At 34.6% G+C, this 121896-nt stretch overlaps 6 protein-coding genes and 1 long non-coding RNA gene across 13 annotated transcripts in view; 3 read left to right on the top strand and 4 right to left on the bottom strand.

The window, feature by feature from the left end:
* The window catches only part of LOC148596473 (alpha-mannosidase 2x-like), a 37557-nt gene extending 31340 nt beyond the window's left edge, over positions 1-6217 (top strand). Inside the window, exons 21-22 of the mRNA XM_088562913.1 lie at positions 1306-1617; positions 4680-6217. Of these exons, the coding sequence (XP_088419039.1) occupies positions 1306-1617; positions 4680-4832 (465 nt within the window). The 3' untranslated portion in view covers positions 4833-6217. The remainder of the gene's footprint in view (positions 1-1305; positions 1618-4679) is intronic.
* Positions 6218-13109: 6892 nt separating this feature from the next.
* LOC148596474 (uncharacterized) lies at positions 13110-29046 on the bottom strand. Its single transcript, XM_088563426.1, has 3 exons — positions 28982-29046; positions 26012-26089; positions 13110-23997 (listed from the first exon to the last, which is right to left on the bottom strand). The coding sequence occupies exons 1-3, from the start codon at positions 29019-29021 to the stop codon at positions 20774-20776; spliced, it is 3342 nt and encodes a 1113-aa protein (XP_088419552.1). The 5' UTR covers positions 29022-29046; the 3' UTR covers positions 13110-20773.
* An 8829-nt stretch (positions 29047-37875) lies between these two features.
* On the bottom strand, positions 37876-48606 carry LOC148596475 (uncharacterized). Its single transcript, XM_088563423.1, has 6 exons — positions 48489-48606; positions 45609-45803; positions 42203-42335; positions 40862-41110; positions 40313-40405; positions 37876-39699 (listed from the first exon to the last, which is right to left on the bottom strand). The coding sequence occupies exons 1-6, from the start codon at positions 48490-48492 to the stop codon at positions 39621-39623; spliced, it is 753 nt and encodes a 250-aa protein (XP_088419549.1). The 5' UTR covers positions 48493-48606; the 3' UTR covers positions 37876-39620.
* A 5024-nt stretch (positions 48607-53630) lies between these two features.
* On the bottom strand, positions 53631-85281 carry LOC148596476 (uncharacterized). Of its 6 annotated transcripts, none has more exons than XM_088563137.1 (3): positions 85168-85281; positions 62600-62969; positions 53631-59701 (listed from the first exon to the last, which is right to left on the bottom strand). In XM_088563137.1, exons 2-3 carry the CDS (start codon positions 62951-62953, stop codon positions 58973-58975), a joined length of 1083 nt encoding a protein of 360 aa, XP_088419263.1. In that variant the 5' UTR covers positions 62954-62969; positions 85168-85281; the 3' UTR covers positions 53631-58972. The 6 variants fall into 6 exon arrangements, with proteins under 6 accessions (XP_088419263.1, XP_088419260.1, XP_088419265.1 ...); XM_088563134.1 differs by lacking the exon at positions 85168-85281 and adding an exon at positions 84049-84167; XM_088563139.1 differs by lacking the exon at positions 85168-85281 and adding an exon at positions 81709-81878.
* Positions 85282-89879: 4598 nt separating this feature from the next.
* On the bottom strand, positions 89880-95037 carry LOC148596477 (uncharacterized). The gene is made up of 2 exons (XR_015919117.1): positions 94841-95037; positions 89880-93082 (listed from the first exon to the last, which is right to left on the bottom strand). It is a non-coding gene; the product is annotated as an uncharacterized LOC148596477 (long non-coding RNA).
* Positions 95038-95999: 962 nt separating this feature from the next.
* LOC148596478 (uncharacterized) lies at positions 96000-106246 on the top strand. Of its 2 annotated transcripts, none has more exons than XM_088563421.1 (2): positions 96000-96204; positions 99632-106246. In XM_088563421.1, the coding sequence occupies exon 2, from the start codon at positions 99660-99662 to the stop codon at positions 102081-102083; it is 2424 nt and encodes an 807-aa protein (XP_088419547.1). In that variant the 5' UTR covers positions 96000-96204; positions 99632-99659; the 3' UTR covers positions 102084-106246. The 2 variants fall into 2 exon arrangements, with proteins under 2 accessions (XP_088419547.1, XP_088419548.1); XM_088563422.1 differs by having other exon boundaries at positions 96000-96114.
* Positions 106247-109677: 3431 nt separating this feature from the next.
* Positions 109678-116138, top strand: LOC148596479 (transmembrane protease serine 3-like). The gene is made up of 7 exons (XM_088563778.1): positions 109678-109836; positions 110968-111150; positions 111635-111714; positions 112200-112288; positions 113336-113598; positions 113981-114120; positions 115942-116138. Exons 1-7 carry the CDS (start codon positions 109779-109781, stop codon positions 116104-116106), a joined length of 978 nt encoding a protein of 325 aa, XP_088419904.1. The 5' UTR covers positions 109678-109778; the 3' UTR covers positions 116107-116138.
* Positions 116139-121896: the final 5758 nt, after the last annotated feature.

The raw sequence follows: 121896 nt of genomic DNA on the forward strand, positions 1-121896 counted from the left end.
ACAAAAAAATTGGGGTTGTATAATAGTATCATGCTTTTACCTACATCGTTGGCGGTATTGTTGTCTGGCATCCTTAGTCAATTGGTTTCCAGACAACTTAAGTAGAAATGTATGGATCGTTTTATTATACAACAAGGTGCCATACCACAAAAGGAAGGCTTGGATTGATTTTTTGGGTTGTCACATGACCTGTTCAAGAAAGATTAGATGAGGGAGGGAGGTGCACCACTGTCAACACAAATTTTAATTGTACATTGGTGTATTGATATTTTGAGTGGAGTCCCAGTGTCTCCACTCTCGACAGTGTAGTCACCATTTAAAAAATTATCTGTAATTGACTTCTCCTGTCTTTATACCCAAGTTTTATTAAATGGTTCTAGCAGTTTCATAACATTACTCAGTTATGTCAGTTATGGACAGAAAAAATATAGAAAAGTAGCAAAATGGAGTAATTTTGTCTTAGTTTTTACTTTGGTGGAGTCACAGTGAAGGACATGAGTGACTCCAATGTGAAGAGTGGAGAAATTCAAATTTTGGTTGATGGTTTGTACTCAGATTACAACTTACTTAGTCACCAACACGCACTGCTTTGTTGTATATTGCTGATGTGTCAAGCAGCAGATTTCCTATAGTACATACTATGTGTATGTGTTACAGTCTTTATAAACATCAAACAGGAGGTGATTCATGCATGTCAAAAAACCACTGAATTCAGTTTTATTACTTATTCAGAATCAGATACAGACTACATTACCAGTCTTGGTTTTTCATTTAGGTGTTCTGATTTTTAGATAAAATTCATATAGATTGCACATGAAATTAGCACTTTGGTCGATTTTAGTGGGAGATAAATGTATGATTTTCTCAAAAGTATAAATCTGAATATGGAAAGGACAGCTGTTACGTAAAAATATTACATATGTAGATTGAAAAATGAATGTTAAGAGGGTTTTTCTTCACCATAAATCACTTTAATATGGACAGTGTCTGAATTTTACATGGACTGGTACTAAAAAGTTCGGACAATCATGTCGTAACTGCATATGTCATTTCTGTGAAACGGAATTACCAATTAAACAATATCGAGCCATTCAGGTTTCTACATATATAGGATGTTGCTGACGCTCTTTCCCTAGTTGTAGGTACTGGTGCATCTACATATATAGATGTTGCTGACCCTCTTTCCTTAGTTGTAAGTACCAGTACATCTACATATATAGGATGTTGCTGACCCTTTCTTTGTCGTAGTTACCGGTATATCTACATATTTTTTGCTTGCAAGTTCATGTTTTGCTTATTTTGTAGCCAAAGAATAAAATAACAGGATTCCCATCCCTGCAGGGAGACGTCACATCTCTACAGCTCATCCATCCAATATTTGTCATTCCAAAAAATAGTGAATCTGGTAAAATTGACCTTTCACCCTCATATCAACCAATGGTATCATCATTGCCTTGTGAGATTCACCTTTTGAACTTGAGGTCATTACAGTTCAGTGATTATGACAGTGCCAATGGATTTACTCCACGAAAGGAAGTTGCAATGCTTTTACATCATCTTGGTTTGGATTGTGGCTTTCCCAACCGAGGACTGTCATGTTCAAGCAATAATGGAAAGGTAATTTTTTTATACCAGAGCGGTACCAGTTCAATTCAAATTTCAGTAATATTGTACAGGGAAGGCTTTTTTCTGCTTTTTAATGGATTTCTGCTGTTTAAAATCTGGATTTTACCATTACCATTTTTTTTTTACAGTATACTTACTTATGATTTGTCAATTTCCACTTTGTTTGTTGACCTCATAAAATCATCCCTGATTATACCAAAGCAGTACCAGTTCATTTCAAATTGCAGTAATTTTTTTTTTAGCTCACCTCGCCAAAGGCCACGTGAGCTATTGCCATCACTTGGTGTCCGTCGTCGTCATCAACAATTTTTCAAAACTCTTCTCCTCTGAAACTACTTGACCAATTTGAACCAAACTTGGTATGAATGTTCCTTGGGGTATCCTGCATAGAACTTAGGTGGGGATTTTTGATCCATCAAAAAACATGTTTGCTGTTACTAAAAATAGAATGTAGGGGTCAGATAGTAGTTTTTCGCATATATCTCCAAAAGCGTTACGTTTAGCCAAATTCTAATGGGTTCAGCATGATGAGATCTACCTGTGGTCATGTTTTCATTTTAATCTATTAAGCCATGTTGGAGTTCTTGCCCTTTTTCAATGTTTTTTGCCATTTTTTATGTTATTTCTTTCAAAACTCTTCTCCTCTGACACCACATGACCTATTGGAACCAAACGTACTTTGAGTGCTCCTTAGGGTATTGTGCATAGAACTGATGTGGGGATTTTTGATCCGTCAAAAAACATGGCCTCTGTTACCAAAAATAGAATGTAGGGGTCAGATAGTAGTTTTTCGCATATATCTCCAAAGGCGTTACGTTTAGCCAAATTCTAATGGGTTCAGCATGATGAGATCTACCTGCAGTCAAGTTTTCATTGTAATCTATGAATCCATGTTGGAGTTATTGCCCTTTTTAAATGTTTTTTGCCATTTTTAATGTTATTTCTTTCAAAACTCTCAGACAGTAGTTGTTCGCATATATATCCCAAACCATTAGGTTTAGCCAAATTCTGACATGGGAATAAAAGTGTTCAGCATGATTAGATCTATCTGTGGTCAAATTTTCATTTTCGATATGTTAAGCCATGTCAGAGTTGTTGCCTTTTTTCGACGTTTTTATGCTATTTTGAATGTTATTTCTTTCAAAAATCTTCTCCTCTGACACCACCTGACCAATTGGAACCAAACTTAGTATGAATGTTCCTTGGGGTATTCTGCATAGAACTTATGTGGGGATTTTTGATCCGTCGAAAAACATGGCCCCGTTACTAAAAATAGAATATAGGGGTCAGACAGTAGTTTTTGCATATACAAATGTATCTCCAAACCATTAGGTTTAGCGGAATTTTGACGGGGTAAAAGTGTTCAGCATGATGAGATCTATCTGTGGATAAAATTTTGTGAAAATATGTTGACCCATTTTGGAGTTATTTCTTTTTTTGGATGTTTTTGCTGTTTTTGATATTATTACTTTAAAAAATCTGCTCCTCAGAAACTATTCTGCAAAATTCATTGAAAGTTGGGATTTTTGTTTTATAGGGTATCCTTAACAAAATGACTGATATTTTATCGCTGAAAAAAACATGGCTGCCATTTCTAAAAATAGAACAATAGGGTCAGACAGCAGATTTTTGCATACATCTCCAAATCTGTTAGGTTTAGCCAATAGCTTTCAATTGCTGAAATGATCCTTATCATAAGGCTTACAAATGTGTCCAAAGAATCAAATTGAGTCAAAATTGTCTAACAACTCCTTGTTTGAGTTATTGCTCTTAAAAGGCAAAAATTTAACTAGGTGAGCGATTCAGACTCCTGGAAGCCTCTTGATATTACAAAATTATGACAATTTGAATTGAACTGGTACCATATTTAATCAAAAATATAGCTAAAGTAAGCCATTGAGTAATGAAATTAGAATAAACTCTCTGCTGGACATAACTCTAACAAATCATTGGAACGTTTGTATTCAGCATTTTACACCAATCTTATTTAAGCATCAAAGTAACTTGGATTGATTTCATTCTGATTCAAAGGAAAGCATGATAGACTTTGGTGAAATGAATATGATACAAACATATCACTGATTTCAAGAGTTGTGTCCCTTACCCTAGGTCTACCTCCTTAAACATGTGTTAAGGATATGTTTGCTGCTCCATTTTAAAATAAAAAGAATTTCAAAGGGTTGAAAAATCTTTTATGATCTTTCATGCTAGAACAATATGAATAGAAATAAATGATCGATTAGTGCACCTGTTTTTGAGATATAGGCATATAGGAGTCTCGCTCCTAAAAGTGTGACATGCAGACAGACAGACAAGGAGGACATAAAAAAAGTGGGGGAAGACATAGTTAGAAAATAAGGATGTGCAATGCAGTTGCCCTTTAACCTTTCAAATGTTTTCACAATACCTTGAGAAATATAAATGGATCTTTTTGAAATAGTGCCACAAGGTGAGAAGTACCACAAAAGAAGTGCTGGGAGTATCTATATAAGGAATAAATTCTTGATGCCTGGAATATATGGAAACTTATTTAAAAAATGTATTTCTTTGAAATTTTACCACAAAGTGCCATTACCCCCACCCACAGGAAGGGAGGTATTCTTATTAGTATTAAGGGATTAGGGGTCAAAAAGAGGTCACTTTTATTCTGTTCTAATCCTCTGTAATATATATAATTACACTCAATTTTATCCATACTTGCCCAAACTGTTCAGGGTATGGTCTCTGCAGTCCTATCCAGCTGCATCCTGTGAAGCACTTTATTTTTTCTGCCTCAACTCATGGAGGAAAATAGAAAAGGTGTCTATGGATTGTCCATCACACATTGTGGACACAACTCCTTAGAAACAGTTCAACAGATTTTGTTCAAATTTGGTAGGATGGTTATTCAGCTTATGTAGTTGATCATATTTGTGTCACCATTTTGATTTGTCAGATTTTGTAGGAGTTATGAAACTTTTGGACTTAAACATTGTTTGCAGCAGTGGAGCTATAGGGGTAGTAATCTAGTTGGATTTCCTTTTGCCTCTTAATTTTTTTGTTTTTATTTCCAGGTGTCTTTCAAAGGTTTATTCAAAGATTTGACATTAACAAATACTAAGGAGACTTCACTGTCACTCATGTATGACATCAGAGATATTGGCCAATCAGAAACACTGTCTCTTAATCCCATGGAGATCTACACTTACAGAACAGAGCTACACTGATTGGTCAGATTCCTTTTTACTGCTTCATTCCAATTATACTGGCAAACAAGTTCATATTTATGTGGGTTTTCTATGATAGTACTTTTTTGTAAACTTTTTTACATATTTTATGCAGCTTCTTGAGTAATGAACATATACTATCTAAGCAAAATAATACCTGAGTTCCAGGACAAAACTTTAATATTATTAAATATACCTTTTTTTCAAATCGAAAAAGATGTATTTAAGTACTTCTCTGTCTAAGAATCAGGCAAAATGTGTATAAGGCGTAGCACATGAGGAAAAAATGCAGAGATTTTATAGCATTATCCAGGTATTTACACCTCATAATAACCTCCAGAAATAAACACCAAAGTGTGTATAAATTTTTAAGGTATCGAAATCAAATATCGTTGAAATGCACTATGGAAAAATGTTGGAAACAATTTATTTTAATTTACAGTCTATACCACAGAAGCTTCAGAATGCCTGATTCTTACACAGAATGATACTTTGAAAAATCAACCTATTTTTGTCTTGACATGTTTTTTTTTTCTATGCTATATCTTTACTTCTTTTTTCTATCAATTTCAACTTTTAATTGGCTTTGTTAATAGACAATAACATTGAATTGACATAAAATTGATATTCAGATGACAGTTGTAATCATGGGAAATATAAGGCTATACTATTTTAAAGTATTTTCTTTGGTTTGAGCTAAATACCTGTATCAAATTTTTTGTCATGTCAGTGCACAGTGACTACTATTCAGTCAATGACCGTATATCACTTGTAAATATACAGTCAATGCATTTTGACTGCTCAAATATAAATATTGCTGTATTAAATCATGACTTTAAGGCACTGACAATTTTTGTAGTGAAGGGGTCCTGGGATTATTTTGAAAAAAAATAATATCATTAAAAATAAGAGAAAAAATCTTTTTTTACTCTGTCATGGGAAAGGAAAAAAAATTATGATTCAATATTTCCCCCATTGAAGTCATCACTACAAACGTTTTATGGCCGCCATCATGAACTTGTGGATTGTTACATGGTTACAATGTATCCATCTGTGCCATGAAAACTGATTTTTTTTAACGTGTCATAGTTTTCCTTTCCTCTTTCGTCTACCCCGGACTTGACTTTTTATGAGCAACTCGGCGGGTGTTTCTAGAAAAGTAGAGGAGGCTTACCCTACAGGTGCAGCTGGTCCAGTGCCACTGAAAAAAAATTACTATTTTTGTACTTTTATTGTACTTTATTTTTGTGTGAAAAAAAATTTCTAACTCAACATAGAATTCCAGGGTCCCCTGTGTGTACCTGTTGCTATTTTTAAATTCACATAGAAATTTTAAATCAGTATTATTTTCATGTTGAAAATCTTTCGTTCCAAAAAAGAGAAAATGAAACTGTCATGGAAATTTCTTGGTTTAATTCGTTTAGATTTATATGGAAAGTTAAGTCACTTGTACAACTTGGGTTTCATTTGTTGAATTGACGAGAAGAAGAGATTATTTCAACTTTTGTTTGTTAAAATTTTGTCTTTTACATTAACTTGAATCTTACTGTGCTGAAATTGGTGGCAATAAATGTGTTTATTTGTGACAGGAATGATTTTCTTATGTATATATTTGAAAGTACAAGTCTATGTGAGAATCAGGCAAAGTATGAAAAACCCATGGATCTAATAATATACTTGTACTCAAGGAAGACTTTTTGATTTTCAATTACCACTATTTGATCTCTGCAGTACTGGAAATGTTTGTAAATTTATATTATAATAATTAAAATTGAGATTTTTGGCAAAATTATCTACCCCAGAAATGTTAATTTGCAGGACATTTCAGTAGAATCACTGTTATTACTCATTTGACCAATATCATATGGAAAAATCTTGTCTATATTTCTTGATTATGATGGTACACTGCCAAATTTGTTGGTTATTTAATACCATGTTTCACCCTATGCCTGACTCTTACAAAGACTGATATAAGCTTTACTGCTTATCAAATTTTGGTACTGTTGAATCATTAATTTCTGTTGGGTAATTTGTTTTTTTGTTTTTTTGTTTTTGTTTTTTTTTTTTGTTTGATAAGAAACTGTTTCCATCATGTTCATGACGATAAATAGTTCAACGAAATTTCTATATATTCTGGCTTCTTCATTATTCTTTGTATAATCATCTCTGATGTGAGGATGGGAAAATATTGATTGAAATACTGTGAAGTCAAAAATTTATGTTTTTTATTGATGATGTTACAGAAAATGCAATCCCTTTCTCCTGAATGATATTTTAATCCTCCTAACCCAGCACTTAGCCAGTCAAGAGAATTCATAAAAGTGCCTAAAACGGATCATCCATACAACTAGTGGTACTTTGAAATGGATTAGTACCAATTTTATTGTAAGGCAATATAATTTTTTCCATAGAAAGCAATGAATGATCAGTGTGATATAAATTTCCATATTGCACTAGTGTAAATAATATTACATTGCACGCCTAATACTTGGGAATATTATCCCTTGTAGAAATTATATTGCAATTGTAAACTCGTGCAATATAAAATTCTACTCAGGATCATATTCCTTCATGCAATAATCCTTTTATTGTATGGCAATATAATTTAATCTGATATAAAATGAACATTTGTCAAGGATAACATCACAAATTTTAACTATATTTACACTAGTGCAGTATGGAAATTTATTGCATGTTGATGTTGCACTGCTTTCTATGGGAAAAATTATATTGCTATAGAATCATTAGTTTTTGAAAAGGTAGTTTTTTACCCAAAATGACAGGTATAGATTAAAGTGCCAACTTAAGTAAGAGGGGATGCATTTCATGATCAACCAAATATAGGAAAGAGTGTATGCATGACTAAATGACTAAATGATGTTGTATTGTAAAGTGCAAATCCATTTTTTTTTTTTTGGAAAATTCTGTGATATGCTTGTATATAGAGGTAGCATTATTTATTGGTGCAAGGTTCTTATATTTTGATGTTTTTCAAATGTAAATGATCGAGTTATTTCCCCTTGTAATGTTGGTGAATTAACTCCCTTTATGATTATTGAGAGTTATTTCTCCTTTGTATTTTAAGAGTTTTTTAATTTATTATGTTGTAACTGTAACTTTTTGACCTTGACTGTTATATGTATATTTAAAAAAGGGATATAGATTGTATTGTGAAAAGCAAATCCAATTTTTTTGTAAAATTCAGTTTCAAATGGATTATAACATTTCTACACACAAGATAGTTAAAATCTAGTACCCCATTCACAGAGTAAAAGTCACAACTATTTCATATGATTTTCCTACACAAATTTCAACAATTAGTTGGTTTTTTTTGGGTTTTTTTTGAAGAAATAAGATGGAATGATTGATGGGGAACAGATTTTAAGCCACATTTTGTCATTAACAAAATTAACAACAAATTTTCACATTTTCAGATTTTGTATGTCCAGTACTTTATCACAAAACTTCCGGAACATATTTATATGCATTCTTATGATGTCAACTGTACAATATAATATATCAAGGATTGACAAATTAGCAAGGTCATGACCTTAGATTTGACCATGAAATAAATCTTGTGCAGGAGAAAACAATATTGAATTGAGTACTATGCAGTTTAAAATTTAAAAGTGTCATACCTTGAAATTTGTGGGTATCAATTTTATTGGTTAGGGGAAAAAAGCACAAGTTTGTGGATTCTTGAATTCGTGGCTTTGATGATCCTGACATACAATTAAAAATAAATTTTCCTTTTTGTTTAGAATCAAATTTCATGGTTTACCTTACCTACCAAATCAACATGAATTGGTACTAAACAAACAATAGAATGTTCACAGTATCTGATTTTTAAGGGTCATGTTGACCTATTTATGTAAGTTTTGTGGGTTATTTTCATATTTGATGGAAAATTTGACACATGCCCTGCTTAAAAATGACTCCTAATTTATTCTATTTTTCTTGGCAATGTTTGAATGTTTTCTTCAAGTTGAGTGTTTCTTCGCTATGGTGTTGTAGCATCTTGTTGTATTTTTTTTTTTATGCAGATGTACTTCGTTATTCTAATTATATGCATTTATTTTGTATTTTTGCAACTGATGTGAAAATGTACATTTAAGGAGACATTGTTAAAGTTTGACACCAGGTGTCACTCTTGTCTTGAATCATATCATATTTTTTCTGTGTTACCAATAAAACTGTAATAATGTTATGTACTGTGAAAGTACTATTGTTCGTGGGAGACCAATTTTCATCATTTTTCTGGGTAGGCCAAACCACGAAATTTGGTTCCCAGTGAGAACAATACTTCCATTGATGTGTATACTAAACACCTTAAAACAATAAAGAATTTACAAACATATGTTTCTTCCCTAATCCACAAAAATTGGTATCCATGAATTAAAGTACTTTCATCGTAAATACTTTTAAACCTGTCTAAATTTAACCCCTTGTTCATCTTAGACAGGTATTAGTTTACACAGGTTAAAACAGACATTAAAGTAATCCCCTTTTATAGAACCCAATATATTGTGAGTTAATCAAGTTTACATCAGAGTTTTCAGTCATAAACAAATATAACATAGTATCATTGCTCAAAAACAGATTGCTGTCCGTCTGTCTGTCAGTCATACTTTTGTATGTGACACTCAGAAACTACTGGTCAAAATTTCATGAAGCTTTGTAGGTAATTAGGACACAATATGTAGTTGTGAATATTACCAGGAATTTATAATTAACTGAATATTGTGGGAGATATACCCCTTTGAACTTTGGAAGAGGAAGGCATATGTTTTTTGAAGGTAATAACAAACTTTTGATTAATTTCTGGACTCGCCCCTATTGTAAACCAGTTGCATGTTTTATTAAGGGTTCAGTTTAGACAGGTTTCATTAAATATGTATGATAATCTTTAACCAGGTGGTTTTTATTATATCTAACTGCTAATTTTAAAAGTTTTTTTAATGATGTATTCTTGAAGCATGAAAATTGTACTTGTGCAATCTAAATTAGACCTATCAATTGTTCCATTCAGTCACTGCATGTAGGATCTAACCAAACTCCAATCTACTTTCTGTTCAGACGACCTTCCTGATCAGTCAATCAGAATTCATTGGTCATGAATTTTACAGGACTATTCAAATGGAAAAAATCTAATGATTCTGAAGAGGTCATCTGAACAGAAAGTAGAATAGATTGTTGTTAGATTTTAATTAGATTAGAAGTTTGTAATTCATGAATCATGAAGTTTTTGTCAATTTTATTGTGGATATTATTGATTGAATTCATTATCATTATACCCCCCACTTGAAAAGTTAGGGGAGGTATAGAGTTATAAGGGTATCACAGAGGGGCTCTTCTCTTATCCATTATTCCTCCTACATATAAACTGAAGTGAATTTAATAAAACTTTCACTGAATCCTTATTACATATTCCCATTGTCCACATCTTAATTCAGATTTTGATTCAAATTAATTTTGAGGTCTAAAGGTGCATGTTTTTGAAAGGGGAAAAGAGGGGAGGTATCAATGAAATGCTTTGCTCACTTGTTTTTATAATTTTACCTATGTAATAATAAAGGGTCTCAGATAACAGAGACAAGAATTCTTGAAGATTTAATTAACGCCCAGAATAATTTCTGCACATTTTTTTAAATCGTTGCTCTTTGTGTCACTTGTGATCACATTTTGGTTGTTCATTCTGCCCAATCAATCATCCTAGATAATTCATATAATTCATTGTTGGTATAATACCACTATTAAGGGGAACCAGTCCCCTGCACATACCAGATTAGTCCGTAAAAAAACAAAGTAGTTCTGAGGATGCATTGTATATTTTTTGTGATTTAGCCAGCATATGCCACTGGGTAAGCATCATGTCAGGTACACACTGAATACAACAGTTTTGAACTCTGATGTAGAGAATAATTTGTCAGAGTCTAGATCTTAAGCCCATTGATTTGTCAAATTTCCAAAAGAAAGTAGTATTTTTAGTAGCTGTCTACTTTCACTTCACCATTCTTTCTTAGAAGCCAATTGCTGCAAATTTTATGAGAGAGTCTTTAAAGGGTCCCCTCTATGATAAAACTTGTTAAAGTTCGTTTTAACAAACTTTAAAAAATGATTGGGACCTTGAAAATTGCTTAATTCAACATATAAAGTAATGGGACTTTTAATAGTGGTTTTACACCTGTAGCTTTGTTATGATAAAATAATAGTTATCTCCCTTTTTGCACTGTTATAAGTAGTACTAAAAATTTGAATATTTATCCTCTGACAGTAACAATCAAAATGCATGAAGATGGAGTTATTGTAACATTTTTGCCCATGTATTTTTGTAGACATATCATGTCTGTCAGTCTGTTTGTTGGTCCTACAATAACTGGGGTCATTATTAAAGTTCGTATTGGGATTAATTTTTAATTTGGTTTCAAGAAAGTTTTTGGGGTTTTTTTTCACTTTTTCTATCTTTTCCCCAGAGTTGTTAGACATGAAAATGCCTTGGCATTTGCTATTACAGACATGGGTCAAAATATGTTGAAGAATGTGCAATAAAAATTCATTTTCATGTACGAAGAAAATTGTGTTTGTTTTCCTTTAGACCCCCCTTTTTTCCCTTTTTGTTATTGGAAGAATGAGCCAGCGATGGCCTATAGAAACCCTATTACAAATTTTGGAAATTTCTGGTTCCCATGTATTAATTCATCCATTGACACAAAAACTTGTAGTTAAGGAGGTAGACCTAGGGTGAGGGACATAACTCATGAAATTAGTGATATGTTTGTATCACATTCAATTTCACTAAATTCTTTCAAGCTTTTATTTGAAACGGAATGAAATTAGTCCAAGTTACTTTGATGCTTACGTGAGATTGATGTAAAGTAATGAATACGAAAGTTCCAATAATTTGTAAGAGTTGTGTCTCTTACCCTAGGTCTACCTTCTTAAGGCCATTTCAAGTTAATTTTCATGAAACCAATGAGGGAGTTTTATGTTTTTTTTATTGGCCTAAGATTTGAGGTACTAGTTAGCCTTTTCGTATATTTGTGACATGTTTGTTATTATATGAGTATGTTTTCTAATAAATAATTTGATTTGTAACAAGCTTTCTGATTGGTTGACTCCATGCTTACCTTTAACCAAAGCCCAGGGCTAGTAAAAATTGATTCAGGCTAGTGAAATGATGTGTACTTTACTTATTTAGGGCTAGTTGAGTCCTATACAGTCCTCTATTATTTGTGCTCGTTATTGAGAATTTTGAAGAAAGGAATTGCCGATTCTCATAAAGCTAACCATGTTATTTTATTTTTTTTTTTGCCATAAAGAAATAACTTATTTGATAATGTAAAGTATTGTTTCTATCTGTGTAACCACAGCAGGTCTATTAGCCACTTCACTCCATTAGTTAGTATCTACTTCAAACCTGATTTTCTAGCGCTTTAAATTAAAGCAAAATTCCACTTTTTTCAAATCCAGATTTTACTGTTATGATTCTTTTTTTATTGTATATTTACTTCCGATTTTGCCAATTTCCGCATTGTTGATTGACCTCATAAAATCAGGTCTACTACTTTGTGTAATCTGTAATTCAAAAAGTATTGAACCAATTTAATTCAAACTTTGCAATGCTAAATTATGCATATGAAAAATGTGCACTTAGTCTTATAGAGAAATTAAAAAAAAAAAATTCCTACATTCCCAAGTTTGTTGAACTTTAATAATTTCCACTCTATAATGTTGACAGTACTTTTTTTGTGTGATTAAAAATAGCAGTCTTTGTAAGAATCATGCAAGTTCTGAAAAAGGTGGTGCACCCCAAAAAAAAGGCTACACATTTTATTTTTTTATTATCAAGTTGCTTTATAGATCGATATGATGAAATTTAAATTATTCATTCCAATATGTCTGTTCTTAGGAGATATTCCACACTGAAAATCCAACATTTTCTTTTGAATTTTTTGAGTACATTTTATCTCCCAATAACAAGGGTAACATGAAAAACCACATGCTAATTTCTTTTACTATAACATTTAAACAAAATGTCAAAAATAAAAATGTGTACCCGGTAGTCTTTCTAACCATGAATCACATTTTGCATGATTCTTAGCTGGAGCACTGCTCCAGTACTATGGGGAAATTCACAATCTGTAAAAATCTCTAGAAACTATGAAGAAATCTATAAAAGTAAACACCTCTTGTTAGAGATAGAAATGTGTAACAGCCAGCCAGACAGACCTCCTGATTTTAAGCTGGGGGCATTATAAACACAACACAAACACAAAATCAACCAACAAACAACATTTTAATGGTCAGCACCTCTGCTGTAAATTTTTGCTGATATATGATGAGCTCAAACACTGGTCAGAGAGTAGATCTCGCAGTTTCCAAGACAGAAGCAATTCTCGCCAATTTGTTCACTAAAATTGTATTCCTCAATGAAAATCATTGTAAGATTGCTCATTTTGGAGAGTAAATTATTGCTATTTTGTATAAAATCCCTTTGATCTTGTTAAATGATAATTTTCAATCTCATACCAGTCGCTTGAGAATAAAAATTATCATATAGCTGCACAACTTATGTGACTCCGCTGAAAAATAATCCCAAAAGGAAACTTTGCTGTGCTTATAAAACTTACTAATTTCTTTTAGAAAAACTGAAAATAAAACTAATTCCTTACACTTCAGCAAAACAGAGATAAACAGATTATTTTAATATTTTTTCAACTCGTGGAAGTTTCTTATGCTCATCTCGTGTCAAGGTAAAGCCGCTAATCGAGATCAGCACAAGAAACTCCCGTGTTGAGAAGTATTAAATAATCTAATAATATCAGCAATCTGTTAAGACCTTTTTTCATAAATTTTGAACATGAAATTGTTTCACAGGAGAGGATGAAAAATCTGTTGGCGAGAACTACTCCTTGACCAATATAATTTTAACACATCTGTTAATACAGTCAAACCTTTCTTTGCAAACATCTGTATTCAGCCATAACATGTCTTAATAGACAATGATTTAAATATCCATGTATCCTGTATAAAATTAACTTGTTAATAAAGACCACCTGTGTTAGGTGACCTTGGAAGGTCACTTAAGACAGATTTTACTGTCCTATATATATATATATATATATATATATATATATATACTTGAATTGAAATAAAATTGAAGTAGTCAGATGAGGATAGGCTTAATCTCAAATTTTATGTACTTTAACCAAAAATTTATCATTTTAAACATGAATGATGAAATTTCAACAACAAAAAAATAATCTACTTTTAGAGTAATTAATAATATATTTCTCATCCCAGGAAGATAAATTAAAGAAGTTGATATATTCACTGCCAAATACTAATTATGCAGTAGTCTTTGCAAATGGTCAAACTGATGATTAAATGGTTGGGTTGATGAGTAAATGCTAAAACTGATGATTAAATGGTTGGTTTGATGACTAAATGGTCAAACTGAACAAGTATTAATTGAAATGGTAAAAAAAATCAACATCACAAAGAAAAATTGATGGTACTGATCATGGATGGCGGCATTTCTGTTTTTCACACAATCTGTCTAGTGAACATATTTGCACAGATAAATTTTCACCATTTCAATGATTAATTATCATTTTTATCATTTTATCAATTTTACTACATTTTTTTTTAAGATGTAATATTTCGCATACTCATGGTCCAATGCAAAAAAAAAAAAAAACAATGAAAATTGATACATTTATAGCACCGGTATCTTTACACAGTAATTTGATAATTTATACCATTAGAATCAAGGAATAAAGACATAACTTTGGTAAAATAAGTTGCAGTTTAATTGAATTCCACTGCAAATAATTACAAGAGCAGGTAACTCTGTCAAAAACCTTTTTTTCTAACTTTCAAAGCGTATTCAGTGATGCAATGGTTATTTTTAGTTATTTTAAATAGTAAAGACTTGCATTGTAAGATTTGGTGGGCTTTTGACATGCATGTTTATGATTTTTCACATTTTGCCTGATTCTTACTCAGTTTTACTGAAGTCATTAAAAAAGTGTACCTATCTCAGATAGTCATTTTGAAGTAAAAAAAAATATGATACATGTACATGTATATAACAAAGAAATGGAATGTAATTCAGGCAAGAAAAAAATAATTCAAGAAGGAAGTGATTTCACAAATAAATTGTTTAAACCTGTCAAAAAGCCTAAAAACTCATCCTGGACAGAAATCTGCATAAACATATAATTAAGCATTCTTGAACTTTTGAAGATAAGAGATGGAATTTCGATGGATCTACACTCAATGATAGCTTCCAATTATAAAATTTCATCAAGGATTTTTACTTAGTAGTTTAAAAAATGGCAAAAATCTTATCGGACAAAAAAGAACAATTTGTGCTTATCAAATCCTTGAGAAATCCTCCCCAAGACAAATTCCACTGTGTAAAAAATAAGTCACACACCAAACAACACAACAGAACCCCTTCCCAAATAACAAGCATGGTATTTACATTCACACTCTTTCATAAAAATCTTTCATTGCAGTTCAGTGAGACCTGTCTCAACCAAAGCTTGTCAGACTTAAGTATCATTCTTTATAAAAATCAGACAGGAAGTGATTCATGCATGTCAAGAAAACCAACCAAATTCACTTTTACTTCTTGTTCAGAAACAGCTACTGAACACATACCGGTAATCAGTCTTAGATTTCATTTGGTTTTTGTGCTTTTGAGATAAATATTATGCAGATTGTATATGAAATTGACACATTGCAAGAGTTACCGTACCTGTTTTGGTTTGATTTGGTTGTTTTTAGCTGGAGGTAAAAATGTGGTTTTCTCAAAAGTACAGATCTAAATACAGGAACGACTGTTGTCAAATAAATACATCGCATATGAAGACCGAAAAAAGCATTGTTTGTTCCGTGGTTTTTTTTATATGAATCACCTGTACCATAGGCAGTGTCCAAAATTTATACGGACTGGTACTTCAAAATTGTTTCCAATTTAGACAGATGTTCGGTTTATCAAAGTTTAAACTGATGAAAGATGAATTTAAAAAGTGTCTAAATGTATTTGAACTTCAGTCTATACTGGACATAAGGGGTTTGGTTTTGACAGGTTTCACAGTACTTGGGGTCCAAAGGGGGTATCATTATACAATTTTTTTATTTTAAGGAAGAAGACCTTGAGTATGGGAGATAACTCTTGAAATCAGTGACATGTTTGTACCATATTCAATTGCACCACAGCATATCAAGCTTTCATATGAAACAGAATGAAATCAGTCCAAGTTACTTTGATGCTTACATGAGATTAATGTAAAATGCTGAATACAAACGTTCCAATGATTTATAAGAGTTGTGTCCCTTACCGTAGAGTCTACCTACTCAATACAATGTACTTAATAATGATTGAAAATGTTACTTGCACGTCAAACAAATTTTTAAAGTTCGAAAAGGGTACTTCGGAAACAAAACTGGTTCATTTAAAACAGGTTTCATTATACAAACATTAAAAAAAGAATACATACATACATGTACATAAATGATGGTTGAAAAGTTGCTTGCATGTTAAACACCTGCATAGAATTCAAGATGTATTTTTTTAAACATTGAGCAAAATTCATGGATGGAACATATACATAATTAAATACAATAAAAAATACACATATGATCAAATGGCAATGATTTATACAAACTTAAAGCTAAAAAATGCTTCAACGAAAATAATTGAGATCACCTTGGACTTAGTTTTTGGAGACAGAAAAATATGAATGAAAGATTTGCATGACTATGCCTGTTAAGAAGGCAGACCTAGGGTAAGGGACATAACTCTTGATATCAGTGATATGTTTGTATCATATTCAATTTCACCTAAGTCTATCATGCTTTCATTTGAAACAGAATGAAATCAATCCAAGTTACTTTGATGCTTGCATGAGACTGATGTAAAATGCTGAATACAAACATTCCAATGATCTGTAAGAACTGTATCCCCTACCCTAGGTCTACCTCCTTAAATGAAATAGAGAAAATGAAAACTGATTAACATGTACAACATTTGCATATGAGAATCAATTTATGAAGAAGTTTAACACATGAGAATCATATGGAAAGCATCATACATGTATGATCATCATATGAATTAAGTATAAATGTTTGTAAGAATCTCAGACAAAATGGGAAAAATCATAAAAACATGCACGTCAAAACTCCACCAATCTGACAATGTAATATCACTCAAGGATACTTCCTTTTTTTTTTGAAAAGACAATTATTTGACCTCTACATCATTGGATTTGCCAGAAATTTTTTCAATAGAGTCTAAGAAAAATTGAGGTTTTTGACAGTTATCTGCCCTTGAAATGTTCATTTTCAGTGCATTTCAATAAAATTGTAACTCAATGTTCCAGCATGATATGAAAAATCTTATCTGTTTTCCTTGATTCTAGTGGTACAAATAGTCAAAATACTTTATCATAATGGTGGGTTTTTCATACCATGTTTCACCTACTGCCTGACTCTTACAGGGACTGACACATACATGTAAGTGTCATGATCAACATGTTCAGTTTAATCATGATTATCACATTATCAAATGAAAATCATGTTTTCATTTATGTTAATCATATGATAGCAATCCAATATAACATTTAACTACAAGAATCAAATTAAAACCCTATGAATATCATACTTTAATCAAAATATGATTATAATATGACTATCCTATGAATCAATAAAAATATACATGTATGATTATCATATGAATAAAAAAACATGCATGATAATCATACATACCACTTTTGACAGAACATATTTAAATGCATCTACTGAACACATCCATGTATAAATCTGTTGAATCTTGTTCTAAAATAATGCTGCCTTTCACAAAAATAATTCAGACCCCAGTGCCACAAAACTTGAAAAATAACTCAAGTCTGAGAAAATTCTTACCATCAACTTCAAAGATTTTGATTTGGAATTACCATGCAAGTTAAGAATATTCTCAGACTTATGTATTTTCTTTTAAACTTTTATGACGTGGGGCCAGAACAATAAAAGGTATCTCATGAAGAATTGTATTATTCTAATGCAGGCCCGTCAAAACACAAACGCATACATGTGATTTGGCAAACAATTGAGAGATCAATTTTGACTACATGTACATGAATATAACTACATCAAAAACAGAATATAAAACGAAGCACAAACATATCAAGTAATGGTCACCTGAAGAATCATTGACGTAAAAAAAAAAATAAAACAAAAAACTAACCATCTGCTCCTATGTTTACCCTTCACAACTAACCACCTGCTCCTATGTTTACCCTTCACAAATACATTGTTTCTTAAATTAAGGGCAATGTTAATTCGTATATGTCCAGTGGCAGATCCAGGGGGAGGGTGCAGGGGGTTGGCACCCCCCTTTTATTGGAAAATTTGTAATTTCCATGTACGAAATTGGCAAAAAATAGCAAATAATGTCCAGCAACCCTTTTTTCCAAAGAACCCTGGCTGGCCCCTGGATCTGCCCCTGATGTCTTGAGCTAACAAATAACTATTCATAAAATGTTTGTATTAACTAAAGGACAGCTGTATGTATCTTTCATTTCAAGATCACTTTCAAATTTTTCAAATCAGCTTTTTGAACTTTTATCTACAGTACAGAGACATGCTATGTTTAAACAGTGACATAGTGGTGTACCACTCTCAGAGTGGCAGTAAATGTCTTTTTAGTCTTTGAAGATATGTTTTATATTTTTTTTCTGAATTTAATGTGGTAGAGCTTACTGCTCACAATACAAAAGAAAAAATCTCAAATTGAGAACCACTCTAAAAGTGGTACATCACTGTCAGTGTTCAGTCATAGTACACCACTATGTCAGTGTTCAGTCATGGTACATCACTGTCGGTGTTCAGTAATGGTACACCACTGTCAATGTTCAGTCATGGTACACCACTATGTCAATGTTCAGTCATGGTATACCACTATGTCAGTGTTGTCATGGTACACCACTGTCAGTGTTCAGTCATGGTACACCACTATGTAGGTGTTCAGTCATGGTACATCACTGTCGGTGTTCAGTAATCGTACACCACTGTCAATGTTCAGTCATGGTATACCACTATGTCAGTGTTGTCATGGTACACCACTGTTGATGTTCAGTCATGGTACACCACTACGTCTGTGTTCAGTCATGGGATGTGTCTGTACTGTATGATAAAAGGGGGACATGATAACAGCTCGCACAGTTTTAATAAGTATTGAGTTCATAGACCCATATACACTGTACAATCTCCCATAATTTACACAACTGGAATTCAATTCTACATACATGTATACTTGAGCAAATATCTGAACACATTGTGGATTTAAAGACATTTGTATATATGGCACAATTTTATGGCATTAACATTTTTATCTATTACCACTAGACAGAGTCCAAAATAATGATGCAGGACTTCAGCAGTTTTGAAGTAGAATATATTGATATAATCTACATTGTAAATGTAGGACATTTTTTAAATGCTGCAAAGCCCAGGTAAATTTGTACTGAAAGTGGTACCAGTTCATTTCAGTTGGTCATAAAATAAGAACAGACAACAGGTAAAATTCAGAAATAGTCCATTCATTTCTAACAACAAGCCTGCTGTTTACTGACATGATTTTACAGCAGTCTAAAGTGGTGCAAAATCAAAGTAAAACAAATGGTAAAAAATGAAATGTAATAGTAGATAATGATAAAGAATCTTCAGTAGGTCACATATGGAGCCTTAAATGTAATCCAAGAAATAGTTTAAATACATGTATAACAGATTTGTTGGAACTGAAGACATTTACTAAGGTAAAGGACATAACTCTTGAAATCAGTGATGTTTGTATCATATTCAATTTCACCAAATCCTATCAAGCTTTCATTTGAAACAGAATGGAATCAATCCAAGTTACTTTGATGCTTATATGAGATGGATGTAAAATGCTGAATACAAACGTTCCAATGATTTGTAATAGTTGTCTCCCTTCCCTTAGGTCTAACACCTTAAATGCACCTAAATTGACTAGAAGTTCATTATTGTTCTAAAACCAGTTAAGGGTAATGAAATAAAAATTCTAGACAATAATTTTTTTGCACAAAGTAATTTTGAGATTATGAGATTATTATTAAGGATGTTTGCTGCTTTTGTTAGTTTTTCAGAGTCTGCTAATTTTTTTTCCATTTCAATGCATAAATATTTTTTCCAGTGACCCCCACTTTTCTATTCATAATTTCATTAAACACATTAAAATGCTATTTGGGAAGTTTTTATGAAATCCTCGTTATTTTTTCAGTGTTTTTTTATAGATAAAACCTACTAAGACATAAACTACATGAATGAAAAATCAAGAGAAATCCCTTTCCTGCTAAAATTTCAAATGGTTATATCACATAAAACGAACATAATTTTTTGTTTCTACTTATATTGTACTAGCATTTAAGATCTTATAAGAAATCATTGTTACTTCTACAAACATGATTTTACGAGGTCTACAAACAAGGCAGAAATTGGCAAAATCGAACTAAATATACAGTAAAAAAAAAGAATTGTAAAGGTAAAATCCATATTTGATATGGTGGAATTCCTCTAAAAAGTGGAAAAATCATGTCGGTTCTAAGCAAAGCAGCAAACATCCTTAAAAGCTATGGTTACGCAGCTATCTTGCATTTCTGGTACATTTTAAACAACAGTAAAACAAAAAAATAAATACAATATTTACACATACATAACATGATAAATTGGCAAAAATCACCAAAAAAATTAATTGAACACAGCATAATATAAAAAAAAACATCAGAAACTCACAATAAGTACAAGTTTCAATGTAACATTTAAAATCCAACTAATGATCAGACAATTTTATGGAATGTTCATCATATGCTGCCATTTCAAATTATAAATATTACAAACTATTGCCTACTGCTTCATGGATCATTCTTTGGGGGACCTTGAAACTTCTGCCTTGGAATTGAGAGATCATTCGGAACTCCTCTTTGGTTATTAGCTTGTAGACTTTTCATCTGTTCGGATACATTAAGATTCTGCATCATCGCTCCTTGGGCTGCCATAACATTGGCCGCCAATGCCATCTGCATTTGCTGTAGTTGAAGAAAATACATTTGCTGTGCCTCAGGTGGTATCATTTGAGGATAAACAGGCTTTTCTACACTTGGCTCTTCAGTTACATGTACTTCTATTTCCTCAGTTGATTTCTTTTTTAGACGGGGAGCGTACCGTCTTCTTTTCTTAAGCGGCATTACTATTTCAGGTTTTGGTGAGTCATTCGGACAATTATCTCGTAATATTTGTTGTTCTTTTAAAATGCTGTCAGCTGAAACCACTCTTGGAGAAACTACTGGAGGATTAAGATTCTCCAGGTTCTCTGTTGCAGAATTACTACGAGATCGAAAGTCTTCTTCACTAAGTGCCTCACCAGACTGACTGATTGGTGAAAAGCGACCAATATCTTGATTAACACTGACCTGTTCTTTCAAGCAAGTTAAATTGTTTTTTTTAATTGCTAAGTCTTCGGGTATATTATATTGAGCAATCCTCGGTAAGTTTAGCATTTCCAAACATTGCTCATTGTATGGTATACTAGAATGTGGACTGCTAACAAAACGTTGTTCAGAAAATGCTGAATCAACAGATATTCCTGTTTTGTCTGACGCATTGTCAAAGTTATCATCTGAATCACATACATCTTTCTTTATCTCACAGTCTTTGAATGACAATTCATCATTATATCTATGTTGTCGATACAAATTTTCCATTTCTTTAAGAGATCCATTGATGAATTCAGTAACTGACGTCCCCGTGGCAACAAGCTTTGCCTCTTTCTGAGTATTTTCATCATTATTGTCAACAGCAGCAGTTTTCTCTGAATCTTTCAAAGTAGAAATTTTTGGTTTCATCGAAGTTTTATCAAAATCTGTATCATTTTGATAATTGTTCCCTTTTAAACTTTCAGGCTTTTCAATTTCTTTCTTGTACTTCAAGTTTTCCACAAGAGTTCTCTCCCTTTCACCATTTCCAACTAAGCTAGCAATATCAGTTGACATTGAACTTTGAGTATTATCATGACTTGCTGCATCCTTAAGCTTTTGTTCCTTCTCAAGATCATTATCTGATGAAGGGTCACTATCATCATTTTGTCTCTGTTTTTCAAAAACATTTAGGTCTTCAGCTGACAAAGAATTATCAGTTTTGTTGTCGCTTTCTTTCAACTTTTCAAGTATCGGAGCGAGTGATTCGTGAATCATGGCTTCAGTGACGCCTGGTTGTTCTGTGTGCTGTCGAATATGTTTATACAAGTGACTTGTCTGTGCAAACTCCTTCTTGCAAATTTTACATACATAAGGCTTATTAGAATTGTGCATTCTAGAATGAATCGTTAAATGATGACGGTGGATAAATGATTTTTCACAAACTTCACATTTGAAAGGTCTAAGACCACTATGCATTTTCTTATGTTGACGTAACACACACGCCTTACTGAATGACTTGCCACAGACATCGCAGGTATGTAGCTCTTCGGCACTGTGGGTGCTAACATGTTTCTGTAATTCTGAATTATCACTGAAGGTGGCACTGCACACCCCACATTTGTATGTTCTTTCACCAGTGTGAGAACCCATGTGCATTTCGAGATAAAACACTTCATTGAAAGTCCGTCCACACAAGTGGCACTTATAATTTTTTCCATTGTGTACACGCAAGTGACGACGCAAATTATTATACTGACTAAACTCACGATCGCACTGTTCACATTTATATGGCATACTTCCTGTGTGAGTATTTCTCATATGTCGCTGGAGTTCATAGCTATCAGAAAACTCCATGTTACATATTCCACAAGCACACACTTTAGATTCATGAGTTTTCATGTGATTGTGGAAATTCCCAACTTGTGAAAATTGTCGATTGCAAGACTTGCATTGATAGATTTCAAGAACCTCTTTTGGTTTTTTATCGCCTTTCTTGGAAGATGACCTTGATTTATTATTTCCAGAATTTCTCCTTACAGGAGCCCCTTTGCTGGGTGGTAAGTTCAAATTAGGCCTGTATGGCAGACTCGTCACTACATTACTTGGGAATGTATCACCTTGTAATGGAAATCGCCCATCCTGAGTATTGGTAGGATTTGCTTGTGGCATGAAAGAGTTTGGGGGATACATCATTGGCATAAAGGGAGAGAATCCAAATGGCATTGGAAAATTTCCAATCATTCCCATGTTTGGTAATGGGGGAATCATACTAAGTAATGACTGGTGTTCTATACCAGGAATTTTATTGTCTAATTGGGGGTTATAATATGGAGGATAACTCCCCCTATCAACAGTTTCTTCCAGTTTTTCATGACTAGTGGGTCCTAATGGTGACCTTGACCTGTAGTCAACCTGATGATTTTCATTGGACGGAATATTATGATAATATCCTCTGTTCGGCAACTGAGCATTGGTTGGACGGATTTCATGTTGTAGAAGACGACTGTGCTGAGTATTATGGGAAAAATGCTCAGAGTTGGCCACTATCTCATTATTGTGACGAAAATTTTCTGAAAAACTTCTTAGAGGAGGGTTGTCATGTGACTTCTGTTTATCAGCCTCATTTTGGTGTCCATTTTCTTGAGTAACCTCACTCTGAGTGTCAATCACAAGTTTGTCACTCTCATCATTATCAGAGTCTGTTTCTTCATCTACATGAGTAGATGAAATTTCTGTGCTTGAAGTTGAAATTTCTGGGAGAGAGGATGAAACTTCTGTAGGCTTTGGTTCAAGATTCGTACTACCAAAGACAGTTGAGGAGACAAGATTCTCACGATTCTTCACAGTGGACAAATCAAGCGCACCTGATTCTAAACTACCTACTTTCTGACCCTTGTCCAGCTGCTGATTGCCTAAGCTTGTTTTTATCTCAGGGTTGACTATATTGTATTGTATACGAGTCTGAGAACTTTCAAAATTGTTTTTCTCCTGTGACATATAAAATGCAGAGGTCTTTGACTTTGTAGAACTAACATCAGGACTTTTTTGTTTCAATTCGTCACCATGGTTACTGAGAATGGACGAGTGTTTATACACATTATGGCACTGCAGGTGATACAAAGAGGGAAAACTGCCAGGACAGAAATTACATCTGTAGGAAGCTGAAAATAGAACAACACAAAATGATTGATTGATTGATTAAGGTTTATATAGTACACCAAATGAGTATAGATTCTCAAACTCCCATTTTGGTGTCACTTTTCAGAGGGACTCCAGGAAATTCAAAAAATGCCATAAAAATCCTGGAGTGATCTTGGCGTACTTCCTCCAAAAGGCAATAAAATACTCCCAGCTAGGACTTTTTTATTGCCCTGAATATCCTTTGAAGTTACCACCTACATCCTGTCATACCTGTCAGGTGAACTTGATCACAATACACATGGTAATAAAATACTTGGAGTGACTCCGAAATACTCCCAAAAAGACAATAAACTACTCACAGATGGGAGAAATCACTTGGAGGATTTTAGGAGTGGACTCCCTCTCTGGGAGTAATGTATGTCCTATGACAGATATTTCATGCATTTCAGGACAAGAACAATTTACCAATCAAACAGATCCTGCTTTAAACTAGTCCAACACACTTTTTATTGTGCAAGATCACAGCAGCAATAGGCTGAAGGTACATTTTTTGGTATGCAGACACATTACTGTAAACATATTAATTTTTGCGGTTGCTGATTTTCATGGATTCTGTCAAGTGAACATATTCACGGGTATCAATTTTTGCGCTTTCAAAAAATGATAGCATTCTATAGTTTTAAAAATGTTTACAGTTCCATTTTTCATGCTTTTCTGTCCACCACGAAAAAAGCAAAAATTAGAACACCGTGAAAATTGATACTTTAACAGTATTCTGTCTCCGACCTACAAGTTACCACTCTAGCCCATGAAGAAGGTAAGGGACATAACTCTTACAAATCACTGAAAAGTTTGTGTTAAGTATTTAACATCAATGTCAAGTAAGCATCAAGGTAACTTGGATTGACTTCATTCTGTATCAAATGAATGCTTGACAGGCTTTGGGGAAATTGTATACATTTTTGTACATGATACAAACATAACCTCAAGAGTTATGTCCCTTACCTTAAGTCTACCTCCTTAAATACCATCTGCAGTGACTACCAATTTTAATGTCTTTGGTTGGGAAACAAACCCAAAACCTCCCGTACTTAAGGCGAACATGCTACCATGTAACAACACAAAACTTGAAATTTCTTACATGAGATAAAACATTGCTATCCATACATGGTTTTTCACTGGACTCATATGAATATCTGAATCAGATCAAAAGAAATTGGTGACGAGAGTTGAAGTTCGTGTAAAATTTTCAAGCATGTCAAATACAGGGATGATTTTATGAGGTCAAAAAACAAAGCAGAAATTGGCAAAATTGGAAGTAAATACATTTGTATACAGTAAAACTCATTCCTGCAAATGTGAAAGGTTTAAAAGTCCACAATATAGGGCATCTAAGTCTCGTCATGTCACTCTGTGGTTTCATGAGAACAGGTCGTCTACCATTCAAATGCATAAAAAATCATCATTAATATAGCATTGAGTTCAGGATTAAAAGCAAAACATCTTTTCTTTTCATATAAAAATACCAATAAAAATGACAGGTATTTTATGATAAAATAGAAGATTTTGCAGTGAAATGTAACTTTTCTAGATCCCGGATGTAAACAATAAAATGCAGAGTGGTCTTGGAATTTCAATACATTCTACAAAGGAAATTACCGAAGGAAAATGAAGCTAGAACTCAGTGATTTTGATCCTTGTTTTAAAAGAAGCCCAACTACTTTTTGGGGGGAAATTTTTGTCGTATTTTAAATGCATTGGGAAAATATTTTACAGGGAACAGAAGCCCGTCAAATGCCTATTTATAACTCTGAATCGATACCGAACTGACAAATATGTACTCCAAACATTCATTAGGTTACAACTTGCCAAAAAAAACATTCCCCAGAAGTGAACAAAAAACCGGGCCTAGGAAATCAGGTCTCAAGAAACATTTCACTGGCTTCTTTACCTGCTACAATGGAAAGGTAACAAAATCACTGGAACAAGTCTTACAAACTCTATTTAATCCTTTCACAGTGATTGGATAATTACCTGGCCCTCTATCGAAATGTGATCCCTGCGAAAACTGGTTATTTATATCATTTCCTCTGCTACCTTGATTCATTTTGTCTGAAAAAAATGTTATCATTAATATTTTTTTGTTCATCATGACATTAGCAAACATGTACTTTTAATTTGTATTTTAATGTATTTTAATTTTTACCTTTTTTCTTACAATCAAAAAAAAAGACAGTAAAACCTGTCTACACTAAACCAAAATTGTTCAGGTTTGGTTTATACAGTACTGATGTTAAGGGACAGTTTTCTACTTTCTCGCCACATTAGAGGCAACTGCAAATTTGGTGCAGGACAGTTGTTACTTACATGTATGCCCCACATTCCCATTGGTAAGTAGAAAACTAAATTATCTTAAAGGATTTGTCAAGTTTGGAAAGCGAACTTCAAGTGTGGGAATGTTGAATTCAGTTACATGTAGAACCAAAATTAAAAAATATCCAGAATTCTCATTCCCTCCCTACTCAATTTTTTTCACAGTCCCTGTAATTTTTCCCCAATATAGTCAATATCTTTCAAATTGAAAGCATTTTCCCCTAAAATTGATAAGAAATCCAAAATATATTTTGATACCCCTAACTTTGACAAATGTAGGATGAGAATCTATGACTTTTTTTAATTGTGGTCTACTCTTTTCAATGTAAACCATAAATTTTGAAGAATCCTAGAACACTGAAGAAAAAATCTGGTTTGGCCAGGTCATCTGTTTATTCAGGGTTCGCTGGAATGTGCACAAAGGCAAAAAATATAATAGTCTAGTTTCATGCAACAAGCAAGGGAAAACAGGTAAGGAAATTATCTCATTTTTCATAAACATTTTAACATCGAGTTACATGTAATAGGGAAACAATTTAGACTTTAAATAGTGCTTGTGCCAAAATGGCCATTAAATGTTTAGGGTAGACACAAAAAAACAAGGGTAGGTATGGTAGCAGGAAACAGACATATTTTTGTCTTATTAGGCCAAGCTAAAAATGCTCTTCTTTTACATGTATCTATTTGATATATTCATTTTAAAACCTGACTGTTTGTTTTTTTTTCACATCCTTGACTTAGTAACCCTTTTGGTCCTGCACAGACAATCTAAAATCCTACTCAAAAAATATTTTTCCATCATTTTACAACAATAATATACTTTTATTTTGACACACCATGAAGTTACCTTCATGAGAAGGATAAGGAGATACAATTTAAGGAGGTAGACCTAAGGTAAGGGACACAACTCTTACAAATCATTGGAATGATTGTATTTAGCATTTTACATCGATCTCATGTAAACATCAAAGTAACTTCAATTGGCTTCATTCTGTTTCAAATGAAAGCTTGATGGGCTTTGATGAAATTGAATATGAAATAAGCATATCACTAATGTCATGAGATATGTCCCTTACCCTAGGCCTACATATACCTCCTTTAGTTGAAACTATAACTGATATCATTGGACAAAGGGACAGACAGAAAAGGTGATTTTTGTACTCGTCCTATATCCTATTGGACAAGGTCAGAAAAAAAAGTATTGTAGAGACCTGTATCCTCAATGAATGAAAAAAAGCAGCCCCAGTCTTGTTCCCTGCTACCAGCAAGAATAAAACAGAGTAGGTATGTATGTAATTGATATTTCTTTCAACAAACATTTTAATAATGCATTATCCTAAATGACCATAAAATGTTAAGAATACTCCCCTCGGTAGGCACAAAAAAATGGGGTAGGACATATTATTTTCTGGTAAAGTTGACAAATACTTCCTTGGGTGTCAATGATTGGGATGGACCAAGTGCCATATACCCTTTGAAGATGAAAATGGTCCATTAAAATTGTAGGATTTTACTAAGATAAATAAATGGCCCATTAAAATCTTGAATACTTGTAATAATGCTGAAAATAGCACATTTGAAAAAAAAATCTTTCCTGACCACTGGGGTCCAAGTGAGGTTGCAGTCACACAATACAGTGTACATATTATATTATTTTTGGTTGGTAGGTAAGCCCTGACTGGACAATAGCAGGATTTTGGGAATTGGAGGGAACATTTCTGGAAATTCATGTGTATTACTTAAATTATTTCATGTTCTTAGTTGTAGGTGTCTGCTTACCCTGTCTGGTCTTTGTCCCTGCATTACATTGTTTTAATTTCCACTAATTATTTTTTTACTTTTTTCCCACAAAAAAAAAAAATTAAAAGAAAAAAAGAATTCTGCCAAAAAAACAAAAGGCCAACACTGGCAGATGCAGGGAGAGGGTTCCCAAGGTTTCAACCAGCCCCCCTTTTTTGTTGAAATTCTCATTTCTCATTTAGTTTGAGCAAAATTTAGACAATAATGAGCAATTTATAGCCTAAACCTCCAAATTTTGGGATTGAAACCCCTCATTTATAAATTTCTGAACCCGCCCCTGATAGACAAAAAGCAATTTGATTATATTTATAATTAAATTAATATCAATTAATCTAAAGTACATTTCAAATCTAATAACATATTCTTTTGTTTTGGTTTGGTTTTTTTAATCTTTTCATCAAGTCAAGGAGCATACACGAAAATGAGTCACTGACAATGTAAGCGTCCGTTTATTTTATTTAAAGACCCATTGTATTAAGACAAAGGTATTGTTTTTGTTCGGGAAAAGGAGAAGCACACAAAACGCGCTCCCGCCTGGATCTTCAAGCAGAATTTAAGCAAACAGAGAAAAATGCTGCAAAGTAGCTGAGTAAAATAATTTCAAAGTTCATCTAAGGTGATACAACAATGCACAATACGAACTTTTTTGTAAACTTTGTCACATGGCTTTCTCGTTCAGGTAAACAAACTGTTGCAATATAAGAAAAAAGCGAAGTTTCAAAATGTACACGCGTGCGAAAGAAAACATAGTGACAGAAACAAAAATGTTCATTAGTTTTACAGTTCAGAATGAATTTGGTGCAAGAAGTAAGAAGATTCCAAATATTTTACCTGCTTTGAAGTCCTTTGTCGCATTCAAAACCAAAGCCATTTTCACCTTTCAACCCAAACTTTAATCTGTGTACTGCCGACGCTTAGATAATATCCAATACATACAATTGACGTGAAACGCTTCCCTGATACACAAAACCACCTGCATAAGCAATCAACCAATCAAATCAAAGTTGGTACCTACGGCGGGAAATACACGTCTTCTTTGTTAACAAAATGTAATTAGCACTGACACGGTTCAATGATCTATTAATAAAGGATTAACGCGGCCTAATTATCAAATACACAAGTTTAAAAAAGTGTTTTTTTGAATGGCATCTCAATGAATAACTGCAGATAATAATAAAAAAAATTCTTGATTTTTCCAAGGATTTACATATATAGCATTTAATTCCTTGATTTTCCGAAATCGGTATTTTCTAAATCCCGAATTTTAAAACTTAAAAACGGAGTATATAATTACATAAAAATAATCATCTGAACTTTACAGATTTCGATTACACACATGGAATGCTTTCTCTCTTTTTAAAATACAATTATTGTTTAAACATCGCTGTTTTGAACTGGCCATATACTATAATATGGTCAAAAGGAAAATATATGATGTTCAGTATATTACCTGGTACTTCTTTTTTTCCTTCAGAACATTTGAAAACAAAATGTAAAAAAATACCACATGATACCTGTTATAAAAAACAAAAAAGATAGGATACGAGAGAATTAATCTTTGAACACAAACATTGTCCAATATTACATCACCAGTGATTTTAACAATGATCGTATATCTATTGCTGTTTTACGTTACAAACGAACGTATACACAATATTTAAGAAGAGCCGCGGGATGTGTAATACCCCTTTGAGTGACAGACTTAATAACTTATCTGCCATATTTTATTATTTTCATGTAATATTATGTATTACGATAACGCCATTAGCACTGCGACGCAATGTTTGTTTACTTTTTCCTGAATCAGTTATACCCTGAAGGTGAGCGGCATTCGTCAGAAGTAATGACGTCATGGGGGTTTCCTTCTTGTACATGTATCATGGAATAGTTACTATATTTGTCAAACTTTAACGGTTGAATTATATTTGTACACGTAGCTGCAGGTATCTAGCATTGTAAATTGGTCGGTGTATATTTTTTTCTTCAAATAAACATCCCACATAGATGAAACAGATTTTAGCAATAAAGTTGTTACAATGTGTATTTTTCTATTCTTAACGCTTTTTTTTTCAATGTCACTATGTAGATGTCAGTTTTAATTAACATGCAGGACATCTATCAGGAGCCATACCTGTGTACAGTGTTGTTTTGGGGCCAGCTGCAGCCTGCCCTGTGGTGTGAGGTTTCGTCGTCGTTCATTGAAGACCCATGGATGGTCTTGACCTGACATTTTACATCACGGTGGGGTTGTTGCATTCTCTTTGACATATTCATCATATCTATATTCTTGGTATATACATCTTTATCAAAATTTTGAGACAATTCAAATCTTCTCTATACTACATATAAAAAACGTTTGAATTGTCTGATTCAAAACTTATATAAAACGTATATCTACATCATATATCTGCATTTTGGAGATTTTGCATTTTATTTATTTATTTTTTGTTAAATTGTTCATTTTCACTTTTTTTAGTAAACTCTTTGTCGTTGGTTTTGTTTTGTTTTGTGTCTTTTTTTTTTTTTTTCGTTTGTCTGTTTTTGTCCATATGTTAATTTTCTATCGGTTTTTACTTGAACATTTTTAAGAGTTTTGCGAGATGTTTTTCATAATACATGTGTTCACTTAATTTGAATACGATGTGGCAAGTTTGACAAGTAAACTAAAACGGATATAGAGACGGATCACTATGAAAAAGGGGGTGCCAGTTGGGGTTCTTCAGAAAGAGACGAGTGATAGGACATTATTTGCAATTTTCCAATAAAAAGGAGGGGGTGCCAACCATCTGCAATCTTCCCTTGGATCAGCCACTGGGGTATCTGTTCTTAAGACAATGATAACGATACCGTTAACATGAACTTGTATCTCGCTTAAAAACCACAGGCACCTATGGTTTCGAACACCCCTTTTTTCTCGAAAATCAATATTTCCGTCCGATTCGTTAATTTGAATAAAATTCGTACTTTTGACAGTTTCTGGGTCCATTCATTGTAAATACATCAGATGGTGGTATTAGGCATTTCTTTGTTCAAAACCATTGTATGATCAAGAATACTGATATACAACGTTACAATAATAATTGTCACCTCGACTATCATATACTGAATATTACACGTCAAAATCTGCATCACATGCTGCATCAGCCCGAGACTCCTATATCACCTCAAGGGCCACCGGCCCATGGGGTAATACAGAGCGAGGGTTGATACAAGAGTAATCAAGGGAACCAAGGTTATAGCGGTAATTGAAAGAATGCAATCCAGGGACAAAGACCAGATATGTGATACAGATTTTAACATGTCATGTTCATTATATCATATATTACGACTATACTTCAAGTATGTTCTCTGAAGGGGTGTGATATAGGGTATGCGATATAGGCCTAGATGTGTGATATAGGGTATGCGATATAGGCCTAGAGGTGTGATATAGGATATGCGATATAGGCCTAGATGTGTGATATAGGGTATGCGATATAGGCCTAGATGTGTGATAGGGTATGCGATATAGGCCTAGAGGTGTGATATAGGGTATGCGATATAGGTCAAGGGTGTGATATAGAGTATGCGATATAGGCCTAGAGGTGTGATATAGGGTATGCGATATAAGTCTAGAGGTGTGATATAGGGTGTGCGATATAGGCCTAGAGGTTTGATATAGGGTATGCGATATAGGTCTAAGGGTGCGATATACATGCGATGTAGGTCTAGAGGTGTGACATAGGGTATGCGATATAGGTCTAGTGGGTGCAATATAAGGTACAGTGTATGCGATATAGGTCTAGAGGTATGATATATGCTATATAGGGTAGATGATATAGGATTTAAACAAACACTTAAAATGCAAATACAAAAAGTTATATTTAATCTAGATATATGATATATGTTTAAATATAATTATTTTCTACCACCGTCTCATCATATTGTTTATGGAAGTGCTCGAGGCTAGTTTTCCCAGTCTTATTTCAAATTTTAGGCTAGGTCCTTCTATATATATATATATGTATAGAAGGGTCTGAAAAATTCCCAACGATGTTAGAACTGTCAAATTTGCGAAGCAAATTTTTGTCGTTCCCTCCACGGGACTCGAACTCGTACCGCTGTGACATCTATGGCAACATCACCTGCTTTCGCTGGCCGGGTGATTCCTCCTCGTAGGATTAATCTAGGGCTGTAACTTAGTACACGATGTATGGTAGTACGGGACTGATTAATCCTACGAGGAGGAATCACCCGGCCAGCGAAAGCTATATTTTAATAGCCTAGCTGGCCGAGTGGTCTAGGGTGCTGGACTTAGTGCAGGCGGTATTGCCATAGATGTCACAGCGGTACGAGTTCGAGTCCCGCGGAGGGAACGACAAAAATTTGCTTCGCAAATTTGACAGTTCTAACATCGTTGGGAATATTTCAGACCCTTCTATAAGTTTACGTTATCTTCCCTGTATCAATTTGATCAGATGGAGCAGTGTAGAGAATGGAGTCGTCACATTCCGAGACGTTGTATAATATTGATTTGTTGTGACATGCATCATTAATTTGATCCTCTATCCTACATAATAACACCTAGATGAACTGTCCCGTACTACCACACATCGTGTACTAAGTTACAGCCCTGGATTAATCCTACGAGGAGGAATCACCCGGCCAGCGAAAGCTATATTTTAATAGCCTAGCTGGCCGAGTGGTCTAGGGCGCTGGACTTAGTGCAGGTGGTGTTGCCATAGATGTCACAGCGGTACGAGTTCGAGTCCCGTAGAGGGAACGACAAAAATTTGCTTCGAAAATTTGACAGTTCTAACATCGATGGGAATATTTCAGACCCTTCCATAAGTTTACGTTATCTTCCCTGTATCACTTTGATCCGATGGAGCAGTGTAGAGAATAGTCGTCACATTCTGAGACGTTATATATATATTTACATTTTTAAATAAGATTTCTACGAGTAGCCGTATGCCCCTCCACCCCCCCCCCCCCCGCCACCGAAGATGTTGAAGCCCAAATATCCCCAACCTTATTATTGTTTTGTAGAACCAGAACTGACATTTATAATTATAGGACATTGGAAGATGCAATAGCGGAGGAAGTAAAAAAGGGATGCAACCAAGTTTCGTAAATATTAAAATTTTGGTTTCATAGAAAGCAACTAAAATTCAAAGGTAAAGTTAATCTTTAGTGTAACATTAGAATACTTTGGCGTATCATCAGTTACCGATTAAAATGAATGTGGGCTTGTTCTGAAGAATAAAAAGAATGAAAAAAATACATGAAAAATACACGTCTAGAAAAATTACAATCAAAGGTCTTCGTTGAAATACTCAAGACTTAACGGAAATATTCAGAATATTTGAAACGCGGAAATATTCAGAATATTTGAAACGGAAACATTCAGATTTCTTAACAGAAATATTCAGAGGTCTTTACCATTCATGACCCAAATAATATTGTTATGTTCGCGTTTGTTTGTCACACAACTAGTGACCACAATTCCCCTGAAACATTGTCAAAGAAAAATGGTTTAGCCAAAGCCTACATGAGCCTACATTTGTACCCTACTGAATCAACAAGCCTGGATTTTTTGCGCTTCAGTTCTTCGAACGTCTAAGTAGGAGTTTTACCCTGTTGTTCTGCTATAACTGAGCACTTTGCCTCATAATTTGCGACTTTTATAATATGGATAATCTTTTTAAAATTTTTTGTCGAAAATGTTTAGTTGAAAAACTGGATTATATCGATTTCATGATGTGTACAATATCGATATAATGATACTAAATTTGAGACGTTTTCGTCGTTCCATAACTTGTAGAGTCGGAAAAATATGTGAAATTTCGTAAAGCCCATTTCATCAATTTTGATAACTATTAATATCGCTTCTAGTCCATCATGGAAAGGTCTCTAAAGGTAGAAATTGTGATACTATACTGAACTGAATCATCAACAACAAAAAAATCTAGCGATTTTGATATTGAAAAATATGTCAAGTTAAGAGAATTTTCGTTGAGTAGGAGTACTGTAGATTGCTTATAACTCAAAAACTGAATTTCTTGATACGATTTGAACTTTGAAGCATTGGGTTATATGATGATACATATACATGTATATACTGTTTATATGTTTACAACATTTGTGATATTCCAGAGCGACTTCTGGCTCAATTTGGATACTTAGTTTCTCGTTTCGATCGTTAGATATTCGTAAAAAGGAGGATTTTCAGATTTTCAAATTTTCTTATATTACACTCGTTGTTGTCAATTAGCGCAATTTAAACATACTGTTTTATGATGCACTTCATTTATTTAATATCTTAGTTTTCAAATGAGTCCAAGTAATTGATATGGGAATTAGTTCATCTCCATTTATATGAAAAATTTCCATCCTACCATTAGAAATACCACAATATAATACGCAAATGATATTTTTTCGTACTGGGGTTCTGTATATACCTACTAGGATTTCGAGATAACTATAGAAAGTAAAAAAAAGATTGTTAGATTAATATTACTTTTTCCAGTTTTGTTGTTTTTTTTTTCTCTCTCTCTCCCTCGGCAATCAGCTCAAAATGTCTTCCTGCACACTTTTTTCAAGTGAAACAAAACCAGTTACAGCAATGTTAAATATTAGAAATAGGTAAGTAATGTATAAACTCATTAAACTTGTCAAAATTATAGACCAAACAATTGCTCGGTTTGGTCACAACATGTAGGATCTAACAACACTCCATTCTACTTTCTGTTCATATGACATTTCTCTTTTAGCCAATCATATTTCATCTTTCATGATTTCGAAAGCATTATTCAAAAGGAAAAAAGATCTAGGATTAATTCTGAAATTTTGATCTGAATATAGAAAGAAATATACAATTATTATCTTTATTACCAATTATTCAATGGTACAGGGATTGAAAATAGTTTTACAGCTGATTGACCCCCGTAATTATGTCCTATGCCTCCTCCTTTAATCATCAATGACGGATCCAAAGGAGTTGCAGAGGGTTGGCACCCCCTTTTTATTTGAAAATTTGTCATTTTCATGAGTAAAATTGACAGAAAAGGCAAATAATGTCCTAGTAGCCCCTTTTTCTGAGGAACCCCAGCCCTCCTTTTCAAGGCGTCTGGATACGGCTCTGATCATCAATAAAATCACGATTAGTTCAAGTGAAAAGAATTCAGTCAGGTGTAATTGATAAACCGTATATATTTACAATATATCTACTAAGTATATGATCTTGCTGTTATAAAACATTTCTTTGTTATATTATACTAAACAGCGAAAAAGGACAAAAACTACATTATTTGTATTGTGTTATATTATTGTAGTTTCCTTAACGAGCTCCTGTATATACCTTACAAGATAGCTTTCTAGATATTTTACTCGTGTGAAACAAGGTCTTAGATAAAATATATAAAAGAGACCTTTATCTGAAAGTAAGAGTTAACCCAAACGCAGAGTTTGCTATACCTATAGGTATAATACCAATATTAATGGGAATCAGTCGCAAAAAGCAGTCCGTAGAAAACAATGTAGTTCCTAGGAGGCATGGTATATTTTTTTTGTGATTTAACCAGTATATTCAACTTGGTGTAATCTGAAAGCTTAACATGCCAGGTACACACTAAGTACAAGTTTTTAACATAGATAAAGATATTTTATAGAGCATAGATCTTAAGGACGTATACCCAGGGCAAGGGACATAACTCTTGCAATCAGTGGTATGTTTGTATCATATTTAATTTCACCAACGCTTATCAAGCTTTCATGTGAAAAAGAATAAAACAAATCCAAGTTACGTTAATGCTTACACGAGTTTGATGTAAAATGCTGTATACAAACGTTCCAATGATTTGTAAGAGTTGTAATAACCTTAGGTCTACCTCCTCAAACCCCTTAATTTGTCAAATTTCCAAAACGAACGTTTTACTTTTATCATTTGTCTACTTTCATAAAACAACTCATACGTTATGCCAGAGCTTGCCGTAAATACACTTTTTGTATCGCGCTAGACTTCTTACAATTAGGCCTCTGGAATAAGGGTTATGTTGCTACAAAATTAAAGTCATTACTACAGAAGTTTTGGTCTCAGTATCGTATTAATTTTCCCATAGACTTCTTTAGTGCAGTGCATATTTTTAGGATTTAAAAAAAAATGTAAATTGATTCAATAAAACTTTCACTTATGTAACATTTCTAAGGTCATGTGAACAAATAATTTTCCGCAAAGAAAATAGGGTGAGTCCACGAAGATTGGACAGAAAAGTACTCTTGAACTATAAATAGCCATTTTCCCTACTTTCACTTCCGTTTTGCACTCATCAAACCAACCTTTTCAGTGGAACATTTTTATGTTATTATGTTAGATTTTTTTAAAAAAAAGTTCTTCATCTTACAGTGTGATGTTTGCTCTATTTTATAAGTCATTGTTCATGTCTTTTGACAAAACGTTAGTTTGTAGAGAGGCAAAAAGAAAATGCTCTATATTTTAATAGCATCCATGTTTTGATATGCAATACGATACTGGTTCCTTTTATGGTCGTCATCATGAACTCGTGGATCGTTACAGTGTATCCATCTGCACCATGAAACCCGATTTGTTCAACGTGTCATACTTTTCCTTTCCTCTTTCGTCTACCCCGGACTTGACTTTTTATGAGAAACTCTTTCTAGAAAAGCAGGGGACGCATACCCTAACGGAGTACCTGGTAGATGATCCCAGTTTTTAGTGGAGTCCGAGTTTCTCATTTACTTCTGTTACTTTGTATGTATTATTCTAGTTACTTTTTGTTGTGTATGTCTGTTTTTCATGTCTGGTCTTTGTCCTTGTGTTACATTATTTTGATTTCCGCTAGAATCTTGGTTACTTTGATCAGTCTTTCACTTCATCGTTCTTTCTTAGAAGCCATTAAATTTATGCTGAAATTTTCATGAGAGATTCTTTAAAAATTCCATCTATAATAAACCCTGTTAAAGTTCATTTTAACAGAATTTAAAAAAGATATTGACCTAGAAAATTGCTTAATTTAGCATAGAAAGCAATAATTGGTGGTGTGATACGTAGTAAATAAGGAAGTAGTAATAGGTCTGCGGAGGGAGATTGGTTCAATTCTAACGATTCTGAGATCGAGGCATGGATCAACGATGCTAAACTAATGTTGATTTAAAAGAACAAGGACAAAAATAGATTCTGCAAGCAGCAGTTCATACTTGTAAGAGTCAGTGAAAACATTGATAATTTATCTGCGACATCGACATTTCACTGGGTTCTAAATAGTCAAATGGAGTGTGTATGTCAGTGGCGAGATCCTATAGGAATCAGGAGATTGAATCGCTCCTTTGTTAGAAATGCTTGTTAATTTCGTGCATATTTTTTTTTCGTAATCGATTATTTTTATTTATTTATTTACATTTTTTTTGGTTGGTAAAAGGCCAGAAATAGTTCAGAACAACTTTTCAGGATCTGCCCTATATTGACATAATCAGTGCTGCGTTTTATCGAATTCAATTGAAAGGCACTAATTCCAGTGGTTTCCGAGGATTTGATGAGAGTATCATCAGTAATGAAACCGAAGGTCAGTTCTCTATGAATACATATCCCGCATTCACTCGGTCTGGCCGAGGACGCTAGTTTTTAGACTATATAAAAAATTCAGACAATACAAAACAAGTAAGCGCATCTTTATATTTTAATAAATAAGTAAATAAACAATTATTTTACACACATATTATGAGAAATGAAGTCAACTGTTCTCTAAATTGAATCCGCAAAACATTGCATAAACACTGTAAATGTGTACTTTCCGGTACATCTTTAGGTACGAGAACACAATTAATTCCCCCTGACGAATATAGTTCCTTTTTAGTGTATTTCTTCTTGATTTTTTCTTTGCCGTCATAAACTTTATTGCTTAGTACTTGCTGCAGAAATGTAGGGCAATGATCAAATTTATAAGGGATTTTTTTCATTCTGTAATTTTTTTTACAGAAGTTGTGATTTGGTCCTGTGAAAGGAGATCAAACTTTAGGACATTTGGCAGTGGTCTCCGAAGCAGTTGCTAAAAAATGAAAAGATTTTTTTCTGGCACTCTTAAAGAAATCTGCTTTTATACATGTTTCCATATTGGTGAAGTTTTATTGAGTTTGAAGCGGTGGAATGTTTTTATATGTCAAGATGGGTCTGTTGAAATGCACTACGAAATTAATTGTGTCCTCCTACCTTTAGGTTTTGTGGTTAGCAACGGGAATGGCCGAGGGGTTACGGTAACGTAAGAATTACAAACATTATACAAGTATTAATCATGTACTTCATATTTACTATACGATGAATTTCGGTTGCATTCCATTTCTATAAGTTTTCGAAAAAATGCATGGTAGAATTAGCACTAATACATCCACAGCAATCGGAACTACTCGGCCATTTCCGCTACACTAAAAAATAACCTCGGATGCAGGAAGGAGAATTTCTTCTTTAAATAATTGCCGATATTGTAGTCATACGCGACTCAAAGTAGTTCTATCCATCAGGTGGCGCAAAAAATTGTTAGGTATCACTAGAAATAAAGAACAATAACTCTGTCAAGAATTTTGGCGCGAACCCTAGTTCCTCCAAGGTTTTTCTATTGTGTAACTAGTAAGGCTCAGGAGTTCCGATTGACATCCACAGCTTTCAAAAACAAAACGTTATAATACCTTGTGTGGTAAGTTGATAAACATGCTCAATACACACTTCCGCGAGGTATAGCTTGGGTTGAAAAAAAGTATTTTCATCGCGGAAATGAATATTGAGCATGCTCTGTGCATGCTTATTGACTATCCCACAGTTCGCACAAAAGGGTCTATTTTAAAATACTACGATGTTTTGGACACTAAAACTCCATTATGGTAAACGTTCATTTATAACTAATTCTGTTGTTTACCTCGAAGACAGGATATAATAGTATATGCCGTTGAAATGTGTCGTCTTTCATAGTAAAGATTTGGTTTGGGTGGGCACTTCTATTATTTTGCGTCGCAGTGTGACTGTTGAATCCGTAGGGAATATATTCATCAGGATGGATACAGGAATTGAAGAACGGGATGGCGCGCTGACTGACCAAAGAGGGGTCGCGCACGTCGGGCGCGCCAGGCCTGAATCCGCCTTTGTTCAATTTCGATGCTCAATACTAGAAATGGAGAAGGGATACCCACAGGTAATGCTACAATAAAACTGGTAAAAGACAACGATTTATAACTTTGATACCTCAGTTCTGGGTAATTTGGATCACGGGACCCTACAAAGTAATATGTTCCTTCCCAGAACTCAACCAATCAGACAAGGTCAAATAAACGAAATCATATAAACAACTCAAATATAAACATCCGTAAAGAATTCAGAAGTCGTTAACAAGCTGCGATTCTGTAGTTTGCCTACGGTTGTTATCGCATATACGGTTGAGATCTCTGTGGAATTCTAGTTATCTCGACAGTTTTTGAGGTTATTATGTTAAAATGGCGTTTGATCATCTTCCGGTAATTCAAACACTGGTGGATTATTAGAGCTCACCCTCGGAATTCGTCCATATCTGTAACAGAAATCAAATATTAAAGACTAGATATCTGTAAAAGACCAAAAGGAGAGATGAATTTACATGACGGCCAAAATACAGTTTCATCAAAGGTTAATGCTGCGTAAACTTTAAACTTTTCGTACGATCGTAATCATGATCATATGTTTTTCAAATCGTCAGGTTTGGCACAGCTTTTATAATTATGTCTTTGTCACAATATATAATTGTTTCATTGATTGATTGATTCTTGTTTAACTTCCTAAGGCTGATATTTGATGCATTCCAGGATGATAACGATTGACAAATAGAACCGACCCTGCTTTGCAATAAACCGGCTCCTCTGAGCCGCGGATTTTTATGCTAGCTCACAGAAGCAACAACCCGCAGATAAGCATGCCGCCTCACTCAGACGCATAATTCCTACTCCAAGCCAACCAGTCGCCATTCTAGCCCGTAAATAACATGTGCAATAACACGGAAAAACATGCAGTGACTACATATTTTAAAATCAGTGGTATGGCTCGACAGGGGCCTCTCGCAGTGGAGGCGAGCACGCAGTGGAGGAAACTACGCTATACAAAGACCGCAGAGGTGGTTTAACTTGTATACATACAATCATTTAACCAACCTTTCGTAATCAAAGTTGTTCATGGCCTTGAGGCTCCGATCGCTCCATCTTCTGTCGACTTGTTCATGGAACTGCTGTCTGTCGTCTGGTGATCTAGATAAAAAAAATATGCGAATGCATAATCGAACTAAAGACAAAGAATTCCAGCAATGCTAAATGTTGTCTGCTAAGCTGGTTCCACCCTAACCTCTTACGCTGTAGGAGTAAACACAGACGAAATAGGCTGTTGAAACTAAATCGCTTAAAACATGATGTATTGGCAGATCTGAGGAAATTTCGTGAAAAATTTGGGCAAAAATGAGCAAACAATAACATGAAACCCCCATATTTTCTGGACTCCCTTAAACAATTCTGGATCCGCCACTGGAATGTGACTACAAAGAAGTTATCTGAGAAGCGATTTTTGCAAAAAATACTCAATATGTTTAGTGAAACTGAAATAGCATTAGGAAAACTCTTTAATGATAATTTTTTTATTATTTTTTTTAAATGATTTTCATAGAATCACTAAGTGCATTCGAGAAGAGTCATTGATTGTGTTTCACAAACCCAGTGCTCCAAGGGGCGTCGTAATCAGCCTCACTTTCACGTGTACTTCCGGTTGACCTAGAATGGCTTGAGAGTCTTGGACGGGGTTGCTGGTAGTATGCAGGGTTGATGAAAGTTTCGAATGGTCGGACAATTCCGACCTCTGATCCATCTTCCCCTAGAGTAATGATGGCGGGTGGGTGGTCCTTGATATCATGAACGTATGTCATTGAGTCAACAGATTGGGTTCCCAAACCATCTGTTCTCCGTCTGAAGTACAAAAATGTGTGGGTTTATACACAGGGCTTGCCCCACTTTTAAATATATGCAGCCCCACTAGTGTACAGGTTATTTACTAATTGGGCTGCATATTTGATAGTGGGAGCAAGCCCATGTGGCTTGTCATAATTATATGAATTGCTTTTTTCTTATCCGTGTTCTTTGTCACAACATTTATTCATTAGTGCCATATAAGTTATTTAAACATCCTTTGTTTTCGTTTGAATATGTCAATACCCATATCGACACAAAGTAGCAATACAGATCCTAAGGATAAGTTATCTACCATTTTCATATCTTTTATGGCTGTCAAAACCTTACTTGTGTACTACATATTTACCACTAAAGCCCTAAATAACAAATATTATTTCTCTCAGAAGACCTCTCTTTGCAGCGGACGGATACGTTTATCAGGAAATTGTTATTAGGTTTCTGGGGAATAAAAATATAGCGGAGCGAAATGTTGTCAAACAAGATGTGGTGATAAGGTTGTGTGGACGAAAATTGGAGCAGGGGGTCATTTGTAAAATGGGAGGTGGTAGTTTGAAAATGGAAACTGTAGTGGAGTAACTGGGGCGGATTCAGACACTTTGAAAAAGAGGGGACAGTGTTGTTCCTAAAAGAGGGGGTTGCTTGGACATTATTTACTATTTTTGGTCAATTTTACATTTGAAAATGACAGTTTCAAATAAAGAGGATGGGTGCCAACCCCCTACACCCCTCAGGGTCCGCCTCTAGGTGATACCTTGTTTGGAATGAGTTATTCTTTATTATATGTCTAATGGGAATATTGAATTGTTGTCAATCGGAATGTGGTCAAATTTCTATTTTCTTGTAAATTCATGGTCGCTTAAGGAGGTAGACCTAGGGTAAGGGACATAAACATTGAAATCCAGTGATATGTTTGTATCATATTCAATTTCACCATACCATATCAAGCTTTCATTTGAAATAGAACGAAATCAATCCAATTTAATTTGATGCTTACATGAGATTTATTTAAAATTCTGTATACAAACGTTCCAGTGAGTTGCAAAAGTTGTGTTCCTTACCTTAGGTCTACCTCCCTAAGAAGGTACTTACCGTTGCATCTCCTTTTCACTAAAGCAAGTCAATTTGGCTATGAGAATGGTGATAGCAAACAGAAAAAGTGCCCCACAGGCACAAAACACTCCAATGTAAAGCTTTGTAGAATCAGACATGGCAAATGTCTCGTCTGAAAAAAAAACACAAAAAGTTAGATAAAAATAAACATGCTCTAACTTCTAATGTAAGCCAAATGTTTTAGTGGCGCTCCCTTCCACAGACACACTGCCACTCCCTTCCACAGACAAACTGCCACTCCCTTCCACAGACACACTGCCACTCCCTTCCACAGACACACTGCCACTCCCTTCCACAGACACACTGCCACTCCCTTCCACAGACACACTGCCACTCCCTTCCACAGACACACTGCCACTCCCTTCCACAGACAAACTGCCACTCCCTTCCACAGACACACTGCCACTCCCTTCCACAGACACTGCCACTCCCTTCCACAGACACACTGCCACTCCCTTCCACAGACACACTGCCACTCCCTTCCACAGACAAACTGCCACTCCCTTCCACAGACACACTGCCACTCCCTTCCACAGACACACTGCCACTCCCTTCCACAGACAAACTGCCACTCCCTTCCACAGACACACTGCCACTCCCTTCCACAGACACACTGCCACTCCCTTCCACAGACAAACTGCCACTCCCTTCCACAGACACACTGCCACTCCCTTCCACAGACACTGCCACTCCCTTCCACAGACACACTACCACTCCCTTCCACAGACACACTGCCACTCCCTTCCACAGACAAACTGCCACTCCCTTCCACAGACACACTGCCACTCCCTTCCACAGACAAACTGCCACTCCCTTCCACAGACACACTGCCACTCCCTTCCACAGACACACTGCCACTCCCTTCCACAGACAAACTGCCACTCCCTTCCACAGACACACTGCCACTCCCTTCCACAGACACTGCCACTCCCTTCCACAGACACACTGCCACTCCCTTCCACAGACAAACTGCCACTCCCTTCCACAGACACACTGCCACTCCCTTCCACAGACACACTGCCACTCCCTTCCACAGACACACTGCCACTCCCTTCCACAGACAAACTGCCACTCCCTTCCACAGACACTGCCACTCCCTTCCACAGACACACTGCCACTCCCTTCCACAGACACACTGCCACTCCCTTCCACAGACACACTGCCACTCCCTTCCACAGACACACTGCCACTCCCTTCCACAGACACACTGCCACTCCCTTCCACAGACACACTGCCACTCCCTTCCACAGACAAACTGCCACTCCCTTTCACAGACACACTGCCACTCCCTTCCACAGACACACTGCCACTCCCTTCCACAGAATCATAAACAACAGAGTTTGCTCTGTGTCAAGATATGTTCTGTTTAGATCAAGGGAAATCCCCTGATTTCTAATTACTTCCCGTCACAATTCATTTTTTACTCAGTCTCCCTTTTCTGTATACATGAAAACCTTGGTTAATCTCATAGCACTTTCATAGACCGTTACTGTCTAAAAATCCATCTCAGGACAAAAACGTTTGACCAACCGAAAAATCATTATTTGCTAAAAATGTACTCGTCGGAACTCACGGGAACAACAATAAACCCACAGATAGACGTTGTATCACATTCAGACAAAGTTTTCGGGCTCCGAGCTTGTCAGTCTTTATTATATTTCTCTTAAATAACATGGTCGGCGGAGAAGCAGTACAACCAATTTTAAAGTCTTTGGTTTTAATTGGTTGGACCCATGCCACCGTGAGACATCCGAGGCAATTACGCCACCATATAAGACAACAAAGGCGGTCACGCCAGTTACAAGGGTGTACCCTTAAAAGGTCATTTTTAAAATATGTAATTTCTAGAACACACCATCGGACTCGGACTATTCGTGTTTATGCACCTTCTCCTTTTAAAAAGTGAGCTCTCAGTCATTAAGCTTTTGTCTAACGGGTACTGGTACATATAACATTTAAATATACTGAATAAATGTTAAATAAAACGCTTTTGAAAGAAAACAGAGTTTTAGAACCTGTATATAAACATGACATCAAGATAAAAGGAGCTCATGCGATCGATGTTACTCTTTCATAATTCCGAGTTCTAAGATATAAGAGCGCAATTATTCGCAATGCAATTTCCGTACGGGGTGCCCTCACTCCCACTTAAATCTAAAAATGTATCCGGGTGAAATTTCTCTAATTAAACGCCATGTTGCTAAAATACACCCATATAGCTTTTAAATTTTGAAATAGAAACCACCATGTCATGCGTTAAGGTTAAAAAAGGGGAATACTTTTTCAAACAGTGTTCGTACAATTTTTTCATGAAAATATCTTTTTTTTTATTATCCACCAATCGTGAACGTTTCTGTATTTTCCACTGGGCTGCATGTTGGGGTAAATATATGGCTGAATACCGAGGAGACTTTGCGCTGTTGTAACCTAAAGATAGCTGCTATATTTGTCAGCATCCAGCTTCCGGATTTTCTACGACTGCATAAAGCTAATTACCGAAGTACGTGCTATATGAACTGTCCTCACTAATGGACATGCGCACAAATATACCACCAACATTTGTTTAATTTTGTTTTTACCTATTGTTTCATATCATAACAGATAAACCGAACCCCATCCAATCATAAGCCTACGGCTATGACACCAAGAGGTATATTTGCCATTTTCATGCTTTTAAATCTATGCCATAATCGGTGCTAAACACTCGGTCTGCTTCCTTAATTATATTACAGATTTGAGAATTTGTGCTCATGAATTGACGACAGCAATACAGAACAGCACAACCGACATTTTCCATGTTCAATCCTGTTTTGGAGAAGCCGTGCTCTAAGAACTAGCATCTCAAAATTCTCTACAAACCTTTGTCAATAAATGCCTGAGATACATCCTCAACTTAAGATGGCTCAACAAAATATTCAATAGTGAACTATCAAGGAAAAGGACCAAGCAACAATCAATAACCCAGAAAATATGATCTAGAAAATAGAAATGGATAGGACACACACTAAGAAAGAACGACCACCAAACAGGCTATAGACTGGAACCCACAGGGACACGGAAAAGGAGAGGATAAAAAAACACCAGGCGTAGGGGACTCAAAAATTAACTAAATAAAATTAAAATGACCTGGAAAGAATAAAAAAAGAACAGCAATGGACAAGAAAAGATGGAAAGAAATTGTAGTCGCCCTATGTCCCCCATTGGATGTAGTGAAAAAAGTACTTCGCCGATTTGTGCATATGCCTTGATCACTATGCCTTCTGATTTTTATCAAATTCTGGATAATGCTTGTATAAACCTATATGATAGCGGGATGGAGCATGACATAAATCAAGACGCGCTTGACATTTCTGAAGGAGATGGTACAATGAAACTTAAAACGAACCTGTACAATGTGGTTGAGATTTCACATCCCATTGGCCGTTTGACAAACACGTGGTTATATCAGGACCAATCAGCTTATAGTCTTCGGGACACGTGATGTAAACTTTCTGTCCAATCGCTCGCAGAGTTGTACTTAATAGAACATCCGGTGTCTGTGACGTATTGGTCCGTGGCAAGGACCGGAAGTCCATACATTCTGAAAAATAAGCAACAATTATATGATATAAACAATAAATTTTAAACTAAAAACTGAAACCAAACATTTAAAACGTATACAGATAACGTTTGTGGAAAAATTAAATACACGTATACCGGAAGCCCACTATATAATTAAGTAGCAGTCTTCGTAAGAATCATGCAAATTCTGTAATATTTGATACATCCCTCCAAAAAAAGTTACATATTTTTATGTTTGTGATTAAGTTGATTATATAATTCATTCCAATGTCTGCTTTTAGGATAGACTTCACATTTTAAATTCAAAAGTTTCAATGGTATTTTTTTGTGGCATTTAAAGAGTTATCTCCCTTAATTTTGAATTTTACAGAACATTATTTTTTATCTTTCAAGAACAGTGATTATATGAAAAGTTACATATTACTTTTTGTTTACTGTAACATCAAAAACAAAATATCGAAAAGGAAATTATGTAGGCTTTCCGGTTATTAATAACATCTTGAATGATTCTTATCTAAAGTGTTACTTAAAACCCTCCGCAAAAAGTTGTAAGTGCGATTAAGAACACGAAGATTTGGAACTATTTATAACCAGAATCATCGTTCATTGGCTTTCTTTTAAACAAGATCATCAAAAAGACACACCAATCATTATGCTTGCACTTTTAACAGTTACGATTGTTCTACTATCATCATAGAGTGTGAAAGCAATGATATATAGTAATTGTTGAAACATGGCTTTTTAGAAAATGTTATGCTGAACGTATTCCATTACGGGCAAATGTGCATTTTAATGATTTTTGCCTTTGATGTTATTCAGTGGCAGATCCAAGGGGAGTGGTTCCCGAGTTTGGACCCCCTTTTTGCAGGCAAATGTATCAATTATGTGAAAACTTGGACAACACCGATGCTATGATAATACTAAATTAATACCTAAAATGATCCTAGACTGAAAACTCCCATTAAAACTTTCTTCATCGAAACCCGCTTTTAAAGATTTTTGAGTCCGTCCCTATTTAATAATCGCAGGTTTTCTGCAAGGTTCGGTAATAAGACCTTTGCTATTTTTTATCTAAGCAAATGATGTAGCTGATAAAAAAAACATTTTCATTTTCTACGTACTGATGGTCACAATATTTATTTTTTAATTTTCCAGGCCAAGATATTTATTTACAAAAATGGCCTCACAACTCAGAATCAAGCGGTCGTCTCTAACTATATTTATTTGTCGCCCTTTCCCCGTTTTGTTCAATATCATAGGAATAAAAATGAGTTATAACGACGTCGACCTCGGTTAATATCATTGACTACCAGACCTATATTTGGCCTTGTGTGAAACTCTTCATTGATGAAATTCTTATCGTAATAACATTGTATACTACCTAACATCTACATTGATTGATACCAGGATAGTCGTATCATTCATTCATGATGCATTTTCAAGTACAGCTTCATCTAATAATCATGCAGAAAATGATGAGTTCTTTCTTTGTGTCAACTATCGTCATTGTATAGATGCAATCAGTATGTCCTATTACAAGTGTATTTGAGAAAGCTCAAAGTATAGTGAAGAAGGTTTAGAAAGCAGAGAAAACGAATATTTTTAGTATTTTGTGGTGAAATAAAATGGCGGGAATTTTTTTTCAATAAAACTCATCTCATCTGTTTTGACTTATTTCATCACTTTCAACAACTAAGATACACCTCTTAAATCCATAAATGATGTGAATTTCTGAAAGATTGCAGTTTGTTTAGAAAGTTAAACTTTTCTATTCATAAAGATTTTAGTTTCGTTATTTGCCTGATTCCTAACTGATCTGTACTGAACAATTCATTGCTTATAAATCACTCTGTTGAAGAATCGAAACTATACTCGGCCATTTCCGCTACGCACGGATTTCTTTTTGAAAAAGAAATGCCGGAATTGTAGTGATACGCATTTCAAAGTAGTTACATCCACCCGGTGGCACCAAAAATAGTTAGATATCGCTAGAAACACATAACAATAACTCCCCCAAGAACTTTGGTGCGAAGCGAGGAAAAAAGTAAGAAAAAAGTTCTGGTAAAAAAACAAGCATTTAAATAATGTCCGAGGAGTTTCGTCAAATTATATGTGGGTCTTTGGAATGTTCTGTTTAGCAGATGTTTTGACTACATTTCAAAGCTTCAGTAGGTAGATATATAGCGTTTTGCTTTGACGAACGTTCCTCAAGTGGGCAATATGTCTATATGTCTTGAAAAAAAACATAAATAGACGCATTTGTACAAATTTAAGAGCGAGATCGCTTCGTGTTACCTTAAGACTTTAAATTGTTTCAATGTACGTGTGCTGGCTGTACATATACATCAGCTATTTTCGAAGATTTTACACCTCTGTCATACTCAGTACAAAAGAATCTTTCTTAATTCAAATTAGTAGATTGCAATGAAACATCCCTGCAGATTTGCAATGTCTTGAGTATTTCCCATATCATGGAGAAATTTTCTCATCCTGTATGACAGAGCTTTTAGCTTCATTCGAACTCACTGATACGTAGTTAATCAAGAAGTGAAAGCAGTTATAGGTCTACGGGGGAGATTGACATCTACTAAGCATCATCTCCGATCGGAACTACTTAGCCTTTCTCATAACGCTAAAGTGAAAAAACTCCGTCCATTTTTTCAGGCAGAAATTCTCCGTCATCGTGCTGTATTTTATTACCTACCCATTTTAAACAGTCTAAACAACCGGTACCCGCCGTTATTGCTTTTAATTTGGATCAGCTAATGGAGAATGTTTCAAAGTCTTCATTTCCTGATTACACTTAATATTTTCGTTGAATCATCTGAAAAAAAGAAATAAAAACTAAACGTTTTTTATACTTCCAACTTTCACATTTTTCTTCGTGTACGTAGCTACAATTTACCACTTTAGGTTAGGCATGAAATTGTTAACATTTACTGGACCAACAACGAAACAATGCACATCAAGAGAAACATCGAACATTGTCATAAAACCTCTGATTGCGCAACACACGATGTACTTTCTTAAAGGAGAATAAGCACGTAATGGCTTATATAACTGTTTATACAGCAAAAATTATCTGATTGAACTGTGTTGCTAACTTTTCATAGATTTTGGTAAGATATTATATTAAGAATAGACAATAAATTTGGCACATTATAAAGTCTATTGTCATCAAAGTAAAACACCAAGGTGGCAAGTTGGGTTCCCCATATTTCATTATATTGCTGTAAATATAAGATTTGGACCTTAATTATTTTTCTTGATTTTGTTTGTTTGTTTGTGTTTTTTATTTGGGTGTTCAAGCTATGAATTAAGGCTGTACTTATGATGTAGTCAGTACCCAGATTTGTCTATTTTTAAGGGCAACTATACATTGTGCCAAATATCTAATTTTCCGATGAAAAGTCACTGCTCCGCGGATATATCCCGCATGTTCATCGACTACCCTGCAGTAAATGCAAAAGACTGACTGAAGTACTGTTCTGATCGACTGAAAACAGGCAGAGAGATGCATCATGTTCAAACTGTTCAAATACATTTGTTACGTCTCTTCAGGTTTATTTCCTTGGGTCTGCTACGCATCGTGAAATAAGTATTATTTTACTTGTTATTATAGTGTAAAAATCCTGGCGGGATTCATTTGGCCTATAATGCCTACTGAAGGATTTCCAATCAAAAAGATTAAGAAATGCATGAATCACTAATCATAAGCTTCCGCTTGGTTTTTAGACAGAGAAACTTCTTTTTCCAGAAATAAATCAAAACGCAGTATTCTTTAAAGTTTCGCGTCATATTTGTTTGTTCAATTAAACATGGATATTTTGGCAGATGAAATTGATAGAATTACATATTACATTATAATAAATGTAAAGATATGAAGTTTATCATCCATAATCATGTCGTGTTTAGGTGTCACGTGTCCTCAGGCACATGCATTGAACCAGTAAGTGTTACAAACATGTTAAGAAAAATGTAAGTATATACACTTTTAATGAATAATCGTTTTCGACCATTTAAATAAGATTTGTTTCCAAAATTTAGAAAATATCTACCAAATTGAAATATTGAATGTAAACTATAAATTGTTGACCTAAGTTTTCCCGTCGTATTATTATTTTTCAGTCAATAAAAATATATATTATGTCTTCTTCAAAAAAAGGACCAAGTATACATACACAAACATTTTAGCCCTTACTGTATTGATTAAATTAGCAGCTAGGGGTGAATCCAAAATTTTGAAGAAAAAAATGGGGGCGGGGGTCCCAGGCCATTTTTGGAGACCTTTGCTCAAAATTTGTACGAAATTTGTAAATTTTCGGAAAAGGAGGGTTCCACACCCCTGGACCCTCCATATATAAATCGACCACTAATCGAGGGCCATTCTAAAGGGAATTTTTATCAGAATAAATGCATATATGTACATGAATCAGTGTTCGTCCTTTTCAACTCATATTTCAAGAAATAAACAGGCTTGTTAATTCTTAATATAAACATACTTCGACCAACCCTTTATCCAAATTACATTTATCCCCAAGCAAACTTAGTTTGGTTGTCGAGACAGTTATGATTTTAAAGTAAAAATGAGATATATATTTTTTTCTTAAATTTGCACAAGCCTTAGGATAAAATGGTGAAATTTTACATACGATTATTAATAATAGTAAAAAATGGTTTGAGAAATACAAGCAAATATAGGGCTGGCGCTAAAGCAGAAATCTATAAATGGGGGTTCCGATCCTGAATGTTATATAAAGGGGGTTCTAGGCTATTATTTCCTCAATTTTCCAAAATTTTGCACAAAATTAACAAACAATATCCCAAATAATTGGGGTTTTTTAACCCACAGACTGCATCTCCCGGATTCACCACTAAATACATTGTTATTGAAATAGAAAGGAGATACTCACGCATTTCAAGTTCAATATAGTGTATTCGGGATGCATCATTTAGATGGAAAAAAGGCGCATACAAAATTAGTAAAAACATTGTCAACCTCTAAAATGACGAATACAATTAAAAAATCAGAATAGTGTCGTTCAAAATTACTCCCAGAGATCAAGTAATTTTACGGACTGGTATAAAACGAGAGGTCTCGTAGGTTTGTTAAAAATCAGCACTTTTTCTAAATCTGTTTTTACTTAAAAAATACCATAAGTGTCTACATACCCATAGCAGTATTTTTTTTCTGTTCTCCTACATGCTTAATATATCTTCCTGTTCCTTTAATGGTATTCCTGAGGAATAGTCCGAGGTTAAACAGCCAAACTTCGTTCCGGAAGTTACAATAAATTTTGAGGACCCCTGACCTCAATCTTGGGTCATCTCAAAAGACATATTGAAAACCGACTGTGACTTGACAACATTCTACCTTTATCGCGTGTCCCTGCAACAGTGTTCTGAGATGTTTGTTTCCAAGTCATGTTTATCCGTAGGGATTTTTCTAATGTGACATCAATACATCACATATCAATTATTGTGCATTAAACATAAATTTACGGACCATGAAATAATCCTAAATCTTAAAGTACAATGTGGTTTTACCGTATGCAGATGACTTTGAGGATTCCGAGGAGAAAAAAAAACAGTTTCGGTTCCATAGGGAGGACCATAAAACAGGGGTGAGCTCTGGGCACCCAATCCATCCCTTAACGAAAGGGGGGTACTCTCCACAGAATCCGTCATTATCCATGGTAGAGGGGCTAGTGATCCAGTGGCAGATCCGGGGGTGCAAGGGGTTGACACCCATACTTTTTATTTTTAATCCTACGAGGAACAATCACCCGGCCAGCGAAAGCTATATTTTTATATACCCTAGCTGGCCGAGTGGTCTTGGGCGCTGGACTTAGTGCAGGCGGTGTTGCCATAGATATCACAGCGGTATGAGTTCGAGTCCCGCGGAGGGAACGACAAAAAATTTGCATCGCAAATTTGACAGTTCTAACATCGTTGGGAATTTTTCAGACCCTTCTATATATATATATATATGTGCTTTTTCGCGCTTTAGATTTACTTACGAGAAAGTATCAATCGGTTAACGAAAGCTATATTTTATATAGCCTAGTTGGCCGAGTGGTGTAGAGTGTTGGATATGAAAGATTTAGGTGTTTAAATTCACATATTTCTTTGGGAGCGCTTCACTTTCCTCATGTTATCTATCAATACTACACAGTTTATACAAAACAGTTAAATAACATAATGTCCACTGAATCTTCCTACAAACTACAGACTTGGGAACAAAGACCAACAAATCTCAGGGGTTGGTATAGTCACTTTGAGAAACATGTCCAGCGCCTACATCCCAACAAAGCGGTGCATGGGCTTAGCACCCCTCCTTGTCATTTTCATGTGTAAAATTGACCATACATGCCAACTAATGTCCGATCACCCCCCCCCTAATTCTGAGGAGACCCGGATGGCACACCCCCCCCCCCTTTACATAGTGCCTGGACCCGTCTCTGTCACTCCAATACCGTTCCCATTCTCAAAATACCTGACTATATATACCACCTCCCATTTTACAATGATCACCCTATTTCAATTTTCGTACACACAAAATTTTATCACATCTTGTTTCATAACGTATCAATCAATCCGCATATAAAGAATCAACTAAATTTCTTCCATTTCTAAACATGAATAAAGAAAGTACGTTACAATGATCAACAGATAAGAAGACAACCATTTGATTTTTGTGGGGAAACTAGCAAATAAAAAACCGGGACGGTGATGTATGGTTAAAAAATCTAGGGTGAACAACTGGGTAAATCCAGAAAATCAGAAGTAAATAATAAAAATTACACTGAAAAAAATCCAGAAAAAAAAATTCATCCTAACCCCCTTTCCTTCCTTTCATAGACTTAAGTGTCAGTCTCTGTAAGAATCAGGCAGTGTGTAAAACAGGGTATGAAAAAAACGCCATTTTTAAAGTTTAATTTGACTATTTGTACCATCATGATGAAGGAAAAATACACAATTTTCCATATCATTCTAGTACACTGAGTACAATTTCCACTGCAATGCACAGTTGAGTGACTGATAATGCTCATATCAAGGGTAGATCTTCATTTTCGATCATTCTACTGAAACACTCCTGAGCAAATCTGGTGATGCAAAGATCCAATAATCGTATTTTCAAATAGAGAAAGCATCCAAGAGTGAATTTACATTGACAGATCGATGTTTTTTTTTTAAATGCATGTTTCTGAGTTTCTCATTTCGCAAAATTCTTACAAAAACTTACACTTTTTAAATGTCATGTGTGTGCTACATACACGTTTGTAGTCTAGTGATTTGATCATTTTGTACTGTTCCGTATCCTTGTTTTCATGATTCAAGCGGAAAAAATATTCCAAAGATCAGGATAATTACTAAAAATGTGAAATAACTAAAATAATACGTTTAAAGAAACAAGCAACCCGGACTCCACTAAAAAAATGTCACGATTGGGTAGACGTGAGAGGAAAGGAAATCTATGACACGGGGATCAAATCGTTCAATTCTCATACTGCTGATCAATGGATACACCATACAGCAATCCACGAATTCATAATGACGTTATTTATCAAAATATAAATGATATTTGATAAATAATAATATATTCATTTTAGTTGGTTCTTCCATTTTTCCGACGCAGGTCCTTCCATGGAAACGCAAGTCACCTGATCGAAATTCTGTTTCCCGATTGGCCAAAATGCAGACAACTTAGTGGCGTTCGAAAAGAAAACTGTATCGTAAATTGAAATTGCGTTCCGTGTGTTAATTCCTGAATGAAATGTATAAAATTGTAAATAAAAAGAAAATTTTTTTTCTTTTTGTTAAAGTATATATCAATCAAATAAAATCAAAACAAATTAAATTTATTTTCATAGAAATCTTGGACTGGTTTGTGACATGCTAAAAATAAACAATAACAAAAAATAAATTGATGACAAGTAATATCATATCATATTAATTAAAAAAAAGTACCAACTTAGAATCCGATCCAGAATCAAGTCCAATCTAAAATTTGACAAAATAGATATTACATTATCGGAGTACGTCCTGACTTGGTACAGGCATTTCAACCGAAACAGTGAGTTAAATCTAGGTTTAAAAGCATGCTAAACCTCCCTATTCCAATGCAGCGTGAATATACAGGTAGTGATTAATAGTAGTCAACACAAAGAATAATTTACAAAAAGCAATCATTTCTCATTGTCTCCTTCAGTCTTGAGGGGATTAAAAGATATCTATATTCAAGATCATTAAAATTTTAGATTTCAACCCACGAGCCCGAGCTTCAGTGAGTGGGTTAAATTTAAAAAATTACTATCGAGAGATAGATAACTTGTAAACCCCGAAAGCATTGGCGGAGAATCTGTTTCTCCAATGAAACCTGTAGAAAACTCGGATATTTAAAATGGCGGAAAAACTCTCGAAGCAATTTAATCAACGCCCGGTGGTTAAAAAGTTACGTGCATTTTTAATCACCAGCTTAGCATTGGAGAAATTAGATTAAGGTTCGCTTTCCTCTGAGCTAATGACCGATTTAAGAAGGAATTTGTGATTTCTACTTGTCGAAGAGTTGATGGAGTCAAACTTTATTTTGTTTTCTTCATCATCCATGTGTTCAAAATTTAATGCGAGGTTTTCCAACTTGATTTTGTTATATAAAAAACGTATACCTCAAATTAAAAATATTTTTCACGTTAAAAAATATTGAAACAATCAAACACAATAACATGTTACTTGAAACACTGAAAAATAAGTGTATTAAAAATGCTTTTAAAAAACCCAGAACACAATAAGATAAAAAAAAATTACAAAATATTCCAATTTATTATACAGAGATTTCATAAGTAAAGTGAATCAAGGTGCTGCACACTGCATCGTGCTAAGAATACCTCAACTCAACCCATTTTGACGAATTTGTGCATTTAAGAAATACATTTATAAATAGAACATAGAACATATTTTATTGTCAATTAAGGACCCACAGGGGGCTACATGAGTACAGTATACATACAAAGAGGAAAAGAGCACTGATTCGTTAAAAAGTACAATTACATAATACAGTTATATTATACATTGCTGCAAATAAATTTTCCCTCTGCACTAAGTATTTTCTGGTTTTCAGAAGTAAAAAGATAAATAATTTTTTTCATTATGTAAAAATTTGTTTTTGAAACTTCATTTTCAACAATCTCAGAAAGAACTTTTCTATCATTAGAAAAATTTTCACACACTATCAAAACATGAGTTTCATCTCCTACAGCATTTACCGGACATTTGGTACAAAAACGGTCATTTCTAAGAACTTTAGAATATTGACCCATCTCAATCATAAGTTTATGAGCTGAAATACGTAATTTAATTATAGATTTATTACTTGAAAGTTTTTTAATTTCAGCTAAATAATTCTCAAAACCAAAATACTGCTTTAACGTTAAGTACGTGCATAATTTACCATTTTCAAATTTAGCCTTTGCGGAGTACCAATTATCTCTATATGAGTTGATCAAGTTGTTTTTAATATCTTTTTTAAATTTAGATTGACCGAAATCTTTAAATTTTTGGTTAATATTTAGATACATGTATTCTTTTATTTTAGTTACCATAGAACACCATGACAATTTGTTGCTATGATGAATAGATTTACAGCACAAATAAGCATCCTTCAAAAGTTCAAAATCAGTGAAGTTTTCTAGTCGATACCAGTAACTTATCAATGATTTTAAAACATAATAGTACAGAGAAAATCTACAAAGTTCTGATAAAACAGCAAAATTGACACTTTTTTTATGCACACCAAGAACACATTTAGAAAACTAAAGGTGGACCTTCTTACACTGAAGAGTCTTGAAAAAATCATCTGAATCAAATGGACTAGAACAAAGTTTTTTTTTAACGAAATATTGTACATGTAACTTCCCCGAATTTCTGAGTTACATGTATATAAAAGTATAGGTTTTATTGTAACTATGATAAGCTAGATGCATACTTGTAAGTCGTAAGGTATAATGGAAGTAAATAAAAGGGGAACCTGTGAAGGGGGAAACGCTACATGTCATCATGCAAAAGTAATGTATCAAACATCTATAACCAATCTCTCAAATAGCAGTGAGAAAATTTACAGAAATGTGTAACGGTTGGACCGGGCTGACGGAAAGACAAGGTGATTACAATATAGTTCCACTCAAATCAGTTAGGGTATATTACATGTACACAAGTATAATATGTAATTTTAATGTTAATGGGCACACAAAGACTTCAGTTTATGATTTAGATCTATTAAATGGGCAAATATTGTACCAAAATGCTTTTTAACTAATTTTAACTTTTTACTATCCATGACAATACATTAAAAAGATCTAAATGACATATATTTAATGTAAAAACATTGAAAACATCCATGAATCAATGATATAGTTCGACATGTACCCGTTATAGGGTATGTAAGTCTCGTTCTAGTTCCATTTTCTTTTAAATTACCGGAATTTCCGACGTAGAACGTATTGAAAACCGAAGATAGATCTATATTTTATTGTTTACTTCCGGTACTCGAAACACTGTATTACATTGTGAAATCTTCTATTTTATGTTTATTTTTCTTACCACCTTTATCATATAGAAATAGATATTTGTCATTTTTTATCGGTATTTTTATACAAAAAGATGTTTTGCCTTAACACTGAACTAAACGCTCTCTAAATGACAAATCTCCATGCTTTTGAATGGTAGACTAGGACCCATTCTCGTCAAATCACGGGGTCACGTGACGAGACTTACATACCCTTCTGAACAATACCGTTGTTAAGCTGCGTATTTAAAAAAAATCAAGTGAAAATAATGCATATTTTTCGCATTTTTCTTAAATGACAATTTGGTCCCCGTGGCCAACTCCAATTTATAAATCTCTGAATCCATCCCTGGGTGGGCTCCCCGTTTACATGTCCTCAAGTGCTCGTGCATATACGTTCTTTCTGACTTCTTAGGGACGGATACAGATTCTTTTAAACGTTCCAGCAATTACGATAAACAAAACACACATTTAAAGTGGATTCCAGGTTATTACTTGCTAATATTTAAAAAGAAACTTTTTTTTACAAAAGGGAGGCCTAACTCTCCCTCCCCCAATACATCTTATTCATGGTGCTCATCATATACTGCACATTAAACATCACAATATCCTACTATTTACAGATTATATGATCTTAATTTCAACATCATCAAAAGTCGACGGTATCAGTACAGTCAGTCTAAAGTCGGTGAAAACCCGCCCATTTCATAACCCATGCAGACAACCCTTTTGTGTTAAGTAGTAGTCTTCGTAAGAATCATGCAAATTTTGTAGTATGTTTAACACCCCAAAAAAGGCTACACATTTTTATTTTTGTTATTAAGTAGCTTTATAGGTCTATATGATGAAATTCATTCCAACCTGTCTGCTCTTAAGAGATAATCCACATTGAAAATCCCACAGTTTCTATTGTATTTTTGGTATCAGTTACAGAGTTATTTCCCTTAGTTTTGAATTCTACAGTACAAAATAAGGGTTATATGGGTAGCCATATGTTAATATCTGTTTACTATAACATTTAAAACAAAATATCAAAAACAAAAATATGTAGGCTTTCTAACCGTGAATCACATTTTGCATGGTGCTTATTTGGAGTGCTTCTAGTACTAAACTATTGGATAATCGATGGACATGTGTAGAGAATGCTACATATACACTTCCGCGAGGAAATTGTTTTTGTTCTATCCAAGGTCTGCCTCCATCTCCTGCACAGTGGGAAATTTCGTTATTTCAAAGATTTAAACCCTGTCCCACTCAGTATTTAATACCAACCAAAATGCAAACAAATACAGTATATCAGTACATCGGATACAGCAGCGAATTTGTAATGAGTAGTGCTCATGCCTTGTGTTTTTTTTTTTCACATTCTTTAAAGCAGAGTTTATAAGATAGCGGAATGATATGTAACGATTATAGGTCGGCCTGGGAGATGGTCTACCTCACAGAAGTACATGTTCATCGACCTAACTCTGAATTGTCTTTTGATGTTTTTTTTTTTTTTTTTTTTTTGCCGACAGACGAAAATGTCACATATGTTCATCGACTTAACACGAATTTACATCTATATCAGCAAAAAATACATCAAAAGACAATTCAGGGTTAGAAAACTATTACATCCTACGCAAGGGTGCCTGAGATTTCAAAGTTAAGCTCGCGTGAGAAAAGCGGGTGTTTGATTCTCCTTCTCATTTCGAGTTTTCCATTAAAATGACCTGCATTTAACAGCTGATCATGACGTATTGGGCCAGTGATAAACGTCACAACCAGGTGTAAAATTCAGGTCACTTCAAACCGCGAGAAATAATCAATCACCGGTTAATTATTTTAAAAGAATATTTTCAAACACATATTCGATGTTGGCAAGATATGATCGCGTTCATGCATTAATTTCTTATTCAACTGTGTCATTTTTTCACGGGAAAGCGCACGTATTCTGTCTCGTCACAGTACATCCACGTTCCACAAAATCCATATACTAAGCGCTAAATTTAATTATTAAGCTGAGACCAGACTTATACGTGGTTCTTGCCTTATATTTAATCCGGAAACCTTTCAATTCCGAAGACTATTTCTTTCTGATGCAGCAATACGATGCATAGTTAACGGTATTTAAAATAACTACACTCGGTATAATGTAGAAATTGTTAAGTGTCAGTCCCTGTAAGAATCAGGCAGTGGGTGAAACATGGTAATTAAAAAAAAAACACCAATTTGATCAAATAATGGTAATATCAAATAGAGAAAGCATCCTTGATTGAAATAATATTTTCAGATCAGTGAGTTTTTTTACATGCATGTTTCAGATTTTCCCCATTTTGCCCGATTCTTACAAAAACTTAAGCATCATATTCTTATCGTTATATTTACATAAATATAAGAGGATTGTAGTCTTTACTCCACAAACAGTCCAGTCCTATGTTTTTGAATACAGACTGTGACCCATTCTCGTGAATTTACAGGCAGGATCACGTGACAAGATTCACAATCACTAGAAGTTAAGTTTCGATTGACATTCTCATTCATTCGGGATCTCTTGGCTTTATACATAACCAATTAATTCGTTCAGAAGCAGAAATAAGTTGAATAATAGAATTCTGTGGAGCCTAGATTCCGAAATGCATATATCAACTAGAAGCTAAGGGGTGCCAAAATTCCCTTTGGTCTATTACTTTTCTAACTTGTTCTTTATTACAACTTCTATCCTGTTTTAAAAACCAGTGTCCCCACTCCTTCGCCCTAGATGTTTTCTTGTTGTTACCGATCACCCAGTTATTGTTAATGACGTAAGGATGTGATATTTTTCGCTTATCTTCTGGCATATTGTACCATTTCCCGTCCGCATATTCACCTAAAGGCAGCTCTTTTTTCTTTAAACCTCCAAGTCTTTTATTTATAATCCCCGATAGATAAATTTGATCATTGTCGCCCTCCGATATCAGCTCTCCAGTTGGCAATTCTTTTATTTTCTTGTCAAGCTGATATAACTTCCGGTTTAGTTCCCGCCAAGTCAAAATGGTTGCAGTTGTAGGATGAAGATAAAGAAATCCAATCGCTGTTAGACCCGGCCTTTCGGAAACTGGGTTACCTAAAATGTCATATCCTTTTATACCAGACATTACCGGAACTGGATTTTTTACCCATAAGGCATCTACTTCAAAGAGAAAAATCTCTCTTTGATGCAACAAAAGCTCTAGCAAAACATGAGCCCGGAAGTTCGTCAGTCGCACGTACCCAGCATGACTGTAACTTTGATCACCATCCAGGTGCATACCAGAAATCGATACAACATTTACATCCGGCCAAAAATGCTTTATTGTTTCTTTCGTTTTGTTGTCTGTTGATATAATAAGTACCTATAAGAAAAAAAAATAATTTATAGTGTGTTACAAAGAAAACTATGACCATTTATATAATGTATGTGTAAACGAGAATACAAAAAGTCGGATCTAGGGTAGAGTTCTTGGAGTTGTCCTACCCCGGGACCCCCACTTTGAAAATTTTGTAAATTATGTCAAAATGTGGATTTATTTGAAGACATGACGGCGCGAACATCCTATTTATAACCAACTAGAATGGACCCCCTATTTTTATTTATTTTTTTCTATCCATCTGACATCAAACATTTTCTTGTAAATGAGAGGCTGATATTATCTCCCCTGAGAAAGCTTTTGGTGGTAGTTAAATAATACACGTGCAAACTTTTAAGATTGAATCTGAATTACATCATTATTTAATTCAAGTTGTTATATCCAAAAAACATGAATGGTCCATTTTATTTCTATCGCAAGTGCACGTGCGCAAGTGACGTGCAGTTGTGTTCGTTTAGGATTTGAAAATTCCGTATTTAAAAAAAAAATTTTTAAAAAATGTGCGAATTATAAGAATTGTAAACACATTTATTTGTTATATAGATAAATACCACATATCATTCACTCGTCAATATATATTTATTGTGTCTGTGAGACTGCAGAATAGGATATTTGTCTACAGAAATAACTCGTGAATATAAATGAGGTCTCCACTCTACCAAACGGAGTTACCTCCCCCTTAATCGAATGGTTGAAATAAACAATCGTAGTGTATTACAGAAAATATATAAAAAGTATTTGTATGAGGATAAGGAAGGGGAAGTAACTGCGAGGCTCTGCATATTCTATTTCTATATATTTTCTGTAATACACTAATATTGTGTATAACCTGCAATAAGTCATTTTTTTATGGTTTTATGTTGTTAGGAGTATTTAATTCAAAAGTAGGAACCTGTCGTGGGCCCCCAAGCATTTGCCGTTTATTGAAAATCCCCGACAAAAAGTAGTTCTGAGAAATGGACAGTATTTGACAAAATATTGGAACATGTAACTTTTACTTTCAAACAAGTCATAAACATAACATAAATATTTAAAAATAAACAACAATTTCCGTCATTTAACATGTTTTTCTAATGTGAAATAAATTCTTCCGTGACCTACTTTCACTTTTGACAAAGTTATTGATTTTTTTGGATTGTGTGTGTAAACATTCGAAGTGGCAATGTTCAAAGTTGCACCGTAAAACATTGAATTAAACACGGCTATGTTTGTTTGGGAGCAGGATGGCACAATGTCTTCAGAACGCTGTGACTGACAGATTGACAGAGGAAATTCGACGGGACCATGATTGTGATGGTGTGCGGAGCGTAATTGCTTTATTTGCTACTATACAAATAAAGCAAAAATTTATTTGACACCTGTTATTTGCCCTTTACTGAACTTATTGCAGGATAAAGTATCTTAACATCGTTGCGCAATACCATGAATGGTCCATTTTTTTCTGTCGCAAGTGACGTGCAGTTGTGTGCGTTTAGGATTTGATTGTTCGAACTTTCAATGCAAATACAGTCACGCGTCATGACTGTTAAGGGAAGTCTCGCCTCGCATATTCCCGTTCGTCGAGACATAGGCGATGTTACAACTATCAATAAAAGTTTAAAATGTATTTTGGGTACAGATAGCTCAATTCTTCATGGAAAAAGTCTACAATTATATTGTTTTGTCACCATTACAAGATTTGTATATACATAATAAACCAAGCTCCATGCAGCGGTAGGCGTTCGTTTCCTCTCTAATGCTTACTCTAGAGTGAATTTCGAACGGCAGACGCTGTTTGGAGCTTGATAATAAAGTAACAGAACCTAAACCTTGATTAAGGCCAATAGACTAACTGCAAAATTATTCTCCCTTTGATGATGAAAATGCAATTCATTTCATAATATTTATACCTTGAATTACTGACACTTAAACATTTCTGCATTTAAGATAACATTTTGAATAAGATTTCATGGAAAGGCGTATGTGTTATTTCCACCATGATTTCACCCATTGCCTGATTGTAACAGAGAATAGCAATTAATTTTAGCAACTTCCGGTTACCGGGAATTTGTAGCCATATTCCAGAACACCAGTCCATTTCAGTCATACTTGTAACTGAGATCAACGAGATTTTATCCTTTGTCAGTATATAGCCTGGCTTCATCCCATACAACTTTTCGGATCGGTAAAGCTGAGTATTTAAGAGCGGGAATTTCGAATTTTATGGGATCACTACTACATGTATCAATAACGTCATGAAAGTGCAGCTCCGGGGTGCTGAATCAAAATAATTACGCCCACCAAATGGTAAAAAAATATTACAAGGACTGAAACCAATCTAGTTGTCATCAAGACTCGTTATAAAAAAAGTTATTTTTAGAATAGCGGAAATGACCGAGTAGTTCCGACTTGCTTAGTTTTATGCTAGTCCACAACGGCCAAATATGCAACCATACTAGTATATAAAAGTCTGGCTGCATATTTGATACGGGGGGACTCACAATACTTTTTTGATAGTGAGTGCAGCTGGGATTCTGTAACACCACCCTTTTCATATATTTTTTTGACTATCCATATATTTCTTCATGTAAACTATTGACTTATCATATAATTATGTTCGTTTTCCCCCACCTATTCACATATTGTTGAAATCGACTTATCGATTGCTCATTTGTCTTTTGGTTAATACACAGTTGTAACCTGCAAGAAGGCGAACTGACTGAATGTGTTGATATTTTTTTTAAATATCATTATGCCTTTCAGTTTTACAGCTAGAATATGCATTGTTTTCTTTATGATTTAACACAACTGTGAGATATGAACATATAAATATTTTGTTTTTTTAAGATACGAAATTAATACAGATCCTTGGTCAACTTCCTCTCAGGTCAAAGGTTAATTTACCTGCTTATGAATTCCCATATTCTCTGTGTTACACAACCAACTCAAAGCGAATTCTAGGTAGGCTTTGTTGATCAAGGTTACCAGTAAAGGTTTCGAATTCATCTTCATAGCAACTGCAATGACATCTGCAATATCCCGCCCAAAGGGAAGTTGTGTATCAGTTGAAAACGTTTTCGACCTTATGTCGGCTCGGTCGATTATGGATTTACTCGTAAGAATGTATTTTGATGTCTCCACATCTCTGCTGTTTATGTACTCTCTCTGTCTGTTCATAATTACTTGTATTATACCAAAAAACATCACAATAAAAATAGGCACTCCGAAGAGGACGGTGTTTTTTTTCTTCATCTTCATTAACTGGACCCTGGCCCTAAAATCAACAATAATAACAAAATAACAATAGTTTATAAATACGTGAACTGCCAAATTGTTCAAATCAAACTTCTAAATTTTGTACACGTGTTGATATAAGAATCAGGCAGTGTGTGAAACATGACATGAGTAAACCCACCAGTTTGAAAGTGTAACGTGACTATTTGCTCCATTAGAATTAGGGAAAAAAGACAAGATTGTCCATATCATTTAGGTAAATTGAGTTATTACCTCATTGCAATGCACTAAAAATGAACATTTCGAAGGGCAAATAGCTTTGTCAAAAAACATTTTTTTCTAAATTTCTATTGAAAAATTTCTGAACAAATCCAGTGATCCAGAGATCAAATAGTGATCTTTTCAAATCTAGTTATCATCTTTGAGTGAAATTATATTGTCCGATAGGTGGGTTTTCGAAATGCATGATTTGGCTTTTTTTCCATTTTGCCTGATTCTTACAAAGACTTACACCTCTCATCTAAAATTATCTCTGAATTTAAAGAAAATCGAAGTTGTCTTTAGAAATGGTAACAAAATCCGGGCGATTGAGAAAACAATATCGAGCCACATCAGTTTGAAGTGCAAGGAAATATTCAAAAATTATTTATCACGCTAGTTTTATGCATTTTATGTCTTTCTTAATCAGGTCCTTAGTCGAATATAAGTGTGATTTGATTTATAAATTCTTGTAAATGTTTCAGCTGCGTCCAGTCTAGAATTCGAAGTCCTTTATCAGAAGAGTGCTTCGCTTGTGTTTCCTTGTACGTGTTATTTTTGTTGCGTGTGCTCGTTTTCCCTCTCAAGTATATATCTTGGAATATACTCGTTTGATTTACCGCTCAGGTTTTGGTTCCCTTGATTACTCTTGTAGTATCTACAGTTTGTATTTCATTTCTGGGAAATAGCAGACATCGGGTTTGTGTGTGGCGGGTCCAGAAATCAATAACAAGAGGCTCCCAGGATCCTGAATCGCTCAACTGGTTGAATTTTGTTTTCAAGGGCAATAAATTTAACAAGAAGTTGTCAAACAATTTTGACCCGCGATTTTGATAGGACTTACCATAAGGATCATTTCAGCAATTGAAAGTATCTTTCTATCTATCATAGTTCTCAAGATATTGGCTGAAAACTGTAAAAAAAAACTGTTATTTTTCCCCTTTCAAGGGCAATAACTCTTACAAGGAGTCGTCTGACAAATTTTATCCTTGAAGACTTTTGTTGTCCTAATAATAAGGATCATTTCAGCTATGGAAAGAATTTGGCTAAATCTAAGTGTTCTGGAGATGTATGCGAAAAACTACTGTCTGACCGCAATGTTATATTTTAGTAACGGCGGCCATATTTTTTGGACGGATCAAAAATCCCAACATTAGTTCTATGCAGGATAACCCTAGGAACATTCGCACCAAGTTTGGTTTCAATTGGTCACGTAGTGTCAGAGCATTAGATTTTCTGAAAGAAATAACATTAAACATAGCAAAAAACTTTGAAAAAGGGCAACAACTCTTACATGGCTTAATGGATTAAAACGAAAACTTGACCGCAGATAAATCTCGTCATGCTGAACACTTTTACCCATATCAAAATTTAGGTAAACCCAACGGTTTGGAGATATATGCTAAAAATCTAATGTCTGACCCCTATGTTATATTTTAGTAACCGCGGTCATGTTTTTCGACGAATCAAAAATCCCCACATCAATTCATCAAAACATCCCTACAATAATGGGGGCTACATCAATTCATCAAAACAGGATACCCCAAGTTTGGTTCTAATCGGGGCTTCTATCTAAAAATCTATTAAAAGGAGAACAAGACCAAATTTATGCACAAAATAACTTTTTATTCAGAAAAAAAGTGTGGTGTTCCAACCGCCGAACCCTGATTGCCTGGTTGGACAGGGTGTGTTGAATAGGGCAATCAACAAACAGATTCCACTATGTACTCAGTCTTATAGTTAAGATGAATAAATGAAAGAACTTATAAAATAAATAACATTGAATCTCAATTACTATATGAGAGGTTTTGTTCAATTTAAAGTCGGAGGCAAATTTTTTTATTAATTTTGTGCAAATTTTGGCACCGAGAAAGTGATTTCCTGAAACTTCTTCAATAACTAGTTTAACTGAATAATTTATCATCAACTATATAACTTTGATATGGTTTATATCATGGGTTCTAGTGCTAATGACACTTGACTTAATATTGATAAATATTATCAATAAGATACGAAGGAAGCCATTGCGGAAATGATAGCTAACTAAACATGAAACAAAACATTCATGTGAAGGAGTGCCATAGATTTACAAATTACTTGATGTCCATTCCAATGGGAACAAATTGTGGTCCACTACTTGCTGACCTATTCCTTCACTCTAAATCCAGACTATAAATTTATATTTGAAATATATGATTTGGGTTAATTTGTTAGTGGGGGATCCAGGGGGAGGATGCAGGTGGTTTGCACCCCTCCTTTGTATTGGAATATTTGTCATTTTCATGTGTAAAATCAACAAAAATCGGCAAATAAAGTACTACATTGTAGCACCCCTTTTTCTGAGGAACCCCGGTTGGTACCCCTCTTTTTCAAAGTGCCTGGATCCGCCCCTGGACTGAATTTGATAACAACGAAAAATCAATACCAGTTTGGTCTTCAACAGCATATTAATGTTTTTATCCAAATCAATACAAGGCTGCATTTTGGCTCCACTCTCCTGCGGGAATTTTGTAGAATTAGTGTCATTACGTGCAATATGCGACTTTGGAAGTTTATTTTTGAATCGCTTTTTATGTACGAGCCAGGGATTGGTCCAGGATTTCACGTATATACAATTAAATTTACTCAGCAAAGCTAGGCAAGTAACTTTTCGGGTAGAATTTGTTACCAATATTTCATGTGAAATTTGTTTTCCCTATTTCAAGGGGTATAAAAATCGGGTAGAATTTTTTATCAAAATTTCATGTGAAAAAACGATTTTCCTTATTTCAGGGGGTTTACGTCAGATTCGCCCCTGTACATCCTCTTGAGGAAGGGCAAGATTAAGAGGGTAGTATACTTACGTATACTAGATCCATACACCACTTCGTTTCGTGTGGTAATCTATCATACCACCTTCAACTGCAGGCTGTAGAAGTGTAATAATAACATGTACATGTATATTGCCGGAGACTTTCAAATTAACTTGACGAGCTATAGAAAGAGTCGAGGTTTCTCCGAGCCAATCCGACTGTATCCTGCAACCACATTTTCCAAATAAAACATGCAAAATTTGTCCAAAATAGTTCTTTTCAGCAGTCGTATGAGCGCGGCTGTCGATGGGCACCTTCAAACTAGTTACCAATGCCCTGTTTTTGACTTCGATCATAACGGAAAAGGTAACAAGGAGACGATATTATTTGTTTAGTAGAATTTCAAAGCTTAGTAATCGAGTTAGATCCTACATGTAGTGACTGTATGGAACAATTGATAGCTCTATTTTAATTCCATTGTATGTGATTTATTTCATTTTTATGATTACAGAAAATTAGAAACCAACATTCATCTCTGAAAAAAACATGAAATTGCGATTCATGCATTGCTTAATAACACATATTTTACATTGCAAATTTTCCTGAAGGCCCCATAGAAACTGTATTAGGAAAGATAAGTGCTAATAAAAGTTGCCCACTGGAGATTTTAACACTAAGATAATGGTTATGTTCTACTACAGAAAAAGTACAGGAAAACTTCCCGCTAGAATGTTTACACTAAAACCAGTCCAAAATATTTGACGATAAGTAGCAGATCCAAGGACATGAACATAGGAAGAGTTGTTTTTTATGACCTAAGAAATGTATTTATATAGTTTTATTGTTTATCTTAAGATATGATGAATCACCCCTGCCTGGTTTTTAGACAGAACCATACTTTTATACATATATTTTTCAGAGAGAGGGAGTTTCTCATGCTTATCTCGTTGATTATTGAATAATCTGTTTATCGCTGTTTCGCTGAAGTGTACGGTTTTGTTTGTTTGCTTGTTTTTTTTGTTTTTTTTTAAATTTTTTTTTATTTTCAGTTTTTCCTAACCTAAATATGCAAGTTTTATAAGCGCTGCAAAGTTTCCTTTCGGAACTATTTTTGGGAGGAGTGCTACGTGACGTCACGTATGTTGTGCAGCTATACGATAATTTCCATTCTCACTCGACTGGCGTGAGGTTGAAAATTATCGTATAGCGATAATTGTTTTATGTTGCGGATGAAGTTATATTATATATAAAGACTCTTCGGACTTGAACTATATCATAGATATTTTGTAATATTTATGTGAGATTGGAATAAACCTTTTTGTGTTAACCGTGTGATAGTCGATGAACATACGTGGTGCATGCACAACAATCTATCTAAGCCTTACCTCGCGGAATGACATGAAGGGTAATAACAATTATCTAGGAATAATCCATGGGGTGGGAGGGTCCACCGTGCACCCCCCCCCGACACACACACACACAAACACATCAACTTCATTATGATTTTATGTACCTTTATACCTCCCATTACCGAATCAATTTGTCGCCAAAGAATATTCTCGGATTCTTTTTCAGTATAAGCCTATATTTGTACCCCACTGGTTCAAAAAGCCAAGATTGTTTTGACTCAATTGTTAGAGCGTCTAAGCCTTCCTTGGATAGCATGTGAGAACAAACTAAGCAAATGTATCATCGTGTAGCCCAGTGTCCCAGCTTTACAATGATACCAAGACAGGGGCGGTAACACTTAGGATTTTGCGGTAAAATGAAAAAAATGTGCCCCTACCCATACCCCGCCAAAACATCGCTTACATATTTTTCAATGTCAACACCCCTAGAGTATTAATGCTTTAGTAAAAAATGACTTATATGGTATTTTCTAGAAGGCAAAATAAATGTCCGAAATTTCCCATTTTTATGATAAACTCATCATTGTCACATTGAAACTGAAAAATACACGCTTGAAATGACAAGATATGTTGAATACTTCGATAATTAAATCAATAGTATCCAACATATCTATCGTACACCGTTTATCAGCCAAAAAATAACATTTTAGTTCATGTTGAGGCATTTTTTTTTCATGGGTAGGGGTGGCAATTTTTCACCTAACTTGACTTTGAAAAGTTCAAATATTCATTACTTGGGCTCATTATGAAACTAAAACACTATATTAATGTATTGTGTCACACAAAAGCTTGTTTAAACCACGGTAATCTGAAAAAAGACTATATCGGGTGATATAGAAGAAAATTCTGAGATTCTGAAAATTCACCTTTTTACGATTTTATAATAATTGTCACCCAAAAAGGAAAATCTAACGCCTCAATTGATCAGATATGAACATCATTATCTTAATTATAAGTGCCTAAAATATGAGTCCTACAATGTCAGTATGCTGTAAATGAGAATTCTGTTTGAAACTTAGACCAGTTTTCTAGGGGTAGGGGTAATATTTTTAACATTTTATGAAAATCCTTTCTTGAAAAGTAGTTTTTCGTGATTCATTTATGTAGAAAATTATATCATCTATCGAATGGTACGTTTGAGACGTTTTAGTTGAGTAATAACTTGTGGAGTCGATTTATGTGACTTTTAACCGAAAAATCGAAAATCCCATTTTTTGGTATTTTTTATAAATTCCGACTACGAAAATCGCCAAAAATCATATGCGCGTAGCATGCATAATCTATATAAACTATTTTCCGCAAAGTAAACTAACTTGGTAATTATGAATTATTATGTAAATGTTCGATTCACAGTTAAATTCAATTTCCAAAGTTTAGATCTTTCTATTCAGAAAATAGACCTCTCAATATACTAAAATCCAATCTGTAAATTACCTTCCTTAATCATTAACTTAAAAAAACAAAATGAATTTAACAAATAGGAATCTTTAGATCACTACCTGAAAGACGGCGAAATAACTCCTCCGCCCTACATGTGACTAACTACTAGACAACGAATATTGCCCGATTCCATTTAAATACCAGTGAAGTGCGGGTGCTTATGCATTTAGTATAGCGCGCGAACGCATATATCGTTAAATATAGTCCGTCCATAAATTAAAGTCTGTTTCCTCATACTGTCCCGTCAAATTCGTCAATATAATATAATGAACGAACGAATGAATAAATGAATGAATGAATGTATGAATGATTGTATGATTAAAGTTTATCATGCAAATCAATCCGGTAACATATATACTATGACACGGAAAAACTATATAATTCAGTAATGAATGACTGTCACATTTTTCGATTTATGAAGAAACAACCTCAATCACGTGGCGCACAATAAAGAACCTGCGTAGCAAGTTATTGTCAGTGTGCACCACGTACACTGAGATTGTTCATCAAATATTTCCAAAAATATAATGGTCATTCCTTATAATTTGATGTTAGTATCAAAATTCGTCGAGTAAATTGTTTGGTGACTTACAGTCACATTACAAAATTTGGTCTATAAGATAATCTAGTTCTTTATTTTTTTTTCATTACATACAAACGTGTCATACAAAAACACATCTGGCAATCGTTCGATCAAGTCGATGGAGATCGATGGAGTTTAACATCGAAATTAAAATTGTATTTGCCAGTGGCGGGTCCAGCGGGGGGTTCCGGATCCGACCCCCTTTTTTATGGAAAATTTTGTCAACCTCTGTGGGCAAAAATGAGCAATTTATAGACAAATATGACATATATGATTGAAACAGTGAATATTGACAAATAACATAACACACCTTGAAATACTCTGCATAATGATAACTACCATATCAAATGAAGGTACTTGATTTTATATTACCCATATAGAGTAACATGTGCTAAAAATTGGCCTGATGTTCGCTCTAATTATGGGCATTTCTTTGCCTTGTCCAAATTTTACGACGTAATCGGTATAGGTCTCAATCTTGCATTAATATTTCCATAGACTCCTAAAGTGAAGTGCATATTTTAGACTTTTTTTAAAAAATATGTAAATTGATTCAATAAAACTCTCACTTATGTAGCATTTCTAAGGACATGTGAAAAATTAATTTCCCACAAATAGTAGGGGGAGTCCACGAAGATCGGACAGAAAAGTTTTTCATCTTATAGTGTTATGTTTGCTCTATTTTATAAGTGATTGTTCATATCGTTTGACGAAACATTAGATTGTAAAGAGACAAAAAGTAAAACGCCTCCATGTATTGACCGCTCAGGGACTGTTACCTATAGTTTCGGTTTTTATCGTGTGATGATGCTCTTCATTCTATAGAAACGCAAGTCACCTGATCACCTGTTTCCTGATTGGCCAAATACTGATCAACTTAATGACGTTCGAAAAAACTCTGTCGAAAATTGATTTGACGTGTCAAGTGTTATTTTCTTTAATGAAATGTAGAAACTTGTAGGTCAAAAGAAAATCAAAGTACTCATGTACTGAATCAATTTATATCGTTCGTTTGAATTTTTACGCTGCAAATAATCGTCAAATTGCAAAAATTTGGCCGATAAAAGGAAAATTTTGGAAACGAATTCAAACGTATCTAAACATAAGCATATTGTTGTAAATGGTTAATATTGAACTCTTTTATTTATTTTTTTTAAAATTCACCATTCTGATTACGAAGGTCTTTTAAAAAAAACAAACACACACTATTCATTTTGCATCGTAGCAGTGCGCCTGTTTGCGTAATACTCAGGTTCGAGGTCGGTTTACATGAAACACCTAGATGAATGAACACAAAGCTCTCCGACATACTGTGTAATTGAACAACAAACCATTAGTTGGCCTTTCCCAGTTTCTAAATTTTTCAAGTCGAAATTCAATTTATCGACCTCTATGGTCGAAACTGTCTGTCAAATCATTCAAACTAAAATAAATTTTCTCCTTAGATACATGTCCCTCTCAGCTAGCTACATTCTTCATTCTTCAGTTGATAAGTTATCGCATTGACATCTATGTGGCATTTAAAGTACTTAGTTAGGCACCTAGTTCCAGACACATGTACATTAACATAAACGCCAAAGTCTTAGAATATAATTGAAGCATTATGCCTCGTGTAGTTACTAGTCATGCACTGTTAAGGCCCTGGAGCACCCGCAGCTCTATTATCCTCACAAATGGCCAAAATAGCCCAAAAGAATGATTATTACAAAAAGCAATATCACCAGCCAACAGACTGACACCATCCCGAGAAATGCATTATTGATCCGTTTTTAATTGGATCGTTGTTAATACAAATGTACAGTCCTAATTAATCAGCATATTTAGTTCACGGTAAAAATTAACTAAAACATCGAACTAAATTAAAAAAAATACCTGTAAATGGACCTAACTATCTGTACTTGATCCTAAATGGGGATATGCCAATGGGACTATTTTACTGCGGTAGTGTCAATTAATTACAGTTGCTATCAGGCTTTACAGATCTAAAGGCTCTGGCCACTGCAATATCAATTCTGATCTTCGATCTAAATTGATAAAAATACTGTCTCGGCTTTCTTTTTTTAAGATAATACTTGTTTCGCATAGACTTGGTTCAATACATCATAACATGCCTAACCCAAACCTCTTTTGGACTTTAGATTTGGTTCGTTTTTTGACAGGTGTACGATTTAACAAGGTTCAAAACACATATTTGGACTCTAGAAAGTGTCCGGTTAAGACAGTTTTCATTTTATAGTTCAGTCTAGTGGTTTTGTTTAACTTTGTGGACATTTTAGGGGAAAGTTTGAGTAAAAGGCTATATTGTGTTGAGTACTACTCCGTCTAAGAAACAGGGAATATTTGTATAAGGTGTCGCCTCACAGAAATCTGATTACACTATAAAATTATTTATACATCATTATCTCCAGAAATAAACGTATTTGTAAAGCTTTTTAAAAGAAACTTTGGAAAGATGGCGGTAAAAAAAACATTTTTCGCTAAATCTGAATTTTATTGGTTTAAGGGTTATAAAGGTCATTTTGGCTATATCAAGAGAGAATTTGAATTTTGAAGTCAAACTAAAGTATTTGATATACGGTCTTAGGAGGTTAACATGTACTGTCCTGTGACTACATATGCAATATACACATTTCTCTTGATATAGCCAAATTGACTTTTACAACCTTAAATCTATAAAATTCAGATTTAGCGAAAAATGTTTAAAATATTGTTTCACAAAAATATGCCCGCATTTCGTTAATGGTAACCAAATTCTTTAATATACCTATCTCGTCTTGTGTTTTATTTTTGTTTTGTTTTGCTTTTGTTTTTGTTTTTGTTTTTGTTTTTTTTTTGTAAATCAACTTTTATTTGATCCTAGCACCCATTTTTCTCGTACCCTTCAGTAATAGTTAGAGGAGCAATACAGAAAAAGAAACGGCATCAAAAGTTACAATTTACTGTTTATGGCTCAAAATACATAAATCCATGAATCGGAACTTAAATATATTTGTTAATAAGAAGCCGTTAATTTTCACCTTTGAAAATAACATAAATGTTGGTTACAGTGTTGTTTTAACTATACCCCCAAAAATGGAGAGTTATTCTGGTAATAATTTAAGAAGCATGACAAATTTATAAAAATGTGGATTTGACCCAGAAATTTATAAAAGGGATCCAAGCTATCAAAATTAACATTTTTTCCTACAAAAGGGAGATTCCAACTGCCAGACCATCCCGGACCCAACGCTGAAGTGGTGAATATCTAAATTCAAAGTCAGTTTGAATAACTATTGTAAAATTATTATTTTTAGGCTGAAACATTGTTTTCTACATAAGTAACTTATTTTAACATATAGTCCTGTTACAATTTTATACATCAGTCTTGGCCAGAAGATGATTATTTATTTTCAAATTTTCGGAATTTCAGATTTAGAGAATTTCTCGTATTTAACTAAACTTTGTTCTCTCATGCGCAGAATATAAACACAATATACGTGTATATTGCAAAATGGGGTGTTCAAGATAATTTAAAAGGGGTGTTCCAGGCTATAAATTGATCATTTTGCCCACATTCTGCGAGAGGTTGAAATTTACATAAAAAAGGGGTCTTTGAACTCAATAGTATTACTAAGCTACAAGAGTCATATAAATTAAGTTTATCTTGTACAACTATGGATGAAACCAGTTAACATATTCTGCGGGAGGTTAACAAAATTTTCCATAAAAAAAAGGGGGTCTTAGAACTCAATAGTATTACTAAGCTACAAGATTCATATAACTTTATCTTGTACAACTATGGGTGAAACCAATTAACACATTTATCAGTTGATTTATTTCGTAGCATGCAACACAGTTATCTTATAAACCGTGAGTCCTTAAAGCAACAGACCACCGCAAAAATTTCTGATCAAATAAATACACATTCATGCACTTTTGTAACAACGGAAGATCAAATTCTACAGGAAAATTAGAAATTAACACAAAAGAATAATTATATGTATTGTTATTATACATAAAAATTGTATCATGCAACACTTACAATAATGCTTTACTACAATTGATACACAATCCTGAGAATCATCATAATATAGCCTCGGTGCTAATATCGATCGCAAACCTTCCAAATATATGCAGGAGGTTCAACCAGGGGAAACTACACTCAATCCACACTGAGTTTAAGGAGAACTATATCAAAGAGACAATTACCCCACACGTGATGAAAATTCGTGCACGCTATCACAATATAATTCACTACTTGTTCAAAACGGATGATTTGGTAAGAGAGTTAAGTATTTCCGTGTAACATGAGCATCCTTCATTTATCATCCAAACACAGTTAAGCTTGAATAGAAGAGCCAAACGGCCGATTAAAATGACATTACAGATCCGCCCAAAATTGTTAAGCACATATTTGTTACATTGATATTTGTGTTATGGTTACAGTCCCCACTTCTTTAGAATATGTTAATAAGAATTTTTTTAACCTAGAGAACTCTATTAGAAACCGGGTAGTGAATGCTATGGAGGCGGAAGAATTAGGGAGTTGAAAAATCGGCAAAAAAGGACGGAAATAAAAAACAGAAAATAACTTGCCAAAATGCATCAAATTTGTCATATTCCCAGTAATCAGACTCGGGGTCAGATCGTGATCTTAACATTACGTTAGCAAGTGCCCAATATTGTAAAAGCTAAGGTTTATTTTTTTACTTTGACTTTATTTATTTGATGTCTGATATAAACATATTTATACTGCTACTTCCCCTGAATCCGTTTTAACCCTGATGGATACACTATTATGATGCCCACCGGTCCCTCACTTTGGTTGATGGATACACACTTATGATGTCCACCGTTCCCTCACTGTGGTTGATGGATACACAATTATGATAGTCCCTCACTTTGGTTGAAAGGCCTATTGTTTTTGCCCTGTCTGTCATACTTTTGTAAGCGCCACTTATCGGTAGCTATAATAAGGATATAGTATGCATGTTGTCAGGAATTTACTATCCGTTGAATCATGCGAGAGTCATCCCCTTTTAAACTTTAGAACGTGGGGAGGCATACGCTTTTGTAGACAAAAACAAAATTTCAGTTGTAACTTAGTTACGCGTTTACTTGAGACATCCAGAAAATTGTCACGCATCCGAATCCTGACCACAAAATGCCATTTATTACCTCCCAGCCATTCTCTTAATTTTAAACAAGTGTAGCGGAAATGGCAGTGCATGTCTCGATTGCATCCAAACGTGTTCGGTCTGACAAATTACCACATTTCCGACAGAAAATTGATTTTTTGTCTTAAACTAGAAAATAAAGTTTGGTAAACAGTCTATAACCACGAAAATTTGAGAGGCCTGTATATCAGAGCCTAGTGGAGGGGGATATAGTGGGGTGATACGTCACAAATAGTAAAAAAGAAGCGGTTATATTATAGCATACCTGTGCAAGAGTTTGTTTAAAATGACATGTACTACGGAGTTAAGTGAAATAGCAGTGGCGGATCCAAGGGGGGGGCGGGGCGGACACCCCCCTTAGAAAAAAATTTGTTGAAAAAGTATGTTTTTTAAATCATGAAAAACACTCACTTCGTGATTCTCACCAGTGATCCTGTCATGAATTTTTTTGGGGCCCCCTTACCTAAAACTCTGGATCTCCACTGAATAGCAAATTTTCTGTATAACTTAGCACAGGAGACGGTCGTGAGTGCAATCTCAGCATAAGGTATACCTGCTATTGCTCTGTCATAGTCAGTACTACAATCCGCCTTTTTATGCAAATTATCACAATGCAGCGGAATTTGACTGTAATGAGTAGCACTTTTGTATCAAATTTTCTTGTAAGCTAGCGGAGTTTTTCATGGTGAAACAGGAATAGGTTATATCATACAGGTCTGCAGAGGAGACTATACGAATCCGCAAAAGCTAGCAGAGTAATACATGGCAAAACAGGAAGCAGTTCTGCATTGAAAACTATACGAATCCGCGAATGCTAGCGGAGTAATATGTGGTAAAACGGGAAGCAGTTCTGCATTGAAGACTATACAAATCTGCGAATGCTAGCGGAGTGATACGTGATGAATCAGGAACCGGTTATATTATACAGGTCTGCAGATGAGATTATATTATACAGGTCTGCAGAGGAGATTATATACGAATCCGTAAAAGATAACGGAGTGATGCATGATAAATTGGAAAGATGTTTTAAGTCTGCGGAGATTATATGGTCAAGCAGATTATTGCACGCGAGCAATAACGCTCAAAATCATTTAACCATGTAAATCGTAGTTCTGTACAGCACGTTGCCCGTACGATAAAATTTCACGCGCCGTCTTGACACAAAACATCACCAAATTGTAAAAACTATTATGTATTATTCAAAGCGTGATATGGGCATAACACATCATTAGAAGACCAAAGCATTGAAAAGCCAATAAAAATCATGTTCAAATGGTTTATATTACAATTCTGTTGATCAAATTGCAAGTTGGTCATTCAAACCAATGTAACGATGTAGTCGTAATTTCAATATACGATATCGAGATTTCAATATAGTCTGTCATAACTTCGAAATAACTATATCTTCATTCTCGACATACTTCGACATAGTATGCCGAATTACGACATTTTTTTTTCAAGTGACCCTAACAGGATACCGTGATATTTATTTTTTTTCTCACTATTTCATTTATTTATATTTGCTTAAATTCAGCAAAAAAAAACATTGTTTCAAATGCAGTAGTAACGGTATATAATCCACAGTAACGTTCATCCATTTTAGCAGATTTTATATTTAATCAAAATGGCAGGAAAAAATTTGAAGTGCATTTTAACCTATTTTATACTGAATCTTTAAACTTACCTCAAACCAGAGAGAACCAAAGTTCTAGCGGTAATCCAGGGACAAAGACCAGACATACACAACAAAGAATATAAAGTAACTAAAATAATACATACAAAGTAACAAACGCAAATTAGCAACTCGGATTCCACTAAATACTGGAAGCATGGACCAGGTGCACCGGTAGGGTAAGGGTCCACTGCTTTTCTAGAAGCAACTGCTGAGTTGCTCATAAAAAGTCAAGTCCGGGGTAGACGAAAGAGGACGGGAAAACTATATATGACACGTTGAACAAATCAGTTTTCATGGCACAGATGGATACACCGTAACGAGTTCATGATGACGTCCATAAAACTTCTGTAGTGATGACGTCAATCTTGTAGCAATATAATCTTGTTCCAGAAGCATACTTGTTAGAAGTCCAGCGCGATACAATAAGTCTGCGTAGTTTCGGCACGCTCTGGCATAACGTGTGCGAGTTGTGAAATGAACACTCCATATGCAGGTGCTGAAGGGATGTTGCCACAAAAGGAAAGTTGACATTTCTGAATGAAAAGTCATCACGTTGTCGTAAAGTTTGGTCAATAGTTTTCCCAAAATGTACATACACTATTTCTAATCATTACATGAATTCTAGCAATGTACAATGTATTACTACAATTGTACAGAGTTCCTGACTCTTGTTACAGGAAAATACCAAATCGAGACTACTCTGCTATTTTCGCTACATGTGTACGTAAAACAATTACTTATTTGTATAACGAGAACGTGTTTGTCTCAATATCTTTGTTGTTGGGTACAATGAAAAGAATTTGCTCCACCAAGTAATTGCATCACAGCAACATGTCAAGTCGACTTCATTTTAAGGGACGACCATTTAAATTTGGTCAATATCGTGATAAATACCGCTGTCTTACGGACAGTCTAAATATCACAATATTGACCAGTTTATCAATAACTATTATGTTTATTTCATTGAGGAACCATATCCTTGATTTTTTTCAGAAACCCATGCAAATCGTGTTTCTGCATATTTCCATTGACAACTGCTTGATCACGAATGCGTTTGAATGAGGTGATTCGTAACTGGGCATTAATTACCACGACGTTGTAGTGCCCGCGGGTATTATTACACTATGGTATTAACTGGTAAAACTTTATACTGCAGGTTAATTACTACCACGTGAAAAGATTTTATCCAATCGAAATTACTGATTTTTCACTGATATGAAATAATACTTATTTGATAAGTCTTCAATTTGATAGCAATTAGTTTCTTTTTAACATCATATTACTAAATTACTACATGATCAATGACGACGAAATGGGTGGGAGTAAATATAGAACTTGTCAAAAAGTGATCCAGGGAGATCTTGGAATCGGACACCATTCCATCCTCTTTGTAAAAAGTTTGTTAATTTCGGGTAAAATTTTGGGCAAATTGACAAATAATAGCCTGGAACCCGCATTAAATATTTCAAGATCCACCCCTGACTATACATCAAAGGTTGGGTTGCATCATCGTACATCAGGGGTAAGGATGACCCATGGAGGTGAAACAGCATTAACAACGGTTAAAAACAAGAAAATGACCTCCCTTTGGAATGTCTAACTACCGGTCTGTTTCCATGGAATTGCACCTTACCAAATAAACCCAAAAAAACTTGTATGAACCGGTCCTGTACGTAGTACATGTGTCCTTTTCAATGCCATGTGCAACAGTGACCGAGGAAATCCGAACACTTGTTTAGTAAACAAAAACTTTACTGGTTTGGTTAAAACGGTTTACAGTGTATCACCTAAACAAGATTCTTGAATGGATTCATGAATAATTGAAAAGTTTAATAGGACGATGAGATCACATGTAAATTTTCTAATTCTTTAAATGGCAATGAACAACACTGTATCAATAAAAAGTGACGAAATTTAATTGAACGACGCGGACTTCTAAACATTCAAACTCTTCGCATTTGCATTATATGTGCTACAAATTACAGGTTTTGCTCATCAAAAAGGTTTTTCCCACGAGCTAGACAACTAGCTAAAGTATTTCAGTAAGTACAGTTCTGTGAACTTGTCAGGCAGTTTCTTTGGTAACGGTGTTACTTACGGCATAAAATATTGGTCAAAGATGGCGATATGAAACTATTCAAAAGAATGTCCATGGGAGACCTAGTCAGTTGGGGCACATCGATGCCAAATTTTTTTTGTTTTCAAATTGTTTTTATCCATAAGAGACTACGAAGTCCTGTTTCTAAGCAGGTGTGAGTGTTTCCTCGTCATTCAGTGAAGACCCATTTGTGGCCTTCAGTTGACATTTTTCATCCCTTTGGGGTTGTTGTCTCTTTGACATACTCACCATATCCAGTGGCAGACCCAGAGGGATGCAGGGGTTGCCCCCATTTTATTAGAAAATTTATTATATTCATGAGTAAAATTGAAAAAAGGCTCATAATGGCCTAACATCCCTTTTTTTCGGGGGATTCTGGGCTGACACCGCTCCTTTTCAGTGTCTGGATCCGGTCCTGCTTTAGATAAAAGCATGCAGTTTTACTATATGTTATTTTCTTAACACAAAAACAAACCAATATTTAAGTACCAACTCGTTTCAACCACGGAAAAAATATTGTGAAGTTTTGTGCATCATGTGAAAAAAATACCTTCATAAAACAAAATGATTTATGATCAAGTTTTTGGTTTGCTTTATACTTTACACTTCACTTGCGTAACACGTTAAATATGTGTTTAACTTTCTGTCTTTGCGCGGGAAAAAGATGTATGCCTAATTCTGAGCGGAGGATAGAACTTGAAGCCAACTTAGAGCACAGTAAAACAATCAGAATGTACTATGTTATCGTTCACCTTCATCTTACACGCTCAAAATCAAATTTTCATAACAACAACCAAATGCACAAATTACGTCTGAGAAACTTTTTAGTAGCACTCCAGCTGAGAATCATTCAAAATGTGACTCATGGGTAAAAAACCTACATATTTTCATTTTTGATATTTTGTTTAAATTACCACAGTAAACAGAAATTAACATTCGGTTTTTCATATAACCCGTATTCTTATGAAATAAGATCTATAGAATGCACTGTAAATTTCAAAATTAAGGGAGATAACTCTGTAAATGACACTCAAATACAATAGAATCTATTGGATTTTCAATATTGATTATCTTATAATAATACATTAAATCAAGCACTGAAACATTGCTACATGTATCTTTACATGTATAGAACACACAAGCACAAGTCAAATTTAAAAGGAACAAATGTTTCATAACTTCTATATAACATAACAACAAAAATTGCTAATTCTTTAAATTTAGATGACTTGAGATATTTTTTTAAACACAAAATATTTAAGTTTTCATTAAAATCTAGCGATTTGTCAAAAATTATTGATAGCTTGCACTGCATTATTCTTTTAGGAACAGAACTATATGAATTTCAGACGTCACATCTTGTTTTTGACAGCTGTAGATTTATTCTGAAGTATGTTGTTTACATTTTTGTTGTTAATATTATATAGAAGTTATAAAACGTGTTCCGGTTTGACTTCTGCTTGTGTGTTATATACTTGTAAAGATGCATTTAGCAATGTTTCAGTGCTAAATTTAATGTATTATTAAAAATATGAATGAAAAAATTTTATTAAGGAATGTCTAGAAGAACAAACAGTTTTCATGGTGCAGATGGATACACCATGACGATAGATGTGAACAATAAGAAAAATATGCCAACTGAAGTAACTCAAATCATATTCATAGTTCCAGTTCCGTGTTATTACCGTTAATCTGAATTTCGCTGAATTATACTAAGGATATATGCATGTATCTTATAGAAATGTCTTTGATTAAAGCAAATATAGATAATAAAGAATGTCCGCTTCTTGATCTTAGTATACATATCGATAATGGTTAAAAGGAATAATTTGTCGTGCCATAATATGAACGTCCCCTTGTCATGGCCGTCATATGGTCAGGTGATTACATATCACAATTGGTTGATTTATTCGCATTTACAATAATGTTTCGTATTTTAACGAAACGATGATATTTATATAACCGAAAAAATATTATATCAAGGATTGCATTTTTTTTGTATTAAAATTTATTCGCTCATAGGGTCTTTACATAGAAATTAAAACACTGTATATTTAAAACAGTTTTTGACATGACAAGAGTTGGTTAGTTATTGTATGACTTGATGTACTGTGAATCTCAACCCCATATGGGAGGAATTGGGGTTGATTTTACATAAGATCAGAACATAACTGGTAGGTTTACCCAAGTTGGAATATCGTTTATACTAAAACCCCGTGCAGGTCCGGGTGTCAAAAGAATAGGCCTGCAGCAGCGCTAAGCTTGTCGTAAAAGGCGACTAAATAGTGCTCAGAAACCTAGCCGGGGGTTAGGCGCTATGCCCACAGAGCAACTGGGATGTGTGCCCCAGGTGGTGGAATGGGGTACCCCTGGCATGTTACATGCTGGGGTTGTCGGGCTATAATACGGAAAACCTGACAGCAAACCATAGTGGTGCACCGTGTTGGGAAAGATGCCACGTTCCTCGCACATTAAAGAACCCTGCTGTGGTATTCGATAGGAGTAGGAACCTTTGCGCTCCGCCACAGGAGGCTAAATTGCCATACCCATCCCCTCTTTTTTCTAGTGGCAATCAAAATTTGTCGACTCTATTATCCTTGTGACCCATCCTTTTTTTATCATTTCATGTTCATTTTATCATCCATTTCATGTTCATTGTCTGAATATAGCTGAAATATTGCTGCTCAGACGTTAAACCCCAACAAACAAACAAACGTTTATACTAAACAATTGAAACCGACCTTACACGTCTGAATGCTATCGATTAACATGTGCAACTAAACTAGTAATTAGGTACTAGCTTGAGTACAAACCAGGCAGGTCCTATGAAAAGAGTGGCACAGGGTAAATTTTATCCCACTGAAGTGTTTGTTCCAATGTAATGTAAATACCACATGTACATATGTATTAAATTCGTTTTGAATCAATAGTGGATGGCTCAGAAAAGCTGCATTAGCTGTCATTTTTGTAAATTTTAGTTTCTGTTGAAATATGCCTTAACTTAGAATTATTTCTACTAAATTGTACTTTTTCTGTATAATTTCATTCGATATCTACAATTAAAATGTGTGAAATACATGAAATATGTGTCTTTATATTTATTGTCTTGCAAGACAACAAAAAATACCTAGATAAATTCGTATGCATGTGACTTTTGGTGACCTTAAACCACGCATGTGCTGTAAGGGTCGCTTTAAAAAAAAACAAATAAAAAAAGACTAAAGTTCGAATATAATGCAAGGATCCTTTGAAATTAATTTACGTATTGTGATATAATGTTGCACAAATATGGTCAGTAACTGTGACTATTTATTCGAAAACTAATCAAGAAATAGATGAAATGAAATGAAAACAAGACACGTGCTTACCTGTGTATCCGTGAATGTTATTTTTTTTACAAGTGTAACGGAGAGCATGATTTGACTCCCAAAATTATACTCCGCCACCGAGGATCGAACCCTAGAAAGCTTGGTGACAAGCCAGCGACAAACCGATTTGGCTAAAGAATTAATCCTTTAATTAACTGGCTATTAAATCTGACTACCTACTACAACGCAGATAGGCCGTCCTGCCACACAAGGTTAACGTATTTTTATCCCAGGTTAATGTCGTGTCGGCAATCTTCGGAAGTGATGGCGAAAAGTAATTAGATCTGAGCTATCGATCTTACTTGATTAAAAAAAAAAGTTGTTTTCACAATATTCTGTAGGTATTATAGACATTTATTGATTCAAGTGCATTACTACAGACTTAATTCATTTTATCAGCAAAATTCAGTAGAATCAAAACTGAACAAATTTGGCAGCTAATGCAGCTTTAAAGTTTCATTACAAAGCAAGCAAATTTTGTTCAATTAAAGAGTTTTCTCCCCTTTTTTCAATGAATTTCAATGCTTTCTATGCAATTTATTTCTCTTTTATCATTGCAATTAATCCAAAACCACCATTCAACTTAGAGAACGGATTTGTTTTTCATTTGTGATATGAAATTTGTCATGTGCCACCCACTGCCTTGTTTTGGCCTGGACTACCTCTTTAAATTTATTGCTTAACCATGCAAACTGGGTATCGTGAACCATCTTAGAATGTGAATATTCTGAAATCGTTCGATGTACCGGTATATGATGTGGTAAATTTGATATACAACAGAAAGCCAATCCTGCATGCGAAAAATAAAAATGATATCGGTGTGCAAGCATTTTTCTTTTTTTTGGAAAGCTTATATATGTGTCGTTTCTTTGTTTAAGAGAACATACATAGAACCAATGCATATATGGTGATTCAAATCACAACTATGCACTGTGTCGGAAAGATTTGTAATTTTTCGTCTTTGTTTACCGTGTGTGATATTATTGGTCAACTTTCATTTTGTCAGAGATTTAAAATAGTCAATGGAGACTAGTTCAGACATATTGTGAAACTCAGACTTTTATGAAACATTAATGCACATCCATTTTCAAGCATCAAGGGAACCAGAAATCAAGCGGAAATCAAAAGAATGTAATCCAGGGACAAAAACCAGACATGGAAAACGTACACACACAATAATAAACATAAAATAACCAAAATAATACATACAAACAAACAAGTAAATAAGTAACTAAGACGCCACTAAAAACCGGGACCAGGAGCACCGGTAGGGTAAGCGTTCTCTGCTTTTCTAGAACACCCGCCCAGTTGTTCATAAAAAGTGAAGTCCAGGGTAGACAAAAAGGGAAAGAAAAACTATAGTACGTTGAATAAATCGGTTCTCATGGTGCGGATGGATACACCCTCGAGTTCATGATGACGACCATAAAACTTTTGAAGTGATGACTTCAATCTTGCAGCAATATAACCCTGTTCCAGAAGCATAATTATAAGAAGTCTAGCACGGTACAGAAAGTTTGTATTTGGTATAACATATGGGTTTTGATGTGAAAATTCCATACGCAGGTGCTGAAGGGATGTTGCCACAAATGGAAGGAAAGTTGGTCTGATTTTTACAAAAGACTGGATGGAAGTTTTAAGTAAACCTAATTCTACAAATCTGTTTTATTTCTATAGGATCTGAAAAATATATGAAGCCAAAAAAGTTCTGGCATTCAGTTCAAGAGTACTTTGATATATGAATGAAGTGTCAGTTTATATGGAGTTAACTAAACTAAATTATTATTATTTCAAAGAGGTTCTTATATATCTATGGACCATAACAATCCAATTTCAATGCCTCCATATATTACATATGGTGTAACAGTCTTCTTTGTTCTTTGGTTATTATGATCTCGTGATGCAAAGGATATTCCACGTACATGAGGCCTTTTTTTCTATTTTTAAATTTATTGACGCTATATTTCTAAATTTAGATCAGGATATAAACCGTTCCGTTCCGTAAGTACTATCAGCTAATAACTGCGGAAGCACCGCAGACGAAGCAGGCAAAAAGAAAATACATTATCTACATATGTAACATATAAATTAAGCACTTTCACTCAGTCAATACGTTATATATGGACCTGTTAGATTATATTAACCTTGGACTTCGTCATTGGTCATTATAATCTGAACAGGTTCATATATAATGTACTGACTTCTTAAAAGTCCAAAATTGATAAATATATACTATATCTCATGATCAATAAACGAGGGGGTCCTGAAATCGAATTGTTGCGGTAATGAAATAATTCACGACTTTGTATAAAGTCCAAAAATGATACATTTATACTCTACCTCATTAAACGAGGAGGTCCTGAAATCGAATTGTTGCGGCACTGAAGTAATTCATGGGGTCCACAAATTGAATTATAGAAGCCCTGAAATATCTGGGGAGTATAGTTTATTATCAGTCGATTCAAGTACAAATAGAGATATAATAATAAAAGTAGATTAAAATATCAGAATGATCAGGTCAATGTTTACCAAATCGCGGACCGGATATACTGTTCAAATATATAAGACCGTAATCAGAAATTTATGGCAACTTATCCTACAGAAATATATGGAAAATGTTTACAACTACGGTGGTTATTTTGTTTACGAACAAACGATTGAAGAATTCCAAATATTCGCATGACTCTCCTTAGCGACACTTCAAATCCTGGTCCGGTTGGGGCATGCGCGGATTTTAGGAAAATAAAAAAGGGGGTTGGTGGCAAATGTTTGCACACTTGTTTTTTTTTTTCTTTTCTTCAAATCTGCGCAAAACTAACAATATTCATTCAAAGGAGCGGGCCAATCCCCGAACCCCCATGGATACACATGTACGACACAGGCTGTTTGTACCAGTTCTCTCTCCTATATATCTTTTCCTCCCCAGGATCCAGTTTTTTTTCTGCAGGTTTTTGTGTACAGTGAAACCTGTCATGATCGAATCCTGAATATTTCATAAACCTGTCTCAACCAGACGCTTTTTTAAAGTCCCTTTATGCCAATTTAAATTGCTTGAACCTGTGTTATCCGAACGTCCGTCTAAACGGCACAAATTTTATAGTCCAAAATTGGTTAGTTTTAGACAGAATTCACTTTTATACGGCGTTCGCATCGTTAGAGACATTTTCCGTTTCATGTTCATGCTTTATGTGTACATGCATGTGTGTGCGTGTGTGTGTGTGTGTGTGTGTGTTTTCTTTTCTAGCGGATTTTCTTTCTCTGAACCTTCGGTATTTTGCTCCATCTGTTGAAGAACAGAATAAAAGTAACATATTTATCTTATTAAAAATGCAAATCGATGAATAAAATATACGCTTACTCTCTTATTAAAAGCAACGAATTAGCCGTATGCACCTAATTATGTACACTCTATATAATGAAAAAAATATATCAGAGGAAAATATGATTAATTTAACTGACCTTCTACGGCTTCAACATCTGCATGTCAGAAGGTTCACTATAATAGCGGATCGATTCTAATGAATACTATAAAGCGAGTATGGTGTTTTTGATCTACTTATTGCATGAATACATCAATAACCAAGAATGTAGTTAACATGTGTTGCATGGTGGACTGGGTGTGTTTGACAGGTTAAATACCAGTTGCGGATTAAATTTAGAAATAAAGAAAAGTAGCTGGTGTTAGAAACAGCCGCTCTACTAATTTTCTATAAAGTCCTCCTACCCTACCGGTGCACCTGGTCCATGCTCCCAGTTTTTAGTGGAATCCGAGTTGCTTATTTGGTTTTGTTACTTTGTATGTATGATTTTAGTTACTTTATGTCCTTTGTTGTGTATGTCTGTTTTCCATGTCTGGTCTTTGTCCCTGGATTACATTCTTTTGATTACCGCTATAACCTTGGTTCCCTTGATTACTCTTCCAAAATTACTTGATTAAAGAGAAGCGGCTGTTTCGCCGATCCTCCTTTCCTTTGGATTGGCTATGAACACAGCTATTTATACTGCAGTGAGAGTATTACACACATCTTATTTTGTGTGTTGCATAAAGCACAGGTACATTAGGAGGGGACCCTATATGAGCATCTGGATACCCCTCCCCTTTTATCTATCTGACAGAATTTTCACTTGTTTATTATTTTTCCCTCTTTCAATACAACATAGGTCACTACAAACGCAAAATATACAATCAAACTGCATTTTCTATCAACGTCAAGTTTCTGATATGTACAAGGAGAGGAGTAACCAGTGGCGCATAAAGGACCTTGTCCTCACGTATAACTGTGGCATAAAGTTATGTGTATATCATATGTAAATCTGTTCTTGTAATCATTACAAATTTTGTAACTTGCATTTTGTGTGCTATAATATGTATATCTTGTATGAATCATGATTGTTTGCAATGTCAACCATGCCTCATATGGGGTCCTTTAACTTGGGATAAAATCTTCTTCGTTATTCACATATATTTGTGAACAATTATTATTTTACCAATTTATCCTAAACATCTTTAACGTAGATATTTTTTGACTCATTATATAGGGAAAATAAAGTGCCGTAGAATTTTCCCGCCAATTTTCCTTTTCAATAAATATGGCCTACCAATATCTTAAAAAGGCAAACTTTACAAACACTCTGACGGTTATTTCTGAAGGTCATGAGGTATAATACTTGTATAATACAAAACAATCTTTGCATTTTTACTTCATGTGCCACACCGTGTACACATTTTGCCTGATTCTTAGACGGCGAAGAACTTGAAAATGCTGGGGAACCGCTTTTTGTAGTAATTAAAACAACGGTTTTGAGATTATTTGAGAAATTAAGATTTAATCACTGTCTGCGAATAGGAGCAATTATAGTAAAAGCTATACAGGAGGACAATAGATGATAGATGGTTCCAGAATAATGGAGGGTTGGGCTATCATTTATCAAATTTCACCCCCCTCCAAAATGATGCAAAATAACAAATCATTGTAAAAGGATCCGGAGTTTAAAAATGAGCTAATTTCGTTAATTTTTTAAAGCCTCGTTCGTTTAAATTTCGTGCTTTAATTCATTATAGCCAATCTTTCCTGTCTTTTCCCACAGAGAAAACTTGCAGGGGCGGATCCAGAGACTTTAAAAAGGAAGGGTCAAACCGGGGTTTTTAGACAAAAATTTTACACAACAAATTTTCAAATAAAGGGGGATGCAAACCGCTGCACCCCTCTAGATCCGCCACTGACTTGCAAGGAACATCCTTTATACAGTGTAATAGGAAAGCAGTAACAATAGCATTTTAAGTGGACCGGAAAATAAGTGTATGAGCATCTTTAACTTAAACATGCAGGAAGTACATGTACAAACTGTACAAATTTAAACTTCAAGTGCTTTCAATAACTAAACATGCCGGGAAATATTCCTAAATCCAATCCCTTTTGGACTTTTAAAATTGTTCGTTTCAGACGCGTGTTCGGTTTATGAAGCAGTCATTTGATTTCTATGAGGGGGGCTAAGATCAAATTTTGTATCATGTACTTTTTCTGTATGATTTCTGACCTGACTTTTATTTCTTTACTCTAGCATGTCCTTGATTTACATTTGTGCACCCTGGATTTTTTTTTTACCATGCACACGCCGTTCTGCTTTTTTATTTCAAATTTGATCCGGTTCAGACATGTTTTCGGATTATTCAGGGTTCGGTTTAGACTGGTTGTATAAGAGTTATCCATATGGCGGTTTCTGTTTTAGGATGACATCAAACTGATATATAATTATATTTAATATGAGCCGGCTTGTACTTCAAATCTCAGAATATAACAAGAACATGGGAAAAGGGGAATAATCCAAATTTATTAGCATAAAGCAAACTTGATAGGGTTTTCCAGTCATTTGTTTTATCATATTTTATGTCATGTTATTTAATTTTGTTGCTGTATCACTGTCTTCCTCTGTCACTCCCACCATACATGTACATACATGGTGGTATTTGGGAAAGCCGACTATGTAAGCATTGCAATGTTATTGAAACTGAAGAACACTTCCTCATACACTGTAATTTATTTAATAACTTTAGACATATACTTCTGAAAGATTTAAATTGGAAATTTGAAGATATGACTTTATCTAAACTACTCTAAACTCCTCCAGGTTGAACTCAGCAGCAAAATTTCGAAGGTTCATAGACCATATATAATAATCAAAGAATCTTGGTTGTCATGGTCCGAAAATGTCTTTGGTCGAATCGTCCGGCACTGGTTAACATTATAGTTCTTAAATTTGCGAAACCTCTTAAAAGATCTTTCTTTGCATATATTTTCGCTTCAATCCGTTTCATTTTGTAGTTAAATTATATTTTAATAACGAATAAATTCATTTTATTTAATTGATTCGTTTCGATTCTTTCTTATATCGATTATTTTCGTTTCGTTTTGGTTCATTTTCACTATCTCACTGCAGCAGTCGGACAGGCGAAAAGATCGGGTTGTAACACTAACATACATGTTACATAATGGTTGAAATTGTTAAAGGATTTTAACAACAAAATTGCAACCAGTTACAAAGCTGTAAGTTTAAGCAAGTAAACTTCCAATTATATGATGCTTAGCTTATTTTTTTAATTATCATTTATTTATGCTCCAAAATAAATAATGTCAATTCATTGATATTGAATTGTAAATAAAGAATGAGAAGATTACATGTTTATAATACTAGTAAGAACTTTTGAAATAATTTCATTAGTTTAATTCAATTCTATGCATTTGCAATCATTAATTTTTTTTTAATCTTATTTCATTTTTGAAGTCATTTTTTTATTAGTTCATGAATTGTATGTGTATTCATGCATGAAAAAAAATATTTTATTAAAAAATTTCTTCTTTTTAAAATGGATTTTTATCATGAAAAATCATAACTTGGAAAGTATCAAAATATTTTTAATTTTCATCATCATATTCATCTGTCTTTTCTGGTTTTTGTTTTTCATCGTAATTTATCCTAAAATTTACTCGCCAAGTACATGCCCCTAAGCCAAACTTCACAAAAAAAATTACCCCCCCCCCCTCTTTTTGTAATTCTCTTCATAAAAAAAAATATCCCCTTTTCATGTTCTACATAAAAAATGATCCCGGGCCCCTTAATAGCTATGTGAAAAAAATGCCGAACCCCCTCAGAAATGTTAAGTCCTTAACAATTTCGTATTGTCAACTTTCCTTTCATCTGTGGCAACATCCCTTTAGCACTCGCGTAAGGAGTTTTCAAATCACAACTGCCCCGTGCAGGTTCGGGTGTTAAAAGAATAGGCCTGCAGCAGCGCTAAGCTTGTGTAAAAGGCGACTAAATAGTGCTCAGAACCCTAGCCGGGGACTAGGACGCTCTGCCCAGAGCAACTGGGATGTGTGCCCCAGGTGGTGGAATGGGGTACCCCTGGCTTCTTACATGCTGGGGTTGTCAGGCTATAATACGGAAAACCTGACCGCAAGCCATAGTGGTGCACCGTGTTGGGAAAGATGCCACGTTCCTCGCACGTTAAAGAACCCTACTGTGGTATTCTCCCGGAGTAGGAACCATAGGGCTCCGCCACAGGAGGCTAAATTGCCCGACCCTACCTACCTCTCCCTATTTCCAGTGGCAATCAAAATTTGTCGACCCCATTGTCCTTGTGTCCCATTCCTTTTTCATTTCATCATTTCATGTTCATATTATCACCAATTTCATGTTCATCGTCTGAATATAGCTGAAATGTATTGCTGCTCGGACGTTAAACCCTAACAAACTAACGAACAAATCACAACTTATACAGAGATTGCCGTAACTACGCAGACTTTTTGTACCACGCTAGACTTCTTACAATTAGGCTTATGGAACAAGAATGTGAGACGACTTTAATTTTAATATCATCAATTTTCCTTACCTGTGCTGCAATATTCCTTCATCTCCTGCATATTGTGTTTATAATTCACAACTGATTCGCTACGCTATAACAAGTACTAACTACTCTGATTTCCACGAACCCATAAATATCTGCGTAACAGACTCCTGAATTAAGGATATGGCGAAATGCGTCTTTCTCATCCAAAAAAATAAGCACAAAAAAACAAAACAAAAAACCACACACACAAACTTGCCGACAGAGAGCAATGCATTCAAATGCTGGAATTTAGAAGATATTGTCCCCCTATGGTATCCCCAAGTAATAATAATCTCTTTATTCAGAAGCGATACAGCTTACAGAAAATACATTGATCAGTATAATATACAGCAGGTGAAAATACATAGGAGTAATATGTATATACATACAGAACGGCAGAGAATAAATGTTTATAGGTTTCTAATTTTTTTCTGCTAAACATAAGAATTTACCTAAATTATTGAGTTCTTTTACATTTTGAACTGAAAACAGTTGGACAAGCTTATAACTAGACGGTCTTCTCCAATAATAGGTTTTAATATACTTGGTTCTAATATCAGCATATTTTTTACATACCAATATAAAATGATACTTATCTTCTATACTTAGGTCATTACACATTCTACATAAACGCTGATTTCTATCAATGTTAAAATGTCTTCCAAATTCAATGTTTAAACTGTGTGATGAAATTCTATATCTGCATATAAATGGCTTATATAAATAATTTATAGTGCGATCTAAATAAAATTGTAAAGAAAAAGGACTGTATATATATCTATAGAGGAAACACTTTGACGAATTCTCAAAAAAGGCGTACATTTCTGTAACAAAGGTGTCAGTTATTCTTGTTTTTTAAATTATAAATAAAAACATCCTCATCAAATACAGACTGGTTTATCCAAACCTCTTGGAAACCATATTTAAACAGTATATCTTTTACATTTTGTAACCAATTATATTTACACTTGTCATTACTACCTGATAGTTTATCCAACATATCTTCATATAGCCCTTTCAAAATACAATTTTCAGTTTTCAACAACTTAAACCAATACTTGATAATTCTACAATATCTCTGTATAAACATAGGGCTTCACCCCAATTCACTATACACCATAAAGTTGCTCGTCAATGTCTTTACTTTCAAAATACGTTTTAAAAATTGTATGTGGACAAGTTCTATATCTTCAGCTTTGTGAAAGCCCCCGATTTCACTACCATAATTTAAAATGCTTGAAATATACGTATCAAATAATGAGAGTAAAGTTTCATGATTAAAACATTCATCCACAATTTTACTAAACAAGCTAAACATTGCCTTTCTCCCTTGCTTTGCTAACATCTTTTGTGTAAAACTACAGTTACCATTAAATCTGAATAAAACACCAAGATATACAAATTCATTGCAGACATCTAATTGTACATTATTCAAAAACCATTTTTCATCTTTATTAATACGACCACTTTTCCTGAAAACTACAATTTTAGTTTTATTAAGGTTAATATTCAACCCATATTCATTTGAATATTTATCAACACAGTTAATCATATATTGTAAATCTTTTATATCATCACTGAACAATACAGTATCATCAGCATACATTAACAGAAATAAATTTAACATTTTAAGCACATTTGGTTGGCGTCCTTGTCTAATAAGGTCTACTTCAATGTCATTTATATATAAAGAATACAACAGTGGAGATAGTGATTCCCCTTGCATCAGACCAACATTACAACTGAAAAAGTTAGAGAAAAGACCATCTAGTGTAACACAGCTTTTTATATTAGAATACATAGATTTAATAATATTTTAAACAATTTACCAGTCACGCCATACTTTGCTAATCTTAACCATAATTTAGAATGTAAAACACTATCGAAAGCTTTTTTAGAGTCAATGAAACAACAATATAGCCTTTTGTTTTTACTAAACGAAGTATTTATCAGTGAATGGAGAGTGAAGATGGCATCAACTGTGCCAAAACCCGGTCTGAAGCCAAATTGTGCATCGGTCAGAACAGAATGTTTATCACTCCATCTTGTGAGTCTGTTGTTTATAATGGCTGTAAACAATTTTCCGAGATGAGAAACAAGAGAAATACCTCGGTAATTTCCTGGGTCATTACTGTTTCCTTTTTTATAAATCGGAATAATTATACTCTGAGTCCATATTTATGGAAAACTTCCACTATTTAATATGTTATTAAAAAGCTTGATCAACACTGGATTAATAAACGGTTTACTAAATATCACATATTCATTTAATATATTGTCAAAACCACTCGATTTATTACGTCTAAGTTTATTCATACACGACACTAACTCGCCTTCAGTAAAGTCTACGTCTAATTCCTCAAAGACAGATTCATTCACTCGTGGATTATCTTGCGCTTCTCCGTGTAGAGTTTCATCATATGAAAGCTTACTAAAATAGTTCTCAAAATCCTTCAGTGAAATATTACTGTTCACTGTTTTCAGTCAAACGCTCTCTGACCCCATCTTCGCTCTCATCATTCCATTTAAAAACGTTATAATTCATATTTTGACAGTTACATTTTTCTTGACATAAGGTATTATGCTTAAGGAAAATATCTGCAAAAATAGGAGCATGGCTAGAATAAGTATTAAAATTACCAACATGAAAATGTTTAACAACATTCATATCATTTTTTGGAACTAATAAATAGTCAATTACACTCGACCCATTTTTGTTATTAAATGTTATCTTTTCACTTTCTATACCAAATCGTCCATTACAGATACGCAGACCTGTAGAATAACATAACTGTAGTAATTTTCTGCCAAAAGCATTGACTGTCTTATCGTCTTCAGATTTTTTTCTTTTAACCTTATAATATTCATCGTCATTTTGGTAGTCAACAAAATCTAAATTGTCACGTAACTGAGATTGAATTGCTTCCCCTTGTATGTAATCTGGTTCTAAGCACACACGTCCGTTAATATCAATGTCATACTTCCTGTGAAAAATGTTTTTATCAGGTGACATATAAATAGAACATAAAAACATATCTTTATTATTAAGCATTATACTCTTATCAATTCTGAACCAAATTATACTATCAGCACTAATTTTGATTAATTTTAAATATGGTTTCAACCACTTTTTATACCATACAATAACACCACCTCCATTGCACTTTTTCCTATGAACAAATACCTTTTCGTATCCTTTCATGTCAAAATCTTCTGGGCATTTACCCCAACACTCTTGGAAGCATACATTATCATATGAATTCACAATACTTTGAAACTTTTTATCTTGAATTTTTCTAATAAGCCCTTTTGATATATTCCAAGAACATATTTTCAACACATCATGACTGAGACTAACATGATCCTCCGCCGAATTCTATTCCTGCCATAGCTCTCCGTCGATATACAGCTTGTCACCTCTCATATATGCTCTTTTCTTGTTATCCCGCGCTTTCTTCAGTTCCGGTAGTAACTTTTTTCGCTTCTCTAAAACATCGGTTGGGTATTGTATACTGATTCCGTATCGGGTAAGTAAAGTCCATCTGCAACTTACCGTGCGATTCATTTGTGAGGGAAAATATACAATTCAACATCTGCTGAGTACATGCAGTTTACTGCTATGCAAGTTACAAAGTAAATACGTAGCCAATCAATATTATGTTTTTACAGACAATTGTACGTAAATAAGCAATTTGCACAGTCTGTTGCTGGTGGCCTTTACATATAGATACAGATGTTGGTGTGATACATTTTCTATCCAATTCTGATGTGTAACATTTGTATTTATTTTATAGATAGCACATGCATACCAGGGGCGGATTTAGGAAGGGCGTGGCGGGCGTGCGCCGTTTGTCATGGGTAGATTTAGGCGGTTTTAGATTGAAACTTTAATTTTACCACAAAAGATATCTACATTGCACCCACACTAGAAGAATTTAAAAAAAAAATTAACCTAAATTTTTTAACTCTGCGCCCCATTAACTAAAATCCTGAATCCACCCCTGCTACATATTAAGCTCATATTCTTTATTGGTTGTGAACTTTTACCGTTCCTACCATACTATTGTGCATATGCTTGTCTACTGGACTCATGTATAATAGAATTATATGAAGTGCATTATCATGGTTCAAGTTAACCCTTGACCTATAGAAAAAGCAAAAGCTTTTAATATCATGACATACATGTAGCCTTAGGGGAGGACCATTAGATTCTTAGGGGGACCTGGTAAATTTTGAAAATAAATAATCTGTCTTTGATTATTTAGGAAATAAATAATCTGGCTTCATCATACCAGAAAATAAATAGTCTGACTTTGGAAATTGCTAGAAAATAAATATTCTGATCTTGGCTAGTAAATTGAAAATAAATATTCTGACATCCACAAAACCTTTAAAAAATTTGGCTCGCGAGTGTTTCATAAATTAGAAAAGTATATATGTTTAAATACTCAACAAGTTTTATACAACACCCTAATAGTCTTCAGTGGCAATATTAAATACATGTACATGTACATAATTGACTTTACTTGGGTAGGGTAATGTGTAGTCAATGGGCTGGGAGGGTCCACCATGCGCACCCCACTAATCAATTTCATGGTGATTTTAGGTACCTTTATACCTACCATTATTGAATCAATTTGTCGCCAAAGAATATTCTATGATTCTTTTTTCAGTATAAGCCTACATGTGTAACCACTGGGTCAAATAACCAAGATTGTTGTGACTCAGTTATTTGAAGGTTGAAGTCTAACTGTGACATCATGTGTGAACAAACTAAATAGATATAGGTATCATCATGTACCTAATGTCTGAACTTTACAATGGTACCGAGAAATTTGCTGTAACACTTAGGGTTTTGGGGTAAAATAAAAAAAATGAACCCCTACCCCACCGAAAAATCGTTTAAATTGACACATTTTTCCATGTCAAAACCCCAAGAGTATTTATGCTTCCGTAAAAAAATTATTTATTTTGGTTTTTCTGTTTAGTATTATCACAATTAATACTTCTGGGGTTCTTTTGGTGAATTTTGGCGATTTTTTGTAGTTCAAAAAATGCAAAAAATTGGATTTTAGATTTTTCCGTAAAAAGTCACATAAGTTCGACTTTACAAGTCATTGCTCCACTAAAACGTCTCAATTTTGATGCCATTCGGTGTATAATTTGATTTTCTACATAAATAAATCAGGAAAAACTAATTTTTAAGAATGAAATTTGAAAATATGCCAAAACAATTACCCTTACCTCTAGAAAACTTGTCTCGATATCAAACAGAATTCTCTTTCATAGCATACTGACACTGTAGAACTCATATGTTAGACATTCATAATGAAGATAATGATGTTGTTAACAAATCTGATCAATTCAGGCGTTTAGATTTTCTTTTTAGCGTTACAAATAACCTCAATGCCAGTGGTGCTCACTTTAAAATAACCTTCTACGCATGTTATTTAGTGTGCACCACGTGATTGAGGATATTTAAGGAGGCCATCCTTAAATAACTAACAATAAGTATGTGCACCTTTGCATTTCATCATGATTTTTGGAATCTCGTCAGAATAAAGTGGACATGAATATAGTTATATTAGATTATTTAAAGAAAAAATGTGTTTTCAAATCTGTGGAAAAGAAATTTTAATATTTGCGCTGTAAATAAAAATTGAAGAATTTGTTTTGGAATGTTTGTAAAATGGCTTATAAATTTGTGATGTATGAGAAACAAGTATTTGAACTGTATATAAAAGAAAAAAATCGTTAGCAGCTCATCTTTGCCTTTGTACATTATTTTCATTTGGTAAATATGTTGTTTTTTTTAATATAGGGCGAATGTATTTCAGTGTCTTGATTCAAGCGACAAAACATTGTATAGCAGTAACTATTGGATTTTTGTTGGAGATTTTTTTTTAGAAACAGAATTTCTTTGATTTAACGTTTTTCTATGTAGGATACAGTCTTCACCGAAGTCAAATGATAATGAAATGTACGTTTGACCAAGAATTTCACCTTTGCACCGTACGTAGGTAAAACAAAAACAATAATGATGGCCGAAGTTCCTTGTCATTCATCCATTCCTTAGGTAGGTTAGCATTTACAATCATAATATTTTTGGGGGGAAATTGAGATAAAAAAATATCCAGTATATATTGAATTTTTATCGGAGGCTTAATATTTTGACACCCGAAGTTGGGTTAAGCCTCTATGATGCAGGACCATATTGTGAACTAGTTTCTATACTAAATATGTCATCCTATTTAAAAGGAAATTTATCATTATCATTATTAAGCTACCCTCTACCTGTCTAATATGCGAATGAAGAAGACTCCTCCCTTGTCAGAACCAAGTCCGATACTGCGTGACGAACAAACAAAGGGACGATTTGGTAATTGAGACGAATTGTCCACAAAACCTCATTTCCTGTTATTACTTTCCTTTGGGTGTTTTTTGAGCTCCCAACGACGCGGGCTACCAACATAGAATTGTTTAGACAAGATTAGTAAATCGAGAACTTTAAACATAAGGTATTTCATACGTTCATGAAAGGAGGCTCTGGGATCAAAGGCTCGGGAACACGAGGACCACAGTCAGAGACTGGGCCCGAAAACTTTAAGGTTCGTTACCTTTCGATAAATACATGTACATGTACAAACGAATGAGCAAGTCATTTAAGACAATTTAAACGACGGTAGGTGTCAGTAAAGTCGTAGAAAATATTTTTATTCAAATTTTAACAGTATGTTATTTATGTGACGCCGAGTATAGGCCATATAGTTAATCTGAATCTGTATGTATATGTCAAAGAATCCAATCAGAAGATCTTTTCAACATCTAGCAGGATTGCCAGAAAAATTGCCAGCTGCCATATTTTGTAGCCAGTTTTCAGAAATTAGAGCCAAAGGGTGCAAGCAAACATACATCTTTTTATAAAATATGACAGTATTAAGTCCAATGATGAATTATCTTCGTTAATTTGTCAAAATAACCTTTCCATTCATGACATACATGTATCCAAGATTTATTTTTGATGCATGTATAATGTAGGTTTTTAGCTCTAGTCTGTGACTTTTCATTTGCAAAATAATAAAGTAACAGGTGTTTTATTTCTATCAAGGACTTTATATTACTATTCTCATATACATGTAGTCCCTGATTTTAAAACATGATTGTCCTATCTTACAATATAATTTGATTTTTTTTTAATGTTTTTAAATAACTTGATTCTTTTTTTTTTAAGTAATAAAGTTCCTACCATTTTGTTACTTTGACCATTAATTGTGTCCCTGCTAATTATCTTGATATCTCAAGAGATTTTCCTAAATTAGATTTTGGGAATCCCCATTCTACTTGTTTACTGATTTTCCCGCCAAAAAAGTCACATGGCAAAAGTATAAACAAATGTCATCCATTTTTTTATCACTTCTTTCATTTCGAAGTGTTCGGACACTGCCTGATAGGATAATCATTGTTAATTGGAATAAATTTTTTCTGCTATTAGGTAAGTCTGTCTTTGAATGTATCACATGGTTAAATAGTCCGAATTTCCTCTGACCCAGTCCTTGCCTTCAAATTTTTTGGCCAGTAGCCCTTTGGGCTAGCAAGTTTGAATTTTTGGTAGCCCGAACTCAAAACTAATAGCCCAAAAAATTCAGAAAAAAATAAAGAATTTATCATTGAAAAATGACATGCAAATTATCCGAGGAGTTCGATTGACATCGCTAAAATTTCAATACAGAAAACTATCGACGGACAACAACGACCCTCAAATCAAAATAAGAACCACGGTAATTTTAATTTGAAATTAAATATTATGTTGTCCTACAAGTATTTGTGAAAGATTTTATTATATAAATCGATTAGTTTTTATTTAGTTTTACTTTTAATCATCGTTTTTTATAGTAACTCAAACATAAAATAAACGTTGCGGCATATTGCTGTTTTTAATTAACGCCCGGTTTTCAGATATCGTCAGGTTTAACTCGGAATGATTTGACACGAAAGGACAAAAGGTCGCGAAAGTAAATAATGACAAAAATAAACAATAGTGACATTGTCGTAACTTTGTAATTATATTTCGGACAGAATGTAAACACAACAACGTACTGTAGGTCATTGAAACACTTTAATCTTACACCTTCACAACTCGAATCTGACTAGCCCGGTCGGGCTACGGACATTTAAACTGTACTAGCCTGAGGCTGATTTTACTAGCCCTGGGCTTCGGGCTAGTGGCTAACGTCGAGGACTGCTGACCCTACAACCCTCCTTTTTTTTATTTGGATATTGATATGTCGGGTTAGGGTCAGAACGATGTGCCATACAAAAAGTTGGAGATTTAGCGGTACCGCTTAGTACCGCCCTTCAACCGCTTGTAACGACTTTCAAGTTGAAATTGTGCATGTCACACCTACTTAGTTCGATTCCGGAATCATTTTCCTGTATGCTGATACCAAATTTGCTACAAAAATTACATTTATTATTGAAATTTTGATAATTTTCCATGAGAGACCCTGTTTTGTTGACATTTTGAACCGTAATAGAGAGTAGACGGAACTTGTTACCTTTGGAACGGAACTGCGCAGAAAAGATTTTTAAAACCGGAATCTAACAGAATATTTCAAAATTACGCTGAAAAAATTACGCGTCCGCTACCCTTACGTTCCAAAGGTAACAAGCTCCGCCTACTCTCTATTACGGTTCAAAATGTCAACACTATTGTTTAATTAGACTTTAGAGAAAATATCCGTTGCTGATAAATTTGGCAATTTAAATATACAAAACCTAGGTGCCAAGAAAATCGCCAACTGGTTATTTTTGTTGCCAGATAAAATAAAATATAGCAAATTGTGACATTGGTGAAGCCCAGTGCAACCCCTGCATCTAGAAACTGATTTACATGTACCTTAGAAAAGAATGTATAAAATTCCAGAATGATATTTATTCCACCAGGTACTTCCTAAACACTTTGAAAGAAAAGAGATATGACTGCCTTTTGTTTTCACTGCCTATTGTCGTGTATCATCTTTCACAGTGTCCTAGCAAGGGCAAAATGGAAGGGAGCCGTGCCCCTCTAACCCTATTGAGTACTCCCTAAGTGCTCCTTTACAATTACTGGAATGGCCCACTCATTTCCACTCTTGTTAATAAATTACCCCAAGCCAATTGAGAAGTGTCACCTTCATTAACTACATCCTGTCGTAATTAACTCTCAGGTAATTATCGGTGATCAATCAGCTGACCAGGGTTATCCGATAAAGATTGACAAGTAGAAAATGAATCCCGATTAGATCTATAACAATTTTATGGACAGCCAATCATTGGTTAATAATTAATTTCTACTGCACAACTAATTTTACAAATATTTTCAAGTTAACAGGTCTAAATTTTGTAGAACTACCGGTGTAAACAATTGCATGTTGCACATGTTTGTTTATTCAGTTACCTCCCTTGTAATTTCAATATCTTAAAAATTTTCTATATCTTCAACCCTCAGGTAAATCACCTGTTCCTGTTGTTTTTGTATTTGTAGAATACATGTACATGCATGACGAATATTGTTGTTATATGTATATATTTGGGATTAGGTATCTTCTAATCTGATGAACATGAATAAAATATTCTGGTACCCAATGGGATTTCTGAACAACTCAAATCAGAAATTGGGACACCCAAAGGGATTTCTGAACAACTCAAATCAGAAATTGGGACACCAAAAGGGATTTCTAGCAAGACCTGTGAAAAAAAACACTCAGGACCAATTAGAGACTAGATCTGATAATAATTTTGCAGAAGAAGGCACAAGGTCTGTTGCTGCAGAACTATATGTATATATAAGGTATCTTCTTTTAGGCATTAGGGAAGGATTACAGAATCCCAGTGACTCCCCTATCAAAAAAGTATTGGAGATGCAGTTAACTAAGCAACTTTAATTTTACATGTGGTTTGGAACTGCAAAACTTAATTTATCAGGTTGAAAACCATTGCCTTTTATGAAAGCACCCTCTTACATTTTTTTATTTTTCATACTCTCTCTCATTGCAGATTAGGAACCTTCAAAAGCCATTCCACGATGGAAGAAAGGGAGCCACTAGAAGTAACCATCATATCTGACATCAACATAGTCATTACCGCTGTCTGCCCTGGTAAAGTGTATTTAAAGGAGTTCTGCTCACCAGATCCCTTTAATTCCTCAACAGGCGACGCTCGGCAAAAAGAAGCGTGGAAAACAAAGTGCAGCACTTTAACTCAGAACGATCCAAAGTGTTTTGTTGCCATCCATAAGCAAAAAACTAAAAAGAGAAAAAGAGCCAAAAAGAAATCTGATGAACATGAATCTAATATTGGGGTACCCAAAGGGATTTCTGAACAACTCAAATCAGAAATTGGGACACCCAAAGGGATTTCTGAACAACTCAAATCAGAAATTGGGACACCAAAAGGGATTTCTAGCAAGACCTGTGAAAAAGACACTCAGGACCAATTAGAGACTAGATCTGATAATAATTTAGCAGAAGGCACAAGGTCTGTTGCTACAGAACTTAGTGTAAACAGTAATTTTGATGAGGAGGGTGGTAATGATGATGCAGAGACATCGCTGGTTAATGATACCATTGCCAATGGGGAGGATGGGGTTCACCAAGTTGTGAAAATTGAGCCTGAAATGACAAGTTCAAAGGAGTCTAAAGTTAAAACTATTCCAAGTCAAGCCCCAGAAACTTTAATTGATGTGCCTTATGCTCTGATGTCATCTGAAGGTGATGCAAGGGATTTGAACAAGTGTAATGCTGTTGTAGATGTTGCTGTAGCTGATGGAGTTAATACTATTTTTACAGACAACAAAGAATTGTTAGCGAATGAAACTGATTCCAAAGCAGAAAATGAAAATGTTGGTAAAAAGAAGGTTGCTAAAAGAGGAAGGAAAGCAAAAAATAAAGAGCCTGAAAATTACAAAGGGTCAAGTACAGCTCCAAATGGTACAACTACATCTACTAGGGCTAGTTCAGTCAGACGTAGTTCGAGACCACAAAAACGGAAATGGGCTGTGGATGATGTTGAGAGTGATGTGGAGATAAAGGAAGAAGAGAAGGAGTTTAAATGTAAAAAATGTGGAAAGGTCTTTTATAAGCAAGCTTCGTTAAACAGCCATATGGTTGCTCATCGCCACGAGAAGGAGTTAGAATGTAAAATCTGTGGCAAGGTTTTCGCCCAAACAAAGTACCTGACGGTTCATTATAAAAGACACGAGGGTAATAAGAAGCACAAATGCAATCTGTGCGATAAATATTTTATATCAAAATCTGAGGCCCAGCTGCATGAGCTAAAACATTCTGACAAGAAACCTTATTCGTGTAATGTATGTGGGAATGCCTACAAAAGCAAATTTACATTGCAACAACACATGACAAAGCATACTGGTGTTAAGCATCCATCAGCATTGAAACGGTACCCTTGCCATTTATGTGACAAAGTTTTTATTGGTCGAAAAGCTTATTTGACCATACATTTAAAAAGGCACGCTGGTGAAAAGAAGTTCAAATGTTCCCATTGTGGTGTCAGAATGGTCACCAAGTCAGAATTGTTAGCCCATGAGGCCCGTCATACCGGTGAAAAAAATCACAGTTGCGAAATATGTGGGAAAGCGTTTTTCCAGAGGTATGAAGTTGATCTCCATCTAAAATCCCATACAGGAGAAAAATTGTACACCTGTGAAATTTGTGGGCGAGGTTTTATGAAAAAGACTAGTTATGTGGGGCATGTGAAACTTCATAACAACCAGAAAGATTTTGTCTGTGACATCTGTGGAAAGTCCTTCTCTATCAAAAACTCTTTGAATATACACTTGAAAAAGCATGATGACACTAAAGTAAACACGTGTTCCTGTAATATTTGTGGAAGAACATTCTCAATGTATAGTAAACTAAAGCGACATTTAATGACTCATTCTGGTGAAAAACCTTTCATTTGTGACGTATGCGGTTTTCAAACGGCTGATAAAAGTTCACTTGACGCCCACAAACGGCGTCATACAGGTGAAAAACCGTACCCATGTAAAGTTTGTGGAAAGCCTTTCCGTGCAGCAAGACAGAGAACTGTGCATGAGAAAATCCATTCCAAGACAATTGATCGTAGGCGGAGGGATCCCAATGAAATTTACAAGTGTGATGTTTGTGAAAAAATATTTGAAAGACGGGCACAGTTGACACGACATAGGAAAAGACATAACAAAAACAATACTAGTTTGACAACCAAGTCCCAATCAAAGAGAGGCAACTCTAAGATCCCATCAGAGGGAAAGAACTCTGTGTCACAGGAGAGTAATTTCAGTCCCAAGGAAGAAAAATCTACCATTTTACAACAGGAGGAGGCTATTAGAAATCTGATATTGCTTGAGGCTCAGCCTGAGGGAGATGGAAATTCTGTAACAGTTATTGAAGAATCTGTAGATAATGAAGTCAGTTCACCCAAAATAATTATATACTATCAAGGAGTGTAAATTAAGTGAAGTTATCTAAGACTATTACTATTAGGTTCTTTTTATTTATCTTAATTTGATTGGATGTATTTTTTAGCGATCAATTTTCATGTACTAAGAATTTAAGTGTCAGTCTATTAAAGAATCAGGCAGTGTATGAAATTGTATGGTATGAATAGCCTGTTTCTTTGAAGGTGTAGTATGACTTCATAGCATCTGTTTGTAAAATATCATTTTCTTCATCATTTTTGGTAGCACGGTACTATTTCTTTCGTGTATCCTACTTAAGTATAGCTCTGCTTTAAAACCAGGCAGAAGCTTATAAAGGTTGATTCATTCATATCTAATATTTATTATTGCAAATCCTTCTGTATGCTGAAACTATATTAGGAAACTGTATTAGGAAAGATAAGTGCTAATAAAAGTGGTCCACTGGAGATATTAAAAGTTAAAATCTGGTTATGTTCTACTACAGAAAAGTTCGGGAAAGTTTTCTGCAAGAATTTTTGTGATATAATCAGTCAAAAAATATATCAAGATACATGTACAAACCCAAATATTTGTTATTGGAAATTCTTCATTAGGCCTCACAGAAACTGTACTCAGAAATAAGAGTGCAAATGAAAGTTGTCCAATGGAGATATTGACACTTCGACTATGGTTATGTTCTACTACAGAAAAAATACAGGAAAACTTCCCACCAGAGTATTTACACAATAACCAGTCAAAAAGTAGCAGATCCAAGGACATGAACATAGGAACAGTTGTTTTTAGGACCTAAGAAATGTAGTTATTGTTCATGCTAATTTAATATATTAATTGATTATCAAAGATCTGATGAATCACCACCTGCCTAGTTTTTAGACGGAACCACACTAAGTTAATACTTCCCTGTGATTGGACAAATTGTGCTGATACCCAAAATGTTTTATTAATTCTAGACTCTAACATGATTATACTTTTAAAAAATTGCAATTTACTTTTTGAAAACCATTTACTATAAATATTGTGATGTTTTAAAATTTTGCAGAAAAAGGGGGGAACTTTGACCCCAAACATCATCAGCTTTAAATACCAAAGAAACGAGACTGTTATGCTATGACTTTGCTCACATTTTTAGTTTTGGAAATGAAGATAATGACTGGGAAAAAGTCAGTTCATATCTCTGTCATTGTTTTAAAGGGGTGAGTTTTGCAAAAGTTTTACTATTGTTACTTACGGGAAATAAATAGTACCTTTCTACATGTACCTATGACTTCATTGAAATGCTCATTTGTATTGACCATTTAGAGGTAGAAAACTCTGCCATTAACATTTTAATTTTCTAAAACAAACATCTTCAGAAATGGAAAAATAAAGTGGAGATTATTTCAAATAAAGCTTCTGGTAGTGAAAGTGGTCAGCCTGTAGGGTTTTAGGTTGGCATATTTAAGATTTTCTAATTTTGCCTGTATTTTACAAAGACTTGTATAAATTTTTATTTACCATAATTTTCACACTGCTTTAAGGAGGTAGACCTAGGGTAAGGGACATAACTCTTGAAATCAGTGATATGTTTGTATCATATTCAATTTCACCAAAGCCTAACAAGCTTTCCTTTGAAACAGAATGAAATCAATCCAAGTTACTTTGATGCTTACATGAGGTTGATGTAAAATGTTGAATACAAGCGTTCAATTGATTTGTAAGAGTTTCCCTTACCCTAGGTGTACCTCTTTAAAGATTACTGTAAAATGGAATTTCTCCTTTAATAGATGAAATTTCATCAGTTTGCTGGGCTGAGAATTTCATGCGGGTGTTAATTTACAGTCATGTTAATATGGACAAAATCTCTGACAGACCAAATAAAAGAACTGTAATATTAGAGAATGATTCCCTCAGCAATAAGTTGTGTAAAAATAACTTTTATTAGCTTATGGAAAATAACGTTTCTTGCCCAGATCAGTAAAAAATCATACAAAAGATTAAACATTACATAAACAATTTTACTGTAAATGTAGAAAAATTAGCCTTATGTGTAATTTCCATATTTTCAGTGTTTATTTGTCGTAAAACTTTTCTTTACCTGTCAAGGTATTTGTCACATTAAAGTGATCAAATTTCAGAGGAAACATTTTCAAAACTCAATTTTTGCTAGTAGAAACTTCTCCCCTTGCTTAAATTTTCTTGTGGAATTCTACTTGTATTTTATAAATTCAATTAGAAATAACCAATGAAATTCAGATTTAGTGAGTGTAAATTTTCAGTTCTTGCTAAATTTAGCTAGGGGAAATAGTTTTCAGATTCGATCTCATTTTATTATTTTGTAGTATCTGATGCCTTTTTTATGGCTTTACTTGTTTAAAATGAGAAAGAAATGAAAAAGACTGTGCAAATTGCTTATATAGATTTGGCATGTTCATGTACATGTATGTTTGGTGTACATGTACATCTGGGATTTCAATTTTCATGATTTAACATAATTTCATTGGTTTGTGAAAGTTTCCTTTAAGTGCATTTGAGATCAATAGAATTTTATATTTCCATGCAGATTTTGGATTCCGAAGCTTGAGAGGACTTTCACTGAATGAGGGCTCTGAATTATTCAAGTTAATTTCTTAGTTTTTTTTTTTTGTGCTTATAATACTGTAGTACATGTACAAATATCTGCCAATTTTTGTTTGAATTGGAAGGGAGACAACTGAAACACCACTGAAAGACAGGTACACTACAGTCCTGATTTTGTGTGATGTCTGAATATAAGAGAGCGACTTCACTTCGCTTTTGGTGTCGTGTTAAGGTAATCTAAGTGACCTCAGGGCAACTATTTTGCCCAAATCACCCAGTAGGGTGAGTCTTAGCAATAATTTCTAGTTCACAGTTAGAACGTACATGAACATAGTTCAATTTTGTTATGTTTTCCGGTATATATGTATGTATTCTTGATGAAGTATGAAAATGAAATTGATGTTTTGACTCCATTTGGTCAATTTTTTTTTTTTTTTAATATCTTTAGTGCATATTGCACATTGTGATGTCTGTCATAGGTTAAGGCCATCAGAAAAAAAATCCTAGATTCTCGTCCTACATTTTTCAAAATTAGGGGTGGGTGGGCAAATTTTATTTATTTTTATGTATTATTATAAATTTAGAAGAAAATGCTTTCAATTGGAAAGAAAGTGACATAAAGTGGGGGAAAAAATCAAAATAATATTTTTCAGGAGGGTGAAAAAAATTGGTTAGGGAAGGGATGGGTATCTAGGATATTTTTTTTAAATTTTGTCCTGAAGGTTTTTTTTTTTAAGTTTTGTTGCCTGCTCTTTATTGAAAATTTTAGCTTTGATTAACTTTGTTACAGTGTTGTCCATTGACCTTTGACCCTCCCCCTCCACAAATATGTATGACACCTACCTCCCAATATTTAGATATTTCTCAGTAATTGCCTAGAAATGATGAGTTCGATTTTCATAAAATTTGATGAAACTGTAATGTATATCAATTTTTTTATTTTCAAAAAACACATATGACTGGGTTGCATTAAATTGTAAATAATAAATACAGTAAAACTTATCTAAACTGAACCCTGAAAAATCTGAAATCCTGTCCAAACTGAACCCTGAAAAATCTGAAGTCCTGTCTAAACTGAACCATGAATAATCTGAAAACCTGTCTAAACTGAACCCTAAAAAATCAGATATCCTGTCTAAACTGAACCCTGAATAATCTGAAAACCTGTCTAAACCGAACCTTGAAAACCTCTATAAATCAGACATGTCCCTTCATATCTGTTTGAATGTATTTACAACTTTAAAACGGAAGACCTTCATAAACGAAACCAGTTTTTTAAGTTCAAAATGGGTCCAGTTAGGACTAGTTTCACTGTATTTATATTTTAAAGAGGTACAATGTGTAGAGTATTCATGATATCAAAATATATTTTGACCTGGTTTTTTGTTTTTGTTTTTTTTGTTTTTTTTGTTTTTTTTTTTGGGGGGGGGGGGGGTTGGTCAATAGTCATGACTCAATAACTGGCCACTTATTATATTTTTAGTTTTTTTTCTAGTCATTATTTCATTTATTGAATCAACCATGATCATTTTCAAATATAGAAATGATTAAATACTGGGATTGGTACATTGAGGCCCAACTTTGGTCCTTTGAATAACCGGAAGTTAGAATGAAATAAAATTTGTATGGACTCATTTTCTCTGGGTTATTTTTGGTATAAGTTAAGTTTCCAGAAAATTAAAAATCGAGAAAATTGTGGAAACTTTTAAAAACCATGTTCAAAAAGTTATCTTTTCCAGTTAAATCATATTTCATTTATATCGTTTTTTTTTTTTTTTGTGAAATGGGGAGTGGGGCAAAATATTGCCCTTATCCTACATTGTCCTTTACATCCACCATAAATGAAATAGCAGTTGATTCATTTGTATTAGTTATATGTTACTTTCTACATTAAATCTGTATCAAAATATAAACTATATCTGCTGAATTATCAACATTGCCATCACTTGGTGTCTGTCATTGTTGTCTATATCTGCTGAATTATCAACATTGCCATCACTTGGTGTCTGTCATTGTTGTCTATATCTGCTGAATTATCAACATTGCCATCACTTGGTGTCTGTCATTGTTGTCTATATCTGCTGAATTGTCAACATTTCCATCACTTGGTGTCTGTCATTGTTGTCTATATCTGCTGAATTATCAACATTGCCATCACTTGGTGTCTGTCATTGTTGTCTATATCTGCTGAATTATCAACATTGCCATCACTTGGTGTCTGTCATTGTTGTCTATATCTGCTGAATTATCAACATTGCCATCACTTGGTGTCTGTCATTGTCATTGTTAATCTTTTTTTTAAAATTATTCACCTTAATCATGATAAGATCTATCTGCTGTTAAACTTTCATGAAAATCTGTTATTCATGTAGGAGTTATTGCCCTTTTTGGACATTTTTTGGCTTATGTTATTAATTTCAAAAGTCTTCTCCTCCGAGTGGCACTGACTCTACTTGACCAATTAGAGCCAAACTTGGTATGAATGTTCCCTTGGGTATTCTGCCTAGAACTGATGTGGGGATTTTTTATCTGTTAACAGACATTATGATAATTGGGGGTTTTTACGGTCTTGACTGTCTTTACGGATATCGCACGACCGCCCCTTACAGGGATTCTGTTAGTAAATGTCTGTTCGTAGTTAGAGGTAGCGGAGACCAGCCTTCGGGATACCCGACCGAAGAACTCAGAGTATGTCCTACTAGCGGCCGCGCTGCTCTGTTGACGCTCTGGTCTACTCCCAGATCCCACGTATAAACATATTTCTTAGGGTATTGTGCGCAGAAATGATTTGAGGATTTTTTATCTGTTGATAAACATGACTGCCATTACTAAAACTGGGTAGTAGGGGTCAAACAGCATTTTTTTGCAAATTTTTCAAAACCTGTTTGGTTTAGACGAATTCGGACTTAGGATTAAGTAGCCGTCTGAATAAAAATCAGACAGGAGATGATTCATGCATGTCAAAAACCCACCAAATTTACATGTATTTCTTGTTCAGAAACAGTTACAGACCATTTAACTAGTCTTACATTTTCAGTTGGTTGTTGCACTTTTGAAATAAAAACCATACAGATTGTGTATGAAATTGGCACGTTGCAGGAGCTATCGTTCTCGATTTGGTTGATTTTATTGAGAGATAAATATGTGGTTTTCTCAAAATACAAAAAATCGTTGTATAAAAATATATGTACACCGAAAAAATATCATTTCTTTGGTGGATTTTTAACACCATGAATAACCTATGCTTTAGGCGGTGTCTGTATTTTACATACACTGGTACTCAATTATTCAGTGTCCTTTTTTACGTTTCTTTTTTATTTTTTGATGCGTTCATTTAAAAAAAAATCCTCTGAAATACGAGCTATTCAGGTTCTATAGAGCCTCTGGTCTTAACAATATGAAAGCTTATCCATTTCAAAACCTAACCATACAGCTTGCGCATCGCCAGTAAAGTCAATTTGCCACAGTCAAATCCACGATTGACGCGTCCAAATAATTAAATGCTTTTTACCCTTAATGACGCTCTTCTATGGAAACGCAAGTCACCTGATCGCAGTTCTTTTTCCAGATTGGCCAAATACTGATAACTTAGTGGCGTCCGAAAAATGTGTATCGAAAATTTGGAATTGCGTTCGAAAAAAAAACTTTATTGGAACCTTAAAAATTGCGTGCCATGTGTTATTTTCTGGAAAGAAATGTAGAAACTTAGAAGTAAAAAAGAACAAAATTTTACTGCGTCGGCTATCTTTTTTTTTTAAAGAGAATACTTGTTTTTTTAGTATTTGCAGTTGCACATCTGCAGCGTGCCTCTGATGTTAATTGAGTCGAGAATTTAGCTATAATAACCACATTGAGTGCTTCCCATTTCCGACCATGCACGGTTGATTATACACGGAACGAACATTTTATATAGGCTAGAAACCACTAATTCCACTTCCCATAGGCTTCTATGCCAATTTGACAATATTCAATGGCTTCTCTGGACTTTACCTTAACTTTAACCTGCAGAGGACTATATATCAGCATGATTCTACATATGTCAGCTCACAATCCTCTGAATGGCATGTGGGGTTAGCAGAGTTGCAGTGCAGTACTGGTCACCGGAAGTGAAGGGTCTATAAATAGCATGGGAAATCCCAGTGTTTTTACAAGATAGGGGTATATTTAGAAACCATTATGGAGATTAGGCTTCACATCACAAGAAGCAAAATCACCTATAAAATGTACAGAAATGTTTTTCCTTTCAGAAACTGTTTAAATTTTTTAAATAAGATGAGAACTTTTTTCACAGCACTATGAGAAACAGGGGTAATTTCTGCGTAGGACTATTTTTGCGTACGTTCCAAATGCTCATTGGTTGAATTGGTGGTCTGTAACCTAAAGCACAGATCCACGCTGAACTTCCCGGTTTCAGCTAATTACAATACCGCTGCCGATTTCACTAATAAACTATCAATAGGGGCCATCTCAATAATTTTATTTTCACGTATTTCTGTTCGGAACATCCATTGATCAGTGGTCTTTACCGTCATTTACATGCCCTAAATAACAGAGCTATTTCCCTTCACCGCTCTATTTTCGCACACTCAGTTTAAGATGTAATAATGCACCGGCAGTAATTAATCTGTGATTGGTAAAGAACCGACAGTGATCGACTACAGGGGCGTGCCTCCCTAAAGGCGGATCCAAAAATAAGGGGGACAGGCACCCCTTATCAATTTGCAAAAAATGACAGTACTATATTTTTGCGTGTTTTATCAAGGAATTTTGCGCTCCCCGGTAGGCTCCATCTTACTAGTATTTGATTCTCTTTTTTTTTTCAGTTTGAAAGGGGGGTTATTCGTCCACAATTCTGAAAAATATACTTGTCGATCGCCAGAATATCTGAAGATAAATAACATGAATTTTGTAATACATGTGGGTCTATATACACGAAGTTGTTTATTTTTATTATTCCCACTAGTGTACATGGGTTCATCAAGAGCGTTACTTGCGTCAAACTCATTTCACAATGTTTTCACCGCAACCGGACACTCACGACAAAAGTCCAATTGAACCCAATAATTACCAGTATGATTCATGAAATAGGTGCACATTCAAAGATAAGACACGGGGCCAGATAAGATCAGAATATACACATCACTCAGACTGAACACAAACCGAGTCAAGATGTCTTTTCTTGCAGGGCTTTGTATAGCTGCGTTAGTATCCGTTTCAGAAGCTACAGGTCAGTACGAAATGCAAAATTTGTGAGTTCAGATTCCAGTTAATAATTATGCACTTTGTGGTTTTATACAGTGAAACAAAACAGGGCCCTCCAGTTCATGCCCAAAATTATATATTTCGTATGATTGCTATTGCTAGTTATTTATATATTTACCATAATCCTTTAAAACGGGAATGTCGGCTTTTATCATGTTAACGTAAATATTCTCGTGTCGGATTCTATCATGCTAACGTTAATATTCTTGGTGTTTTTTTTTAAATCGAAGTAGGGTCAGTTGGTTTGTCTAGTTACATCTATCATGACACCAGAGAGACTATGCTGATTGGCGCAGATATTTCTCTCCCGAAGCGGAAGCGCACGGACATCATTATGAAAATATAGCTAACTTTTGCGAAACGTTGTCATAAGATTTTGACACTTAATGCTAGCAATGACCCATATTTTCACCTAATTATATTAGAGCTTCATAAGACCATTTCGTATTTACTGCAGGATAGTCGATGAGCATGCTTATTAAACACTTCCGCGAGGAAAGCGATACCATACGGAAATACAAATGTGTCTCGCATGCTCATTGACTACCCTGCATTTATCACGAAAGTCTATTATGTTGCATAATTTATTTTGAACCAACTGTGTTAATTTAGAACATCTTATCAGAACTTCCCTGAAACATGTCCTAATAATTGGACCAAAGTCAAATTATTTATTGGTATAAAATCCAATAATAGGATTACAACCAGTTACAATACTGGACAAGTACAAAACAGAATACACATAATTCAATATTAAAACAAACAAACGGAAAACTATAATATTAAAGACATGTTACTGCAGAGAAGAATAAATAGAAGTTAATTACATGTCCAATTGCATCGATGGATCAAAGTTTAGGGAGGGGCTGGAATTTGTTTGTGACAAAATTTAACCAATTTAAGTGGCAGACGGCATGATGATTCCTAACAATAACGTATGTTGTTTGAACTTTTTGTGCTAGAACTTTATTTGCCATTTTATTTTTCAATTTTACACATGAAAATGACAATTTTTTTTCTATAAAAAGGGGGGTGTGCCAACCCACTGGATCCATGTTTGATCTGTATGTTTCTCAGATTACATTTCTTGTTTTAGAATGTTCAACGGTACTACACGGAGGATGCATTAATATTTTCTCTTCTTGTCCTGCTGGATACACGCAAAGTGTTAGTCACTGCGGATTTTTACAATTATGTTGTTATATACCTCATTCAACAGGAGGCGGAAATACAGGTACTGGTAGTACAGGAACAGGGGGACACGTGACTACACACGGAGGTAAAGTATAGTCATGTACTGAATCAATATATACCGTTTGATGTCTTGGGCCTCAAATAATCGTCAAATTGCAAAAAAAAAGAATTTTTCGGGGACCGAATTCAAACGTATATGAACACAAGCTTATTGTTGTAAATAGTAAATAATATATTGAACTCATTTATTTTTTTTCTAAATTAACCATTCTGACTACAAAAGATATTTAAAAAAGAACACACCGAAATTCATGATGCATCGTATTAGTGTGCCAGTTTGCGTTATATTCACGCAGGTTCGATGTCGGTTTACATGAAATACCTTTATGGATAAACATAAAACTATCTGACATACTGCATAAATAACTACAAAGTGTTATAGCACTGTTTTATGTTCCCATTACTTTCTATGTTATATCCAGCTCACAGCAAATTGCCACTACACTCCTGAATGGTACACTTTTTTTTTAAATCGTCCTTTTGGTCAAAATAAGTCTCTTTTTTTTCAGGACAATGCGGTGTACCAGATGTTACCAGTCACCGCATAGTGGGAGGAAGTATAGCGACTGCGCATTCCTACCCATGGCAGGTAATGACATATATTAGACAACTTCGCAGACCCAATAACCACTTCCTAATTTATTGCAGAGGTGTAAAACTGCACGGGATAACGGTATTGGAATGAATTTTGAAAATCTGTATAAAACCAACATTTATATCTCAATCTTACGAAATATTTACTTTTGTTACTTTGTATGTATTATTTTGGTTATTTTATGATTTGTTGTGTTTGTTCGTTTTCCATGGCTGGTCTTTTCCCCTGAATTACATTCTTTTGATTTCCATTAGAATCTTCAGAATCTTTGTTCCTTTGATTTTTTTTTACTTTTGACCAGTATATATATATATGTTTCCCTACAAGGAAAATATATAATTTTTGATGGCATTCCAGGGTATAAAGAGCTAATTATTTGGAAAAGTTAAACACTACAGAAACGTCTCAACAGTTCAATGACACTGAAATTAAGGTTCAAGCCAACCAATTACCATTTTACTGTTACTTTTCTAAACCAGGTGTCGCTGCGATATGGAAGTCATCACATGTGTGGAGGTACTATTATCGACAGCCAATGGGTACTTACTGCTGCCCACTGTTTCGAAGAGTAAGTTAAATGTCTTAAATGGCAAATACATTTACAAATGTGAAAAAGCACAAGAGGAAAACAGCAAAACACCCAACTACGACTTACTTCATAACACTGTGTTTTTCGTGTTAAATGTAACATTCACGTGTGAGATTCGCGTTTACACAGTATTCAGTGTTTTCATTAAGAGTCGGAAGCCGGCAAAAAACGACAGCTATTGGCGTGACTTCCCAGCTATTCTGTTTTAATTTCCACTTAGCTATGGTTTCTTTTCAAAATATTCCTAAAAAATTCTTTCAATTCAAAAACTTAGTGGAAACACTGAGTATAGATCGACTAATATTTGCAAGCTGTATTTGTTGGTACGCTATTTGTTGCCACTCGCTAAAGTCTATTGAAGGAGCGTTGAACTTGCACTGTTGGTTTATGTAGAAGGCATTTATTGGAAAGGGCAGTAATAGTTTTAAAATATTTTATTCAGCATAAAGCTGAAATGGATTGGGCAGCAGGCGAAGCCTATATAGGCCCTCTCCATGATACAAGGTACAAAATTACAATTATCAATATAACACAATATTTGATATATGAATTATTACTCAATAGACATGTGGCAGCCGGCCATTTTGGACAATGGATTATTTAGTAGGGTAGTAATATTTCATGAAACGCTGATAGCCACAGGCCGAGGTCTTTATCAATGTTGAAGGCGATATCACATTTCATAAGCAGTCAATTTATTAATAAATCCATTTATATCTTATGGTTATGCCTCTTTACATTTTACCGTACGTTAATGAATATAAGAAGACCATGTTTTAACAAATAAAAGTAGCTATTTTTTTCTGTTATGGCAGGGTGGATCCAGACAGTTTGAAAAGTAGGGGTACTAGCCGGGATTCCTCAGAAAAAGGGGGTGATAGGACATTGTTTGCCATTTTTGTCAATTTTACACATGAAAATGACATTTTTGCTAACTCCCTGCACTCCTTCCTCAGGATCCGACACTGTATGAAATAAAGTAATTTTAATTTCATGTCAAGTCGTCACTTTCTTTCTTTATCCCAGTACATCATATTCACGCTGGACTGTTGCTACTGGGATCCACGATCGAGGTCACATATACACAAACCAAGTTCACCGCGTCAGGAATGTCATCGTTCACGAGCACTATAATTCTAGAAGTAACCACAACGATATTGCCCTCGTCAAACTTGACAAAACCCTCGATTTAAGCGACTCCACAACGAAGGCTGCATGTCTACCAAGTAGAAACGAAAATTTTAACAATTTGGTTTGTACAGTAACTGGATGGGGAGCGCTTCATTCAGGTGAGTCAATCGGTTGAATTTATGTGAATAACATCAGATAAACATTGACCCCCTTTTGAGTACAGGGTACACTAAAAATGACGCCGAGTCCAGGTACGGCCTAAATTTTGGACAGAATCCAATTTTTTTACAACTCTGCGTCCGATTCCAATCGAAAAACATATCTTGCGTCCGGTACTCGCATATGAGGGTACTGCGTACGCTGTTAAAAAGGGGTGAAACCGGCGTAGTGTAAGGGAGTATACCCTCATCATGACGGTGAGTAAACGTTGCAATGTACTTCAGAAAAGAGGGTTCCAACCACAAGGGCCACCTGGGTCCACCGTTGATGTTGTTTTTAGCCAGATTGACGATTGACATTTCCGCTTCTTTGTTTTTGCAGACGGACCTGGAAGCAGATACCTCAACGAGGTGGATGTACCTATTATAGACAATAACAGATGCCGCTATTATCTTGGTAACGTTATTTACGGAAGCAATATTTGCGCCGGATATACTCAGGGTGGAAGAGACGCTTGCCAGGTACGTATTATTACTCCATCCTGAATTTTACTTGCCAGGTGCATATCATCACTCTATCATGAAATTTTACCAATGTTTGTCTTTAAATAATGAGATATATTGCCATAAAGAATAGACCATTTCGTGTTAATTGAACGTTTTGAATATTGATATTATCATTTGATATAAGGACTTTCCTTTTTGACTATTTCTTTTGACTACTGCTCAGTATTTATCAGTTTTGTAGTTTTGACAGTTTGGGTATTACCCTTCATACATGTTTACTTGATAACTGAGTCGGGGCTTTTTTTTTAAAGAAAAATAATTCCTTTCACCGTTTGAGCATGTTTACATTTATATTTTGTTTGTATTAAGTTTCTTTTCACCTTAAATTTCTTAAGATAACAGAGACGACTTGAACTCCCCCTCTTAAAATTAAAATTTACCAGTATCTAAAATCAATGAAAATTTACCGTATATCAAAAATCAAGGAAATGTAACAAAATGCCGTTTGAGATCACTCATGATAACAATTATAATTTAAGAGCCAAATGGTAGGGAAACCACTGTCATTTTGTACATTTCTTGTATTCAGTAGTGGTTCCAGGAGGTCAAGGGATCGGATGCTCCTCCTTTCATTGGAAAATTTTGTTATCGTGCAAAATTTGCGCCAAAATGAGCAAATAATTGCCTGAACCCCCTTTTCAATATTTCTTGGTCCGTCATTTTTGTGGTTCCAAATAAGAGCTTTGTTCAGTAGATAATACACCAATACGTAACGACATAGTTAAAACTCAATTCCTCTTTCGTCTACAACGGACTTGACTTTTTATGAACGACTAGACGGGTGTTTCTAGAAAAGCATGCAGAGGACGCTTTGTCGGTACACCTGGTCCATGGTCCCATCAGTGGAGTCTGGGTTGTTTGTTTACTTTTGTTTCCATGTTCTTTGTTGTGCCTGTTTTCCTAGTTTTTATTCCTGGATTATGCTCTTTTGATTTCTGGTAGAGATTATTCTTTAACCAAATCTGGCATTTAAATCTGAGTTTTAATGATATCATGATGAAGTAACATCGGGCTTACAGTAAGTCTCGTCAATCACGAGAATGGGTTCCTAAGTCCCATTCAAAAGCCTAGGACGTGTTTGTTTACAGATGAAATACCTCAATCTTATCATCAAACCTCAAAAATGGTCCAGGATTTCAGGTTAGGAGTGACGTTAATAGAATGTAATGCAAAGCGAAGCGAAGCGAGTGGGAAATTGGAAGTAGAATTTGTGAAAAATCAAGATTTCATGCACACACAAAAATTTCTCCCAATTTTGGGGCATACATCTGTCCTTGAATCCGCACATGCAAGCTTAAATATTTGATAAAAAAAAAAGTAAATAAAACACGAGAACGAGAATTGTAGATGTTTTTATTTTCTGATTATATACTTGTCTTCATCATTATCACAAGTTCGTGGTTTATCTGACTTGTATTTCCTCCAGTTTCCAAGATACTAGTATCTATATTTATCAAGAAACCACTGGAGGTCATGTGTTCTATCCCCGGCTGTCATACCAACAGAATCAGACTTATTCATTGCATTTCCGTCAAGCACGTATGATACAGAAAATAAGGTGACAACTGGTTGTCTTGGAGACTGAGTACCTGCGGGCAGTTGTTTCAGCGAGCTTAGACATTAAAAGTCGATTGGCTCAGCGTGTCTGACTCAATTGTTCCAAGTACGGTCTGTTGGATTGGTCAAATTTCTCGTCTTGAAATAATTGAAATATCTACAACAGACATTAAACCACAATCAATCAAACAATCAAGATGTACTTTTTATTCCATGCAGGGTGATTCCGGTGGTCCTTTGGTATGTAAGCAGAACAACGTTTATAAACTGACCGGTGTTGTCTCATGGGGTTACGGCTGCGCAAAGCGATACGCACCAGGAGTTTATACCAGGGTATCTTCTTTCCTCGATTGGATTGAAACAAACAAAGCCAGACATCCATGAAGAAGTACATTAAAGATTTAATTATTTGAAAATTTGTTTAATCATTCATGTACATGTATATAATAAATGTAACAGCGCTTATAATGACTAAGTTCGTATATTGGATTCTTTCATTCTTTTTATACCAGTTGTAAAAGGACACTGAAACAATAATAAAGAGTACTTAGTGCAATTTAAGGAGATAGACCTAGTGCAAGGGACATACCTCTTGAAATCAATGATGTGTTTGTATCATATTCAATTTCACCAAAGTCTATCAAGCTTTTATTTGAAACAGAATGAAATCAATCCTAGTTATTTTGATGCTTACATGAGATTGATATAATATGCTGAATATAAACATTTCTATGATTTGCAAGAGTTGTGCCCTTTACAGAAGAGAAAGTATAGAATACCAGTTCAAGACATACATGTATAATAGACTATCTCAACGAATTTTACGTAAGGTTCAAAATAGTTACTTGGTATTCTGTACTAAACATGAAACATACCATACTCAGAATGGACTCAGGTCACAAGTGGCATTCCACAGGGGAGTGTGTTCGGTCCTATCCTGTTTACGATCTGCATTAATGACCTCCCAAATGCAATCAAAAATATGGCAAAACTATTTGGGGGCGGTACAAAAATTTACGCAAAAGTGAATACAAAGAAGATAAATGGCTTCTCAAATTGAACAAATCAAAATGTAAACATCCCCACCGAGGTCAAGATAACGGAGAACAATACACCATGAACGAAGTAATGATTCTATTACACAAGAAAAAGACCTTGGCATAACTATAGACAGTAAATTAGATTTCCAGGATCACATTAACATACAAGTTAAAAAGCCAACCAAAAATTAGGAATGATCAACAGAACATTCAAGTATATAGATAAAAATATGTTTCTTGTGCTTTACAAGAGTATAGTGCGTCCCCATTTATAGTATGGGAGCTCAATATGGTCGCTCATAAACAAAAAAGAAGCGGTACAAATTGAAAACGTATACAGAGAAGGGCTACAAGACTATTCCAAAACATACAACATCTAAGTTATGGGGAGAGACTGGTGTATCTAGGATTACCGACAGTGCAGTATAGAAGGGAGAGATCAGACCTTGTAGAAACATATAAGATCCTCAATAACATTGACAAAGTTGAATGCGAAAGCCTATTTCCAATGCATGAATCAAACAGCAGAGGTCACCAGCAAAACATATATAAGCAACACTGTCGAACAAATAAAAGGAAGGCAAGCTTCTCGCAAAGAGTGGTTGATAATTGGAACGGATTACCAGACAAAACAGTAAATAGTATAAAAGTTCCCTGAACGCTCATTGGAAAAACTATCCAGTAAAATTTGTGCCGAGTTTCTATGGGCCGGAAGTAGGCATTAGAAGAGAAAACCTTATCAATATGGATCTGAGACGCGATGAAGCGTAGTTACCAGTCAACAGATCTCGGTACCAGATGAACCAGATAAAGATGAACCAAAAATAAAATGCACATCAGTCGTAGATGCATCTTGTTGTTAAATACAGCAAAATGAGGGTTTTCTGTTAAATACAGGTGAAATAAAGAAATAAAGCATAATGTGAATCATAATGTGAATGAAAAAACTTGACGATATTTTGCGATTTTAAATCGAAGTACTAGAACAAAACTGACAAAATGGTAAAAATATGACATGAACTACATACACTGCATGAGGTGCAAATGCCCTATGAATAACTGTTGCAACTTGCTATGCACGTGCAATGTCCACCAAAAGAGAACAAATGATGGATTCATAAATAACGCGGTAAAAATGAAATGAATGGACTATTCAAATTTGTAAAGTAATCTAAAGACTCGTTCACAATCATCTTTATTTGTGGCAGTTGATATATTCAACTATTTGCACATTAAACCTTTATAAAGAGATCAAAATGAATTTAGAGCTTCTATGGAAAACTCATTTGATATCATTGCCGATTAAAATGTTAAACTAGTTCAATACCATATGCACACAGTAACACTTTTCTTTTCATCCGTCAAGCGTTTTTTAAAATTATTTCAGTCATTCGTAACCATTACACAAAAGAAATGCATATTAGTGAGAGTATAAAGGTTACAGACCACCAATTCAACCAATGAGCATTTGGAACGTACGCAAAAATAGTCCTACGCAGGAATTACCCCTGTTCCTCATAGTGCTGTGAAAAAAGTTCTCATCTCATTTAAAAAATTTAAACAGTTTCTGAAAGGAAAAACATTTCTGTACATTTTATAGGTGCATTTTGCTTCTTGTGATGTGAAGCCTAATCTCCATAATGATTTCTAAATATACCCCTATCTTGTGAAAACACTGGGATTTCCCATGCTATTTATCGACACTTCACTTCCGGTGACCAGTACTGCACTGCAAGTCTGCTAACCCCACATGCCATTCTGAGCATTGTGAGCTGACATATGTAGAATCATGCTGATATATAGTCCTCTGCAGGTTAAAGTTAAGGTAAAGTCCAGAGAAGCCATTGAATATTGTGAAATTAGCATAGAAGCCTATGGGAAGTGGAATTAGTGGTTTTTAGCCTATAAAGCACAAACCTTAAGTACAGAAATGATCTCAAAACTAGACTGGCAATTTTTGATAAGTACTACGCTGAACAATGCTGACAGTTCGAAGACAATACCAAAACTGAACAAAGGAAACCCGCCGAAATTAGAAAATGATCTTGAACACTGACCCGTGAAAATGACCAATAGACACCCAAGAACTTAAGACTACCGCTCGAAGAAATAAGTATTAAATCGACATGTACTAATCATACAAATATATGCAATAAAAACAAATAATATAAATACAAGTACAATGTTTCGGGAATAAAAATTATTACTTAAAATATAAAAACCGTAAAGTTTGACTCTGCCACATAAATAAAAAGGTGTTCCTGTTACACTAGATACATGGTGAAAATTACATTTTCGTTCATTTTGAAAACTGACTTAATGTGATAACAAAAAGAATGCGAGGGACATCCACATCTAAAATTTGTGAAAATCTATTTTTTCAGAAGCGGGTGCAGGAGAGGGTTACGGGGTTCGGAATCATCTTGTGTTTGAAAGAGTAATCAAGGGAACCAAGGTTATAGCGGTAATCAAAAGAATGTAATCCAGGGACAAAGATCAGACGTGGAAAACAGACATACACAACAAAGAACATTAAGTAACTAAAATCATACATACAAAGTCACAAAAGTAAATGAGAAACTCGGACTCCACTAAAAAACTGGGAGCATGGACCAGGTGCACCGGTAGGGTAAGCGTCCTCTGCTTTTCTAGAAACACCCGCCGAGTTGCTCATAAAAAGTCAAGTCCGGGGTAGACAAACGAGGAAAGGAAAACTATGACCCGTTGAATAAATCAGTTTTAATGGTGCTGATGGATACACCATAACGATCCACGAGTTCATGATGACGACCATAAAACTTCTGTAGTGATGACTTCAATCTTGTAGCAACATAACCCTGTTCCAGAAGCCTATTTGTTAGAGTTCTAGCGCGATATAAAAAGTCTGCGTAGTTTCGGCAAGCTCTGGCATAACGTATGAGTTGTGATATGAACACTCCATACGCAGGAGCCGAAGGGATGTTGCCACGGCTGAAAGGAAATTTGACAATTTTGAATGAAAAGTCATCACGTTTGTCGTAAAGTTTGGTCAATAGTTTTCTTTTACCATCGATTTCTAAGTATAGGTCAAGATATGAGGCTGACTTCACAGTGCCTGTAGTATCCTTTATCTCAAGTTCTTTGGGGTAGATGCGATGTATCAAATCCCCGAAATTAGGATTGTTTAAAGATAATACGTCATCCATATAGCGGAAACTGAGATTGAAGGATCTAGCCAAACGATATTCTTTCTTTCTGATCAGGTTAAATCTGAAAATTAGGTTAATCTTGTGCAAAATTTGGGCAAGATTAGCAATTGATGGCCTACAGCCCAACTACGATCGGACCTCCCTCCTTTATTTAGTTTTTCTTGTTTGTTTTGGTTTTTTTAAATCGTCCTTGTACTCTACCTTTTCCCCTCATAAAAAAGATGGACTGAACCTGACTGAGGTTTATAACTTTATAAAGACAAGCAACCATATAGCTTTATTATTCTGTTCTGGTAGAGCAATAAAGAGGTCATTTGTCTCATGGCATAGCAGTTTCGGTTGTTATATTTTCATCTTGGGATGTTCAAATGCATGAACTATTTTAATTTTGTTTTCAATGTTAAATATCAACACTTGTAGCTCATTAATTTGACATGATTGATTGATTGATGAATCAAGTTAACTTGCTTTGAAATAGTCTTTAAGTAAACACATGCTGCTATTTCACTTTCACTTTTCTTATATGTTTTTGGAGTATACAGAGGCAGCTATTTCGCTGTTCCTGTGTATAATGTTGTTTTGGGACCAGCTGCAGCCTGCCCAGTGGTGTGAAGGTTTCCTTGGTTATTGAAGACCCATGGGTGGTCTTGAGCTGACATTTTTAATCCCAGTGGGGTTGTTTTCTCTTTGACATACTTACCATATTCAATCTCCGTGTATTGTCTCGTTTGAAATGTTAAAAATAGTGTTGATGATTTGAAATAGCTAGGCTCGGGACAAATATTATGTTTGTTCATTAATTAGCCATGGGACTTAGAGCATTGTGTGGCTTTTGTCGGAGGATGTGTCACGGTTATGTGCGGTTATTGTAGCTCGTATGTGATGGAATTATTCCTTAATAAAGATGCACCATATGCGATTTATTTATGGTATTCGACAAATTTTGCAGTATTACAAATTTCAAAACACTTAAACCACTGAAGCTTCATTCCTTGTATTTCATATGATTGAAACTTTCGGTTATGGATTCAGCTTCCTATTTCGATAGTAAGTTGGTTTTTAGTACAACTAATTTTCAAAAGTTTGATCTTTCTACACATTTGATTCAAATGCTGCTGGTTAGAGGTTACTCCTTGAAACTCGTGTACAGCCTATCGAAATATATATGATTGGTATTTTTTGTGTTAATTTTGTAACCAGCCCCAGGGGATAAGTTCAATATTTTATTGCATCATCATGGTATGTATTAATTTATATACACCTTATCAGTTTGCAAAAAAAGTATTTATGTGTGTAAATGCGTTATCAGGGATTTTTTGGGTGGGGGACTTGTTTTCCCACCCCACCTTTAGGGAATTCTCTTGATCCGCCTCCGGTATTTAATCAAGTATATTTTTAAACAGATTCTTTTTCAATTTACTTGTGGTGAATACTACGATCCTTATACAGGTTGATTTATAATGCAGTTTTTTTAACTATTGCCTCAATCCAGTGACTGTACATTAGAATTATACTTCATTATTTATCCAAAATAACATTGATATTTAAGTAAAGAGAAAAGTGTGCTAAATTGCAATGACTACATTTCGTAAATACACCCTCAAGCAATGTATGATAGCTATTTCAGATTTTGATTACTCGTAAGTCAATGCCCCTGAAAATGAAATATAAAATTTCTGTTTTTGTTTTTGTTTTGTGTGTGTGTTTTTTTTAATGTACCTCATTAGATAAGTTAACTGATTTGTAATATACATGTTCATTAAGTCCCTACGTTGGCGTGGACTTATTGGCAAGCGAGCGAACCATTATATCTCCGTCGAATTTCATGTCCCACACTAAATTGCAAGTTTATGCAAATCAAAAGCTGTTACGTTGTAACCAACTTGATCACATGTGCAAAGTGGAACTCAAAATAATTGAAAATCGAGATATATGGCTGAGAATTG

Source organism: Perna viridis, chromosome 15 (assembly GCF_037379345.1).
Source record: "Perna viridis isolate PV_CMFRI_1.1 ecotype Kerala chromosome 15, ASM3737934v1, whole genome shotgun sequence".
In the NCBI taxonomy this organism is placed as follows: Eukaryota; Metazoa; Mollusca; class Bivalvia; order Mytilida; family Mytilidae; genus Perna; species Perna viridis.

Excerpts from the sequence above, each read along its gene's own strand:
- LOC148596476 (XM_088563134.1), bottom strand. Across the intron at positions 59,702-62,599 it reads ATATGGGAATTCATAAGCAG|GTACTTATTATATCAACAGA; the intron begins GTAAATTAACCT and ends TTTTTCTTATAG.
- LOC148596474 (XM_088563426.1), bottom strand. The coding sequence starts at position 29,021 with ATGGCTTTGGTTTTGAATGCGACAAAGGACTTCAAAGCAG. Across the intron at positions 26,090-28,981 it reads GACAAAGGACTTCAAAGCAG|ACAAAATGAATCAAGGTAGC; the intron begins GTAAAATATTTG and ends CATTTTTTTCAG. Across the intron at positions 23,998-26,011 it reads ACATTTCGATAGAGGGCCAG|CTTCCTACAGATGTAATTTC; the intron begins GTAATTATCCAA and ends TTCTATTTTCAG.
- LOC148596475 (XM_088563423.1), bottom strand. Across the intron at positions 42,336-45,608 it reads ATCTCAACCACATTGTACAG|ACGAGACATTTGCCATGTCT; the intron begins GTTCGTTTTAAG and ends TTTTTTTTTCAG. Across the intron at positions 39,700-40,312 it reads AACAACTTTGATTACGAAAG|ATATGGACGAATTCCGAGGG; the intron begins GTTGGTTAAATG and ends TTTCTGTTACAG.
- LOC148596479 (XM_088563778.1), top strand. The coding sequence starts at position 109,779 with ATGTCTTTTCTTGCAGGGCTTTGTATAGCTGCGTTAGTATCCGTTTCA. Across the intron at positions 109,837-110,967 it reads ATCCGTTTCAGAAGCTACAG|AATGTTCAACGGTACTACAC; the intron begins GTCAGTACGAAA and ends TTCTTGTTTTAG. Across the intron at positions 113,599-113,980 it reads ATGGGGAGCGCTTCATTCAG|ACGGACCTGGAAGCAGATAC; the intron begins GTGAGTCAATCG and ends TTGTTTTTGCAG.
- LOC148596478 (XM_088563421.1), top strand. The coding sequence starts at position 99,660 with ATGGAAGAAAGGGAGCCACTAGAAGTAACCATCATATCTGACATCAAC.